This window comes from Falco biarmicus, chromosome 9, assembly GCF_023638135.1.
Source record: "Falco biarmicus isolate bFalBia1 chromosome 9, bFalBia1.pri, whole genome shotgun sequence".
Lineage (NCBI taxonomy): Eukaryota > Metazoa > Chordata > Aves > Falconiformes > Falconidae > Falco > Falco biarmicus.
Window position 1 is genome coordinate 14062496 of NC_079296.1, and position 113216 is coordinate 14175711.

Consider the following 113216-nt stretch of genomic DNA (forward strand, 5'->3'; position numbering starts at 1 on the left):
GACCACACGCATGGATTACTCTGTGCAGATTCGAAGCCGCTACTCTGCCTGTTGCAGCAGCAGGGGAGTATGCGCAGGTTCAAGCTAGAAGACACTGTCTGCAGTGATGTTGCTTTGTGCTCTTGTAGCTCGCTGAAGTAGATCAACAAACTCTTAAGGTTCTCAGGCTTCATGTGTGATGGAGACAAGAAAAGGTCAGTGATGATTGCTTAAAATAAAGCCTGAAATCTAGACGGACTTTTCTAAGGTAAGAAATCAAATTTCAATGTAGCTGTGAGCTAGTAAGGTACCAGTTCTCTCCTAAAGAGACACCTGATTGCTTTACCAGTCAGAACCTTTTTAATCTCAATGGTTTTAAGAGACTGGAGTGAGAAAATTAGATTATCTTGCTTTGAGGGCTTTTGTTTTTTTCCTTGTAAGCTTAAGTGATAGTAATATTCTAACATACTTGTTTGATCTATTTTTACTTGCCCTGGAGGCTTTGGTTTGAACTAGCTGGCTGGAGCAAAGTGGTCTTAAAGTAGAAGGGAGAAGGGCTTTATTACCTTCTGAAAGCTGAGGTGAGCTGCTCTGACTGGGAGGGAGGTGGTGTGACAGCCCTGAAGCCCCACTTTACCTGTAACCATTAACGCTTTTCTGCCACAGGGGAACTGTGAGTGTGAGCATGGAGATCTGAGGGTGAAGAGCTGCGGAGGAGATGGCACCTTGGCGCCAGGTGGCTGTGGGGAGTGAAAGTAAAGCCAGAGCCCATCTAAGGGAGTTCAGTACTGCTTAGGGCTGTTACTTGATAGCTCTGGTAGGTACCTTCCCTTTTGTTAACGCTTTTCAAGGTACACACAGTGTGCTAATCGCTTCATTAGTGTTCAACAAGATAGAACGAGGATTTAAAGAGAAGTAATGCATTCTTTTAGATACTTACTCAAGCACTGGAGTGAGAGTTCATGGTGTTAGGCTGGAGTCCTCGGTGCCAGAGAGCAAAGGGCAGGGGATGCTGTTGGTCACTTCAGTGTTGCAGAGCTGTAGTGTCACTTCAGCCAGCAGCATTTCAGCCCTGAACTGCACCTTTACCTGCCCCGAGCCACAAAGGGGCACGGAACAGCCTTCAGCCAAGGCCGGCTCACGCCAGCAGCTACAAAGCAGCAGCGTGAGAGTGTCATCTTTCTGCAGAGAGCAAGATAGAACCAGCAACAGATCTTGCATGCGCTCTTTTCTAATGCAGAGGGGAGTGCTGGTGCCAAGAACAGACTTCTTTCTGGTTGTTAAGAGAGACCATTTTTAGCATCATTAAGCTGCTGCTGTTCTTGCTAAAACTGTTCTTCCTCTTTCTTTAATCCACCAGGGAGAGGAATAACAGGTAAACAAGGATGGTGCTGGCCCCTGGGAAAGGTATACGTACTGGAAGGGAAATGGACAGGGGTAGATCTGTAAGAGGGTAGAATTGTGGTAGGGGTAACCATGGCACTTGTTACTGCTTTAATTAGTTTTACAATTTGATTTCCCCACTCCCTTTCATTTGAGTTTAACTAGAAACACTGACAGCTATTGTTACACGACAGAGCATTTCAGCAGCTGCTTTTCCCGGTTCTTTCCAAGCTGGGTGCTAAGGACAAGGCTTTAAGATCTTAGATTAGCAGTAGATCTAGTTTCCGTAACAACAAAAAAAGTCTGTTAGATCTGGAGTAGCACTTCCAGTCTCTCAACAGCTGAAGTCATACTGCTGCTCTGTTTTTGCTTCAGGTTAAGGAGAAGTTGCTGTTTCTTAGAATTTCTGAATCTGTGGCACAACTGGAGGTGTCATCTGGGAAAGGAACTGCAACGTATGAACAACCTTGAGGCTGCTGAGAGTATCAGCTGGGACAGGGAGGATTAGCAGCTTTGTTTTGCTTCTACCCCCAGCTTCAAGGACTGGGACAGCAGAAGGGCACAGCTCCTGCCTGAGCTGCCTCCCCTTGCCCTGCTGCCAGCACTGCTTGTCCCTGCAGCCTGCGGTCACGTGGCTGGAGAGCGAGGGCAGCCCCAAAGCCAAACAAGACACTGAGGCAAGAAGTCAGGCAGTTTGTTTATTGGCAAATAAGTGCTGAAAACCGAGCCCTACATACACAGGTGCTCAGTGCCCTGTTACATTAGAGTGGTCACGATACCGTTGGGGAAAGTGCAAAAGATCAATAAACAAGCAAAGTTAGTTCTGACATACCAAGGGGAAGGGCGCGAACAGAGAGTTTGGTGCAGGCAAGTTTCTTTTCCATCCAGCGAGTTACACAGCAGCATAAGTCCTTCAGGTGAGCTCTAGCTAAAAAGCTCATTATAGGATTAAAAGGCAGACACACCCGAGCACCCCCTTCGAGCTAAACCACTACACACATCATGGGCTGCCTGGACTGTTTAGCATGTGCGCGGCCAATAGCAGCTCGTTACTGGAGCTACAGCACGTGGGGCTTCTGTACTAGGATGCACCGAGTCTGTTCACTGCAGAGATGGGAGGGAAAGCGTTAGTTAAATTTGTGATCTAGGGTGAAAACTGAGTCAGGCTAAAACATGCCTGGAACAGACGCACTGAAAGAAAAGCCTGAGCAATTAATACAGGGAGCAAAGCTTTAAAAAGGCTTGTAAACTCTTTGCAGTCCAAGAGCCGTTTCTCAGAGGAAATGCAAGCAAGATGCATGGTCCCTTGCACTGAGGTTTGATTTTCAACATACAGGCCCTATATTATTAGGTTGGTCCTCCCAAAGAACTTTTTCTTCCAGCTTCAGAGGACAGTCCTAGATTGAAGCCATCCGGCACCACAATAGTAAGCACAGCTCTTGGAGAGCCTTGCGTTACTGTTCTCCCACAGGTAAGCAAGGTGGATGGGTTTAACAGGCTCTAAATTCTTAAATTCACCTTCCTTTCCGTAGAGCTAGGACATGTCGGAGGGTTTGTGTGGGACACTTCCCCACTGGAATGCTTGATGGTTTGACTTAGGCAATTCTGCTGCTGAAGAAGAGAGAGTACAGGAGGGGCAGACAGGCACTAACCCACACCAGACACAAGGGAAATTTAACTTAAACTCCGTGAGCAGCTGCTGAGGGATACAGCTTGCTCACCCTGGGAAAGCCACTGTGATAAACGAGACTAGGGTCGGGTAGGAAAAAAGTAACTGGGGAATCTTGTGCCATCATCAAGACTAACCTCAAAGCAGGCTGCACTGGAGTTAATGAATTCAGTCTTGGGTGCCCTCAGCCCTTTCCCAAAACCTTACTGTAACAGCTTTACCACTTCTTTCCCACAATTCCCATATTAGCAATGGAGTGTCAACCCTGAAGAGAGCAATGGTCTCAGATGAAGAAATCCGCATTAGAAGTGCCAGGAGATGAGGGGTGCATTCTGCGTGTACATTCTTCTTCCAGGAAACATTTAACTTAACAGTTCCAAGTAAGTGACAGGAACTTTCCCTTTCTGGTTCCCTCTTTCCCCTATGAGCCAGTCTGGATCCATGCCTGGCAGGCTGTACACAGTGATCATCTGGGGAGAGAAGACAGCATTAGACAGGACCTTACTCTGCAGACAGAGCCAGGAAGTTCAGTCAGATGGGTATTGAAAGAACAGTAATTTCTGAAGTTCATCTGCACCCTTTCCCAAGAGCTTTCTGCAGCTTTAATAGAAGATCTACAGAAATCTGCCCAGTGATGTCCCTGTTGCCTTTTCATTCTCCAAATTGACCTAAGGTATTTTTGCATACAGGGTGGCACGATACTGCTATATCATCTCTTCTGAATACAATATTTCAGTCTAGTGAACGAGAGAGTTTGCAGCTTGCTGACTCTCCTTTTTTTTCCTCAGCAGGGGTAGACCAAGCCTTCAGCCAGCAGCTTATCCTGTTGCTCTCAGATAAGTAGCCATATCTGGAGGGTCACAGTGAAGATATTAAATACTGGGGTATTTTGTTGGCTGGGTAGAGCTACACTCTATTATTAGGAAAAGAAGAGTTACTGGGGTGACGTTCTTAAATAGCAAAAGGCCCTGAGCACGAGCTTACTGCAGCTCGGTGGATACTAATGTCAAAAAAAAGATCCTATTAGCAGTTCCGTAAAACAAGTTTTTTAGGAGTAGGAAAAGTAACCAAGACCTTGCTAAGCACACAAGAGGCTGCTTGGCAGTTACAGTGAGATTCAGAGCGAAGGCAGGCTACCAACCTCATCTGCAAGAAGTGCCAGCTCAGTGCTGTCAGCTGCCTCGTAGTCATAGAGGACTCTGGCCTTCCGCGTCCCACTGGCAGGAGGCTTGACTTCATTTGGGTTCAGTACGCTCTCTGCCACGGTACTGGGCACCCCAACAATCGTGGGCACAACTGGAATAGTAGGCACAGCAGGGAGTGTGGCAGCAGCAACAGCTGGAGGAGAGGTAGCAGCTGGGGGAGGAGATGTGGATTCTGCATTGCCTATGAATGTGCCTGAAAATCTTAAACAGGAGAAAAAAAAGCAGAGGTCAGTAAGGATCTAGTATGAGGACCCACGAGCGAGCTCTTCCTTTCAGTAGTTACACTGCAGAGATGATGCTCAAGAGTTCTGGCTAATAGCTGTAATATACCTATGCTGCCCTTCGAGTGGGGAAGTGTTCTCAGTTCTCCAGTGCCGAGACTACGCAACAGGTAATACTCATCTGTTACGGTTCCAGTGTCCTGTCACAGGACTGGCACCTAACTGGCAGAGATTGCAGCGTGCCACTGGAGAGGGGTCTGGGCGGGTGCTGCTGTTGGCTCCACAGCTGTTTTACTGGGTCTGTTGTGCTGCGTCCTTGCCCTGCTCATGTATTACCTCTTTAGTCTGCTAGTTCTTCAGGAAATGGACAGTCATGGCTGTTAAACTGGATGCCACAACAGGAGCCTCCCAGGCTTCTGGGCTCTCCAGACAGATGGTAACGGAGCTCAGTCCCATTTGTCTGTAGACACCCGCCGCAGCACTAAGGGAGCGCAGCTCTGGCCCTTGCAAAAAGTGTGCAGAGACTCTAGAGCCTGGCTGAGGCAGAGAGCTCTTAGAGCCAGTTGTGTGCCACATCTTACTTACATTTCTCCTTTGGAGCTGCAAGCATGGAAGAGAACAGAACAGGAGTAGTCAGTCATCACGCAGAAGCAACAGCCCCTCTTGGGTCAGGCCACCACGCTGATGTGGTAGGTAACAGACAAAACAGTCCTGCCCATGCGGGGCATGCAGTCAGCAGCACAGGGTGAGTTACTGCTGCAGCCCAGCACACCCAGGCTGCTGCTTGGCAACAGGAATTTGTCTCCCATGTGATTTAACTCATTTAGAAGAGGAACATTCAAGCTCTCATGGCCATCAAGCTTTGAGATGAAGGTATCAAACCCAGATGAATCCAATGGCAAAGCCCACTCTAAATGCACTGCCATCAGGGCGGATCGCCACTCTGCAAGCTCAGAAGCTCTGCCAGAACTTGGAGGGGACCTTAACACTTCTACCCAGCATTATGATGTGGGATGGGGAAGGAGGCCTGGACTGGGGGTAATGAGATCAGTAACCCTCAGAGAATTAAAAGCAGTCTCTTGTCTCACCTGCCCAGTTGCTTTTGCAGGTCCAGCATGTACTGGTAACACTGAGCGTAGTAGTTGGTCTGAGACTCCACAAACTCATGGAGACAGCGAAGGTGATTCACCTGGAGGGAGAAGGCCCATAAGCTGGTCTGCGAGCTTGGTGGCCAGGCACAGGAACTCTTCCTGCAGCTACTACCTACCCCAAGGGAAGCAGACTTGTGCAGGCCAGTATTTAAAAGAGTTACCTGGTTTGCGTGGAAACACTAGTTTGTTAAGTTTGGGAATGTTGCATAGACCCAAGGGTTATTTCTTGACGCTCTAGCCAAGCCCATGTGGCCAGTCTGCAGCTCTAGTGAGAGAACAGTAATTTTTTGCTGGCTCGGAAGCATTTTAAGGACTGCAGAACTGCAGATGCCACAGTAGCACTGCCTGTACATGCTTCATTAGGTTTTTAGCTTGAGCATTCCAGGTCTTGGGAGGAGGCTGCTGTAGCATCCAAATTTATGACCTTTTCCACCTCTACTCCCAATGTGAGGCTCCCTCATCCTCTCGGCATCCTTCTTGAAAGGAGCCAGGAGTCTCTGTAGCCCCTGCCCACCCAGTTACCAAGGAAGACTCACATGTGTGCTGCTGATCCCCTCCAGCAGCAGACGTGTCACCTCTGCCTGTCGATCAAACTCGGTCTGTGTGAGCCTCAGCTCGTGTTCTGCCTGCGAAACAGGACAGGGTGTTCAAGACAGCACCAGGCAAGGACCCCTGTTCTGCTTCCTCTAGGGACAGGCAACACCCACCTCCTCCACCTTCCCCCCCTTGGGCACAGAGACAAGTGTGCTCCTGGCTCAGTGGGACCATGTGCACCTGTGACACAGCATCAGGTACAGGACACACTGGGCTGGGATCCCAGAGGCCTCTGGCTGTATTTCAACTTGATTCCTGTCTGATCCTCCACGGGATCATTGCAGGTCATGGAATGGCAGCTCAAGACTGATGCACCAAGCTAGGAAGCTCCCATTCGCACAAGACCAGAACGTGAAGATGGAGAGGCTTTTTTAATCTTGAGCTGTGTGGAAAGCCAGTCCCATGCCAGCACCTGTCCTTTTAACCCCCTCTTTCTAAGCCTATAGGCACAGCAATGTTGTTGACAACCTCCCTAAATTTCTCTCCAGAAGTGCAACTCTTCTGGTATCCTTTTTACCACCACAGAGCAAGGGCTGAGGCCAGGGAGCATTTACTAAATTGCTGTTGCTAACTAAATCTCTCTGCAATAGAGACGAGCATTCCAATCCAGCTCCTACCCAAGGCTCTCCTTTGAAGCTAGTTGCTCATTTTGAGCCAAGAGAAATTAAACAACAGTTAATAGAAGGCAGCTGTGCAGCACACGTTGGGAATTCAAAGACAGACCAATACTGGAGACTCTTTACCAAACAGACAGAGCATCTCTCCCCCACCACCAAACGGTGTATTTACACCAGGGCAGTTTTGCAGTACTGGAATGCCCCGGCGGATCCTTGCAAAGGGAAGAGCTCCAGAAGCGTTGGAGCAGTCAGGTGCCCTGGCACCTGCTCTACCTTCCTGCTGCCAGAGGGAAAGGGGCAGTAAAACAGGCACGGTTGTTCTCTCCAGCGCGCACTATTCCTTAACGTCAAGTGGAATGTGTCAGTTCCCTCTTAGGATGTCCTGTGACCGAGAAGTCAGACAGAAAAGCAATGTCCACTCAGCTACAGCTTACTGGGCATACAGGTTCTGTGTCCTTGTCCCTTCCCCAGAAGGGTGCAGCAACCAGAGTGCTGCCTGCCCAGGTGCAGCAGTGCTGCATGGCACCCGTCCCAGGGAGCGTTCCTTTTGCTGCTTTGGGAATGCCCTTATCATTCTGGCACAGAACCGAGCCCAGAGGGCCAATCCAGGCAGTCTGGGCGCAGGGGCTGTGCGGTGGGTGTTCCTGAGCAGGGTCACCCACAGGGGACGCAGCCTTGGCAGGGCGAGCTGGAGGAGCTGCTGCGGCCCTTACACCTTCCACCAGCTAACAGCGCTACCAGTAGTGTGTACAGCTACGCTGCAACAAAGAAACCCTCTGTCTTTAATCAGATTCGTCTGTTTTAAGCTACAACTGATCTGTTTTCTTGCATCCTCTGTATGAAAGGGATTATTTAAAGGAGAAGGGGGAACGTGACAGGCAACACCAGGGCGATGCCTGACTAGGCATTCAGAGATTCCTGCCCCGGTGAGCTGAGCGGAGACACCAGTTGTAGCAGAGCTACTTGTGACAGACAGACGGGCTCCGTTTGGCACTGCTGGGGATGCCACCCACCGGCCCCTCTGCCAGCTCTGAGCAGCTGCACGATGCAGCTTCCTATAGCGCCAGCACCAGGCTGTGACCTGGGAGGTCCCTTCCAGTCCTGTGCTTCTCCAAGACACACAGAACTTCGAAGTCTACCGACACACTTTGGTCTCCCAACCAGGACAGACCAAAGGTAGAGGAACAGAGCCTTGCATGCTTACAGCTGAGAGGGACTGAAGGATTTAAAGTACAGGATGAGCGGGTTCTAAAACAGCCAGTCTGCTCTGATGGTGCATTTAGAGTAAGGCAGTAATAGGTTACTATCATGCAGGAACATGCCATTCCACCACCTTGCAGCGCAGGCTTCAAGCTAACGCCTGCTGGGGGTGTTTGAGGTATGAAAGGCAACGGGATCCCAGGTGGTGTCTCTGGAAGCTCCATACCATGCTGGAGCTCCACACAGAGCTCACCCTGGTCTCTAGTCCGCTAGCAGCCCTTCATCCACCTTTATGGACAAGTCATACTCCCCTTGCGGAGCCCAGAAAATAAAAAAGATCTGGGGCTTTACCTCCATGGATCTACTGAGAAGGGGAAGTGCAGGTCACCCAGACAGCATCAGTTCCAAACCTCCCACCCTGCCCCTCCTGACAGAGCCGTTCCCTCCAGCAGCTGGGGCTGCTCACAGGGGAACCCTCTGTCCTTGCTCCTGCTCTGCTCAGAGCTCCTGCTCGGGCACGAGCAGGCGAGGGGCTACTAGAGGCTAATGCATGGCACGTGCAGAATCGGAGCAGGCAGGGCCTTTGCCACAGGAGCAGAGCTGAATCACACCACGGCGTGTCACCTCTGCTCCCGTGACACCCATGCAGGGTTCTCAGAGTTGCCTTTTATCACATACAAATGCACACCTGGTTTGCCTGGGAAGCCTCTCACACCAGGTCCAGCATGGGGCCAGCTCTTCCCATGCCACTGTCGGAGTCGCGCTGAAGCACCGAGCTGCATGACGTGGGCTGGGGCTGACTGCAGCAACATCGCACTGACCCACCCCTGCACGCGCACAGGCAGGGTCCACAGCACCCCAGGCCCCAACCACCACCTGCACGCCAAGAGGGTTTGAGCACGGTTTCAGCTGAGTACTTACTTTTTCCACCTCGTCGCTCCAAAGCTGTAGGGGCCACAGAGCAACAGGAAAGGAGATCAGTGTTGGAGACGTCAAGAAGCACTCGGCATTAACCCCAATTGGCAAGGATGCTCCATGGACACAGCAGGCCAACTCCGGGGACAGGCTAGCCCTTCACCCAGCAGCAGCTGCCAGACCGATGCCCTCTCCCTTCATTCCTGCTCCTGAGCTCAGTTTCACAATGGCAGTGTCAGTCCGTGGCACCAGTGCCAGCAGCGTGCCGGCTCTGCTCCCTGCCGGGGCTGTTACAGCGACTGCTTCAGTAGGCTCCAGGAAGAAAAGAATGAAGCAGCAGAGTCCTCTGAACAGCAAGAGTTACTTTGCCGAGCCCTGTGGGGGCTGGTGTTGAAGAACAGCCCTTCTTTTCAGGTTGCAGAGAGGCAAGTGAGCTGCTTGGGCCCACAACGCATGGGGCCTGGGAGCTGCCATGAGCTCAAGCCATATGCCAGTGTTCCTCACCCGGTGGTCCAGGGAGCTCGGGTTAAAGGCTCCATCATCCAGCCGGTCTGTGCTACTACTAGGCATGTTTAGCTATGGCAAGGAGGAAGCAATGGCTGGATGCTGCCTTTGAGCCAGGCAAAACATCACGCTACTCCTTCCTACTCTCCTCAGCTATGGGGCACATTCAGGGCAGCATGACACTGCCAGCTGCTCGCTGGGATCTGGCTCCAGGACATGAAACAATTGACAACAATGTCACACACAGCAACAGGAAAGGGAGAGAAGAGGTAGAAAAACACATTGATCCTTCCCAGAGGTCCTTGGCTTGGCCTTTCCTCAGCAAACAACTGCTCCCTCAGCCCTGACATGAAATCACCCTGGGTGAACAGGGAGCTCAGCAGCCTGCCAGCAACACCGCACACCAGTGGGACCAGAGGAGATGCCTCCAAGGGCCTCAGCTTCCCCCTTGGATGGCACCTCTGCAGATCAGGGGAGTTCACCATAGCACTGCTGAATTTGCACTGCAGGCGCCAGGAGCCCGGCGCTGGAGGCCCTGGTGTCAGAGGGAGAACATGCTGTGCCGAGACCCCGGCGCTGCCAGCTGAACCTTGTTGAGGTTTGCTCACCGGCACCTGCCCTCGCGTGGGCGGCGGTACCCCAGGTGCAGAGACAGCTTCACCAGCCAATACAGGGAGCACCTGCAGGAGCTGCTGCACTGGTGGGGGGCTGGGGCAGGGGTGGACACGCCAGGCTCCTTGGCTCCCTGCCTGCTCCAGCTCCCGTAGCTCAGCTCCTGCTCACCGTTCGTAGCCTGGCCGGCATCTCTTCCTACTCGGGTGGCGTTGGTGTAGCTGGCTCCCTGCTGCTCACAGGCCACCCCTATGTGGCGTGCCAAGGCCCGCTGCTTTCTGACCTTTAGGCGGGTGTTTTGTTACCACACACGGGGAACTGGTTCAAACGAGGCCGGGCAGCTTCGGCCATGCATGGGAATGCCAGCGCCGGCCTGGCCCGGGAGCTCCCGCTCGGGAAGGCAGGTGGCTCCTTGCGGGCTCCAGCCTGAGCTGCTGCCCCACGAGGCCCCACGCCCCAGGGGTTGGAGCAGGGCTCCGGGGGCAAGGGGAGCTTCAGGCCCGTGTAATCACCGCGGTACCCATGAACTTGTAGCCAGGTTCGCTCCTCTCCTGCTGGCATTGCTGTGCGGTCCCCAGCTCCGACCGCACAGTGCTCAGGCGCTGTCAGCTTTGCCCACACCTGCTGCTCCAGCCAGAAGCATTTTGGGTGCCTCAGGGGGCAGAAAAGGCCCAGATCTGCCCCGTTGTCTTTGACCCCGGCTCAAGCCAGAGGAACCCTCTTTAAGGCACTCAGTGTGTTTTTCTTAGAATCATTCCCAGGAGTACAGTGCGTGGCAGGGGCAGGGTCTGCGAGAAAGGGATATTTAGGCTTAGGCGGCCCATGTACACATTCTTACACAAAAACAAAAGGTCAGTGTGGGAGAGAGGAGAAGTGGCTCCTCGGCCTCCAGGTCATACAAAATGAGGGAAGTGCTTGTCCCCAGGTAGATCTAATTCTATCCAAGCCCTCCTGTTATGGAAGGGGAAAAAATAAAAGCACCACATTATCCACCTCTCAAGAAACCAACGTGAATTTAGAATCCAGATCAGAGCCCTGCTGAGGACATATGGTCCAGGAGAGAGCTGACCTGTTTGCTCACCTATAAGATGAAGTTGTTACCTGGGCATAAGCAATCCCTCCCTCCAGAAAGGAGCGGAGCTTGACAGCAAAGCAAGCAGCAACCACTGCTCTGTCCTGCCAGGACGCGCTAAGACTAAAGTAGCACAAGGACTCTGGCCTGGAAGAAAAGCAGAGCAAGAGTATGAAGAGCTCCTACCTGCTGCAGCGCCTGACCCCTTGGGATGAGTGCTGGGATTAGAGAGCTTGTTGCAAAGTGGTCCTGCCTGTGCAGAGCTGGGGAGCAGCCTGGGCACAGCCCCTGCTTTGCTAATTGGAGATGAGAACTGCTGTCCAAGTCACCCCTGCTAGTGCAGCTGGACTTCAGGTGGCACATCAGGTGCTGATTGCAACCTCTGAAATAGTTTCAGAAGCCACAAGGGCCACTGCTTGTGCTAGGCCAGCGGGCTTCCTACAGGCACTTCTGCTAGGAGGCCCTGCTGCGCAACCATCAAACAGGATTTAAGTGATCGAGGTCACTGCTGGCTGCATCCCTGGAGCAAGTCTGTCTCCTAGAGCCCTGTGCCAACTGTCTGATATCATCACCACTGCTTGCAGAGCTCTGAAGAGGGACCACTGAAGTAGGCAAAGATGTGCCAGGGTAGACACCTGTGGGCTAACCGCCCCCCCCCCCCCCAAATCTGTTTCTCCTGTCACGTTACTTGGCATCTGCTCCCCAGGAACAGCTTTGCAATACAGCAAAAGCAGATCAGCTTGTAGTTTGGTGATGACTAGACATACTCAACTGAGCATCTGAACGCTCTGCAAGATGCTGATGCATATTATGCATATGCTTACCTTCTGGTCTGCTTTAGAAAGCCTTGGGGAATCATCAGGATACGCTGGTCTAATCAGAGCTATTCAGAGGCAGGGAAAGCCCAGTTTTTCTCCTCTGATTCTTCCAGAGCTCAGTTTTAGTCCATTATTGCGCTGTCCTTGGAAAAGACTTTTCCAAGGGAGAGGACAGAGCCTCAGACTTGCTGCTAGATGCTGCAGTAGGAGAGCTGGAAATTGAGCAATTGCTGCAGCATCACCAGTATCAGCTTCTTCCCAAGCAGTCTCATGGCCAGGCCTGTTACCTATGGAAATAGTTTTCTAGCTACTGTGCAAAGCCATTTCTGATCCCAGCATCACTCTCCAAGAAGGTCAGGACAGATCCCCCTGGGAACTAACACTGATGCTCCCAGCTCAGACATACCTCTTTCTCCAAATGGGATGGGTTTCCCATTAACCAAATCCACCTTGTTTCCATGATGTTTTGTTTGCTAGAAGGCTGGGCTGTCCTTTTTCATGTCTACAGATCCCACTCTCCAGCCCTTCCACTCTCAGATATTTCTATTAACAGGCATCAGTGTTGTTCTGAACGCTACTCAGGAAGCAAGATGATCAGTTTTCAACATTTTAACAAGAAATGTGACATTGCACAATGGGGAGCCATGAACACAGCATGAAAGCCAATTGCTTGACCACGGCCACTCAGTGCAACACAGTGGAGATGCATTGGGCAATTCATCCAGTCCCAGTGCATCTGACTGCATAACAGCCACCAACAGACAGGCCCCAAGATGAAAGGAAAAAAAAAAGTTCTCTATGTGCAGAATAGGCAAGCCTGCACTGTCAGCATGGGTGGCAGAGAGATTCCTCCACCTTTGCTTCTCTTGTCCAGCTACAAAGCCTCTGAGCTCTGACACCACAGTACTGATCAGGCAGTCATGTGTGTGACATTGCCAGTGTACAGCTGGAAGCACCCAGAAAGGCTAACCTTTGACGGTTTTTCCTTTCAATTGCTCCGCTGGCAACAAAAAACCCAGTCAGAAGATTCCCACTAGAAATGTGGAAAAGGATTGGCAGGGAAACTGGAAGGCAAACCAAGCAGCCAAAGAGCCAGACTCTGACCATGCACCCCTGCAGGGGGTGATTTGTATCCTTAAGGTTGAGTCAGAGGAACCCTGGGCAGCCCATGTCACATTAAAATGTTGAAAACAGCAGAGCACTAGGTCTGAGTTTAAGTCAGGTGGAGAGAGGGGCAGAAAGAGATTGGAGAGGCAACATCTAGGAGGAGGCAATCTTACCGCTGATGCGCTGGCGGAGAGAACGTAATTACGAGGTCTAGTCTCCTGAAAGTCAGGCACAGCCTAGTGGGGGGAATAGAGTTTCATGTACAAGTCATGCAGAAGAGTCGATAGGAGTCAGTTGGGCAAAGGATGGAAGAAGGGACTAGTGTTTTTTTCCCCCATCTGTGCTGGAAGCAAATTCTTCTGGGATGGCAGGAGGGAGGTCTCCCAGCAGTCTGGGCAGTGGTGCGTGGAAGCTGAAGCTGTCTCCAGGTAGAAGCTAGGCTTGTGCAAGAGGAGGTGGACTGGCTCAGGCAGTCACACCCGATACTCCAACAGCATTACTGTTAGAAACTCTGCCTGTACTTACAGCTATCTGCTCATACAGTGGCCAGCTGGAGCGAAGATGAGACAGCACAATCTCAAAGGGATTTCCCGTTCCCTTGTAGCCAGCAGGTTGCTCGTGTCATGTTGGCTCAGTCCAGTGGGCAGGACCTTCTTTCCCCTTGCTTCCTGCCTATAGTCCTAGAAATGTCCCTGTACAGGGTCTTGTCCTTAAAGTGGCATGTTTACTGGCATCAGAGCATCCTTTCCACAGTGCCTTTTAAAAAAACCAAATCTGCTTGTTCTTACTCTCACCAAGCATCTGGGCACATTTCCTCCTAACAGACTCAGATCTGCTCTTTTCGGCAAGGGGCACAGCTTAGCTCTAGCCCAAAGCCTTGCTGTTGCCAAAGACAGCGTATGAGTTTTCATCCCAGAGGTCAGAAAAGCCACCTTCTCTATAGCTAAACCTCTGCCCTGCGGCAGGAAGACTTAAGCACTCCAGAGGTCTTTCATCATTGGGAGTGCAAGGGATCCAGTCCCCGCCACCCCCAGGTGTGGGCTCACTAACCATCATGTAACAAGGTGTCTCTATTCAGCTAAGCTAAGGCTGGGCCTCCTCCCAGGCCAGCCTTTGGCTGTAGCATCACCCAAAATAAGCCAGTGAGCTAGCTGACATCAGGACCGGCACACTGGTGCGATGGTTCAGGGTATCTTCCTGGCCAGCCTTTATGGCGCAGTGGGTTGGTGTGCAAGGCTGGCACACAATCCCGCTGTAACCCAGCCTTGTTGCTAATCCTCTCAGGGCCCGCGTTTTCTCTCCCAGGTTAATCTCTTTGCAGTTCACCCAGATCTACTTACATGTGCTGACCCGATTTGCTGGGCCCCAAGCAGCCTGCCGGAATAAGTGACCAGTGTGTGGAAGAAGCAGTCCCAACAAGAAGATATTTTTTTTAAACTATCTAGGAGTGTTGGGGATGGCTGGAGGAAGGAATAAGGAGGAGCAATTCCTATTACAAGTCAAACCTGAATATAGGGACAAAAATGTACCAGTGAGATGAGGCCAGCACAGCAGCTAGGCTTGACCCCTCCCTCTGGGGAGAAAAGATATGGTATTTGACAGAAATAGCTTCTTATGCCTTTTTTTTTTTTAAAAGATCAAGAGCAACCAGAGAAACATCTCCTCCCATTCCCTGATCTCCAGGGAGTCCCCAGACTGGTCATAGCACATGGGATGAAGTAGGCAAGCTGCTCTTGCACTCCTGTGCGTGGAGAAGTTGTATTTGCAAGCAGTGGTCAAAAGGGACCCACCTCCCTCCCCCTTCCACTCTTGTGATGGGGGAAAACCAGCAGAGCCCTGGAGCCTGGAGGACAGAACAGCACCACAACCATATCAGCCTGCCTGTCATTGTCTCTGGGCTGCCTCCCTTCCAGGAGAGGGGCTTGCCACCCAGCCTGACCTCCTGCCTGCAGCCAGAGGAGCCTGGGTGGGTCTTTACAGGAGCCCCTGCCTCTCTTGAGCACTGCTTGCAAGCAGCATTGATGGAACAGAATGCATGCTCCAGAGGGGCTGCAGGCAGCCAACAGATGCTCCCATCCTTGTGGGGCACTTTCCCCAGGCAGCCACGGCCCTGACCATGCTCAGTACATGCTCCAGGACCAGTCCCAATGGGACACGGGAGAGATGAATTTTCATTTAAAATGGGAAAGAGACAATGAGAGGTGTTGAAGAAAAAAATCACAGCACTGTTAGCACAGTCAATACTCACATCTCCCTCACACTGAGCAAATTACAAAGAAACAAAACAAAAAAGGTTAGTAAACAAAACAGCATCAACAGGAAGGACAAAGCACGGAGTCTGAGGGAAACGCACAAGCCCAGACACATGAACAGCAGCTCACAGGTCTGGGCAGCAGCACACTTGGAGGGTCACTCACGAGACAGAAGCTGTGGGAACACAAATTCGCACTACAGAGGGGGAGAGCAGCAAGAGAGTGGTGAGCTGGGAGAGGTGTGATACTTCAGGCCAGCTTGGATGGAGAGGTGTGACACAGGACTCCAGGCATGTTAAGGGGAACACTGTGGTCTCATGACAAGCTAACAAGCCTCGAGCAGAGGCAGCAGTTCTCCCCCTGCTGTGCTGGGAGCTTCCACCTGTGCCTTATCCTCTAGAAGTCTGTGAGGCGGCCAGGGTCCCACCTTTAAACTAAACTGGGTAAGAGGTGGATGTCTTCAACAACAGCTGAGATTGCTCTTCTGTTGTGTGATCTCTGTTTCAAAGAAACAGAGTGGCCGAAACATGGCTTGGGGTGAACACTTTGGAAAGCCTGGACTGGCTCCGCATCCTGCCTGGGGCACCCCAGCCCTGCAGTTCCAGTAGGAAACCAGCTTGTTGTCTTCCAGCTACAGGAAAGTCCCTCACCCAAGGGTCCGTGTCCAGGTGAGAGGCCTTGGGATCACTTTGTGTAGGAAGCAAGGTAAAGAAGGTGGAGGAAAGGGAGGAAGCACAGGAGGTATCTGAATTCCTGATTTGATTTCAGCTTAAGATGGGCACCCCTTCCCACTGAGACAGGGCGCACTGTCCCCTTCAGGAGGGGAATCGGGGATCCCTGAAGTTACCTTCAGTGGGTCTGGGTGACCTGACTGAGAAGGCTTTTTTTAAAAGGGCAGCTATTGCTTTTGTTCAGGGCTTTCCCACACAGGCCTGAACACTCTTGTTAGACCTGCTGGTGAGGGCTGCTGAACTTAGCGCAGCTGCTCCACACGGCACGTATGCAGTTAAAGCTGGAGGAGAGGGAAGCCACCTGGGAACTGGCTGCCCATGGAGCTGCAAGGCCAGGTGCCCAGCCGAGCAGATGGCTAGAAAACAGGCTCATGGCAGGGCTTCCAGGCTGGTATCCCAGTGCATCCCAGAGACCGGCTGACAAGGATTCCTGGCTATCCTGATTGCACACGTTTGCTAGTTAAACTCCAGGCCCCAGGCTGGAAGCAGAACTCGGCAAGTTCTTGTGCCAACAGCCAGAGTGCCACAGGATAGCAGTGTGCTTCAGCAAGGCCCTCCAGGGAACCCATCAGTGCCTGGCTGCAGCCTCTCTGCCTCCTGCTACACCACCTCTGCCCAGGGAGAGCCAAGCTCCAGGAGACGACTCAGGCCCAGGGAGCACCACGAGCTGACGGGCCTTGTCAGACTCAGACAAGCACTTGGAAGTGCTTGTCCCCATTGCTTGGGCCTGCGGACAGTGACGCTGGCTGGCTTACCAGTCCCTTCTGCACTGCTCTGACCTGGGACCCTTGCTAGATGACTTGCTGCAATTTCCCCAAAGCCAGAGGGCAAGACTAGCCTGTAACTAGACGGCACCACAAACTAAACAACTAGAGAGGCTGAAGGAAGGACCTCTTGGTAGCCGGTCTGACCCTGGCCACCCCTTACAGGCTCCTGTGGCACTCCTGCCTGGGGAAGACCGAGCTGACCGAGTCCTAACTGGTTGAAAAGCCCAGGACTGCTGCAGAGCCCCAGCATGCTTCTCCCTTGTGCACCTCCCAGCTCAGCTCTCTCTTGGCTTGCTTTTAGATCCTCAGGGAAAACTTAAGTCCTCAGAAGATGCAGCCTTCCAGTTACGAGCACAAATCATCCAGTGACCACTATCAGTCAGGAGGCAGAAGCCTAGGTCATGCAGAATTTTCCAGACTCTGGAAGCTCAGAGCTATTTGTTTCAGCAACTCCCCAAAGGGAGGACATCTCAGGAACAGGCGCATGGCTCTTGCTCCCAGTTCCCTTGCATACCAGACAAGGAATTCCCCCACCCATGCCTGCCAGAGCCAGGACATAATGGGGCAGCCTAATTTTTGCTCATGTGAGCCAAGCCCTGGGGCCAGAAGGACAGAGAAGAGAGTGAGGGAGAGAGTTACCGCTGCTTTTGCCTCGGCAGCTTTGGCTTTCTTCAACCTGGCTTTGCAGGCGTCCAGATCCAGGCGGCGGTTCTGCAGGATCCTCCGCTCTTTCTGGAAGGGACAGAAAAGTGGGTAAAAGCAGACTGCTTAGGAGCTGTTGGGGAGGGAAGGGGACAAAATATCATCTAGGAACCAATTCTATCTCCTTAGCAAAAAATGCTAGGGAGACAGAGGCAGCTGTAATGTTCATCTCATTTGCAAGAGTTTTTGGCCTGGCTTGCAGAGATACAGGCTAAACCTGCTGGGAACAGGGCAGTCTACGAGTGGGTGGTGCCCACTATGCTGCAGGAGTTAGGAAAGGAGTCACCTTCCTCATGCACATCAATTAGCAATCCTTTCCTGCCAGAGGGAACCCTGAGCAGACTGACCACTGGTATTCCTCTATCCTTGCATTCTTTAAGGGGAGAGGTATGGAGTCCTTTCTCATAGGGAGGGAGAGTCAGTTCTTCCAGCACTGTTTCCCTCTCCCATAACCCCCCTCATCTCTGGTGGTGTAACAAGCTTCCCCTCCCTGTGACCATACTTACAGATATGGTTCGCCAGTCCCCTTCCAGAAAGTTGCGCAGTGGCGTCAGGAAGTTGATGGAAGCAGAGTGGATGAAGTCCCGTTCTGCTGCACCTAAGCGCCTTTGAGTCTCTCCAACTTTTATCAAGGTCTTCCCTGCAATAACAGGAGCCTTCAACTCCAGGAGAAACCAACTGACATTGTGTTGGCTTCAGCCAACTCAACCAGAGCTGCCAGGCTCCAGTGGGGGGCGGGGGGGGGGACAACACACACGACAAAGGCACAGTGTACCCTGCCTGGGCAAGGTGCCCATGCCCACACCACACCAGTTTCAGTCTGAACTACAGCCTGCTTTTAGCTCGAGGCCTCTTCTCAGCTGCTCCCAGTGCAGCTTTGATCTTATCTGCTCACGCACTTATTTCACTGATGTCCTTTTAGTGCTATACCTGCCTGCGCAGAACAATCTTTGTCTCTTAAAACAGAGGCACTGCAACAGAACAGCAAATTACAAAGCATCAGAGCAGAAAAAATAAGTTGATGAGGCTGTGCTGGCTATAGATGCAGTTACAGCTGTTCTGCCTGTAACAGGGCTTGCTATTGAACAGCTATTGATTTGGAGAGCAGCCACAAAGCTCATGGCAGAGGCAAGGACAGCTGGAAGTTAAGGCTGTGCTTCTGTGCAGGTCTTCTTCTTAAAGAAGCCCCAAATTACCCCAGGAAGGGGCAACTGTTAGGATTTAAGAGCAGAAAGATGCCCTGTGTGGTCAGGAAAGGGCCTGTTGAGGCTTGTAGCCAAGCAGCAACCTTCCTAAATCTGTTCTGTTCTTTCTGGTGGAAAGATTTCCACCCTCCACTTATAGGGGATAGTTAAAGGATGGTTCTCATGTTTAGGGTCTAGAGAAACTCTATGCAACTAGACAGCACACTAGACTAAAAATACGCTCAAACTGGAAAAAACTAAAGCCATTGACTGCAACTCCCTGTTCGGGCTACTTTAGAAAGCCACAGAAATAGCACAGAATCATTTCTGTGTCCTGTAACCAGTCCCACTAGTTACCCTGCATCTGCACATCTCTCTTCTCTAGCTCTGCCAGACTTGAGGACTGTATCAGGAACAGGGACCACCCCTGCCCCTTTTTTCCCCACAGCATGGGGCATGCTTTGCTGCGGAGTAAGACCTGACTTCCTACTCCAGATGAGCTTTTGCTTCTGTGCTAGAGAAGACCCTTCTCTGGCATCAGCTTTGACACACTAACAGGCAGGTTGCCACAGTGGGGGCTGGCCACCCTGCCCCATTCCAGAGGCATGCTGCAGGAGTCTTAACACAAAACAGTAGTGGGGATACTCTCTTAGGAAGGGATAGATTCCCAGGGCTTCTTAATTAGCCAGGCTGACTTACCATAAGGTGTCCCTGGCCCAAAGTCATTAGCTGCTTCTGTCATGTACTGCGCCAGCAGCTCCCCGTTGGTGACGCGGGAAGGCACCTTCCGGTCAAGCTTCTCATACAGAAATTCTTCTACTCTGGCACCTGGAATGGGGATACCACTGGTGGTTACAGGATGGAGGCACCCCTAGAACTGGCATTCGGGGTAGCCCATGCCATGCAGTCCTGAGTAACGCACTGGATAGGAAGCACGGGCACCAGGAGAAGGTGTCCCTTCCCCAGTCCTCAGGAGCACAGCCAGGCTCTGCAGGGCAGCAGCCACTCACCTCTCAGCTACTTAGGGAAGGAAGGACAGGCCCTGCAGACACATTTCTTCCAACCCTCGCAAACTCAATGCGACAGGGCTGTCTGCCAGAGGGCATGTCTTTTAACACTGAGCTGCAAAGTGGTATTTGTCCTCAAAGCATTAGAAGCTGGACTTACTAGGGTTTGGCTGTAGCAGAACTTCAGTCTGGCGCAAGATCTTCTCTGTCCAGTTCTTCGTGCAGTCTGCCCTGGCCAGAAGGTTTTCAAAGTGGGCATCTAATTCAGTCTTCTCAGCCTGGCCCAACTTTTCTTCAGTAAACTGCAGGAAGGAGGTAGTCATTAGAAGGTCTGTTCTACTAAAGCAAAGTTACAGTGTGCTACAGAGCTATTAAGAGGCACTGAGGCTTCTTCAGTCTCATGTATTTATCTTAGAGCAGAGCTAAAAAGCCTTCAAGGTGGTGTTCTTTGTTCCCAGGCATCCTTGAATGGAAAAGGGCAAACTTTTGCCCAAGAGTGGAACTAGCACTGAGCTAAAAATAGAGTCCAGGTTTGAAAGGTGTTCCAGAGTAACTTTTAATAAGGTCTGGTACAAAAATACTCTAATTGTGAGGAATATTTAAATGTTCACATGGCTTTCAGTACTTCATGCAGAAGAGCAACAGACATCCTCCACATGAGGGAAAGGTGCCACCCTCCTTTCACCCCTTTCTAACCAACTCTGTCCTGCAAACCCAACAGGATCAGGAAGACCACTACCACTGCACAAGCCAGGCTTTCCTCTCATCTTATTAGACGAGGATGTACACATTGTTTTCCTAAGGGCTGTGAGTGCCCTCTGACAGCCATCAGACTGACAGCATCTGAGCACTGCCTCCCAGCTCACCTCCTGTGTGGCTGGCAGTGAGCTGTGGAACCGAACATCTGAGATTTAAGGAGGCTCAAACTCACGATTTAGATAAAAATGCTTCCAGCAAGTGACTATTCCTCTAGGACACACTCTGAAGCAGGGTACGGAGAGAAATACAATGGTGTCTGACTTCTCTCAGCACTCAGATTCATACTGGCAGACTCTTCCTCCCTCCATTTTTCCTTTTAAATTTAAAATTAGCAGCAAGGAAAAGCAGGCTATGCAAGTCTTCAGTGTTTTCATACTAGGCAGTGACATCTGACAAGCAAGGTTTGTCAGTCAGTAAGTGCAGTGTCAGATGGCCTGGAGATCCCCCATTGCTTCCTAGGGGTATTTCTGAGAGAAGAGCCCATTCCCTCTCATCCCATCCCCATTTTCCACTTGTTCCTCTCAGTGAAGTTGACCAAGCATTATTTTTAAGCACAATTTCATGCTCTTGACAGAACAAGCATCTTGTTGGATCACGCCAAGAGACCCCTTTAGACAGCTATGCAGTCCTACAAAGGTTGCAGTTGTCCTCTTAGCCCTTGTTGCTGGCCCCTGGTACCACTGTTGGGTTATCAGGATGAGGTACTGCACGATACCTGGTACAGTCAGATACCAAGAGATTAAAGCCTGGCTAAAACTCTTGGATGAAATACAACCCCTGCATGATCTGCTGCTTGTACCTTCTCTTCTCCCTTCCCCTCTGCCACAGCTCAGCTCTAGATGGGCCAAGATGCTGTCTTCATGGGGTCTCAGTCTGGTGCCTGCTGCCCGTCCTGAAAGGCATTCCGGCATCTCTGTTCACGTGGCTGCCCAGCAGCCCCAGCTACATTCTCATCCAGTACAATGCTGGGAACAGAGGGAGATAAGGAGCAAGCCCATAACCAGCCTGCAAGGCAGGCAAACAGCCGTTAGGAGTCCAGTTACCACCCTGCACCAACAGTTACTAGATGTCAGAGATATACAGACCCTGCAGGTATGTTTACACAGCAACTGGTTTGGGCAACTTGCAAGCTAGAGCCGGTGAACTGCTTTGTCAGATGTGTCCGTGGTGACAGATACTCAGCTTCAAGGACAGTCACACTCCCTCCTGCAGCCTGGTGGGATCAGAGGAGTCTCAGCCATGTGTGCCCAGGGATCGCTTCACTAGTCTCTTCCCCAGCACCAGTAGCCCCTGGTTACTGGCACTTAGTTTCGGCTCAGTCTTGCCATGGCCCCTGGCTATTGCTGGACATAGCTAACAGTGGATTCAAGGTGAGAGGGTGTCGGTACTGCTTTGTACCTACGGCCTATGATTGTCTGTGGGGGACACACACAGCCATCAGACATGCATGAGCAGCTGAGCCTCTCTTCCTCTGTCACTGTTGGAAGCCCAGGGCTGTTTTCAGACACTGCCAGGCTGGGCTGAGTCACTGCCATGCAGCAAACTGGGGCTTCCCAGGTATTTGGCACCAATTCTCAGTCATCTGTTTAAGAGCTTTCTTAAACAAGCCAAGACTCTTTGATGCAAGCATAACAGTCTCTCGCCCCCCTTTCCCAGACAGCTTTTTTGAGATATCATCTCACTTTCAGGTCCAGCTCCTCTTCCTGCAGTTTAGACTCATCCTGCACCAGCATCTGCCCTGGAGCTGTCAAGCCTAAACCCAGTTTCTTGTAGCATTGCTGCACATTCAGATCACTGCTGAAGCCCTCCAGCATCTCCACCGTGCTGCTGCCAGCCTCTTGAACCACCCCAGCTCTGGGGTCCTTTGCTATATTCACAAGCAGCACCTCCAAGCATCACTGTCCTTTGCAGCCGTTTTCTGTAACCCCTCCTTCACCCACTGCAGTGTAACAACATGGGTCATTTGCACAGCGCTTGGCCAGGGAGCAGCCAGGACTCAGAAACTCAGTTTTTATCTCAAGTCAAGCACTAAAGCTATTTGTCTTGCAAGAGGACTGAGCCCGTGCACCACAATCACTGCAAGCCTGGGGGCTATGCCAGAAGGGGAGGATGGGCAGGAATCTCAGTCACAGCCTGTGGCTCTGAAGGGTCAGGCCAGAAAATAATCTCTCATTCAGGTTTTCTTTCAGTGTTGGAAAGCAGGGCACAAGCGTCATGAAGTGGGTGTAAGGGCACGGGAGGCTCATATGCTGGGAGCTACATTTACAGTTAATTCCCCTGCCCAGAAGTTACTGCACTGCAGAACCCAGACCAAGGCACAGCCTCAGGGCAGCTTGTACCACCTCGTTGCAGGTTTCACTTCTGCAGCACACTTCTACCTCCTTGTCTGTGCACGGGGAGTCGCTGATCCAGCTGAACTTGACCTCTAACATGACTTTTTAGATGGATCAGAGAACTCGCCCAACTTCACAGCGCTACTGAGAATGTGCCACCAGCTGCAGCGGAGATCAGGACCACCTCTTGCAGGAACAGCTTGCTGTGAGATCATATGAAGTTTCTCATGAAAGCACAGCCAGTGAAGGAGATTACAGGTAAGTTACATAGCCTTATCCTATGAGCTGGTTCTTTTTCTTGTCTGGTGCACATGGAGATCCGAGCTTTCAGGTGGCAACAGGTCTCAGCTGCTGATCCCCTCTTAACTGGCTGCCCAAGTCAGTGTCTTCAGTGAAAAGCAGGGTAGAAGAACAGCAGTTTGTGAAGTCTGGCTACTCAGCCACTTCAGGCAGAACTCCCCTCTAAAGGATTTTCCTAGGAATTTGTTTTCATAGTGCTTACAGAAATTTCATTATTTTTCCTTCCCATTGAACAGACATAAGATTTCACTGTGAGGCCATGAGATGCAGGAGAACAGACAAGCTGATCATACACTTATGCCTCCTGACTGTAAAAAGACAGATTAAAAATATTTTCTGTTTTGCTGTTCCTGGACTAGAGGTATTGCAGTCTTCTGCAGCACCAAATACCCTAGACTGCCGCAAATGGGAGCGTTACTTGGTTTTATCAAGTGGGCCTGCAGGCTTAGTACATATCCACCTGGGAGAGAGTCAGGGCAGGCAGAGCACACACAATTGCAATGCCTGGGGGCATGGTGGGGAGAACCTTAAAGCTCCTCCATCCCACTGTGGCAGAACTACTCCTATTTGTTTTCTAGAACATGATGGTTGGGTCAACAGTCCAGCCCCAAACCAATTCCAGGATTTGCATCCTGGGACCAACATGCCAGGTCACAGTGCTGAGAGGCTCCACGGGGATCCTGCCCTGCAGGAAGCATCCCTGCAGCTGACCCAGCTGAGCACCAGTCCAGTCTTTGTGCAGGGAAGCGGACGAGGTGATTAATAATGCAGGCAGCCTTTTGTCAAGTGCCACTCTCGCTCTCCAGGAAGAGAGTCATGCTGCATTCCAAGGCATCAATAATTCAGCCAAAGATTGGGTTTCCTTTGGGAGGCTTGGCTGGCCAGCAGGAATGCTAGCTGCATTATCAGGGCCCATGTGGGCAAGCAGGCTGACAGACCAGGACAGCAGCACTTGGGCAACAGGCCCAAAAGACCGTGCCTGACTGCAGTTAGGGCAGCTGCCTGTATTCACAGCTTGTGGGAAGAACTCCCCTTTCCTCAAGACAGTTGGTAGAGACACTACTGGCATGTCAGGAGGGTCAGCAAGTAGTGCTGAGCTGGAAGGGTCCCTCTGCACTGCAGCTAGAATATCGAAGAGGCTCTGCCTATAGTCCTAGTGACTTAGGGCCATCAAGTTTAGGCTTTAAAATAGCACATGTTGTTTTCTTTGCTGAAAGCATTAGCACCTTTCTTCCCTTAAAAGCGAGGGGAATAAACCCCAGTGCTCCCCCTGAGTTATGCCAACACCACAGCTGTTTTGCATAAAGCAGCACGAGTTGACTTACATCTCTTCCAGGCTTGTATGGTTTTCCCCATCTCTCTCCCCTCCAGCTGTCCCAGGCCTGTATGTGGTGAGCCCTGACAGGGCAGCTGCAGCCCCCTGGCAGAGGATCTAGTGGCAGAGTTCAGGCCCTTGCAAGGTCCCCAGCTTTTTCAGCTGGACATTACTTATGACTTTCCACCTTAAATCACAAAGATCAAACCAGGGCCAGGAGCCTTAAACCAGGAATAACCTCCTGCACCTGCCAGCAGATTTGGGCTGTTGAGTTTTCTGAAGCCTCCAAACAGCCCAGAATGACTATGGTAATATTTGCTCTTTTGGTGACCAGAGGCACAACAGAATCAGTTAAGGCAAATCTACCTCCCACCTCACACAGGGTTGCCAGGGTTTCTTAGGAAAGAAGCCATAGCCACTCAGCCAGCATCTGAAAACTACCTGAATTTCACCAGCTCTGGACCGGACACAGAGTATGCTTGAAGTACTTGGTCACCAGGAGCCAGGAGAGCTAGGCTGTGAGCCAGGTGAAACTGTGCTAGAGGACAGAAGGAAACCAAGCTGTCCTGTTAATGGCTACCTCATGAGCAAGGCATTTAGGAGGAAAAAAAACAACAAAACATTTCTGCTGTGGTGGGTTGACCTTGGCTGGATGCCAGATGCCCACCAAGCTGCTCCATCACTCTGCACCTCAGCAGGACATAGGAGGAGAAAATAAGATGAAGAAAAACCTCAACATGTGGGTCAAGGTAAAGGCAGTTTAATAAAGCAAAACACACTTCCCGGGAAGCAGGCCTCAGTATACATAGGGGTTGCTCCAGAAGACAAACATAGTAAGTAATGAATGTTCCCCCTTTCTCATCCTTTCCCTTAGCTTTTCCTGCCAAGCACGCCATGATATGGTGTGAAATATCCCTTTGATCAGTTTGGGTCAGCTGTCCTGGCTATGTCCCTTCTCAAGATCTTGCTCACCCCCAGCCCACTGGTGAGGGGGGAACACTGGGGAGACAGCCCTGATGTTGTGTGAGCACTGTTCAGCAGCAGCCCTTACACTGGTGGGTGTCATCAACACCATTCTAGCTACCAGTGCAAAGCACAGCACCCTGAGGGCTGCTGTGGGAAAAAGTAACTCCATCTCAGCCGGACCCAGCACAACTGCCTTCATGGACTCACAGGCATGTTTCAAGTGGAAAAATGCCCTGTCCTGGACCACTTGCCTTCAGAATCCTTTTAAATTGCCTTGTGTTCTCTTGACTTTTAAGTTATCCAGCAACCAAGGTATCAATCCCAGTAAGGTCAGCACGCAGAGAGTCTATCTATTAAAGATGTTAAAGATAAAAGTCTATTTTATCACCAGAGTTCAGGGAGATGGGGGAGTCTGTCTTCAGGAGCTTCAAGATAGGGGAAGTCAACCTCCAGCTGCTAGTAGTAATGAGATTATCGATGGAATAAGCACCCAAAAGCTGTACTTATGCTTGGGCAATTTCACCCAGAGCCAGTTCATATAAAGACTGACAAAAGACAGACACCTACAATTATTTCCAGACATCTCTGAGAGCCTAGCTTGCAGCTTGTCTAGAACAGAGACATCCAGTGTGTTGCCTTTGGAAGGAGAGATGCCAGTTCTGTAGGCAAGCCGGAGCTGTTAGCGTAACTTCCCCTGCAGAGGTTTGGGATCAAACCCACTTACTGATAACTGGAAGGTACAGCTGATCAAAAAGAAAAGCCTTCTTCAGTGAAGATGAAGGGAATGACCTGTCTGAAGTCTGTCTGCAGGTGCCATAGCTGTAAAGGGCTATGTGCTGCATCCCCTCCGAGGATACTAACCCGATGGCTGCAGGTGGTAGTTCAAGTGTCAATACAGGGCATCTGCAAGAGAGACGCTGAATCCTACAAAAGCTCTATATCCTTGTATCTGCCCAAGCCTGGAAGCTTGTTCCCCACTTCCAGGGTAGCAGAGCTGACCACCACCTTCCTACTCCAGCTTCTACCACCTGCTTTGCTGTTCTGAAGGAGATCATAAGAGATGCCATGAAGTCCACAGGACACTGCCTGGTCAGGGAGCTGCATGCACAAGCCTGGTAAGATAGTTGCTGCTTATACAGCTTTGGGGAGATACGTCAAAGCTTTTGTCACAGCCCCTCTGTCCTGCTCCTGCTGGAGATAGGTACAGGATTGCCCACCCAGGAGCAAATAAGCGCTTCAAGCTGTCTAGCTTCTCCTCAGGTAGGCACCCGGCTAACTGGTGGCCGAGCTAGGAAGAGCCATGTAAAGGCAGCAGTGGGTTATTGAGTGTTATTTTGTTGTTGTTATGAGAGAGGTCAAGCCTAGTCCGAAAGCCTTCATTCACCACTGACATGAGGTTGTATTTGACAGGTTTCAAACCAGGACTGCTCCTGCCCTAAGCCTCAGGGAAGCCACCCCAGAGGTGGCATGCTGACTGTGCTCAGTGTCCTTTCCCCCTCACTGAGCAATGCTACAGCCCTTCTTCCAGTCCGAGTCAAGCTCTTGTGTGTTGGTCAGACATCTCAGCCAGACAGCAATAGCTAACGCTGTCTGAGCGCCACAGCACATAATGGTCAGTCCATTTATCTCCCAGCGCTGCAGTTCCAGTAAAACATCGCTTTGCTAAATGCCTGGAGCCGAAGAAAGCATCTCCAATGCTACAGAAAGCAGAGTTTATTCTAGGCAGGTCTCATTCCCCTCCTAGAAGATCTGCTGTGCCAAAGAGCACTACAAGCCCAATCCTTAGTGCCAACAGCAGACCTCAACAGTCATTTGTGGCTTCTCATGGAGATGGGGCAGTGCTCACCCACACTAGCGGCAGGACTCTACTGGAACAGCCCAAATAGGCCAAGCTCCCCCAGCAATTAGACTTTGGAAAGTGGTTTTCAGCCTCAGTGATCCATTTCCTTCCAGTCTCCCTTCCTTACACAAACACCTGCATGCTGTCCACAAGTAGCAGTGCCCACTTGGTTTCAAAAAATTACTACTGTAATTAGGCATATGAATGTTCATATACGAGATTATGTGAAGTAGGTGTAGCAGGCAGAAGACACTATTTATAAATGCCTCCTTGCTCTAAAATCACTACGTGCAGACACTGTTCCCATGCCTGTCTCCTTCCTACGCCTTGAAGCTAAAAACTACTTATCAGATTCTTACAATAAGGCTTCTAAACTTAAGATTTCTTTACAGCATTTCTTCCTTTCCTCTGCTACCAAGGTCATTTGCATGAGAACAGCATCTTTAAGCTTTCCATCTGCTCCTTATTTTGCACCTGTAGTTAATATCTCTTTTTCATAACATATGACTCATGGGCATGGTTACAGGAGGTGATAACTGTTTACGGCAGACCAGTTCCTAAAAGAGCCAGAATTACTCCACTGCACAGAAGGCGTGGAACAAGACAGCGCTGCTCCCAGCCCCCGGGTGACGGGTACAACCAGCAGCCCAGCCCCAGAGCCGGACTCCACTCTTCAGGCAGGACCCCAGCCGGCTCTGCCTTGCCCCTCTCCCGGCCCGGCCGCCACACGCCTCGCCCCGCACGGGCAGCCGGTCTGCTGCGCGCCCATGCCCCGGCCTCCAGCTGGGGGGTAACCCCGGGACCGGCGTGCTGAGCCTGGGCAGCGCCTGCCCAGTGCCTCGGCAGGGCCGCGGGCCGCCCTCCCGGTGTCCGGCCCGCCGCAGGGCCACCTCTGCCCCTGCCCCCGGCTGGCGGGAGCAGCTCCGCGATGGCGCTGGACACAGGCTGCTGCACCCGCCTGCGCCAGCGGCTCTTCTTTAGGGAAAACGGCTGTTGGGCGAGCAACGTCCTCCCCCCGCCGTCCCGCGGGCTGGGAGCCTCTCTGGGGCCCTGCCCCAGCACCCCTCCCAGGGCCGCCCCTCCGTAGCGCCGCCGCCGCGACCGCGGCTCGGGCCGGCGGGCCCGGCTGGCTCCAGCCCCCTCGGGCTGGCATGAAGCGCCCGGCTCCGCTCCGGCCTCGGCCCCGGGCTGCGGCCCAGGGCGCTCCGTGCCCGCCCGTCGGGGAAGGCAGCGGGAAGGGGGGGCCCGGCCGGGGGGGCGGCAGCCGCAGGGGCGACCCCGGGCAGCGGGGGTGCCCGGCCGGGGGAGGGGGGAGGGCGAGCCCTTCTTCACAGGCGGGCGCCGTTGCCATGAGCGACGCTCTGCAGCCCAACCCGCCTCACCTGCATGGCACGGGAGAAGAAGACCCCCGCGTCCGACGCCAGTTTCTTCACGTTGAAGTCCATGGCTGCACCGGAACCTCCGCCGCGCCCCCGCTGTCACCGCGCCCGCCCTTTATAGCGCCGAGCGAGGCCCTCCTCGGGCCGCGCCGCGGCCTCTTAAAAAGGCCGTGCAGCACCGGCGGGGCCTCTCCGCGCCGAGCCGGCGGGGCGGGCAGCACGACCGCCTGGAGGGCACTGCCGACGGCGGCCCGCCCTGCCGGTCTAGCGTCCCCCGGGAGCCGCTCAGGGGGGGCGGGGGAGGGCCGGGCGGCGGCGTGGCCCCTTTAAGGGGCGGGGGCCAGGGGGAGCTGTCAGCCGCCGCCGAATGGGCGCTCGCGTCGCCTGCCCGCCCCTGCCCCGCGCGGCTCAGCCGCACTTGCCGCCGCAGCCTCGACCCAGGCCCGGGGGTGCGCTCTGATTGGTGCGCCGGCAGGCAGCTCGCCGTTCTTATTGGCTAGAGGGGGGCCGAGGGGGCGGTAATCGGCGGCGGGCTCCGCCCCCGCGCAGGGTAGGCTGCGGCGCGAGGGAAGGAGACGCTGCCCTTCCGCGGCCATGGCGCGACGCGCGGGGAGAGGGCGCCGCGCGGGGCCGCGCGCTCCCCCGCCACGGTAAGTGGTGCCGACCGCGCTCCTGGCGGGGGCCGGGCCCGGCAGGCCGCACCATCGCCGGTGGGGGGAGGGAACGGGGACCCCCGGGTGGAACCGGGCCTGCCGGGGGGGGGGGCGCTCGCTGGGGCGCAGAGGGTCTGGGACCCGCCCCGGGATACAGGGCTGCGGGAGGCCTGCGGGCGCCTGGGATGCGGGTGGTGCCCCAGGATGCGCGGGCGCAGCGGGCCCGGGGGATGCGAGGGGCCTGGAGGAGCGCGGGGGGCCCGGCGAGCCTCGTTCGCGGGGCCGCAGCTCGCCGCAGTGCCGGTGCGGGGCGCCCCCTGCGCGGGGCCTGCCTGGGTGGGAGCCTGGCCCCCGCGGCCTGGGCTGCCGGCCCGCTCCCGGTGACCCCCGACGGGGCCCGTGCCCGCGGTGTCTCGCCCTTTGCTCTCCGCGTCTCAGCTCTGGCCCGGACGCCGCGTTTCCCCCTGCGGGGAGCGCCCGGCCCCGGCCCCGCAGCGCTCGGGCCCTGTCGGGAGGCGGCTGCGGGGGACGCCGGGGTCCGGAGCCGGATCAGTGCGGGGCCGAAGGCTCCGCAACTTCATGGTGTTGAAAAAGCGACCCCCCGCCCTGGTTCCGATCCGTTCTGGTGTAGCTCTGCCCCACCGCAGAGCCGTGCCCCCTCCCCAGCTCCAGCGCGGCCAGCAAAGCCCTGCCGCGTCCTGGGCAAACACCCTTTTGAGTTTTGAGCTCTTGAGCCGGCCTGCAATGCACAGAACACTGTGTGAAAGCCGAGTTTTGACAATGAAAGCATACACGTGGTTATTTGCAATAATTTTTTTTTTATATGGGGACTGCAAACAAAATCCCTCTGACCATGTGCAGCCAGTTCTGGTGCATGTAGAAATCTCTGGCAGCTGTCGAGTCCAAGGATGTGGCCACTGTAGAGCAGGCTGGGGATCTGCCCCTGTGGTTGGTCGGGCAAGCAAAAAAATTGCTGCTTGGTGAGAAGATGCTTTAGATCCGCTTGGCTCTAGCAACATTGCTGCTCCGAGTGACCTGGTGTGTGGTTTGTGAAGTACACTACAAGGAGGTGCAGGCTGTGTGTTCCCTTCCCTTGCCTGATTTTTCTCCTTTCCCTGCAGGAGGAAGGTTGCTGGATGAAAGCTGACCCCAGGACTCCGAGCCAGATATCAGAGAAAAGCTGGATTTCTTTGTGAGCAGCTCACACAGCATCTGCAAGTGCCCTTCCCCATCGTGGCTTCCAGAGGTGCCGAGATCCTTGTGCAGATATGGCATTTAGAAGGACAGAGGGAATGTCCATCATCCAGGCCTTGGCAATGACTGTGGCAGAGATCCCTGTGTTTGTTTACACAACTTTCGGGCAGGTACAAGAAACAGGAAGGGCTTTTCTTCATGTTCTTTGGGTTTTCTCTTCAGAGGTTGCCTGTGTTAGTTGTGAGGGACAGAGGTGTAATGGGGTGATGCTGGGGGACCTGGGCAGTTTACGGGTTTGTGAGAAGTGCGTGGAGAGTTTGGGGTGGTGGAAGAGAACTGCTCAGGGTGGGCTTGGAGAGGGGAGCGAAGGGCTTCCCCCATCCCTCCCTGGGAGAACACCCAGGTTCAACCTTGTTCTTCATCAAAGGCACTAAAATAATACTTTTATTTTAAAGAAGAGTAATTTATTTCCCACTTGTAGTAATATAGCACCTGGGGTGACAAAGCTTAGATACATACCAGGGTTTTAGAGGTGAGCTTGGGTAGCCTGGGCTGCATTTGGTACAGGCTGTGTGCAAATTTTGCAGTGTGTTTTGGTAATGAGGATTGAGACCAAGTTCTCCAGGTTCTGTCAAAATGATGCTCCCCAGTTTCTCGACTGGTAAGTCCTAGTTGTGTAGCAGGAGCTGAAGGAGCTGAGCTTTGTGGGTGGGAGGGGAAATGCCAAGGTGTCTTCTGTTTGAGGCTGCTTTTTTTTAAAAAAAAAGGGTGGTGGAGTTGTTTTTTCATTGTTGCTCTTCCGTATCTTTTGTGTTTAAAGTCTGTCTTCTCTCAGCTGCGGCTCTCTCCAGGCCTGCGTAAGGTGCTGTTTGCTACAGCTCTTGGGACAGTTGCATTGGCTCTTGCAGCTCATCAGTTGAAGCGTCGTCGTCGTCGAAAGAAGCAGATCGCTCCAGAGAAGTGTGGCTTTAAGCCTGGAGGGATCACAGTGCCCATCTTGCCAACCAGAAGGGTCTCTTCTGTGAAGAAAGGTTGGCCTTGCAAAAAAGGAAAGTCCCAAAAGCCTTTTGTGAGGGAGCAAAGAGGGTGTACAGGGAACGAGGGGAAGTTCCTGACAGCCGAGGGGAGAGGAAAGCAATGCCATTTGTGTGGTGCGTTGATGCAGAATGAAATTAGAAGCCTGAAGCACACTGCCATGAACACAGGGTTAGCGGAGGAAAGGGAGAGACCCTGAGCTCAAAGCCCTTGTGAGAAAAAACTGACACTGAGGTTTTCACATAAGGTTTGCAGTTCCCTTTCCCCTTCCTACAGAAGGACTGTGGACCCGTTATGCCATGCTTCCTCTGACGATAATGACCCGGGGCACACAGTGACCTGATTGCGTATTGATCTTGGCAATGCCGATATGGTGCCTGACCCAGGGGTCCCATGTACAGCCACGTCGGTGAGCTTGGGCTGTCAGGAGAGGGTGGCCTGGGCCAGGCTGGGGACTTGGGAGTGTCCATCCAGCTCTGCGGTGGCTCTTGCACCTTGGCCAGCTTCTTCATCTGGTTGTATTGCTTTTTGGGGTAAGACTGACCCAGGTCCTCAGCAAAGCATTCTAGGGATTAAGCATTTGTTTTGTGAAACGTATGAAAATCTTTTAAGTGTTTTTAATAATAACCAGGGGAGTGATGTCAGTGCTCTGCCTGGCCTGAGGGAAGCTGGAGGAGTTTCTTCTTGATGCTTTTCACTTGCCTCCTGCCATCCATGAGTGGTGGATAAATATTCATTCCTCAGTCTCAGGTCCCCACTGATACCAGCTTTCTTAGTGTCTCGGAGCAAAAGAGAGCATACAGCAGATCTGTGACTTATGTCTCAGTATTGGATGCTGCTTTGCCCGTTTGCCATCACACTTGACAGGGTGACCTTCTCCTCCCTATTCACAGCTACAATGAACTGGGCCTAAAATCCTGTTTTTGTATGACCTTCCCAACTGCAGGATACTCCAGCAAGAGAGTCCAGAGTCCTGGCAGCAAAAGCAATGACACGCTCAGTGGGATTTCCTCCATCGAGCCCAGCAAACATTCCAGTTCCTCCCACAGCCTCGGCTCGGTAAGGACCTTCTCAGCTGGGCTGGGAGAAGCAGGGCTGGGGTATGTGAGTGCACTTACCTGTAACAAGATCACCAAGTCCTTGGGCTTATGCTGCCCAATGGATAATGCCAGAGCTTTTGGAGCAGAACAGGTTACAGCATAATTGTAGGGTGTGTTCTGTTATTAACCTTACCATGACTGGAGTTGCCTGTGTGAAATCAGAGCGGCATTTTCCAGTGGCCATGAGCCCCAGGGTACATCCCACTTTGGCCAGCAAGGGGCTGCAGGAGGCACTTGTGTGTGGGACATGGCTGTGATTCCTCAGGGCTCTCTGTGACCCCCCTCAAGGAGCGAGGCTGGCTGTTGCTGGGTCTCACAGTAGTGGGGAGCTTGTTTGCTTCCCTCCGTGGTAGGGGTTTGGGTGGCCCAGCAGCCCCTGTGCCAGTACAACCATCTTGTGCTGGGGCTGCTCCTAGGTTGTTAAAAGCGCATTAACTACCAAAACCTGGTAGCTCTGCTCAGGAAACAGTGCAGTTTGAGAACATGGCCTAGCCATTCTACTTCCTCCAAAGCCAAAAGCAGCCTGTAAATACAGGTAATTCAGGCTTAACCAGCAGCAGAAGTCATCACTGCTTTTATCCGCCTCTTGTGAGACCAAATGCAGAAGCACTGGGCTGCTTTTGTGGCTTCAAGACATCTTTTACATCCCTGTTGCTCAAAGCCTCACGTGCTGCTGTTGGAGCAGTAGGTGGCACAAGCAAACCTCTGGAGCTTGGTGAACAGCACCTTGCTGCAAAACACCCTCTTGGCATCACCCACCTGGGCTCGGTGGCTGCTCAGCCATGCTGGGGCAAGAAGAGGGGAAAATCACCCCTCCGAAGGGAGCTGTCGGCCACCAGCACCTTACAGTACGCACAGGCATTGCTGTATTTTGGCTTGTCCTGTACAGCTAAACCACCAGAAAGTTGCCAAAAATCTGTGCCGGATAAAGTGTGTCTCCAGCAGGCGGCAGTGCCGGCACGGCGCTGGGCGTGCAGCCTGCACCAGTATCACTCCCCTGGGGTAACTGGGATGTGAGGGCATGGGTCACTGAGAGGACTGAGCTGTGCCCAGCTCTGGCCTCCCTCCCCCTGCAGCCACTCTCGCGTCCGTTTAACTCCTGTGTGCCTTCTCCCTTCCCACAGATGCTGTCTGGGTTTTGTGTTGCTAAAGTCTGTTTCTCTTTAGACAAACTAAATTCTTTTTTCCACTGCTGGTGCATGGGTGGGGTCTGTTCCTGTACCCCCTTCATTGTGTGGGAGCTGATCATCTGTGATGCTGTACTCATTGCTTTCACGTTACTCGATGGAAAAACAGCTCATCCTTTGCACAGCTGCAGCTTCTGCCGGCATGCTCTGCTGCTTTCTGGGGCTCTTCTTTGCCATCCAGTAAATAAGTCAGCAGCAGTGCACTGATTTGCAGTTCTGGATCTCAAGGTGATTTATTAACACTCCACAGACATTAATCAATGGAGGCAGGGCAAGAATTCATCTGTCAGATGATTACTGTAGCTTTTTTCTGCTATCATGCTCACATTTGGTCATCTTTCTCTAAGCCGTGTGGAAACACTGGTCATTGATAGTGTTTGAGCCCAGTGCTTTACTGGGTCAGACTTTAGAAAACATTTATGCACTAGTGTGAAATTGCAGAAAGCTGAGTTTGCTGTGCGGATCACAGTGCTCAGCCCTCCCAGGAGAAGGTTTGGTTACAAAGAGAAGAGCAAGGATCCCCCTGGCCAAAGCCCTCAGCTGTATTTTTGCTGGTAATCTGTTCGTTTGTTTGGACTGTGGTCGCTCCCCTCTGACTTAGTGGTTTTGTATGGACAGCTGGGGCTGACGTGAACTTTCTATCAAAATCCTTGTGCTTTTGTAGAGGTTACTTTGGAGTTTTCTTGGGCTGTCGCCTCCATCCGTGCTCACCATTGTACAGCTTGCCGTTTCCTAACAAAGCTTCGGTGTAAATTGGTTGGGAAGATATTTCCCACACAACTTTCTGTGCTCTCAAAGGTGACGCTGCGGTGTGGGGTGGAGGAGGGGAGGACTTGTCACCTTGCCTTCCCTCTCAGCACTGTGGCTCTTGGCAGTTAACAGTGTAGTGTGAACCCAAGCGGGAGGGAGCCGGTAACCCTGGAGACCTTCCCCTTCCCAGGTGCGGGAGTACCGGTACCGGGAAGTGGCTTATTGTTGAAATGTAACTGGTGATGGTGTTTGTGTGGTCTTAGCATTGCTACCCTTGGAGAGAATTCAAAAGGCATTTGCTGCTTTGCTCCCTTCCTGCAGATGGTAGCAGTCAACTCCTCAAGTCCTACACCAGCATCGGCAGGGGTGTGGGAGGCCCAGGCAATGGGAGATGCTGGAGCCATTGCTGATTCCAGTGCAGAAAGCCTTTATGTTCAAGGTAAACAAGCACGGGAGGAACATTGCCCAGGGGAGGGGGGCACAGTTTATCATTGAGAGAGCAAAAAGAGGGTGTAAATTGAGATAGAGCATCAGTAGTCAGTGTAGAGCTCTAACAGGAAGCTCTCTCCCGTGCTCAACTTAAAACTCAGTCACTTGTTAGTTATAAAAATCCCATCTTCTCCTGAAGAAACATTTCTCTGTTTTCTCAGTGAATGATTTACTTCCAAAATACTGTTCTTTGACCAGCAGGCTCACCTTGTGCAGAGAATAGTATTTTGGAAGTAACACGGCTGATGTTTTAACCAGCTTGGGGAGGTTCTCAGTAACTTCTAATCCAAATTAAACCATATTTAAAAGGGAAAGAAATATTACATTACCTATTAGTCTATATATTAATGTTTTTATGTATATTACATATTCATTCATATAAGAAAGTATTATTTCTTAGCAGTTGGAGAGAGGCTTCCTTCTTTGGTGGATTATCTGAGTGAGGAAGGACTCGTGCTGTGTCGCTTTGCTTCTAAGTGGCCTGGGACTCTCACAGCTTGTATTTGTTTGCATTGCCAGGCATGGAGCTGTTTGAGGAGGCCCTGCAGAAGTGGGAGCAGGCACTGACCATCAGGCAGAGGGACAGTACTAGTACCAGCACCCCCATGCCCTGGGACAGCAAGAAACAGCAAGAGAGCATGTCTGAGAGCATCCCAGAGGTGAGTGCCCACTTTTTCCTTGCATTTGCCAGCTGGGGAACATGCTGGAAGGCCAGCCCTGGTGCTGGGAGCAGTAATAAGTAAAAGGTTAAAAGAAGAGCAAATTAAGGGCAGAGTTGGGCCAGACTCTGTTTAAGAGCTGTCTGTATCTGCCGCTTCCTTATGCAACGTGAGTGGGTGTTTTTAATTTCTTTTTCTTGTTAATAAGTCTCACCCCCTCATTCCCCAGCTTTTCTATTCACCTTCCAGCATCATGTCAGTCACTGTCATGCAAGTCCTCCAGTAGCAGAGACTGCGGTAGGAAAAGGCTGTAACGAATGCAGCACCAGAGAGGAGGAAATAGCTTTTTGCCTGGCAGTGTTGTCTGTAACTCTTAACACGTTCAAAAGTGGAGATCTTCATGGCTGCTATCACTTCCTAGGAAGCTGGGTGGAGAAACAGAGGCCAGCTGCCTGTGTATATTAGTGAGTAAAGCAAAGCAGTAACTCAGTAGGAGTGAAGCATGCCTCTGCTCACTGAGCTCACTTGCACTCACCCTGGAAGGGCAGGGACTTGTGTCACTCGTTCAGCATATACAGCTACAGAAACCACTATTTTGGGACAATGCCTGCTGTCTTGGACTTGAGGACTATGCAGGGAAGACTTCTGATAAGAGGAGATCTGAACTAGAGTGGCTCAGTGACAGCCACAAAGCTTAAAAGAGCAGTTGTAGCTCAGGGCTGTGAAAGGCGCTAAACTCCCAGCTCTCCAGGAGTTCTCACTGGCAGAAAGGGCTCCCAGCTGTTCATAAACAGGGCCTGCTGTAGTAAGTATGTGGGATATCTGTCTTTTGTGCTGGGCAATATTTAAACAAATCTGGATTTGCATGTTGTTGTCTCTCCTTGGAAAGTCCCACAGTATTTCTAAAACTGACTTAAAACCAGTTGATTCTTTATCAAAATAGATTTCATGCTTCTTATTAATGCTTTTGTCTTTTGGGTGAGATACGCAGACACAGGGGTGTGAAGGCAAGATTTTGTATAAGTCTAATTTTTCTCCCTGACTCTTTTCTTCCTATCCTCCTGTGCTGCTTATAGAAAACTTTGCTTGTGCCCAGCATCTTAATCCAAGGACTCTTACTCTGTTGTCCAGCTCTGGACACTCTGTTGTATTCAACACAGGTTTTCTGATGTGATTCTCTCCTGAAATTAGGCACAAGTCAGGAGAATTAAGTGATCTGTAACTCATTAAAATACCATTTTTTCTGGATGGCAGGCTAAAGTTCTTAAGTTCGTTCTTCCCTTTTTTAACAGGGGGAAAAAAAATTGTTAAGCTAAAGAGCCAGAGGGTTTGAACTGGCTATGTAGAAGCTTCCCTACCCGTGTATTATTAGCTGCATTGTAGGATTAATGAGTCCTCTCTTTTTTTTTTTCTTAATCATTTAATCTGCAAACTGTAAATCCCATTTTACTGAAAATTTCCTTCCATATTTGTGCTGTCGATCTGTCTCTGCCCAGCTGGCTAACTAAGAGTGGCATTTCTGTATGTTCAAGGAGGAGTCCCAGAAAAGGGAGTTTGCAGAGAAGCTGGAGTCCCTCTTGCACCGAGCCTACCACCTCCAGGAAGAGTTCGGGTCTTCGCTTCCATCAGACAGCATGCTGCTGGATCTGGGTATGGGAGCTGGGTTAGAGATGCATTAAAATACCAGTTTCCTGTCTAGTTTTTTTGTCTTTTCTGTAAGCTGGAGTGACAAAGTGGTGTTTGTGGGGGTGGGGGAGAGAGAGTGAGCACAGGAGCTAAGAGGAATGGTAGTCCATAAACTCCCAACACATGGAGCTTCTTCCTCTCCTCCAGAGAAGACTTTAATGCTTCCACTGACGGATGGGTCATTGCGGCTTCGGACAGATGATGAAGACAGCTCAATTTCCGAAGAGTCTTTCTTCTCTGCAGCAGAGGTGACTTAAATTTCAGCTGTGTGTCACAGTCCAGCTGCTTGCAGGGGAGCCACAAAGGCGGTGGAGCCAAACACGTCTTGGTAGAGGAAGATGATAAAACATGGGGCAACAACCCCAACCTAGGAGGTTCATGATGGATATTAAGAAAAGCTTTTTAATTAAGGGCATGGTGCAGCCCTTTCCAACCAGCATTTCCACCTCATCTTCCTACCTACTGTAGAAAACGTGCCGTAACAGCTAGGAAAGTACTGTAAATCTGATGTGGTGTGGCTTTGTTGTATAAATTTTAGGGGATATTGAGTTGTCTCAGAGCTGAGACAGCTTTGAAACTGTGGGAAAAGTAATGTCTTTGCATGAAATAATGGGCACTGACAAAAGGGTGCTAGCTGAAGAAGGCATATCTTGCTTGTGTGCAGTCTCTGAGTATTTGCAAACATTTAACAAGATCATTTTGTTCTTCCCATGTCTCTTGCCACCTCTACAGCTCTTTGACTCTCTCCACTTTGAGGACATACCATTCCACCTCTCTAAGCCCGTAGCAGCATATGAAGAAGCTCTGCAGTTAGTGAAAGAAGGGAAGGTTGCATGCCGGACACTGAGGTGAAGTGCCAGCTGGAGTTGTGGGTCCTTGTGTCGCGGCTCTTTTGAGCAGCCCTATAACCAGAATAACCCTTTGGGGCTGGAAGCTCTTAGCATCCTTCCTGCTGGTTTGGACTTCCCAGGGAACTAGCCCCATATTTTAGACGCAGATGTTAAGAAAGGGCAATGGTCCGGGGAAATTAATAATGGGAAATGTGACTGTCCTGAGGCTGGCTGGTGTAGTCCTGTGCTGTAACAGCCTTTGCAGAGATGCTCTGGTGCCCCAGGGAGCTGTACAAAGGGAACGCAGTTGTTACTTTCTCCTAGGCACAGACAGGGATTTTTTTTTTCTCTTTTTTTAGGTGACCATAGTTGGTAGAAACACAGACATGAGGAGAGCTGAAATTTATTCAGTTCTTCCCCTTTCCCTCTAGGACAGAGCTTCTTGGCTGCTACAGCGACCAGGATTTCCTTGCGAAGCTGCATTGCATCAGGCAGGCCTTCCAGGTGAGAGCAGCTCGAGGCTCTTGGGCTCCTGCGGTACGTTGCTGCCAGCAGCACATTCTCCTCCACCAGCACAGAGAAGTCTCAGCCTCTCTAGAGCAAGTAAAAGCAGCAGCAGCCCAAGCTCCCCTTGCTTAACTCTGTAATCCCATCCTGATCAATTTGATTAGGAGAGTAAGTAGATCCCCTGGTCCCTGTGCCCAGCTTGGGTGGTGGTTCCATGGCTGCTGATGCTGATTTAGTTCAGGGAAGTTAAAGTTTAGAAATTTCAGAGCTGCCCAGAAGCTGGTACTCCCACTTAAGGCTGGAGTCAAACCTCTGAGATACGGGAGCAAGTTTTCCTTCTCCTTAACCACAGTCCTTTTCCTGGCAATGTGAGTCTAGAGCCTGAACAGCAGCTTTTGTGCCCTGGCCCCACTCCCAGCCTGTGGCTCCATTCTTGTCACTTCCAGTCTTTCAGCCTAATTTTGAACTTGCTTCCTGGAGACATAAGTTTTGTTTCTAGACTCCAGCTTATTGAAGGTTAATGATACTGGTGTATGCAGCATTGCAGTGCTTTGTGTCTTGTCCTTTTTTTCTCCCAAGTCAGAATTTGTGTGGGCGTAGGCACTCACAGGAGACTTCTTGTGTTCCCTTTGCAGGAGCTGCTGGAGGATGAAAGCAATCAACTGTTTTTTGGGGAGGTTGGGAAGCAAATGGTGATAGGACTGATGACAAAGGCTGAAAAGGTAGGAAGTTTATATAACAACTAAGCTGTGTCTTGAGTACAGGGACACTTGTTCCTCCATCCTGACCCAGAGTTTGTCCAGTGTGTTGGAAGAAGAAAACTGCATCTGTGTGCTGGTGACTATTGTGAGAAATAAACCACTTGTGTTTTTAATCTTGCTTAACCAAATTCTCTTGAAAGCCTCTCTGTGCATCTCCTGTCCACAGTTTTGATGCTGTGCTTCATGGGAGCAAACAGAGGGTACAGGCTGTGCATCAGTGACAGCATCATCTCAAGGAATGTAGGAAAGGGAAAGGATAATTAAACCTTTGCATCAGTTCTCAGATCACTGACTTAATCAGGGGATGACCAATGACTAGATGGAGATTGTTGCTTGCACAGCGTTAGACCCTCAGTGGCTTACTGTGTGTACGGGTGTCTCTGCTCCACTTTCTTCAAGGAAGTGGCTGATGTAGGTGCTTTGAGTCACAGCTGAGCCTAGGGTGATCCATGTCTCCCAGAAATAAATTGTCTCTGCACAAAGAGTGTTTTAGCTAAAAACTTCACCCAGTCACATGCATTGATGTTGATGTTAGCTCAAAATAGAGCAGTCAAACTTTAGTGAAATATGCCCACAGCTGTTGTACCTCCTGAAGTGTTTTGTTTCTCTGCCCTCCCAGAATCCCAAAGCTTTTCTGGAAAGCTACGAGGAGATGCTGCATTATGCACTGAAGCAGGAGACCTGGCCGACCACTCAGCAGGAGCTGGAGGGAAGAGGGGTTGGTAAAGACATTATCTCCACAAAGTTGCAGAGGAGTTGGAGGATAATGGATATGTAGGAATGGCCCAGGAGTGAAAGAACTGCCACTGATATACTATTACATTGCGTACTTCAGCTTGTTACATTTTGTTGCTTCAAACCAAAAGAGTAAAGTCCATGGCTTTTTTTTTTTGTTGTTTTTTTTTTTAAAAAAACTTGTTCCCTTTACAGACTGGTCTGCTTTCTGACAGGTGGTGTGCATGAGTTTCTTTGATATTGTGCTGGACTTCATCCTCATGGATGCTTTTGAGGATCTGGAGAACCCACCCTCCTCCGTGCTAGCTGTGCTACGCAACCGCTGGCTCTCCGACAGCTTCAAGGAGACGGTGCGTTAAATGAGGAGTCCTTGTGCAGAGCGCGAGATCACAGTGCCGAGGCTAGGAAAGAGAATAACCTCTGGTGTCTGGGCTGAGCTGAATTTTCTCTTTAGAAATACCACACTTTCTGAAGCTCTAAACAGCAATCTTCTGGTTACATGTAAATTGTTTACAGAAAAGCTTTGCTTATTTTGGAGGCGTCTGGCTGGCTTCAGTAGAATTATTTCCCTAGCAACCTTTATCAGTGATGCCATGCAAATGTTAAAAGATGACATTCATTTAGTGAATGATAGTAAGAGGATCAAAATGTAGGGAAAAACATGTGTGTGTTTCTGCACCTAGCCATTCATTCTGGTGGTACCTCAGCAGACACCGAGGCTAAAGTAGCAGTGCTTTCCTCTAGTCCTGGTCCCCACCTGCGTATTTAAGACTGTTAAGTTTCATAGACTGAGAAGAAGATGGTTGGGAGGCACCTTCTAACAGTGGTCTGCTTAGAGTCTGCATTCTGGGGTGTTTGGCAACTGTGCCAGATCATACTAGCAATCTTCAAAAACACCAGCTTTTCTGGAATGGATCTGGAATGGCTAAGCTGCTTCCAGTTTGCTTTGATTTTGTCACTAATTTTAGAGTTGCTGGCACAAAAGGCCCACTGCTTTGATATTTTGGTGGCAATGTCTTGGTAAACTGGGTTTGGGTATTTTTTGGTTGGTTTGTGAGGTTTTTTTACTGATGTTACTGTGCAGTAACTGATGGTCTCTCTCTGTTAATTGTAGGCTCTAGCAACTGCTTGCTGGTCAGTTCTGAAAGCAAAAAGGAGGCTTCTGATGGTAAGCAAAATTAATTAAAAGGGAGAGAATCTGATGTATTTGAAGCTGAAAAGCTGATGCCTAGATCTTGACAAAATACAAAACCTAGGTGGTGTAAGACTGAAATGAATCACGTTCTTCGTGATGCCTTAGAGCACTGGGGTCCTGCTGTCATTGCTCCAGTGCCATGCCAGTATTTTACTGAACCGGTCTGAGTCTGTTCTCCTTTTTTCTTGATGTGAGGATTCAAACGACAACGTTACCTGTCTGGTATTCCCTCTCTGCTTGCAGTACTGTAGGAACGCTCACAGACAGCGAGCAACAAGGGGCTGCTCCTGAACTGTAGTTTCCCTGCTGGCAGTGCAATGAATGGCTCACACGTTTCTCTGCTTCCCAGCGCCGATTGCTGACTCACTATTACAGGGGTCCTCAAACTACGGCCCATGGGCAGGATACGGCCCCCCAGGGTCCTCAATCCAGCCCCCCGTATTTACAGACCCCCCTGCCCCTCCCCCGCTGGGGGTTGGGGGGGGAACCAAGCAGCCGCCGATGACTGCCTGCCACTTCATCCGTGCCGGCCCCCTGGTTAAAAAGTTTGAGGACCCCTGCTATTACTTGGTCCATTTCCCTTAAATCTGTAGCTAGTATTTCTAAAGTATCACAGCAGATGAGTTCATGGACCTGGGGAACAGGAAGCTGCAACTTTACCAGCCCTGTTCTGCCACAGGGTCTGTGGCCTCTGGCGAGTTTTCTGCTCCTGTCCCACAGCCAGCTGGTATGACAGGGTTTGCCTCTTGAGGTGGTACAAAGAGAAATGAGAGTGGTGGAAGCTGTATTGGTGCTGTCATGCAGTAGCTCTGTCTTGGATATTTGCATGCCCTTTCCTGGCTCAGTCTGGAGATTATAAGTAGAGCCTATAAAGATGCTCGATGGCTGCCTTTCATGTTTTTTTATTTATTTTCTTCCTGAAATAGCAGTTTAGAAACATGAGGATAGAAAGCTCTAGTCATCCTTCAGGGGCTCTGAACGATAAATGCAATTCTGCAGGAAGAGGTGTTCTTAAAGTAGCTCTAAACTTCAGTTACTGAAGCACGGTGCTTTCTGGCAGGGAATTTGGTAGCTGATACGGAATAAGCTGCTAATTCTGTCTGAAAGTAAAGACCAACCAATTCTTCCCTTCCCTGTGGCAGGTACCAGATGGCTTTATCTCTCATTTCTACTCCGTATCGGAGCATGTCAGTCCTGTTCTAGCCTTTGGTTTTCTGGGGCCCAAGCAGCAATTATCTGAAGTCTGCAGTTTCTTCAAGGTAAGATGGCTTTTCTGTACCTAATCTGTGTGGACCTCCTGTCTTCTGGCTTAAAACTGCAGATGTGTGCTTCTGATGACTGATGTGGCACTAAGAAACTCAGCTCTGTACAAAATCTTTCTAAAAATCACAGGGGTTTGAGATGCAGATTGCTGAATTGTGATTGATAAGAATTCCCAACACAGTTTACCATAGCTGGTAGCAAAAATTTGTGATGAGATCAATTTATACCATCAGTCCTGGAAAAGATTACAGGTGCATATGCTGAAAGAATATCTTGTCTGAGAGTACGTGGGGTCTGACAAGTTACATATTTGATTTTAAAGCCTAAATCCTCTTGTTCTTGTAGATAATATCACGAGAAGCTGTGATGGCATTCATTGATGTTTTCATGGATATTGCCATGGCCATCAGCATTGCTTTCCTGACTTCAGGAGCTCTGCTGTCCTGTTACAGAGGCATGAGGGCATCTAGCCACAAAAGTAATACCCAGCCTGAAGCAGATCTTTTCTTGGATGGCAGACATGCAGATTTCTTTGTGGGGTTCTCTCCTTGCTGCATCCAGGTAGCTGGTATTGGTGGGTGGGAGGAGGTCTTCTTACTGTAAACTTTCCTTTTGCCTTTGCAGCACCAGATAGTACAATACCTGAAGGACATGTTTGATTTGGACAACGTGAGATACACAACAGTGCAGTCACTGGCAGAAGACATTTTGCAGCTGTCACGGCGGCGCAGCGAGATCCTCTTGGGATACCTGGGCACCGAGACCTCCCCTGAGATGAATGGCATGCTTCCTGGTGAAAATGAGCCACTGAAGGAACTCATCTGATGTCAGTCAGGGGAGGAAAACAGTTTTGTACAAGGACCTTTTTCCTCCCAAAGATGGATAAAACTACCTGCAATGTGCGGTGGCGGCAGCAAGACTATCGCAACACACAGCAGCCTGGTGGGACCTTCTGCTTTTTGTAGCCAGTAGTGTTTGCTGGGATGGATCCAGGACCACTTGCCAGATTATGGTTTGAATTTCTTCTTTGTTCCACCTTCCTGTTCTACTGTTATTATTATTATTATTGTTATTATTTTTAATGTGTCATATAAACCACAAACTGCCTGGGCCCAGACTTCTACCCAATTCTCTTGAATAGGGCAATATATATACCTGTTTTGCCTGTGTGTTTTCTGGGAAATAACCCCTGATGTTTACGATTGTGTGTGGGAGCAGGAACATCATTGGTAAATTCTCCACTTGACCCCTAGCTTCTCAAGGAGGCTTTGTTTGCTTTGGGATTTTTATCATTGTTCTTCTCTGCTGTGTTTCTGCAGACAATTACTGCTGATTTTTACCTTATGTGCTTTAACGCATGCAATGTGACTGGCAAAGATTTCTTTCCCAGGGAGGAAGATATACTTGTGTAAAGCACTGAAGTAAAATTCAGACTTTTGTAACCAGTCTGAAGCTCTAAGGAAGCTGGTCTGTTCCCACTGTGGTGCTGCTCTTTGCAGGCCAGATGACAGGCTCCCTGCTTAGGAGGTTGCTGAGGTCTATGTCTGCCCCTAAGGCAAGCCAGTGTGAGGAAGAGGTGGATTTGCAACCTGCCTGTGCATGCACAAAGTCTCTTTAACGTCCATCAAAGTGCCTTGCTGTATTTCAGAATGAGCCAGCATCAGTTTTCCCTGGGGAGGAGGTGTGGGGTGTACACAAGCAGAGGGAACCGATACAGGATGGTGCCTTTTCCTATAATGCACAAGTTAGTAAGAGGTGTAGATGCTGGATGTGGTGTACGAAAGGGGTTATGTGTACAGATAGCTGGAGGCCTGGGATCAAGCTGCTAGAGAGGAAACAACTCTTCATAGTCTGTCAGTCCTAAGAAACATAGCATAATTTTGGGTATAGATCAGACTTATGTATACATACAACCTTGTAGCACTGGGACGGGCTCTTCTCAGATGATGCGATCCTGACTGCACAGCCAGCACCTGAGATCTGGCTGCTCTGGGACACGTGCAGAGCCGGATACTAGTGCAGGGATAGCAGCAGGGGAGTGCACTGGACTTGAGGCAGTCCTGGCTTTTGTGTGAGGTTTGTGGTGATTTGCCAAGTCCTCTGTGAGTGCAGCGCCACAGGTGAAGGCTGAGGGTCCAGCCTGTGCTTTCTCCTGTCTCAGTCCCAGCCTCAGAATGAGGAGGTCTTCAGGGAGAAGAAAATGAGGACTTTCACAAAAACATGGGCTTTGCTGATTTTCTCCCGACTGATTAGTTATTCCTTGTGTCTGTTCCAGGTAAAAGGCACAAGTCTTACGTAGCCATAGTTTTGCAAGGGGGGAAAAAAAAAGAAAGAATCTGGGAGTTTCCGTATGAGTGGAAAGTCAGTGCATGGGCTTAGAGAATACAAATGTCATCTTTCTTCCTCTTCAGATACCTAATGTGGATTCTGCTGACAGAGGCGGGAAGGAAGTAAGCAGGGAAAAAGTAAACAGGAGGATGTAGAAGTAGATAAATGCTCCTGAGATGCTTGCTAGAGGCTAAGTGCAGAGCATGTAACATCTGTTGCTCGAAGCACATCAGACTGACGTGACTTAGCCTGAAGACCAGCTTAGTGCAATAACCAAGACAGGGCTCAGGCAGAAGTGAGGAGCAGCTGGCCCAAGTGAGGCTGCAGGAGATAAACTGTTGTGGGAAGGATTTAAGAGGCAGCAACTGAAACTAAGAAAAGTCTCTGAGGTGTCCTAGCAGCATGCAGTGAGAGAAGAAACAGAGGATGTTGTTATTAGCCCGACACACCTGCTATAAGTAAACTGTGATTCAAAAGTATGTTAGATTCTGAAAGCAAGTTACTTTGCCAAAACAAATGTTTATAGTGCTTTGTGCTCTTGTATGGCTGGTTTAGAAGAAAGAGTAATTTCAGCAGCTTTGTACAGTGGTTAAAAAGATGCTAAAATGTGAAGATTAATGTAATAATACGGATTGTAATTCTAAACAATCGATGCTGTTAATTTCTCATTTTTAGCGTTGTTTTATTTGTATTTATTTACTACTTTGAGTGTCTTTTGGCCTCAGTGTTTGGGGCAGCCTGCCTGCTTCGTGTACAAGACAGAACCCTGGCTGCTGACTTAGGCCTTTTTGCATGCTTGTGGGAGAGGATACTGAAACGGGGTCCCCATGAAGCGAACACGAACTTGCACTGTAGCTTCTTAAGCTAAGAAATTGTAAATTCCTAATCAATCAAATGGAAGAAAGACAGTCTTATTACAGCTTTACGCTTTTCCTTAGCCCTTATTGCAAATAGGGCATGCTGCCCTCCCAGTGAAGGTAAAGAGGAATCTTCCTTGAGAACATCCTCACCTTATTGAATGTCGAGTTCTTCCCCTCCGTCCACCAACACTAACTTGCTCCTGCACAAGCTGAGGATGTCTGCTGAGACAAACTGACTTTCTCTTTACTGGGGAGGATGTTAAACTTCTCTACGTGCCCCCCGGCTATTTCCTGGCTGCTCTTTCTCCCTCACCAACCCCAGTGTAGCTTGAGAGGAAAGGCAGTAGTGTTTGCGGCCTCTGACACTTCAGACCAGTGGGTCTGGAGGAGCTGGTCTTGCAGAAGCAGCTCTCCCTGACCAGAGGGGTGCTAGTCAGTGACACGCCGCATTCAGCTCCTTTGGGTGCAAACCTGGGCAGGGGCGCGGGCTGCTCCCACCGATCTCATCCGGAGCAGGGCTTGGCCCAAAAGGCAGCCCCCTCATACTCATCTGTTTTGCCAGGTAGAGTAAAAGGTTTTGAGGGAACAACCGCCTGCCCTCTGGCTTCGTAAGAGATGGTTAGCAAATCCTTCTTTCCCCAGCATACCGTGTTTAGCAAAGGAAATTCATCAGTATTAGTAGCAGATGAGATAGGTATTTGGGTAGAACCTCTAGAGACAAGATTATTTGCCTTTTTTATAATGAACCCTTATTCTCAAGAGGTTAAATCATTCTGGGCTGACACTTGCAAGATTTTTTTAACACTGATGGGGATTTAAAGTAGCTTAGCAGCTACGAAATAAAATCCTTCAATAGTTTCTGATGCTTAAACAGAATTTCCAATATGCATGACTTTCAGTTTTCATGTGGAGGTTGTTAACAGGCTTCACCAGTGGTTACAGTACATACTCAGCACTTTAGTATGTATGCAGAGACTACACCAAATGGCTCTAGGAGAGTCTTTATGATCTTTAAAGCACAAATACCTTAATAATAATAAAAAAAAGCCCAAGGAAAAATCTGCCTTGTGTCTATGAGATCAGTGTGGCTTTGAAGAGCATGACTTGCGCTGTCTCATACAAGGAGGTGGGAAAGCAGGATTTTATTTACCCCTCTTCAGTACAACATTCCTCTGCCATATCTGGAACTAATGAATGTAAACCTGTGCCTGTTCTTCCTTCGTTTCCTAAAGGTGTAAAAATCTGTTCTTGTTTTGCTTCTTTCTTTTTCTTTTCAGCTTTTTTTTTTTTTTAATCTTTAATCTTAGGATGTGGGCATTACAAGTCAAATAAAACTTCCCTTCATGATTGTGGGTTTTGTTTCTAAATTTCCTGGTGAAACTTGCTAGAATCTCAGTCTTTGGTTTCTGATTTAGGTGACAGTTGTGGTGACACCTCTGGTGCTAGAGTGATGGTATAAAACAAGGTTCACTCTCCCTAGAGTCACAATGCTCAACTTGCAGCAAGTAAACTTAAGGGTTTGGTTTGCATGGGGAGTCTTCCTGATTCCACTGAAAACATGTCTGTAGATTAAGCGGGCTATAAAATAAACAAGACAACTCATTGCACTTTGAGTGTGGTTGAAAACTGTGGGGTTTCATTTTTCAGGTTTTTCTTTTTCTGTGGTGGTGTGATTGTCTTTGGGTGTGGTGTGGGTAGGCTAGCAGGCCGCGATAAACTGATAACAGCAGTCCCAGTGAGGAGCAGAATCTCTTAAACATTGTCCAAGTTCTTATAGCAGATTTACCAGCCTCCCCAAACCATGTGAAAGAAACCCAGGGTACAGACTGTGGGTTGCTATCAGAGATGCCCATCTGCTGAGCAATGCAGGAAACTCATCTTCTCATTCTTCTGAAGCAATTACATTGTGCTTAAATACTTTCATTTTTCAAATGATACAGAAACCAGACTGAATCAGATAGGCTGTTTGTTTCCACAGTGATTAAGATTTCATCCATACGCTTAAAAAATAAACCTCAATTAGCATTAATGCAAACCTGTCATGAACTATGATATATGCAAAAAAGTGTTCAGGAATAGGAAAATTTTTGTCTCGTGCCACACCCTGAACGCTGGTTGAAGGAGTTAAAAGGAATTTATCTTAGTTTCCATGGTGTCAGACTGTATACTCCTTACATCTCCAGAGCTGCTTTGTGCTTTCTTACGCTGAAGGAGCAGAGCAAAGGCTGCTCCGTGTATTGACACTTTTTTCTTATGTGCAGGAAGGAGTGGGTGAATATAGCAATGAAGCCCACAATTTTCAGTACTTGTCATGGTACATAGATCAATTGTAACCCAGTCTGCCAGCATAACTCTACATTCAATAGCTTGGAAAGGAGGAGATTTATTTAACTTGAATAATGAAAGCAGTAAATCACTCAAGCTACCTTATAGCAGTCTTCTGCAGCGAATTGAACTTCTGCAATAAATATTTGCTCTTTCTTTCCAAATAATGAGACTTTAATGGTATTTTTCTTCTTGCAACGCCAGGAAGAGTGTCAGTTTTGAAGAGCCGCTTGAAATTAATGGGACATAATCATAACTGCTATCTGAAAACAGGTGTATTACAACTGCAGGGAAAGGAGCTTTTTCCCTGTTCCGCAATCTTACCTTAACATTTTAAGGGATAGAAATCCTAGTCCCTGTGCTTTTCTGGCATATAAAGATTAAAGGCAACCCCCTGTTTATGTTTATTGCTTCTTGCGCTGCTCTTGTGTATTTATTTTTCTGTGCGTTTTATTTTTTAAAAGAGTTAACTGTAGTGGTTTGGCCTGAAGGTGTATTTGCATTCTACAAGGTTTTCTTGGGTCACGCCGCTCATGTATCTCCCTTTCGAGGTGCTGTGCTGCTTGTGCTGAGCTCTCTCCTCTGGCTCCCCCGGTGCACGGGGCTCGCTGGGGTCACGCCTGGGGTCACACCCGGGGTCACACCCGGGGTCACGAGGGCCGGTGCGGTGCCCGGAGGTGCCCGGGAGCGCGGCCTGGGCCAGGCACCGCGGGGCCCTCACAGCACCTTTACAGATGCCCCCCATTTTCTGCAGGGGCTTCGTGCCACGCTTTGTTTTCACATGTGCGCGTTCACACAGCAGCTGCCGGTCCTTTACAGAGCCATAAAGGAGACACGGTATAAAAATCTCTCTCCTTCCTGGTATTATTTAAATAATTTAAAAAAGCAGCATTTTCCGGTTCTGAGAGCTCAGACCCCGCCAGTGAATCGCTCCCGCGGGGAGCGGGCCAGGGCAATGCCCCGACCGGGCCGCGGCTGCGGTATCGTCGCCTCTGGGCTGGCGGGTCCCCGTCCGAAGGCACGTCCTTCCCCGGCCAAGGGCTAGCGGCGGCAGGGCGGCCTGGGCTGGCTTTACTCGCGGGGGGCCCGCCCCGCGGCGGCAGGAGGCCGCGGGGCGGCTGCAAGCGGGGCACCGGCACGGAGCGGGGCTGGCAGGGCTGTGCCAGCCGGGCGCGGCGGCCATCTTGCCCGGCGGCCCGCAGCGGCCACCGCTTCAGCCCCCCACGCCAGCCGCCCCGCGGCGCGGATGATTGGCCGAGAGCGGGCGGCAACGGAAGCTGGCGATTGGTTAATCTGCATCGCTTCTCTCGCCAATGACGACGGGCAATGACGCCCGCCTTTCTTCCGATTGGCTTTCAAGCTACCTGCGTCCTACTACCATTGGGCACTGGTGCTGGTAGCCTATTGGCTTCGCCGCTCCCCGGGTTGGATTTTTAATTGGGTAGCTGTGGGTTGGCCGGCGCCTCACCTGCCGCACGGCGTCATTGGGCCGCCGCTCGCCGCGCCCCGCCCATTTGTCGCCCCGCCCCTTAAGTGCGCTCCCATTGGCCGTGGTGGCCCGGCCCGGTATCCGGGTAAGATGGCCGCAGTCGGAGAGTGCTCGCTCCCCGCGCCGTGGCGGCCGGTCTCTCTCACTCACGTCGAGTATCCCGCAGGTAAAGCTCCGCTTCGCCCCCGCCCGGCCTCCCGCCGGCCGCCGCGCCCCGCGGAGGGCTCCTCCCGCCGCCCCGCGGCGCCCCTGCGGGCCGGGTGGCAGCTGCGAGATAGTGAGCCATTGAGCGGCCGCCCTGAGGCGGGGAGCGCGCCTGCGCGCTGGGGGCGGTGGGACCCGCTGCCGGATTGTGAGCCGCGGGGGGATCGGCGCTGCGCATGCGCCCTGGCCGGGCGCCGTGCTCCGGGCGGCGGCGGGGCCGGGGTCCGCCCGCACAGCGGGGTGCGGGCCTGTCCCGCCGCGGCGCCCCCCTCCCCGCCCGGCCACGTGCGGCTGCCCCGGGCCTCGAGGCGCCGGCGCCGCCTGGCCGCTCCCCGCTCCGCTGCGGCTCCCCGGGGCTGCCCTGGCCCGGGCTGTCCGGCGGCTGCTGCGGCCGCGCCGGGAGCGCGGGCACGGGCCGACCTGTCAGCCGGCTCCCGGCAGGGCGGCGGCTGCGGGCCGGGGCAGCGCTGTGAGCCGGGACGTGCCGTGGCCTGGTGGCTTGGTGGCCGCGCCGCTGCAGGCTGTGTCCCCGGTCTGCTGGTGGGCGAGAGCAGCGGGTGTGTGCGGGCAGCGGCTGCCCCGGTAGCTGCGGTGGGAGCCCCCCGGGGGCCGTGCTCGGCTGCCGTGGCTTGGGTCAGGTACAGACGCTGGTGGGTTTTCTGGCTGCTGCTGCCATGGGAGGTAACGGGCAGCAAGGCGAGAGGTGCCGCAGCGCTATGACTGGCCGTCTGGTCAGGATCCCAGTGCGGTGTTAAAGCGGCTCTTGGGGTGGCTGGTTCTCCTGGCCAGCCCCTGCCTGGCCGTGGAGCGCTGCCGTGTGTCCTGCCCAGCAGCTGGCCCGCAGCTCCTGCTGAGCACTCCGCTCAGTCGTGTGATACCTGGAGCTTCTGAGGTGCTTTAGGGGTTTTCTGTGCTGGCTGTACCCATCTGCCTGGGAGACTGCAAATGTGGCAGCACTGGAAAGATCTGGCACTGGAGGTACATCGCGTCTTGCCCCTGCCCACAGCGCTGTTTTGTGGCTTTCTGTGGTCCTCCGTGTGAAAGGTGGGCGCTTCCTTTTTTGTCTTGCACTTTCCCTCGCCCTGCGCATTCTTCTGCTGTCCCGCTTCTCAAATACGCTAATGTGAGAGCTTGGGGGAGACAGGAGAATAATCTTCCCAGTAGTACTGATAAATTCACCCTTGTGTCTTATCTTCTTGTCTGAACCTGGCAGAATACACAGAGCATCCTGTGTGCTGTTGGTGCGTTGATTTGGGAAACGAAGGTGGTTGCACAAGGGCTGTCTGTCAGCCCTTAAAGAATGTGACCTAACGTGATCATTCTCTCGATGTTGAGTGTTTTATAGAGGCAAATGGCAAAGATGATTATGTGGATGGGGTAAATCACCACCAAGATTAGCGTTATGTATTGAGGGCATGAATACTGCATTTCTCTTCAATAGAGAGTGTCATTATGGAAGCCTATACAGTGGAGACAAGAGACTAAAATGTTGAAACAGCTGGAGGTGCAGAAGTTTCTTAATTTGTTTTCATAGAATTGTTTAGGTTGGAAAAGACTTTTAGGGTCATTGAGCCCAACCATTAACCCAGCACTGCCAAGCCCACCACTAAACCGTGTCCCCACGTGCCACATCTACATGTCTTTTAAACACTTCCAGGGATGGCAACACTGTCACCTCCCAGGGCAGCCTGTTCCAGTGCGTGACAACCCTTTCGGTGAAGAAATTTTTCCCAATATCAGATCTAAACCTCTCCTGGCACAACTTGAGGCTGTTTCCCCTTGTCCTATCACTTCTTACTTGGGAGAAGAGATGGATCCCCACCTGGCTACAGCCTCCTGTTGGGCAGTTGCAGAGAGTGATCAGGTTCCCCATGAGCCTCCTTTTGTCCTGGCTGAACGCCCCCAGCCACTCCCCATCAGGCTGGTGCTCCAGACCCTTGCCCAGCTCTGTTGCCCGTCTTTGGACATGCTCCAGCACTTCCGTGTCTCTGTGTCCCTTTTGGAGTGAGGGGCCCAAAACTGGACATGGGATTCGAGGTGCAGCCTCACCAGCGCTGAGCACAGGGGGATGATCTCTGCCCTGGTCCTGCCGGCCGCACTGTTTCTGGTACAAGCCAGGATACTGTTGGCTGCCTTGGCCACCTGGGCACACTGCTGGCCTGCCTTTAGGCTGCTGACCAGCCCCCCCCAGGCCCTTTCCTGCCAGGCACCTTGCCAGGCACCCTTCCCCAAGCCCGCAGCGCTGCCTGGGGCTGGTGTGACCCGCGGGCAGGACCAGCACTGCCCGCACGGAGCCTTGTCGAGCCTCACGCAACTGGCCTCAGCCCAGCCTGCCCGGACCCCCCTGCCCTCCAGCAGATCAACACTCCCCCCCAGTTTGGTGTCAGCTGCGGAACTGCCTGAGGGTGTGCTCAACCCCCTCTGCTGGGTCACTGATAAAGGTGCTAAACGGGGCTGCCCCCAGTGCTGGGGACACCACGTGTGACCGGCCACTGGTGGGATGTGACTCCATTCCCTGCAGCTCGTTGGGCTCAGCCTTCCAGCCAGGGTTTTACCCAGCGAACAGCACACCCATCTCAGCCATGAGCAGCAGGTTTTCCCAGGAGAATGCTGCCATAAATGGTGTCAAAGGCTTTACTAAAGTCTAGGTAGGCAGTGTTTTGGTGTAGAAAAATGAATTGCAGTAAGATGGTAGGCCTGATACTTTTACCTGTGTTTGGGGAAAGTGCTCTAACTTTATTTGGAAAGCTGTTGGTGTTCTGTCTGTGTATAGCTTAAGTCCAGGACCATAAAGCTGCTAGATAATGTGTATTTATAAAGCAGTGGTGTTGGCTGTATACTGAGCACAATGGAGTTAATGTATCCTTGTGCTGATAGGGAGGGATCGGAATGAGGAACAGATCCTGCTTTTACCAACATAAATTATTAAGCTGTCTTGGCATGTCATATACTGTTGTGTGGCAAACATCTTTTGCTCTTTGCTGATCCCAGAGGCTGTTGGCCTGGAAAGCAATGTGCTGAGCCTCTGTGGCAACCAGCTTTTAAAATCTTATGTCTTTAAATACTTCCAGTGCAGAGCTGCTGTCATCCCAGCTTTCATCTGCTGGGAGTGATGGTCCCTTTCACTGTGCCCAGGTGAAAAGCAGTCACTGCTGACTTCTGTCTGGCAGATGAAGCCCTTTATTTGGCTTCTGCTTGTAACTGTGAAGGGGAGGGAGGTGTCACCAGAAGTGTGCTCAACCTCCCTGTCTTTATCTAATGTTTCCTTATGGATAGCAATATAGTGCAAAATGCCAAACACCCATCCGTACGGCTTGTGTAGCTGCTCAGTTCTCCAGGGCTTTCTGCGAAGTCAGCTTTGAGGAAGATCAAATGAGAAGCAGCGGATGAACACAGTGGTAGTCAACTGCAAACTGGTCTGAGTAATGGCAGCCTGACTGAAATACTACCCACAGTGAACATCAAGATCAAACATAGAGAGGAGAAACCAACAGTGGCAGAGTCACTTGACAGTGTCTTAAAGTATGCTGCTGAAGAGGACAATCTTTAAAAGTAACATCCTGATACCACTTCCAGAAATGTGTGGTCCTTGAGCTTTTCACATCAGCAGCCGTACTTTGGTGAGACCAAGGAGTGATCTGGCATAGTGTCAGGTTGCCTGCAGGTAAGCAGGAATAATCCTCCTTCTGTATGTCTTTCCTCTTCTGTGTGTCACCAGTTAGCAGCTGCTGATTGCATTGGGATTGTTAAGTCCTTTGGTGGATATACAAAAGCAAAGCTCTGAATATGTCTAATTGCTCTTTGAACCCATTTTGGCTTTGGATCTTACAGTATCTTTGGTGCTCAGCTTTGTAACTGAATGTGGTAGCTGTTTTTTTTCTGCTTTTAAGTCCTGCTCAGTAACTTCACCAAACATGCTCTTTCTCACGTGCAGCAAGAGGTAACCAATGTTTGCTGTCCATTTCTCCATATTGTTCATGACTTTATAGAACTGTTGTATCCTCTGTTTTCCTTTTTCAGCTGAAGATCTGAGCTACTCAGTATTTTCTGAATGGCTGCTGTTGCATACTTGTTACTTTTGTCCCCTTTCTATTTGCCTTTTATGTGCTTACTATCCCTTTTTTAGATGGTGACACTGGAATCGTGTAATAAATTTTTGTGGTGCTGTAACAGTAGCTTCTGGTTTGCTCTTAAAAATGTTTTTGCCTTTTTGACTGCTGCAGAGTATTGGATACTACTCTGAAGGTATTGGCTCACAGTAAGCCTGAGGGCTCTGTTTGATAACAGCTAAACTAAATCCTGTCATGTTGTGTGTATAATTAGGGTTGTTTTTTCCCCGTATGCATTGCTTTGCATGGGATGACTTTGTGTTACAGACTTAAAACTCATCTTCAGGGACTTCCTGTCTGTAGGGCGAGTTTCACTGGAGAAACATTGAGTTCCTGGCTTGTTTGGTTCTTTTATTATTTGGAGAAAAGGAAAAAAACTTTCTTCTGCGCAGCTGGGATTCTTAAAGCTCTGGGACTTTCTGCGCCTCCTCTTCCCACATTAGATAAATTCTTTAAAGAGAGAAACCTGGCGCGACAAACCCTTGCCCTGCGGAATGGCGGAGAATCTTCCCATTTTCTGGGTTGCAAAGGATGTTTGCTGCAGCCGGGTGGAGTTGGATGGGCAAGTGTGCAGAGCCAGCCCACCAGCTGAAAAGAAAAGGTGCATCATCAAGCAAAGGTGGTCGTGCCATGTGTACTCTGGCTCGGCAGCTCCTGTTGCTGTTCGGTACCACCACGTGCTGCTCCTATGGGAGTGTTTGTTCTGATAAACCTGACAGTGACTTCTGTGTGGGGCGGTAGCTTGCCAGTCAGGGCTCGTTCTGTAGCTAAGTAGTGTCTGTTGAAAGAAGCAGATACCACTCAGTTGTCTGGCTTTTTTTAATGTGGGGTTTTATGTTTAATCTTCCTGCAGAAGTTTCATGTCTGATGCATGCCTTCTATGCCGTAATTTAAAGCCTCCTGAAGATACTGTTACTGCCCTACAGCTTGTGGTACAGAGATATGTGCAAGTAGAGGAGATGATGATCCATCATGCATATTTGCTGGTGTAAATACACATGACACACATACACTGCGTGTTGTCTGTGCAACTTGCACACAGACATTTAGTCAAGAACATATGACTGGCAGCAGTGCTACAAATAGATGCTTCAATAGGAAGTGGTGGTGAAGCTAGATCTTGCGGTAGGATGTGGTTACAGTGCTGTTGATTCACATTTTTACGTTATATACAGGTTAAGCTGATGTGGTAAAGCTTGGATATTTCCACTGAAAGAATGCTGGGTAAAATGCTGAACTGGAGCAGAAGTAGTTGCTGAATAAAGGCTGAAAAAAAAAATAGCATGCTTCTGAGATATGTATTGCATTTCACCTATTTACCTCTGGGGTGCCTAAAAATGAGGTGGTTGGGTTTTTTATTTTTGCCTCTTGAGCCCCAAATGGTGTCAAGGGAAGCTGGTGTTTACAAAAAAAACCAGTAGAATTTAGATCAATATTAAATAGATTTTCCTTTTGTGTGTTTTTTTTTTTTTTCCAGAGGTTTTGCCTCTGTTCTTACTGGTTGGAGGAATTGCTTCAAAATTACCAAGTTTAGTAAAATGAGGGAAAATTAATTTTTATGAAAAGAGAGTGGTGGACACCTACTTGCTAGATCTGAGTGGCCTTCGAGCCTTTGGCTTTTCTGCAAGTCCCCTTTCCCTGGGAATACATCTCTGAGCACGCTGGAGTGGGCAGGAGCAACACGAGTAGCTGCGCTCGGAGGCCCCAGCAGCGCTCCGCGGCGATCGGTGCTGGCCTTCCCCTGGGAGCTGCTTTGCTGCCTTGGCTGGGGGTTTCCAGCCGCCGGGAGCTGGCGCAGGGCGCAGCCGGGCCTCAGCCGGGCACACTGGCCGCAGCGTTGGCGTTGGGTCGCTGGTGCATCTCCCGGCGCTGCCGTCCCTGGTGCACAGCTGTGTGCTCACCTCCTCCCTTGGAAAAAGCAGCTGCAGAACGTGATTCTGTCTGGCCGCTGTTAGCCACAGCGGTGGGAAGGGGTACTAGTGCTGCCTCTGCGCTGTCCTGGATGGGCAGCTGACCTGCCTGCAGAGCTGTCATTAGGGTTGTCTGCGTGAAGGACTTGGTGCTCAGCCTGCAGGCAGCATTGGGAGCGATGGTTTCCGATTCCCCACCTCAGGGTGCGCTGTGTGCCCGTGAAGTCTGGGTGCCGTGATTTGCTGTGTATGTTGTCACATATCATAATGGAGGACCTTGAGTCTGGTACTGCTGATGCTATTTAAATTAAGACTACTTCCTTAAGTATTCTTCCACCATTTGCACAAGAAATAGAACCCCCCTCAGAAGATAAATAATCTGCTTTGGTTTCTACTTGACAAAATTATGGCTTTTAGTCTGGAAGCGCTAAGCCTTTACATACCGTGGATCAACAGAGTGAATGATCTGAAACATGGCACCTCGCTCAGGATGAGCTATCTTCAGTCGGTAACACTGGAATTGAGACTACTGAAAAACACTCCTCAGTCTTTCGGGGTGGTTTTGCTTGTCTGGTGGCTTGTCTCATGAATTCCCTCATCACTTCAGACAGGATTCATTTTGTTGAGAGCTTGTGATTTAGGTGAAACTATAAGGGGCTTGATTCTCTGTTGCCAGGTACTGACATTTACATCAACTTTGCATTGCCGTAATACATCGCTGTTCCGCTCTGGGAGCGCTTTGAACTACCTGATGCAACACAAACCTGCCATGTGGTGCAAGAAAAGTTTCCAATTCAGTGTCTTCTAACGCTTTTCGTCTTAAAACCAAAACAGAACCTCACTTCAGTGAAAACCCTGTATTCTGCGGGATCTTGTCCTACCGCTCTTTCTGATGTTGCTGGTGTTGCAAACTAAAATTCCTGCAAATAATTCTTGCTGATGACGTTGCTGGTTCCCAAATCTAACCCAGAGCCTGGAATTCCAGAGGGATCTGTGCACTGTACCTGATGTGACAGCAGCTACCTAGCAATAACATCAGCAGCATGAACTTTGTAGCAGTGTGGTAACTTTTTTTGTTTAATTGGCTCCAGTGTTGGGAGGCTGTTGAAGTCCAGTTTTCCAAGTGCTGTTTGGAAATGTGGGTGCGTGGGCTGGGGAGACTCTGTGTCTTGCAGTGGAATTGATCTGGGAGGGAGTCCAATGCTCAGCCTTGCAGAGGCATCCCATCTCCTTTTGAGGGGAGGGAGGAAGGATAAATCCATGTGGGGGCTGATCCTTTTGTGCTCAGTGGTGGGATGGAGAGGGCCTAATCTCTGAGAACCAGTATAGGAAGAACCCCTTAACCTGCTCGCTGCCTTTGTGCTGCGCTGCTGTGGTGTCTGCTGCTTTTAGAGGTTCTCTGGTAGGTAGTTCTTGCTCTTCTGGTGTGAGTTGCTGATCTTGGAGCAATGTTACTCTGATATTTTTTTGTTTCCTTGGGATTTGTGCCAACATCTTTTCTCCCAATACTGCTGTATGTGTCCTTTTTCAGGGAACAGAGGCGAGAGAAACGCAGATCAAAGTGCATAGCTGCTCTCTGCTGTTGTTAGCCGGCTTCTGTGTCAGGGATAGCTCAGGACGAAGGTTTTGAGGTACTTTAGGACATCTTGTGAGGTCCCACGGCTGCTCCCGGACTCTCCCTGAGGGATGAGACTGTTAGCTATTTGGGGTGGGGGGCCAAAGTCACTTCTGCGTGATACAAGTGGGCTACTGGTTAAAAAGCAGAGTCTCCCCCACCCCACCCCTTATCTCCCGCTATGTTTAGGTAATTATTTCCTCCCCATTTTGCTAATGCTAGTGTTCGTAGTGACAGATTAGGGAGCTGATCCAGCTGAAAATTAACCCGTTTTAGTAAGGGAGCGGGAAGGGATCTGTGGGCAGAGCTGGCTGGTGCAGGGTGGCGATAGGGGGAGGGAGAGGGAAAGGTGCTGGCTCTCCTGTCACAGCCTGTGCTTGTGTTGGATTAAAGTGACTCTGGACTCACATGCATGGTCATTGTTGTAAATTGGCTGGCAGTAGTCTCTGCTGAGTGATGCCAAGCTCCTCTCATCCCTGATTTTGAACCTACATGCCAGCACTGCTGTCCTCCTTGCCTCGGCCCTAGGGCTGGAGCAGCCGCGGCCGGTCTGTGGAAATGGGGACTTGCTGCAGTGCCCAGCTTGCCCCTGCTCTCAGGGAGGCAGGGTACCAGCTGACCCGCGCTCTGGTGGCAGGCAAGTACTTGTGAAGTTCAAACTGATTTGTTTCTCTTGTTTGTTTCCCTAGGTGATTTCTCTGGTCAGCTTTTAGCTTATTTGAGTCTTGGTCCAATATTCATTATTGTTGGCTTTGTAACACTCATCATATTCAAGAGAGAGCTTCACACGGTGAGTCTTCCTCTTCCTTCCCAGCTTCTCCTTACAACAACAGTCTTTTCCTTTGTCACCTGGTGCTCCTGTATTCACACTTCTTTTTCTCTCCTTAAGGAGCAAGCTTAGGTAAGGTGATCTTCCTGTCAAAGAACAGCAGGAGACACTTATCACCTGTTTCAGGTTAAAAGATTGCTTAGCCTTTGACTTTTCTGTTACTCTGTGGCATGTTTTGGGCATTAGGTGTCCAAAAACATCGAGAGATGTCTGAGGAACTAAAGAATGGTGTCACAGAATGGGGATGCTCCCAAGATCATCCAGTAGGATCACAGCACTAGTAGTTTCCTGCAAGATGGGCAGTGTATGCAGGAGGTGGTGTCTGTAGCTCAGGGGGATGTGCTTTCTCTGAACTACTGAGGCAGAAAAGGGGATTCAGAATAAAACCTTCAGATTCCCAAGGGACTGGATCGGTCTCTAAGGGCTGCTTCCCAACTCTGAATCTGATACCAGTGACTGGCAAGGGACTTCTTTGTAATACGTAATGCTTCCTGTCTGCTCTGACAGGTAGCTAGGAGTCGGTGTCATGGATAAATTCCCTTTAGGAGCTGTAAACCTCCTGTAGCATTCGCCCTCAGTAAATAAAGCAGCGGCCAGTGAAGGATTTTGGCAGCAGATTCCTAATATAAGGCTGTGGTGTCATGGTAACCAGTGGCGCAGGGGACCCGGGAATGGGACTTGTAGGTTCAGCTGATGCTAGCTAGGAGAGGCAGCTGTTAAGTTTTGGCAACTGAAAGGTTTCTTGTTGGCCCAAAAGGGAGAATAAGCTAGAGCAACTATTGCACACATGCATAGGTTTGGGATGCAGGAGCTTGTAAGGCATTGGTAATGAGACCAGTGTTGAGGCTGATTCCCAGTTCTTTGTGTGGGAAGTCCCTGTTGAGCTGGAGAGAGATGCTAGCTGACTTGCAGCAGCCTGACCCGTAGCTTGGGACATAGAATGAAACATTGCTTTATCATCTGGAATGGGCGGAGTATCATCATCAGCTGGGAACTTGATCACAGCAACAGGACTAATTTAGGGGAGGTGTACGGACTATGGAATTAAAGAATATATGCTACCAGTCTGGCTCAGTTCAGAGTGTGACTTCATTTTAGACTGAAGACAGCAACTACAAGATGAAAATATTCATAGAGGGAAAAGCCAGAAAGCCTAAAAAAGTCACCTTTTTTTAAGCTATTTACCCAGGTAACAGTGTGTGCCCTCGCCCTGTTGGTCGTCGGGGAAAGACGATGCCTTAAAAGCCGCCCGATGAAAAACAAATCTATCACTTTCTGCACTTACTGGTGGAAGTATACTAACAGTTGCTGTGCAGTGTCACTTTTGTCTCTTCAGTGTATCATCTGCTGAAAAGCTGCACATACACAGTATGTTGTCAAATATGCAAAGCAGGCTGAAAAAGAAATGTTTTTCTTCCTCAGGCAGGGAATTTTAAAGCCATTGGTTTTAACTCTAGTAGTCAAAAAAGAAAATTTGAAACATGGTTTTGGGGGTTTGTCAACAGAGAGCCTGGTAAGTAGATGGATCTTTTAGATAGGATGACATGGTTGTCTTGCCTTCACAGATCTCTTTCTTGGGAGGGCTGGCATTCAACGAGGGAGTGAACTGGTTAATAAAAAATGTAATCCGGGAGCCTCGGCCCTGTGAAGGTATGGTATGGCCTATTGGTGTCATGGTGTCACTTGAGTTTTGAGTGGAATGCTAACTGTGGGGGGTTAGAGGGCGTTTTCCCCTTTGCCTCGTGTTGGCTTTGGATGTCTGGGTGTGAGAAGGCTGGCAGAGCCATCTGAGCCGAGACGTGTGCTGTGAACTCATGTGCACATACTCCAGCAGAGTGGTCTGGCTTCACATCTGGAGTGTTCCAGCTGCTGTGTACAGAGTAGACCTTGACCATACTCTTTCTTCTTCTCTTCCCAGAAGCCCATTCAACAGTGACCACAAAATATGGGATGCCGTCCAGCCACTCCCAATTCATGTGGTTTTTCTCTGTCTATTCCTTTCTGTTCCTTTATTTAAGGTAAAAATTCAATGTCAGGTTTTGGCTGTTACTATGTTGAAACACCTGAAATAGATGGCTCCCTTGCTGTGTGCCACTTCAGTGGCATAATGGCACTAGATCTGAGGAACTGCACAATTTACTGTGGCCAGGGTGGATGAAGCATGTCTGTCCCAACCTGAATGTAGGGCGGTAGTTACCATTGCTGAAAACCAGCGGGTATGGGTGGGCCTCCTGTGCCTGTCTGGGTACAGGTCTCCTGGTTCGCATTTTCTAAGCTGTGATGATCCACAAGTGTGAGGGGAGAGGGGGGGAATAGGGAGGAGGAAAAAGAGCTGCTTTCTCATGTGTCTACTCGGTTTTGCCAGTGGGGTTGTCTGCCATCTTTTAGGTAATACCTGTTGCCCACTTGCATGACCTTTTAGTTCATCTCCCTTACAGAGTACTGGTTTTACATGCTGTGCTGTGCTTTTCTGAAATTCTTGCTGGGGCATGGCTGTGTCTTGTGGCTCCACTTATGGAGGAGGACAAAACTCTCAGTTCCTTCTAGCTCTGTGGATGATGGAGGGACTCTGATGTCTTGGCTCCCTACTGCATATGCTCAGCATGTCCTTTTCACATCAGTCGCAGTAATTGCGAGCATTCTGCCTTCCATCACAGCAATTTCTGTTAACAGTTGGAGAGAGAGAGAGAGAGAGAAGTGTGGCTTTCTGGCTTCTCTTTAACTGCTGCCAGTGGGACAGATTGCTGCTGGGATGGTATCATGCTGCCCATGACCCCACTGGAGTAGAGCTTTCCTAGGGTTTCAGAGGTAGTGAGGACAGAGATAAGGACTGCTCGGCTCCCTGCCACTGTGCTAATGGCTCTCCATCTCTTTCAGAATGCACCAAACAAACAATGCGAGGTTTCTGGATTTACTATGGCGACATGTGCTGTCCATCTGCCTCGTCACAGTGGCTTTGCTAGTCTCATATAGTAGGTATGGAGCAATTGTTTGTCTTATGCTCTCATACAGTCCCGTGGCCTTTATCAGCCAGCAGACCTGTCGTTCCTTATCCTGCATATCTGGTCTAATTCTCCACGACTGCACTGTACAAGTCAGAGCTTTGCAGAAGTTGCTGTGTTGCCATGAGATCCTTCAAATAAGCTACAGGTGCTACACGTGTGGTGCTTCACAGAAGCATTTGTAAAAGCCAGGATCAGCTGAGCCTTGTACCAGGTCCCCATCGGCTCCATTGCCATGCTCCAGCCTCACTGCCTTGCCCTCTTGCCAGCACTAATCCTGAAAGCATTGCGCCATGCCTTGGCACACCAGCGTCTGCAGCATGTGGATTGCTACAGTTGATCAGTCCAATTGTTTTGCTTGAGCATTAGTTATAAAAACATTTATAGCTGTTTGACTTGCAAGATTTAGTTGTACTAAGATGAATAAAAATAATAAAACTTTAATAATTTTCCCCTTTAGTAGATTCTAAAATGTATATATACACGTAGATAAAATGAGCTCTGGTGATTGATAATCAGACAAATTCAGGCTAGAAATAAGGCCATGTTTTCAACAGGAAAGTAATTACCTGTTGGCACAGTTGACTGTACACTAGAGTTGATTCCTTATTACTGGTTATTTTTAAAATTCAGACGGGACAATTTCATGAGAGATGTATGGTCTAATTCAAATAAAAAGTAACTTGAGGAAATGCAGTGGTCTGTGCTAGGCGGAGGGTCAGATAAGATTATCTTAATGGCTTTATGATATATGCATGAGAAGAATTTTGGATGTGACTCGTGTCACTAGTGTAGCTCGTGTGCATGGATAACTTCACCGGCCGTTTATACAGATTTCTGAATGGCTGCAGGAACAGTCAGTACGCTGTGGTAGTGCAGCCCTTGTGCTGTCACATTTGAGAGCAGCAAAATGGTAACAAAAATGCTGTCTGTGTTCTTAAAAGCCTTTAAGACCTGGCTTTGGTGTTTTGGAGAGGACTTGTCCTGTCACTGGCTTTAGAAAAGTCTCTTGTGGGAACCAACAGTAGTTCCTCAGCTAATCCAGAGCTATATGAAGAAGAATGTGGTGGGGCATCGAGTTAACCTCAAACTAGAAGCACTCTAAGCTGAAACTGCTGTAGCAGGAAAGACAGTTTTTCCCATTCCCACCACCACTTTTTTGCCAGCTGTTTAATGAAAGAAGTAAGACACCCACTTCTAGCATCGGGAGGATAACCTGCTCGGAGTGTCTGAGGGTCTAGTGAACAGCAGCCGTCGAGTCATGCCTCCTCTTGTTTGGAAGCCTGTCTGGTGACTGTTCTCTTCCACTACAGGGTTTATTTGCTTTACCACACTTGGAGTCAAGTCTTATATGGAGGTGTGGCAGGAAGCATTATGGCCATAGCCTGGTTTGCCTTCACACAAGAGATATTAACTCCTCTCTTCCCAAGGATAGCTGCATGGTAAGTCTGCTTGGAGGTTTTATTCCTTGCAAGTCTGCATTCTGTGCGTTGCTGTTCTGCTCATTTAGTGAGTCCCTTGCAATGAGCTGCTAACACAGGTGTAGTAGAATTACCGGGCAACAGAAAATTTTCCTAATCAGTTGGTGTAAAAACTGTACCTGCATCTGAAGCAAAACAAACGTAGATGCTTCGGTCTCTATAATGTTAGTTGTAGCTGTACAAGCCCTGACTGTAAATGAGCTGCTCAAACTTTTAGGAACCGCCCAAGTTACAGATGTTACAACTGAAAATTCCTCGGTTCTGCTCCCGTCTTGCATACCGACTGTTGTGTAACCTACTTGTTCCTCCGTGTTTTCTTGTGCATGAATGCACAAAGGATCATATATACTTGCCTGATACTGGTGGGGGAGAGAGGAAGGTTAAGCAATTGTTAAGGTCTGTAAAGCCCCGCCAAAGGTGTGGCAGGGTGCTGGAGAAGCTTTTCCAGCAAAACAGACCTTTCTTAATGAATGTCTAATGACCTTGTGAAATTGCAGAGCCATTTAAATGTAATATAGTCTGGAAACACTGTATAAGGAAAGAAAAAAAAAAAAAAAAGGATTTTCTTGATTAAATCTAACAAGGAGCCCATTTCCCAGCCTGAAGAGTAATAGGATGGTATTACTAAGTCTGGAGCAGGTTTTGTGCCTTTTTTTTTTTTAAATCAAAATTGTGGTGAAGGAAAAAAATCTAATTATTTCTCCCTTTCCACCACCTTGTCCTTTTTCAGGCCAATTTCAGAGTTCTTTTTAATCCGAGATACCAGCCTCATTCCTAACATCCTGTGGTTTGAATACACAGTCACGAGAGCAGAGGCAAGGTAAGTTTTATTGGGGGGTGGAGGAGCTGTAGCTGCTTTGACTCGTCAGGTGCAGTTATTAATTAATTTTCTAATATGTAGATAGCTGCTGTGGGTAGAATAGAGCAGAGTAAAGAAATACCAAGTTGTGGGTTAACTACTGCATCTGGAAGGTGAATCTGTTGGGGAGTGAGAGATTAAAATTTAGTGTTTCGTTTAAACAGTGTTTCAGCTCCCTAGCCCAGGTCTGTTGCAAGCAGTTGTTTATACTGGCATCCGCACCTGAGCTTGTGCACACTTGGGACAGGGTGGGTGTTCCAGGGCTGTAACGAGATGGGAGGGCTGTGGTGGGGGCAGCTGTGGTGGTGTGCGGAGCTGAGCAGAGCCTTGCTTCAGACCTGCCTTCTGCCCGCTGGGCCGCCCCTCTCACTGTGCCTTCCGTTGCAGAAACAGACAGCGCAAGCTGGGTACGAAGCTCCAGTGATTTGAGAAGCGTGGGGACCAGAGTGCACGCTTTAACGGAGACAGACAAGAGCAGACCTGGGAGCAGCAAGGAGCCTTTTAACAGACGGACCAAAGGAACAGGCAGGGACCATACCCAAAACCTGAAAGCCTTTGCTCTGCTTTAGCAGCTAGCTGGATGCTCCCTGATGCATGTGGGACCGTGCAGGAGTAGAAACTCATTTTCAACACCGATGCACATTGCCAGTTGGAATGTACCATCGTGTCTACGTCAGGGGAGGGGGGAGGAAATGCCTGGTGTCATGTTCAGGGGAGGGAAAACCAAAAATTAATACTTTCTGTGACTTTTTTTTTCAGCATGAAATATACACACTATTTATTTATTTTTTTAAATGGAACTATTGTTTTTGGGGTGGGTGTGGCATTGATTGTATGTTTTGTTTTTGCTTTTTTGTTTGGGTTTTTCTTTTTGGAAGAAGATGACAAAACTAATCTCAAAAGTCAATCATGCTTAATTAGGGCTTTTAATTTTTAAAAACCTTTTAGGAGGGAGGGGAACTAGGATGGGGGTGACCTAGGCAGAAAGGAGAGGAAGACTTTGTCCTTTCTGCAACCAGGTTGGGAGATCAAGATCCATTCCAACTGCACTTTGTACGGATAGAGAGACAGACTAAGGATCTGATTTTTAACACTAGAGACAGTTCTGCAGGGAAGCCTGCACGGGTACCATTAAAGGGGAGTGTGTGTGTGTAAAACAAAGGAAAAACTGAAATACACGATTACTATTTTTTTTTCCACTGCTGCTCCTGTTGTGTAATTAGCAAGAGTGTCTTTCTCAGAATCTCTTCTAGGTGGCAAGGTGGTCATACATATCTCACGTTTATTCCATCTCTTCCTTTGTACTTTATTACCTCAGGGTCGCTGTGATCCGTACAGCTTCTGTTGTTGTACTGAGCGTGCTGCCGATGGCACTAGAAAGCCCATTGGTTATAAGCAGTGCTGCGCTCCAGGGAGAGGCAGCCCGAAGCCTTACAAAATTCAGTTGCTAGTCTCTGTCTTAAGCACTGGATTTTTAATTTTTTTCCTGTTAAAGCTTAAGGGAGGGATTTTAAAGAATGAACAAAGTGACAACCATTGATGAATAACAAGGCAAACGACTAATAACTAGCTTAGCTGCTGTCTGAATTATTTCTTGAAGAGTCCTGTTGGCATCCAGCTGTGAGCTCAGGTAGTGAGCTTGTCCTAGCAGAGATTCCTACCAGTTATTGCAGAGGCTTGGTTGGGGTTCTGCAGCAGTAACCTTGAGTGCTGAACTCCCGCAAGCAAGGTTTGCTTTCCTTCCTTCTTCCATTGCGATTCCTTGTTTGGCCAGTCAGCTCTCTGGGTGCTGTGTCTCTGTGGGAGTGTGCCTGCCATCTGTGTGTGCTGGTGATGCCTACGACTTCTGTGATCCATGAGTTAACCTGGCAAGGGCTATACTCAAAGTGCTTCAGGGCTGTGCATGGACACTTTCTGTATTTCTAGTATATAATGCAGCAGTTCAAGTGTAACTACAGAGAAGTATTTATTCAAAGCACAATTGACTTGAACTTTCACAGATAAAGGACAGCTTCTGAACTGGCTCAAAGGTCATCGGTGTGCCTTCGATGCAGTCATGTGAGCAGAGGTAAAATGACTGTCACATCTCAGTCTTGCTGCCTGTTTTACTATCTCCACTTTAATCAGACTCCTGCATTATAAAGCTGCTTGAAGTGAGATGTGTTTCTGTTCATCTTGATTATTTTTATTTTTTTTAATTTTTCATCTGTGCCTGTTGCCATAGGAGTTTGTGTGTCCGTATGAAGTGGGAGCTGCTGTAGAAACTGTTGGATAACCAGCATGTTAACTGTAGAAAGCAGTGATCCTGATCTAGATCAGGAACGAAAGCTGTTTGAATTTCTGTGTTTAAGTAGCTATGGGTAGTAAACTAATTGTTTTCAATTGTTACAGCAAGTATGTATTTTTTTTAAGAACTGTTTAGTATTTGCATAACATGAGCAATCCTGTTAACATCTGAAGGACTCGAGCACTGGATCTGCTATGAAGGTGCATCAGTATAAAGAGGCACCTTGCAACTTTCACAAGGACACTTGATCTGACTTAGGACAAACAGCTCTACTAAAATGAGGCAGGACATCAGATAGGGCACGTGACATGGTGGTTACCGTATGTTTCAGTTTGAAAGCTGGCACTAATCACTTACGTCTTGCAAATCCATTTATTTTCTCTCTGTATCTCTCGTAAGTTAACTTGCAAAGCCAGAAGCGAGATCACAAATCTCTTCCCCAAGGACAAGGCTGAAAGAGTGGATTGTTTGAGGAGTGGCTAGCGGTTCCCTGGCCTCTCGGGCTGTACGACAGACTGCTGGAAAAACTGTATGTGGAAGCACCTATTGAGAACTAGAGCATGGGGAAGAGGTTTCACCTCCTCGTGGAGAGCAGTGTAGGGCAGAATGCTGTTCCACTTCATGTTGCCTTCAAACCCAAGGTACCTACAGTAATTCTTAGGAGTAAGGGAGAGGAAGAAGAGCTCTTGTAAGACACTGTAATAAACTCTCCTCTGTCCTCTGTGAGTTGTTTGTAATCTGCATCTTCTGCCTACTTTTGCTGTACCTTTCCAGAAATCTTTGCAATACTCGATACGGTAGAAATTCCTTAGTGATCCCATGGATTTTCTTAATTAAATGGTGCTGTGCAGGAAAAAAATTTGAGCTCTGCCTTATTATCCTACACTTGTATAAAGTCTCTTGCCACTAGTTTTCTGAAATGGAGTATTTTCTTTGGAATATGTGGCTTTGCAAGCAGATGCTTTCTATTCCTCCCCTGTACTTGAAGGGGCTGGATAGAGATACTAAGACAATAAAAGGAAGGTGACAGAATGCTGTGATCCACTGTTCTTGCTGTCCCCACGCAAACATCTTCCCATAAGGGTAGTTATTTAACTTCTGCAGTGTCTAAGGACATTTAAGCCTTTTGTAGCACTTATCTGTTTATTGTCTTTCAGATTATTCAAAGAACGTTTCAAAACTTTGCATGACGTGGATTATACTACCAAAACAGTATTTAACACAGCTAACCAGCAAAGCATGCAACACTACCAAGCTGTGTCATAAATTGCACTCATACCCCAAGAGTTATCTGAATATTTTCAGTCTATGCATTTCTTAAATTATTTGTTCCAAATCAGTAGTTTTTCCAGAGCTTGAGTTTCTTGTACTTAATGTGCATTTTAAGACAATGGACATCTCTTCATAAAACAATCAGAAACAGCGAGAACAATATTCAGTAAGTTGACACCAAAAAAATGAATCAGAAGGACATCACGTTTTAGAACGCGTACAATAAGATCAGACTTTTTAAAGGAAAAACCTCGTAATGACTTTTAGTGTCCTTTTAAGCACTTTAAAAATTGGCTTAATTAATCTGAATTCTAGCTCTGTATATCATTAAGGATGCATTAAGTGGTTTATGAATCTTGTATCTCTTTCAGCATGATAGCCTGCTTCTTGCAGCTGTACTCTGCTGAAGCTGGTGGGATATCCAGATTTAGATCCAGCATAGATCAATCCCATCTTCTGAGATACAGTCACAGCAGCACATATGTCTGCCTAATCATTAATAGGCACTTTCCTTTGAGAGCCTTCCCCTTTGAGGCAGAAGTAGAAAAGGGCCAATCTTGGATACTTAAGTGGCAATACCATAGCATCAGTGGTTGAAGGCATTGCAGATGGGGGGGAAAAATAACTCATCCCCATCATAGCAACAGAGGTTTATTCAGTACTGGGGGGAGGCTTACTTTGGCAAAAGGAGTATTTTTTCAATGTAAAAGGCCCCATAAACCCAGATGTTATTCCAGTGAGGCTTGGTCTTTTATGTAGTATTCACACAATCACTTACACTTTGATAATACTGAGTATCCTTGCGTGGTTTTCAGTCTAATTCATACAGAAGAGTCAACAGCAGGGACGCGTGCTTGCAGGTTTGTAGTGTTCCTGTTGGGTTTTTCTGAGGCTATCTCAATCCATTCAGGATTCTTCTAAAAGATCAACTAAATCCATGTAGATGATGTGAAAGTGGTGGTTCATACAATCACTGGCTGTGCAGGTGAGTTTCAGTTAAATTTTCCTTTTTAAGGTTTATTTAGGTATAAGATAGAAGTTCTGAAATAATATCTTTTTAGGAAAAATGCAGTGGTGTTGGCTTCTTTCAAGAAGCAAATTAGAATGATTTTTTTTTTTCTTTAAACAGGTTTAGTGCAAATTTCTTCCTATATGTTCACCAAGGCACTTTGATCAATGTCCCTTGCTGTTCTGTGATCACAGAAGTAGTGATTATGTTCAAATACTTTCCAGTTAACAAAACAGGCCATCAGATTCCTCATGCTTCTTGTTCATGGTGATGTCCCAGCAGCCATGTCTTGAAGGGTGTGCAATTTAAATATTACATTCCTGTTGCAGAAATAGCACTAGAATTCTTCATTACCATATGGTTTTACTAAACAAGAAGTATAGTCAGGAGTTTGGATTCTGGCATATTCATTGGAAGTGGCGCTTACAAAAATTCCTAGGCTGCAACTGTATGTTAATGTTTATATATAAATTTTTTACTGTCTCCAGTTTGTCAACTGAGCATGAAAACACTATAATGAGATTATTATCTCACAGAATAGAGCTGGCACAAATCTGAGTAACACTGCAGTAAGAAAAAGCTCTCAAGAGTGGCAGAAAAGGTGCTGCACTGTTGCTGTGGGAACAATGGCTGCCACAATGCACAAACATCTACAGTGCCCATGTGTTCTCAGCTTTCTTCCTGCTTTCCATGATTTTCTACCTTGTTGGAGCAGGGTGATGTGAAAAAGGGTGGTTCTACAGCTGCTTCTCCTTTGGCTCTTAACAGATTTGAACTGTGGACCAGAAATGGAAGTATGTTCTGGAGTTCCTGATAGAAAACATTCTCATTTGTCCATGACTTAGGCATAACACATCATGCACAAATAAGTTGTTTCTAAAAGCAAGGTATAAAACCACACTGGGTTAACATGTGTGTCCAGAAGGAGATTAGGTGTGTGGCCTTCTGGCTAGGGAACAGAAGGCCACAATCTCTTTCTTTTCCTCAGTTCCAAAGAAAGGTACAACGAAGCAAGTGTCCTGCTAAATGCATAGGCAATCCCTTCTCATGTCTGCAAATGGTAAGGTACAGAACTCCAAAGCTAGTAAAACCTGTGCGAGAGTTTTGTAGAAGCTTTGTAGGTAAAAAAGCTTTACGCTGAGCCTGAAGATCAAGGGCTAGGACCACAACAGCAAGCTTAACAAGAAGGCCAGAACAACAAAAGAAAAACCACCCTAGCTTGTAGTGAATTACATTCTGTTGTTAATAGGGTCAGTGCAACAGAAAGGAGATCCCAGCATCCTAAAACAAGGGGAAGGGAACATTCCTAGGCCTGTGAAGCATGTAACGGTCACAGTGCCTGGGAGAAATAGCGCAGTGCACTCTTGATGAGACTGGATCTGCTCTCGCTGAAGAACTCCCCTTGCCAAAGTTCAATGGCAAAGTTTTGCTGGAGCAGCCCAAAAATGATATTTTTTTTCTTTTTTTTTTTTTTTTTTCATCCCCCTAAGTCAAGTTTGAAAGATGCTGTGCTTTCTGGAAGACTAAATCAGTAAAAAGACTTGGTCTTACAGTAGTTCCATCATATAATATACATTCCCTGCTTTTCCTGGAGAACTACCTTCTTCACCAAATGGATTTATATACTAGTAAGGACTGTGCTTTCTGTATTCCTTTACAGTAAGTTCCATAAAAGTTGTATTTCGGTCCTCTTTGAGGACAGGAAGGTGCGCTTTGCTGGGAGAGGACCAGTCAGTTCTACTTTGGCTTAAGACAGTGTTTCTTCTCGCCACAGAGTCTTAGTATCTGTGGATGACTATCCTGTAACCTCTTGCTGAAAACAAATGGTAGATGCCTTCCTAGGTTCCAGGGCAAGCTGTCCCCTCAGTCGTTTTCTGAGGAACTGGGAATTTCAGTGCATGAGGGATAACCCCTTTACTTGAGGGTTTTGCATCATGTTTGCCTCTTAAAGTTTGGATTTGGGAGTGGACTGGAGCAAGATTCTCATGTCTAGCAGTGCTTTCTCAAGGTAATGTGCCATTTGGGCTGCATTTGTGTCAGCACAGCTGTTGAATGCTGAAATTGCAAAGTTGATATGTTCATCCATAGGGTTGTAACAGATTCCATAGCCATCTGGAACCACGGGACCAAAACACATCACACAGTCTGTCTTTGCTGGGACCTGTGGAGACAATGTGATTAAAAACTTCTTAACCAGTCAGAGAGAAACGTAGCCATCAAATGCTAACAGCTCTGTCAACAGTAGAAGAAACTGCCATCTCGTTAAATGCTCTAGAAGAGGGCCTTTTTGGTCAGACCCACCTACCACCACAGGCATGCTGGATTCTACCATTGAGGAGCAACGTGTTTTCCTATGCACTTGCAAAGGAGCGCCTCCTCCCAAGGTAAGCTCGTAGTAAGTCACAAGCAGCACTGTATCAGTAAGGATGGGAGCATGGCAGATGAGCATCAAGCTGTTCTGGCAGCTAACTTCAATTGATCTCACTTGCGTTTAGGTACCAAACACTTTTGGTGACCTTGGCTTTGGTTATGCTAGTTTCTTCACAGGATTGAGTGGGACTGTGGCAGCTGTAAGATCAGATCTGCAGCTTTATGGGATTGGTAGCAGGCTTAAAAATTTCTGGCCCCAAATGAAGATTAGTTTCTAACAGAAAGGAATGAAGGAGACATGTGGAGAAAAAAGGCAATGAAAAGAAACAGAGAAGGCTTCTGTCTTTGCTCAGACAAGTCCTACCTGGCTGGTTGAGAGATTGAAGTGCATTGCGACAGCATACGCTGTGTCCATGAACAGTTCAGGCATGCTCACTAGGTCCTCAATAGCTTGAAGCTTCAAGCCTAAGAGGTGGCGGTCTATTGCATTGCCCCTTATTGCCTGGAAGGAAGGAAGACTAGGTGAAAGCCTGTCTAGTAGACAGGTGAGCAAAACTGTCCACTTCTTTGGGTTAAGGAAAAGAACACTTCTAAAAATCTCTAAACATTTAAAGTTAGGAGGAACCCAGATCTTTGGCTTTAGGACCAACAGTCTTGTTTGTAAGGACTGTGAAATTAAACACACCAGTGGAACCAACCTTCTGGTTCCTGCCTGTGGGCTCCCTCTGGTTTAAGGGGTCCTCATGCAACTTTGGCATTTATCAGCAACAATGACAGCAGGAACTGAATCTACTCTCATGTTTGATTCCCTCCTTGACGTCAGCCACAAGGGACACTTAAACTGCTAAGCAGAGAGAAAGGATTCAGTCCGTGGCCTTGGGCACCGTCAGTTAGACCTACGCAGTGGCACAAACAGCCACATCACTGTGTCAGCAGAGAAGGCTCTTAAGGTCTCGTCTTTCATCAAAACCCTCATTTGCTAGGTAAAACCCCAAGTCTGGCTACAGAGAGAACACTCACCATATCAGTGTATTCCCTATGGGCCTGGGCAGCTCTCCTCAGCAAGTCTGCTTTCTCCTGGTCCTGAGAACACACAGATCTCTCTGTAAGTTTTTCTGCAGAATGGAAAACCTCATTTTGGCTGTTCCTCTAGGATGAAAGGCATTTCTGCCTTGTGTGTCCATGCTAGACTAATTTTTAGACATATTGGATTGAATTTTTAAATCATGTTTGGCTGCATTACTTCATTCAGAATGGAGTTCTCCACCCATCAGTAGCAGAACTTATAGTAGCTAGACAGACTTTTAGAAGGGACATACTTGGTTTTGGTGGGATTAGAAATGTCCACGTTGTTTCTCAGGCCAACACATGTGAAAGGAAAGCCAAATGAAACCCAAGCTGTGTAAGTATAGACTCCAAGCTACGATTTAGCCCAACTTCACATCGGGTGCAGTTCTACTCAGCTGAAACCAGCTGACACAGCATTAGCCAAACAAGCAGCTTTTCCTCCTCTCTCTCCCTCTCTCTCTCTCTCTCTCTCTGTTTTTTTTGTTTGGTTGGTTGGTTTTTTGAGTGGAGTCCTCTTACTCTACTTCTTCAAGGTCCTCACCGATTTGTCAGGGCTGTCCATTGACTGCACAAACTTAAGAGATTGTACAGAAGTGGAGCGGATGGTGTCTGTGCGGCCCAGGCGGAACATCCTTAGCGATGCACTCTCGTATGTGGCACAGGCATGGCCGTACATCCTGGAAGAGGGAGAAGAAAGTCACAGAAGTGAGTTTGCCTGGGGAGAAGCAGCCCCTTGTGAAGTGGAACATTTGGGGAAGGAGGAGACTTTATGTGAGTGGGTCCAATTGACAGCTGACCTCTGATACCTCCTTACTAGGACTGTACACACACAGAGGGGTAAATCTCACCTGCTGCTTGGCAGTTGCCACAAGTGAGATCTGCTGTTTGGGCCCAGCGCATGGGGGAAATGTGTGATCGGAAAGCAGGCTGCAGCAGCCTGTGAGGCACTTGTCTGTGCCACCTTTCTCAAGCTTACGTATCTCAGCCTGACAGTGAAGAGGCTGAGGAGCTACCTGTTGGTCTTACCTGTAATATGCTAGCTGCAAGGCCAGCTGGATAAAAGCATCAGGACTTATATTCTCTGACTTGGGGAAGGCTTTCCCAAATTGATGAAAGACCATGACTTTGACATCCAGGTCTTCGACCATTCTGCAAGGAAAAAAAGAGGTAAGTGTTCCTTTGCCTGTTCTTGCAACAAAGGTATAGATTTGCTTTCACAAGGCTCTGCGGGAACAGGCTATCTGGATCTGACCTACGTAGGACAGAATGCTCCATCGACATGCATCTGTCTGGGCAGCACCACACAGATGAGCTTTTTTTGGCCACTGCTGAAAATCTTCACCAGGTGAGATGGGCGGGCGTGTGTGTGTTTCTGCTCCAGTATCCCAAGTTAGATCCAGTCAAGCCTTGCTCTTTCTCAGTAAATGGGATGGATCGGTAACTACCCCTTCCTAGCACCTCTAACTTTGCCCCTGGCAGGTGGCTTTAGTGTGCTTTTCAGCTAGGTTCAGTGCTGTTGACCCAAGAAGTCACTGGGAAAATTCCCTGGCTGCCGTGGGGGAAGCCTCATTTAAACCACTGACACGTTCCAGAGGGGGATGTTAATTACTCCCTCAGCCACGAACCAGACCTCTCCACTGCTTCACACTTACATGTTGAGGTTCTGCTTTGCCTTCTCTATGTCATTCTTGATTTCTGGAGTGATGTTAAACCGCAGCTTTTTAGGCATTGGCAAAGGACTCATGGGCGATCGTACCAGCTCAGGTTTCTTCCTGCACAGAGAAACTGTTATGTTTAACCAGACCTTTAACTTGAGGCTCAGTTAAGCACACCAGAACCCAGGTAGACATGCACAGGAGATCTTCCCCAGCACCTTGTGACACTAGTCACAGGCTGAAAAATTCTTCGCAATACTATTACAGTATTTTTTTGAAGGATATGAATGAAATTACATCTGTGCCTTCCGCCCAGAAGAAACACCTCTCCCCAGGGGAAGACCTGTTAGTTCTGAACAGTGCAATTCCCTGAGAATGGAAGCAGCAGCAAAACTTGTTCAGAGTAGCTTGGCCACTTGATTCTTATCACAAATACAAGAACTGCAATACCTAATTAACACCCCGCTACCATTCCTCCAGAACAGATTCCTAGCGGGTGAACTGTGAAGTGGCATGATCTTGGGGAGCAGGTGGTTTAAAACCCACCTTCCAATGCTGAGGAAAAGTAGAGGAGGCAGGACTCACGTGTACTCCACGATGTGATCCAGAAGAGCAACAATGGGTGGACCTTCGGAGGGAGCGTGCTCATACACAAGACCACAGGAGCCATCTTCAGCAATGATGAACTATGAGGGAAGCACAAGAGGACAGCATTGAAGACAGACATGCAGTGTGTGAAGCAGGAGCTATCCAGAGAGATCTTAGTACCTCACTGCTCTGTTTCAGAATGGACAGCAATCCTATCCTTGCACACTAGAAAGGTAACCCAAAGGTCTTGTTTAGCAGAACAGTAAGAGAAGCCTTTCAGCAGGCCTAGAAGATCTGATGGCATCGTTACAGTTCTGCAAAACTAGCTGGGTGAGAGTGTGCCTGATGGATATATCTGTGTGCTCAGTGTCCTGGCAATACAGAATGGTTCAGTGGTTTCGATTTACTTAGATGCACACATAATACAGGAATAATATCGCCATGTGCTGGCTTACCATTACTTTTCAGTTAGCTGGAGCATCTAAGCTTTATCCCATCGATGAAGTGTTCCAAATAGGAACAAAATAGCTGAAAACATTATGAAGAGCTCAGCAGATGTGAGAATAATCTTTTAAAGCATGACTGCTACTATCCACAAGCCATATACCAACTAATGAAGGAGAAGCTTGAATAGCAGCTGCTGTTGAAGGCTCTTGACAAGATCGGAGGAGAGATCTGAGGGATGCCATGGGATGGCAGCTTTTGTTTCAAAAAAACAAAACTAAAAGCCATTGGGCAGCTTCTGGCAGAAAGGGAAAAGTGACAAGCCTAGAGGAGAGATACAAGGAACAGACCTCCCTGCATCTGGGCTGCCTCCAAGCAGATGAGACATTGTTCACCGCAGGCAGAAAATTGATTTACAAGAAACACAAAGAACTGCTACACTGAGTAAGTATGGGCAGAGACAGTAAAACAAAAGTCCTTGAGGCAGGAATGAGCGCTTGTGGTGACTGCAAGGGAAACCATAGGGTGTCATACTGCCAGCCACCACACCTCGTCTCCCCTACTTCTCCACCCTCTTGATACAAGGAAAACATTCCTGCAAAAGGTTTTTGGGATTACTTGGACCTTTGCAGCGTCAGGAAAAAGCACCTCCTCCAGACCCATGTCTTCAGCATCTGTAAAGCATCAGCACTTACTTGAAGGGTTTTGTCGAACCATCGGTTCCCACTGTTCCAGCGACTGCCCCCGCCATGCAGCATCTGAGCAGCCACACGGCTCTTGTAGATGTCATCAGACACCCGTGGCATAGGTGCATCAAGGCAGACAGTGCAAATGCTCTTCTCAATCGCACGCACAGATTCCTTGTTGGTCTTATCTGGGAGAGAAATGAACAACAAATAAGGAAGGGGAGTTGGAAAACTTCCATTTAAATTGGAGGGAGACCAAAATTTGAAAAAGCAGGTTTGAAGGACCCAGTGTTGGATTCCCATTGTACCTCAATGCAATAGTAGTCATTTAGGGGTATATAGTTAGCTACAGTTTTGTTAACTGGGTTGCTACAGATGTGAGCATGCTGCATTCACCCTCCTTTTTTTCATGTTTCCTACATCCCACCCATCTGTAAAGCAACAAACAAACTCTAAGATTTCAAAATCTAACAAAAGTTTCAGACTTGACCTGTGTACCTTCCAAAACAAAAATGACTATGCTATGCAATGAAGTCAAGTTGATTCTTGGAGGTATCTGTCCAGAACGAGCTTCCAAAGCACTGAGCAGAGCACAGCAGTGATGGTGGTGGTCATGTCTGTTAGGACTTGCATGTTAGGGGCTCTACAGACCTTTCAGAAGGTTGTTGTAGGCTTTTGCCCAGCTGTTTCGGTGGTTGGTAGTGAGGATCCCAATAGGTTCTTTGTTTGTTTGGAGGGAGGTGTTCCATATCTTCTCCAGCTGAATGAAGAGCTGGTCAGTGGTAAGGGGACTTCCGTCACTGTTGTAAACATCCAGCTCGAAGAACTGAAGGTGAGAAGAATGGGCAAGGACAGAGGCAACATGAGAGGAGATCTTTCTTGTCCAGTCCCAGAAACAGGGAACAGCCACTTTGAGAAGGTACGACCTGACCTGAGAGCTTGGCTTGTAAGCAGAGCTTTGAAGGACACTCAGAACTGAAACACCAAAGCCCAGCTTCCCTTGCAGACCATAAATACAGTCTAGGTTTGAAGCTCAGAAGCCACGGTAGCACAGGCCAAACACACGAGGAATTCCTGTTTCTGAGGCTCAGCTATGGTGGTAGGGCTTTGAGAGACAGGAATTGTGGGGACAAGAAACAGAGGAAGAGAGCATTTTTCTGCCTCGTGGTCTGTTGCTCACACAGTCCCAGCTGTTGGCCAGCTAAAGCCAAAGTGGGTAAAAGGAGTAGGAACAAATCGCTGGTAAGGCAAGCCTTGTGGGCAGAGCTTTGTTGTTCCCTTTCCTCTGGACCGCAGCTAGCTGAAAGGGACTCCTACATCTAAACAAACCTCGAAAGCTCAGCAGCTGCCATACCTGGAAGTTGTGAACCACTGTGATGTGTCTGGATTGCTTTTTGCCTTTGGCATAGTTGACAATGGAGTCCCGCTTGGGCCCAGGAATGCGGCAGGATGAGAGGATCTGGTAGTACTGGTTCATGCAGAGGGGCTTCCCACCCAGGTACTCCACTGGAAGGGTCTCACTGAAGACACAGCAAGGTAAAGGAGGAAGGGGGAGAGAAAACAGATGAGTGGGAAGGCCTGCACTCCCCACACAATGGGCACAGGCTCAGCCATGCAGCTGCTGTCACTCACTGCAGCAAGATCTAAATGCTTTGGTGCTGGCAGTATAAAAAAGGGGCTGTCCTTCCCCATTCCTGCCAGCTTTCATAGTTGGGGCTACAAAAAGTCTGTTTGCTGGCCTTTCGTTTGGGAAGGGGGAAGAACACTATTCCCTTTGTAACACCAGAGAGCCAGATCTCTGGAACTACACTGCACAGCCGCAGAGAAGACTCCAGGGCACAACATACTGGGAGATGTATTTCCTGTGAAATGGCAGAAAGAGGCTTTGGCTATAATTTTTGAGAGGTGAGTGATGTGTTAATGACTCATGAACTAGACCGGGACATGATCAATCATTTGAGCAGTCATATTCCAACCATCCTTCTCGGGGCTGGCTCTGAGCCTTGTCTGAATTTGGGTGTAAAGGTGTGATGTTGGTAAACATATTTTTGGAACATAAATAAGGCATGTTCAGCTGAGGTTTGCTGGTGATCACAAGAAAAAAAGAGTAGGGAGGAACAAGTTTCTCTAGAGCTCATCCCATCCAGCTGGGAGATGAAAAATACCAGAAACCCAAAATGAAAAGAGAGAAATTCCTGCTGCCTGAACTGTAACTGTTCTGTGGGCAAACAAAAGTACGTAGGACTGTCAGTCAGGCTCACTCCCTCTAAGCATGTACACATGTCAAATGAAAGTATTAAGGTAAACAAAGAACATGAAGAAAGACAAGTAAGCAGTGGTGGTAATTTTGGCAGTGAGCAGTGATGTTGATTACAATATCTCTTTTCAAATACGTGCTGTCTTTTCTTGCCTTTCTATTTGGAAGGGAGATTTATTGACTAGGCTCAGCCTTTCTATGACAGTGAGGAACACATGAGCAGTCAGGAGGGTCACTAACTCACTTGTCAATCATGGTCTTGAAATCCAGGATGCCCTCAATCAGCTTGGCAGCAAACCTGGAAGAGTATCAAATGGAACAAGTTGAGAGTCAAACACAGAACATCTGGAATTGAGAAACTAGCTGAGGGCTAGCCGAGCTTCCCTCTGCTCCTTAGAAAGTTCAGTCTTTCTGCCAAGCCCCTACTGTGCCCATCTCTGGTTAGCTGATACAGCCACTCTGGGGTTGTCACTTAAGATTGCTGGACAGTACTACCACGTAGCACTTTCCTTTTTAAAAAATGTATCTTACTATATAACCAAGGAACTCTAGACAACTTTCAAGAAAGCAGGGTTCAGTCCAGATGCATAAATGACCTAACAGCAGCATTTTTTACTGACGGGTTTGGTTTTACCACATCCTAGCTCTGAGTCTCAGCACTAAAACAGCACCAAGAACAGGGGATTTCTGCCCTTCTGTGGCCAGAGGCCACCTCTGAGTTTCAAGCCAAGGCACAGCTGTATCTCCCTGCATCCAAGACTCACCACTGCTTAGTTCCTACCTGGTAAATGTTCTGCTGCTAATGCAACTCTTGGGAACATTCCTCTAGCATCGAGGGATCTGAGGCAAATGCAGACACGCTAAGTGCTGATGCCAAGGTGTTGTGTTCACAGGGATCAACGTAAACACAGCCAATGCCAAATCCCAGCAGCGAGGGAGGCTGTGACAAGCCACATCAAACTGCTTAGCTGGGAGTGACAGGCTGGCCTACTCTGACCTGGGAGCTCCCACCCATGCGTGGGAGGAAGGAGGCAGGAGGTCACTGTGACAAGAGTTGCAGTCAGCTGAGCTTCAAAGGCTTTATAGTGCTGTGAGCATTTGGCATTTGCAGGCAGTGTCATCTGGATTTGCTCAGCCTACCCATCCCTAGTAAAGATCAAAGGACATAACTCCAAGAACCTACGGGCTGTTAAACAAATGAGACATCCTGCAAAGTAGGTTTCAATGAAAATTTCCCAGCCATATTGCAAAACCTGAGAAAGTAAAACAGCTAGGGAACAACAGTGAGAGAGCCTATGTTCCCTTCCAGAGAGCAAACAGCCTGGGAGTGGAGTTAGGGCTTCAGGGGGAAGACGGTGGAGAGGTTAGTTGACTTGTTTTCAGCCAGCAGCATTGGCCAGATTAAGGAATGGAGAACCCTACTTTTAAACCCTGCCTTCTGGTTTCTGAAGCTTTAGTCTCAAGCCATGCTGCCAGACTTCTTTCTGCAGCCACAAACTATGCAAACACACATTTAGATTGTATTTAACATGGAAGCCCAGATTCTTACGCAGCTGCTCAGTTCCACTGCTCAGGGCACCGGTAGTGCTCCAGATCCCATCTTCTATTTGGGTAACTTGAGAGTGAATGATATGAGCGACTGCTTTCAAAGATGTTCATCTAGTCTTGCACTGTCCCTGTAAAGCTCTGCTCAGGTGTATCCGAGGGACTGGAAGGGAGGATTTGTCCTCAGCCTTACTGCTCCCCTGGCTGGTACTTCTGAACTACCAGAGCAGCAATGACTGGTAACTGTGGCAAAGGTAACTGTATAAAGGTCAATGCTAAAGTTCTGCAGGTGGGTTTAACACACTCTTATTGGTGGTTAAAAATTAAAGGGAGACCACAAGGAAGAGAGGATGTAGCAGGGTTTGATTGCAAGGAAAAGCTCAGAGTGGTGAGGCTGGTCACTGTTAAGTTTCCCAAACGATAAATCACAAGTGAAATGACACAACAGGGGACAGTCCCCTGCGGGAACAGACCAAATGAGAGTCCTGCAGCAGGTTCCCCCATCCCTACAAACCAGCAGACTCCAGAGGCCAATTCCTGGTTAGTCTCCCTGACGTGCCTGGGCTACTTTTTACGCCTCCTTTAACTGCACACACAATCTTAGCACCTCTTAGTCTTCAGTGTGTCAGATATATTCTCATAATGCCTCCAGCCAGTGATCTGGCCATCTTGCAATGAAGATCTGTGCTACAGTAAAGACAGAAACATAGGGTTTTAGTCCCTGTTTAGTACTTGAACCACTGGACGCTTCAGTTTTCACCCCTGATGACATATTTAGTCTGGTGTAACCAGAGTTTCCTTAAAGCCTGGCAGCCTTTCCTTATCTGTACAGCCCTCTTGCACAGCACAGGCAGTTATCAGACTTGGGGACCACATGATAATTACTCTCTTTCTCAATCAGCCTAAACACCCTCTTCCCTGTACCAGCAGAGATAGTGCGTCCCATCTGAAACCTAGGGGAATGTAGGAAAAGGACTTTACCTGAGCTGACCTTGTCGATCCAGAAAATCCTGCTTAGGTAAGACCACACCGGGGCTGGAGTGGACCACAACTGGCAGGCGATACTCCAGGTAGGCTGTCTTCAGCCACCAGTCTGAGAGCTGGGATGGAGAAAGGCAACATGCAGGCATGGCATCTGCTGCTGTTTGACCCATGCCTGGCTGAACAGTCTCGGCATCCTGTCCCCAGTTCTGCCCCACACTTTGCAAACAAACTGTTTGGGTCATATGCTTTGCATGTGGAAGGGTAGAGGGGGATTTGAGCAAGGTAGAGGGGGATTTGAGCAAGGTAGAGGGGGCTCTTGGTGCAGGGCTCGAGCAGAGTGTTTCCTTCAAGTTCTTGGGCCAGCTGTGTGATGCCAACAGGTTAGAGGCTTCAGCAGCCACATACAGGGTTAGTGACTCCCTATTCTGCCATAAATCTCTCTGCTCACCCAAGTCCTGGTGAGGAGCTTGCACAGCTTGGGGAGGTCAGCAGCAGACTGGTTGCGAAGGTGATGCTATGAAAACACAGGTGCCAGTGGATGCAGCCAGGACACCAGCAAGGTGTGCATCAGACCACCCTCCCTAACCAGAGCCTGCGGCCAGAGTCCCAACCTACCCAGTTCTCTGTTTTCTTGGCTCTTCTCTCCAGGCCTTTCTGTAGCCTCTCCCCAACGCCTCCTGGCTTGCAGAATTCAGCCACCAGCTCCTGTGTGTGGTTCAGCTCCTCCTCGCTGATGATGGGCTGCAGAGCCAGCAGGTAGCGGTCCAGCGTTTGCTGGAGTGGTGGCACGGGGAGATGGGGCAACGCTTCCTGATGAAGTTGGAATCTGCCTGGGATCTTGCCTAAAGCTGTCGGCTTCAGCAGGCCGTAGGGCCTGGCCTGCAAGGCACAGAGCAAAGGTCGAGACAAGGCTTTCCCCCGATATGCACAAGGCAGCAAACAACCTGGATCTGGGAGTCCCTACCCCAGCCTCTCTGAGGACACGCAGAGGTCTCAGCATGGGAGCAGAGCACACAAAGCACAAACCAAGGGGCAGTCTACTAACTGCATGCTAGAGATGGTTGTAGGACATCCAGAAAAGTTGAAAAAGAGAAACTTGATCTCCCAAGATACTGATTTTCAGGTCACCAGAGGAAATGCTGCCAGGATAATGACACATCTCCCACTCTCTGGGCACCTTCCAGCTGAGAGTCTCCACACACGTAGCAAAGTCAGACCCTTCCATCCCATGGTAAGTGGGAAGAAAGAGTATTTCTTTCATGACTTACATCTTACGTACTGTCAGAAACTGTTTCATTACTTCTTACAACAGCATAAGGCTAGAATGTTAAGCAGAGCCCTTGTGCCATCTGGGCTTTGAGGAGGCAGAATTTAGTTAAGTTTGGGGCAGGGTTAAAGTGCCTCTTCTCTGACTGACTGGCCAGGGATCGTACATCACCAGTGATGGTCACGGAAGGACCGGCTGTGATATGAGGCCTTGGGGCAACTCTCCTTTGTGCTGATGAACTTTCCAGTTACTGGAGGATCCAGCTATTATTAAGAGAACCTCTACCCAGTAGTACCAGTATGGGACTGGCCAAACTACAGGAGCCTTTGGAAACAGGGAAAGCTGTTCAGGAAATTGTGGGTGATGCCAACAGGCTCCTGGGATCCCATGGTGTCACGTGAGAGTGAAAGCCTTAGAAACGAAATGGATCAAACCCAGAAGATAACCAGGGAAAGAACTTTGCAGTTTCCCCCCAAACGAATAACAACATCCTCTTGGGTGAACAGGGTTGGACATCCTCCAGCTTGAAAACGTTTAAATTGTACTCTACAGGTTTTTAGTTCCCTCTGCTCCTCCCCCTCTATTGGAGCTGCTGAATCAGACACTTCCCTGCAGGACTCTGGACTTCGCATCAACCGAGTACTGAGGATACAAAGCCAGTGAGAACATTCCCTTTGATTTCCAAGGCAGTGAGAAAATATCTGTCGCCCCCACCTCCTCCCAGCAGTTAAGCACAGAGAAGAAGAAAAGCGTGAGCTAAATCTGCAAGGTGACAAAGCCTCTGTGTGGTACTGAGCCCCCAGACAAAACGCCCTATGCTCTTTGTAGGACACAGCAAGAACTATGAGATCGAGGTTTGGAGAAGGAATGTTAAAAACAAGAGAAGGGGGAATTACTGAAGCATGAAAGAAGAGTGGATCTGGGAAGAAGTGAAGGGTGTTAATCATGGCCATGTGGGCGTACCGTACCTTCTCTCCTTGCTTCTGCTTCCTATCCATGGCTGGTAGGACAGAAAAGATCGTAAACCTCTCCCCTGGCCTGTCTCGGTTTCCTCTTCCACCTGACAATGTGCTGCCCATGCAGGGCGTCACCTCGTTAGCAAACTGTCCTCTGATCGGAGGGCTCAGGGCCAGACACAGTTCCGGGAGAGGATGGGGGTAATCAGCCCATCAGGTCGCCTCAGCTGCCACCATGGCACCTCTCTGGGAAGCCCTCCCACAGCCACTGACCATCAGCCCTGCATTGCCCAGTCGCTGCTTGCTGATCAATACTGGGCGGGCAGAGTCCTTCTCTGATCAATAGCTCTGGGCCTCTAACCACGGCAGAAGTGAAAGTGCTGGGGACAGCATTCCCTCAGCCCTCACCTGGCCTATGAAACTATGGCGGCCATTGTGACAGGAGCCTGAACATCAGGCAGGAGAGATGCCAGTTTATGTCCTCGAAGCAGGTGGCAGCAGGGGCTGTCACTGGATGGGACAAGCTGCAGGGAGCATTTGTGTGGGGTGATGGACAATTTAGTTCCTTTGCTCAGGCAAAGGTGGTCAGAGTGTTGGAGGAGGACAGCTCTCCAGCAGGAACTGGGCAGTGACCCAGCATCACTGTAGGTGACGTAGGATTAGTTGGAGATGGGAGCAAATTCAGTTCGGCGCTACAGGCCCTCATGCCCCACACACATGTGGTCGTTATTGGGGAGCTTTGGGTTGTCAACCCTCAAAAAAAAATCAACCGGTATCTCCAAAGCAAAGCAACAACAGAAGTGCGCAGTCACAAGGAGTATCGCCGCCTCCTTCGCGTCTGTCTATTGCCTGAGGGGCAGACAGGCGCAGCCTTCTGCGTAGCTGAGATCAAGAATGATGACTCCCAAAAGCGGTTTCAGATTTTCCCTGAGGTAACGGTGCAAATCCCAAACCCAATTAACTGAAAACAGCGCACGCTAAAACGTGGAGCACGTTTGTGTCTTTGCTCTGGTGCCCTCTGCTCGTCTGGTCTGAGGCCAAAGGCGCGGCGGCGGCGCTGCCAGCGCGGACACAGCCCGCTGGCCCCGCGGGACACGGCCGCCCTCCAGCGCCGCCGACCTTCCCCGGGGCCGGCCAAGCGCGTGGGAAGCCCGGCGGGCCCGGGGCTGGGCCAGGCGCCTCAGAGCGGCGTCTGCCTCCCAGCCGGCCGCGGCCGTGTGCAGGCGGCGGCGGTTTGTCTTTCCCTCGTCCTTTTGTTTTTAAAGGGGACGCTGGAGACCCTCGGCGCGGGGACAGCCCGCCCCGGCCGCCCCTCGGAGCGGACCCCCCCCCCCCGCTCGGCCCCCGGGCCCCTGCGATGGACGCGGGGCGGGCCGCGGCCCCCCTCAGCCCGGCACGGCGGCTGCCGAGGCCGCCCCCCGCCGCTCTGCGCCCGCCTCCTCGCCGGGGCCCAGCCCTGGGCTCCCGCGGAGGCGCCCGGCGGGAGGCCTAGGCAGCGTCCCCCGGCCCCGCCGCCCCTCGAGGCTCCCTGCCGGTGGCCGGGCCCCTCGCCCCCCTCGCAGCGAGACCCTGGGCCGCCGGCCCGCGCCACCTCCCCTGCCCTTGCCCAACGCCCCCAGGCGGGCCCGGGCGGCCGGCGGAGCCCGCGCCAGGACCGGCGGGACCGTGGCCCAGCTCCGGGCCCAGGCCGCTGCCACCCGCCGGCGGCTCCTGCCCGTTATCGCGGCTCGGGGCAGGCCCGGCGCTGTGTGCCGCCTGCTCGGCACCGGGACGCCCCCGGCCGCCGCAGCCCCTTCCCTCCCCGGCCACCATGGCCCCTCCCGCGGGCGGCGCGGCCCGGCCGCCATCTCACGGCCCCCCCCGCGCCCCGTCCCGGGCCGGCTGGAGCCCCCCACCCCCGCTCGATATCCTCGGGCGGAGCGCGGCTGGCACTTACCACAGCCCTCGCCACGAAGGCTAGCATGGCTCCGCACCTGCCCGCGGCCCCGGCCGCCGCCCGCCGCAAGGACACCGGCGACACCGGCCACACCGGCCGCCGCCCCGCTCGGCCGCCAGGGGGCGGAGCCCCCACGCCACCGCCTTGAAGCGGGGCGAAGCCCGCGCCGCCATCTTGGGGAAGGGCAGGGAGGGAGTGCTGCGGCCGCTGTCGGAGTGGGGATGCAGCTCCTCTCTCAGCTGCCTTCTCTAAGGGGCGGTGAGAGCAGTCCTGATCGCCGAGGCGCGCCTCCTCTCCCCTCCACGCACACCCGCTCCTCGCGGCGCCCCGTGGTGCTCTGTGGGCAGAGGGAGGCTGTGCCCCGCACAAACATGGCGGCGTGGGCCACGACGGTGGCTGGGAGAGGACACGCCGGCCGCTTGGCGGCCCCGGGAGCGACTGGGCTGGGCGGCGCGCCCTGCTCAAAGATGGCCGGCGGCGGCTTCGGCGTGTCCGGAGGTGAGGGGTGAGGGGTGGCAACGGCGGCGGCCGGGCTCGGGGAAGATGGCAGAGAGCGAGCGGCGAGCAGGTGAGGGGCGGCCGGGGTGGCTTCGAGGCCCTCTGGGCTGGGGGGCCGCGCTCGGGGCCTTTGAGGGGTGTCTTCGGGGCCAGGGCACCGGTCCGGGGGGTGGGCCGCTGGGCCACATGCTACATAGGGGTCCTTGGGCTGGGGGCGCAGGGCCCCGTGCCGTGAGGGTCTGGCGGCAGCGAGCGACCGGGCGCACGGTGGGGGGAGGCTTTGCTGAGGTTACGATGGGGCCCTGGGGCCCTTGGACTCTCGGCCGGGTGGAGCGGGCGGCCCCTCGGCCCCGCTGCGGCCTGCCGGGCCCCGGGCTGCGGTGTGGCCAGGCCGGATTCCTCCAGACGGACCGGGCTGGGCTGCCGCCCCCCGAGGGGTCTGTACCTCCTGGGGCAGTGGCACCTCTGTGCTGGGGGGCTGGCGGGGGTCAGGTCCGCCCCCCGCTGTGCTGTGGGACCCCCTTTCCCGAGCCGGCATGGGCGGTGGTGGCCGGTGGAGAGGCTCTGTCTTGCAGCTGAGTTTGGTTCCCCCTCCCCACGCCCCGGGCGTAAGACCGAACGCGCCTCGTTTGTCCAATTTCTTTTAATCATAAAACCAACCCGTTCTGCTTCTGCCTCCATCCCATCACTGATTTTGGACTTTTGCTTATGTTGTACAACACTGTAACCCCTGTGGCGCTGGCAGTGTTTCCTGCCTTGCCTGTCTGTGGTCTCCCCAAGAGGAAATGCACAAAGCGTGTGTCAGAAGAAGCGATGCTTGAGAAATAAACTCAAAGAGATGAAACAAGTTCTGTCATGAGACAAAGGCTGGGCCAACACCTGGATCCCCCTGGCCCAGGACACTGCCCTGGCCACACCACTGCTCTTTGTGTATCATCCAAATTAACGGACAAGTCAGTGTTTGCCTTTTTACACCACTGTTCTGGAGTTTTTTATTGTTTTCATGTTACAAGCTCTTTTAAAATAAGAGCTCCATCATTACAATGCTAGTCATTGTGAGTTGCCCGCTGTGTTTTCAGGAGGCGTGCGTGTCTTTCATGTAAATTCCTTGCATGTTGTTCCTCTCAGCCCTGTGCCTGGAAGTTTTACTGTGGCTTACGTGCAGGAATGAACCAAACACTGTAACACTCTCGGCAGGTGGTACAACTGCATTTGTTCTGTACATGGGGAACCTGAAAGGCAGAGAAGTTAAATGATTTTCTAAGGCTGTGGGACAAGTCTATAGCAGACCCTGTGTGATTCCTGGGACTTTGGATTCCTTTTCCCCTGATCTGCCTGCTAGACAGTATTGTTCTGCTGCAGAAAAGGCTGCTGATGCTTTGGGTAATATTTTCTATGTAAATGCAGCTCATAATATTTTTAAGGAGTTGGAGTTTGGTGGTGCATGTTAGGGAGCCAGTGCCTGAACTTGCTGTAGTGTGGAGAGCAGTCGCTGAAATGTTGCCAGGGTGGCTAGTGCTGAACAAACACCTTCAGATTTTCTAGGATTAAAAAGATTAACTGGGTGACTCTTACAGAATTCATAAATTCGCATTAGCACCCAGTTTCCTTAACGGTGGTCTGCTGCACTGCCTCTTGCTATTAAAAGTTGCACCTACAGGAGCATAATGCAAATCACCTCTAACCTCCTGGAGCGTTTCTGGCTCTGCAGTGTCCCATTGCGGGGCTGCTGGTGGAGAGCAGAGCCCTGGAGAGCATGGGGTAAGGGTCACCCTGGCATCAGGGTTGGGGCCTTGGTTCAGATGCTGGGGAGAAGAGCGCCTCTAGTGCCTCAATAACTTGCATTTGCATTAAACATTACTGCCAGGGCTCTGAGAGGGCTTTAAAACAAAATTATCTTCATAGCTCCCATCTGGAAGAGGCTGTGTCCCGGCATCCTCCAAGCCCCTGCGCTGCCTGGACCAGAGGCTGTGGCTCTGGACTGCCATCTATTGAATTGCTCCAGCTTTGTCTTCTCAGGAGTTCTGTCTTTTAGAGGAATGCAGGCTCAGGCTTAACACTGTACAAACGAGGCACAGTTAGTCAGGAGAGCTCAGTGCTTCAGCATGACAGAAATAATTAAACTAGCTGGATGTTGTCTTTGTCATGTCCTGTACCAGCCTCTCTGGGCGGATGGGAAATGCATCTTCAGTGATGAAAACAAGCATAATGCTACTTTCCGAAGCTTTACAGTGTCCTTAGGAGATATTATCTGGGGATTGGGAGGATATTGTTTGGTGAGGAGGACTTGGTGAGATAATGGCACAAGCTAGGATGGATTTATTTACTTTCTATCTCCTGAGAAATGAACATTGATTTTTAAGAAAGGAAGATAGAGGATTTCTTCTCCGCTCTCTCTATTTTACCTCTTTTTTGCATCTCCCAGGCACCTCTGAGGAGGTGGCTCCTCCCCTCCAGCAGAGCTTCATGATCCCCAAAAAGGAGATAAACATGGTTTCCGACATGGCCAAGTGGAAGCGCTCTCAGGTATGGCTCCGGGGGCAGGGAAGACCGGTAAAGGCTTATTCTGTTTCAGTGGCAGCCAGGTTTGGTCTGGGAACCGCCATGAGGTAAAGCAGGTTTGGGCAAGTAATGGGAAATTAATCGATTTGTGTTTTAAAGCAGAAGAGTCACTGCCTGTTTGTAGGAAAATTACTTGGCAGTGAGATGTGGAGTCTGACAGCCAAATGCTCTGACAAAGGAGTGACCCAGGAGAGAGATTGAAGGAGATGAGAGATGCTTAAAAATTACTGGTGCTCCCTTCCTAGTTACTATTTCATGCTACCTAGCCTGGACATTGTATCAAAACTGAATTTACCCAGCACTGTTTGAACTCAGCTTGAACTCATGCTGCTGGGCCTTCTAATAGCACCAGGTTGGGCTGGTTCCTGGGACCTTCCCAGCTTGCTATACTGGAAAAAGACTCTGGAGCTGAGGCCTTCAATTTCCTGGATAATTTTTGTTTACAGTATATATGGAGGTGGTGGAACAGGCAGGTTCTCCCCTCTCTGCCTTTGAGGGATTGGTGTGTTAGCCCAGACTTGTCCCACCTCCTGGGAGCAAGTTCTTGCTTGATGACTGGTATGTGGTGTCTTATGAGAAGCTTAAGTTACAGCCAAGTCTCAAGCAAACCTTTGAGTGCAGCTTCCTTTGTTAAGTCTCCTGGGTTTACGGACTTGCTCTTGGTCAGGACTTCTGTGCAAGAGGGGCTCAAGAAGATAGAGGTAGCAGTGTGTTGGTCCAGTGTTTTCAAAAACTCAGAGCTGTGGAGCTGCATTGGATATGATGCTTCAAAAGCAGCAAATCTAAAGAGAAAAGTGGTGGAGAGCCTGGGCTGTCTCCCACTTCTCTATCATGCCTGAGCATGGGAGAAGAGTAGAAGGAGAAAAGGGCACATAACAGCACAGGTCTAGGAGAAGCAGTGCAGAGCAGGATGTCTGGGCACAACTGAGACTGTGCAGAGCTGAGGAGTTTGAATTTGACTTGATAGGAGGTAGGGAGCTGAGGGAATGATTTTGGGGGTAGAGCAAGCATTTTTAGGACTCTCCTCTCTGTAATTTTTACAGCAATGCAGAGTTCTTAGTGCAATTGCCATCTGCCTTCTGCCACTGGGTCTGCCAAAAATAGCAGTAACCTCGCAGCAAGCCCTGCAACCTGAGTGTCTCCAAGAAAGCAGCGCTGTGTGTTGGGAAAGGTCCCCTTAGTGTGCAGGAGTGCTCCCATGCCACAATGTTTGTTCAAACAGACCGTGGGTATTCACTAACGCCCTGCTCTCTTGGGTGTGTTTGCAGGCATATGCAGATTATATGGGCTTCATCCTCACTCTGAATGAAGGTGTCAGGGGAAAGAAGCTGACCTGCGAATACAAAGTTTCAGAGGTAGGAGAAGAGTTTGGATCCCTTTATTTCTCCTTTTCTGCCCATTTTTTCTTTCTTTTCTTTCTTTTCTTCTTTTTTTTTTCTTTTTTTTTTTTTTTTTTTTGGCTCTACAGTGAATATTTCCGAGGCAAGGAATGAGTTGGCAGCATATCTGGGAACTAGGGAGAATAAGTGCCATTGGGTTATGCTTGGGGATGCAAGTGTCATCCTGCAATCCTCCCCCAAGGGTGCCGAGGCTCTGTGTGTGCTTGCTGGATGGGAAATCAAGCAAGTTACCAGTGGACAGAAGCTGGTGGTGAAAAGGAGAAGGCAGAAAGGACATTTTTTGACCCTGTTTTCACAGTCTGGCTTCAACCAGTGATGTTTTGAAGATGCGGTGTTCCCTCCTGATTGCAGGCAAAAGGCTGAGATGTCTGCACTGTGCCTGTTCTCCCACTGGCCTCTCTGTGGGACCTTGGGCAAGTCGCTTATCTCCCTGTCCCTGGGCTTCCTTGTTGCTCGGAGTGTGTTAACAGTACCTGTCTCCTTGGCCCACGCTGTAGCTGAGCTGTGCAAGGTCTGGTTTGACAGTGTGTAAACCCAAGGGATGTCGTTGACCTGCCTTGCGAAGGGTTGTGCTAAGGGCTATGGGGGGGCTGCGGAGCATGCAGGAGGGCTGGACAGGGGTGGTAGGTTCAGCCTGTGGGGCAGGATCACCCCTTCCGAGGTATTAAGCAGAAAGGATCTATTTTTCCTTTCGTATTAATGTGACTGTTACCTGGCTCTGTCTGCTGCTGGCTTTAGTGCCTGCTCACCATGTCAGGGCATGACGGGGTCACTTGAAGCCAGAGGGAAAGGGCAGGCATCCTCACTGGTGTTACTGCCTGGCCTCAGCCATGCTCACGGCTGGCCTGAGGTCTCTCTGTGTTACTGTGATCTGCAGAGCCTATGTTGGTCACCAGCTTGACTTCCATGTTGCATGCTGGATCCCCTGCCCTTGTTCTGCATTGCACTGAGGAGATTCTTGGGTACATTTTTACTGTTCAAACTTACAGCTATGCAAGAATGCTGGGAATGGTCAAAAAAGATCTAGGCAGAATGGGAAGCAAACTGGACCCTGTGTGTTTATAGCTTCATTCTGATGTGGGAAGGCAGCATATGATGATTTTTAACTTAGACATTTGTTTGAAGCAGGCATCTTAAGTCCAGCCTTCCCTTCTTGGAGCCAGTGTGTGAATGAGAAACTTGCTTGTAGTTCATGGAAGCGGGGGGATCAGGAGTAATGAGTCTCTCCTAACAGGCTTTGTGTACACCTTTTGTTCCTTCAATTCAGTAGAAACTGCTGTCAAACGTTGCTCTTGCTTTCTGCTGTTTGCATTTCACCTTTGAGTTTTGTTTTTGTCCTGATCTAGCTCATTCCCAACCATTCACAGAGCAGTTCTAGGGAAACAAAGCATTGAAAATGAGCAAAACAAAGAGGAGGATGCGAGGGGGAACCCTCTTCTGCCAACCTCTTTGAGCTGTCATCTGTCTAGGAAAAGCTGTATCAGGGCTGCATCGGTGTGGCAGATCCCTCTTGGAGTAAATGTTTTCCATCCACAGTCCCAATCCAGGTGACAAACAAGAGACATGATCCCAACTGCTTGGGAGGTGGCAGGGAACATGCCTCATTCCCCTTGTGCTAAGAAGCCTGTGACTTGAGGCGCAGGTGAAGCATCCCCAGGGTTTCCTTGTTGATGAGGTTGCCTGTTCACGCAGTTTTGTTTGTAGATCAAACTGCTTATCTGTGCTTTTAAAGGCTCAGCCCCTTGTGGCCTCTGCTTGCATCTCTGCTCTGCTTTCTTCTCTTTTGCTGTACTTGCTGCTGATGTGCTTTTGTGCAGTCCCATCTTCCTCCCTGATCAAATGCTCCAGACGCCTTCCTTTGGCAAATGACCTCCTGGAATCCTTTCTGCTGAATGCATATCCTCTCTGTGACTTACTGGTATTGCCTTGCCATGGCTGGGGGGGGGGGCGGGAAGAGAAAAAATAAGTATGGTCTGCTGTGCTTTGGAAGAGACAGCTTAATGGTTTCCAGAGTAGCGTGTGTCAATACCAAACTGTCTGCTGGAGTGAGAGCTGGATCCTTTGGGGGCTGAGCCCCTTCTGAGACTTGCTGAGCTTGCTCTGTGCTTACTGAAAAATTGCATGGAGCTGTCTGGGGTTTTACTGGTGGCATCTGACAAGCAGTGATAGCTGAGCTGTTGCTTAGGTCTCTGGCGTAGACGCTGTGTCTGGCACAAGGTTGTATGAGTGATAGGCGGTGACCTGCCTTTCCCTCCTGGAGGGAGTGCTCCGTGCAGCAACTGCTGGGACTGCAGCCTGGAGCAGTTTTTCAAAGCTGTGACTTTGATCAGAGGAGCAGTGCAGCAAGGAGGAGGTTAATTTTGGCCATTCGAGGAGCAGACCTTCCCTTCAAACAGCCAGCTTCGATGGGGGAAACTGGCTGGCCTTGTGGCTTGCTCTGGCTCCAGAAGGAAAGTGGGGGAAGCAGCAAATGCCCCAATTTTAGCAGCTCCCCACTCCAACAGAGCCTGAGGAGCCCACGGGAGCAGGCTCAGTCCTTGTGGGCAGCTTTGGCTGCCGTGATGCCTTCTCAGCATTTCCGTCTGCCTGGCCCCTGCTCTTGAGAGATGCTGACAGGTCTCTGCTCTGTGGTTTGCTTTTGGGACCAGTGGCAGACTCAGGGTCAAGGGGATGCAAAATCAGCACAATGAGAAGAGCAAGGAGAGCAGGGGGGAGGCTGCCCTTGCTTTGATCACTGGAAAGGTAAAGCAAAAATAGAGCTTAAAAACCCAGCCAGGCAAAACAAGGCTGCAGCGGTGCTAGTGGTTGTGTTCCTGTAAGCTCTGCTTTTCCCCTCCTCCTCCCCCGCTGGGGTCAGCCCTGGATGTACGGGTTTCCTCTGCTGGACAATGGGAAGCTGCTTCTTTCAGTAACCCCCTCTTCAAAGGGCCTTGGGCCCAAAATGAGCTGCATCTCTTTAATTATTTATTGGCATGGCTGAGCTGGCAGCTGGGTCCTGCTCTCCCGTGTTTGGTGGGGCTGGGCTTTTAAATCCCTTTAAAGCAAGCAAGTGGGGAAGGGGAGGTTCGACTCTGGTGCTCCCCAGGGGAAGAAGCCGATCCTTGCCAGCCATTTATCCAGGCAGCACTGAGTGCTTGCTGAGAGGAGTTTGAAATACGGTGGCTGCTCGTAATGAGCTGGTGGTGCTGGCAGATAAATCACCAGCACAATTTAATTATTCACTGCAACCCAGTGCTGGGGATGCTGTTGCTTAATTGGAGGGGAATGCAGTAGCCAGGAAGGAGTAGAGCCGAGTCCAAACCTGGCCCGGTGCAGTGGGGAGATGCCAGGGTTCTGCAGCGTTTCGGGCAGCAGGGAGCTGAAGCGGAGGGGGCTGCACTGCACTGTCTCAGTCTGCGTGTATCTGGGGCGCTGGCCTGCTAGTGGCTCCAGCTTGCAGCCTCGCCAGGGCATCCAGAGCTTCTGGCCCCGTGTCCCTTGGCACGTGGGTCTTTTGTGTTCCTGGTGTGCTCAGGTCTTGTCCTCTATCCCAGCCTCTACCCTGGCTCAGTGGCCAAGTGTTGAGGTCCTGTGGGGTGGGTGGATCCCTCTCTTCCCTGATCCCCCTTCCCACTGGCTGATCCCACCGTGTCCTCGGGATGGCACCTCAGGAGCTGCTGTCTATGGGAGGCTGTGTCTGCCGTGAGACCCTCCTGAGAACTGAGGGCAGGGGGAGTGATCTGCAGCCGGTTCAGTGGCCACACAGCTCTACTATGCTTATCTCTCCACTCGCCCCCTTCAAGCGGCACTTCAAGGGCTAGAAACTTGCTGGGCTTGGCTGTTTCCTTGTCCTCCCGACAGGCAGCGTGAAGAATTGAACCACAGCCCAGGAGACCCGTCGGCTTCACATGGTCGATGCCTCCAGCAAAGTCAAACCAGCTGCTGCTTCTACTGTCCTCTTTGTCCCCTTGAAGGAGGAATCCCCTCTCGAGACAGAGGAGCCTACATTGCCCGGGGCCTGGCCAGCTGCTGTGGCAGCTGACGGCTCTCTGGCTGCTTGGAGTCAGGCAAGGAGAATACTAGAGCCTCTGGCAGGCTTGACCAGTTGTCGGCAGAGCCTCCTAAAACTGTTTGGAGCTGCTTAAATTGCTGCCTGTAGTGTTCCTTCTTGGTGTGTGGGGTGTAGCCGTTGCCTAGCTGTTAGGGCAAGGCAGGGAGGAGGCTGCGTGCGTTGGCCAGCCCTGACAGCTCGAGACATCATGCTGTATCGCCCTTGCTGCTTTTCCCTTGTGGCCCCAGCAGTGCTGCTCCAGTCAGTCATACATCCTGCACAGGTTCTTCACTTTCTCCTTCCAGCACTGGGTGTAAGAAAGAGGGCTCTGTTGTCTTGCTGTTGTCTTCCCATCAGCTTTGTGTTTGTATTGAGACATTTGTCTGAGAGCCAAGTGCTTCTCATGCTTGCTTTGGTGAGACCACTGGTGGGCAAACCAGGCTGCCTCTTCCCATAGGTAGGCAGTATTTTGCCACATGCACCGGGTATCCCTGGGTTGGAGCTGCCAAGACAGTCTGACTGGCATGAGTTTGAAGCAACAGGAATCATGCTGAGAAGGTTGGCTTACAATTAGGCCCTGCTGTGCTGGGTGCTGTACAAACGCTAACACCATTGCTGCTAATCCTGGCTCTTAAGAGACACTTCAGGACAAAGATTAGAGGCCTTGAGAAGGGCTTCTAAATCACATCATCAGCCACTGGTGAGGTTATGTGGTAAGTGCTGTCCTGTATCCAGTCGGGGATGCAGGACCCTCGAGGTGCAGAGCCGGAGTTCTCTGTTGGAGATCACTGAATTGTGTAGCACTTGCCTGCTTCTCAGTCCTGTATGGCCTACAGCTAGGAGCTTGCTGTAGCTCTTCTCCCAGTGGTTTTAGAGCATAGTGCTGGTACAGCTCATGAAAGACTGTGTGGGTGACTGCAGAGCCTGCCTCAGGCTGGGCTTTGTACTGCACTGATCTTCTGAGGGGAAGGATGGTTTTCCCAGTCCCTCTGCATTTCAGGGAGGGTTGGCACATGCCGTTTTTGCTTGCTGCCCTTGGGAAGGAGAGTGTGGTCTTCAACGACTCCAGTCTAGGGCAGAGATGTTGGAGTTTGAGGGACTGCTTTGTTTTATGTCACTGTGATCCCTCATCTTCTTTGTCTCTGTAGCCCATTGAGAAGTTGGTGGCTCTTCTGAACACCCTTGACAGATGGATTGATGAAACCCCACCAGTGGATCAGCCTTCTCGCTTTGGGAACAAGGCCTTCAGGACCTGGTACGCCAAACTAGACCAGGTGAGCGTGTCTTTCATGTGTAGTGTTACATGCAGCTCCTACAGAAGGGCAGTATGCCCAGCAAGGATAGCAGAATGGTCCCATCATTGTGTGGCAGCCAAGCAGCCTACAGAGGAACTGCTGAGATAAGCTGTGCAGGATCCACTTCTTGATATGCATCACCCCAATCTGGTGCTGTCTTCTCCTCTTGTGAGACCATATGGTCCGTGTAAATGCTCTTGGCTGGCTCTCCAAGTCCTGGATGAGCCGTGAGGGTCTTCCAAGCCCAAGGAGCTCCTTTGCTTTGTGACTGCTAGCTGATGGGTGACATAAAAAATCAGAGGGTTTTGAAACTGCTCGACTTCCTTCAGCTCAGAGCAGCCCTGCATTTGCCCTGCACTAAGCTCTGGAAGTGGCACAGGCACAGTCTCAGCAGCAAAGAACTTACAGGTGGTCTGCTGCTCTGTTAATGCTTTTCTCTTGGAGATGACTCGGTGGGTAACTGGGTTGATGTATTTGGATGGTGAAGCTTTTTTTTCATGTAGTTGTGTGTGGCCTGGATAAGTGTCAGGACAAGCTCTCCCTGAATTGTTCCATCTCTGGAGATGATTTCTTTAACAGGAGAATTTGCTCCTCTGTTATGCTGGCTCTGGCTGTTGTAGCAGTGCACCATTGCAGCTCCTGCTCTGCCACAGTGTTTGAGCAGAGGATGACTGGTTTCTGGGGACTGTCTAGATCTGGACTCACTCGAGGGAATCTTTTGTGTCTTTAAGGAAGCAGAAAAGTTAGTGACAACAGTGATTCCCAAGCATTTGGCTGATGCTGCACCAGAAGTGGCAGTCTACCTGAAGGAATCCGTGGGGAACTCCACTCGCATTGACTATGGCACAGGTACCCTGGGCGTGCATGCTGGCAGAGGGTGGACTCCCTGGGGTAGTGACCCTTCAGAGCCTGGTGCTGCCTTTATTTAAATACGTTATTACCACTATTTTTAGTGCCAGCTTGAAACAAGCACCTTCCTTCTAGGGCCTCCTCACCCCTATGGCCGGTGTGAGCTATGACAGAGAGCTGGGACTGGAGCAGGGCTGTGCTAGAGCCATGACACCCTTTTCATGTCTCATCCAAGGAAATGTGGACCAAGCTGTGCGAGGTGTCCTGGGATAAGCTGTAGGAGCTGCTTTACCACATGCAGCAGTCTTGCACCTGCTGATCTGCAACGGGCAGTTTAGAGGGATAAGATATAATTGCTTGAACTGAAACTAGGGTGGGGAAAAAAGTTTGTGTTCAGTGGGAGGTGTCTTGAGGTCTGGTGCTCCCTAGAAGTGACATCCCTGCTTACAGAGACTGAAATCCGAAGGTAGAAGCATTTTCCACCTAAGGAGAGACTGAATTGCAGGTTGAAGTAACTGTGCTGGCTTCAGTTAAACCTGATGCCGGAACTGCCTACGTGCTCTGCTGTTCTGTGTGGAGGACAGGTGTGTCCTTGCCAAAAGGCAGGAGAGCGGGACGCTGGGGGTGCGAGGAAGCACAGCTCTGACCTGGGCAGGGGGAGGAAGAGGAGGACGTGGGTGAAAGGAGCGCAGTGCTTGTCCGGTTTGCTGCGGCTCACCGGCACCAGGGGGAGGTGTTGTCTTTGCAAAGGGACCTGCCGGCTGGGGGTGGTCAGCTCAGGGAAGGAAATTCACCCTTCCTGCCCCGCTGTGTGTCCCAAGCCCGAGAGAGGCCCATGTCCTAGCTCACAGTGGCTAGACTAGAGATGCATTTTGTTCCCACACTCCCACAGTGGGAGCTGCACCTCAGAGTGGAGCTGCTGATCTTGTACTCTCCCTTGTTCTGTGGTCCTTTCCGCTAAAAGACATTTCTGGGTTTGCTGATTGTTTCTGTTCCTTGCGGTTAGCTGGAGGACCAAGGTGCAGAGGCTCAACCTGAGATCCCAATACCTTCTAGGATGGACTGTTCCCAGCAGCAGCACGGGATCTACATCCTTCCAACATGGAGATATTTGTGAGGCGGGAGGAAATCTGTTCAGTTTTAGATGTGAGGTTCTCTCGCTTCCCCTGAGCAGATGACCCTGCAATGCTCCACTTCCCCTTCTGTGCCAAGCTCTGGGGAAAGGCCCTGCCTTGCTCCCAGCATGCCCAATGTTGGGACTGTTTTTCCTCAAGAACCTTCTTACTTTCTCAAAGCTAATAATCACCTTATGAATGTCTAGAAGGTATGCTTTGGGTAGGTGCTGCATGGGGATAAAATACTGCCAGCTCATGGTATTAATAGGGACAATATGGTTGGGTCTCTTGAGACGGGTGTGTGACTGCTGTGATTTCTTAAGAGCCATTGTGGTGCCCACGGAAGGGTTGTCCTGGGGACCAGAGACACCAGTGTCGTGACTGTTTATGTCTTTTAACTTTAGGGCATGAAGCTGCGTTTGCAGCCTTTCTCTGCTGCCTCTGCAAAATTGGTGTGCTCAGAGTGGATGACCAGATGGCCATCGTCTTTAAAGTATTTAACAGGTGAGGTAACGGAAAGAGAAGGGCTGGAAGCACTGGGCAGTTTGGGGGCAGGTCCCTGACAGCATCCCCTTCCAGCCATTTGAGAGGTTACTGCCTGTTCTCTACACCAGAATCCTGTAATCTGGACTGATTGTGTCCCCTTTCTTCTACTCATCTGCACCCATTTGGGAGAAAGAAATTGTACGAAAAGCCTCCTCCTGGGGTGTGAGCTGGGCAAATCAAGGGCCTTCTACAAAGACCTGTACATAATTAGAGAACATGAGTGCTGAAGGGATTGCTGGCCTAGGGAAAAAGGGCAGAATGGGAAAACTGAAGACAAACCTAGACAAAATTAGGAGGCAGATGTACTTTTTAATGGACCATGCAGTGACCCGTTATAACTGTCTCCAGAAGAGGTGATAGCACCTTGTCTGTTAGAGGCTGAGTGTCTTTCTGGGAAGTTACTTCAGCTGAGCACAAGTTGTCGAGCTCTGCAGAGGTATGTGGGTGAAGCTCTGTGTTTTGTGATAGACAGGAATATCTGATCAGAGGATCTAACATCTCTTCAGGCATTTAAAAAAAAAATAAATATGAAACTGGCACTCCTCCGCTGCTCCTCTAGATGTGTTTCCAGCGCAGAAGGTGGAGTTGGTAGCAACGAAACTGGTGGAATGGGTATTGGAGTCCAGAGATCTAATCCCAGCTGTATCACTGTTTGGTGGCATGGAAACAATTTCCTTCAATAGCACTTCCAGCTTTAATTTTCCACCTGAAAAGTGAAAGTGGCAGTTACCATAAGGTGGAAAGCTTTCTGAGCTCTTTTGGAAATGGTTGAAGGAGAGTGAAGTGTCAATGTTCTCAAATAGCAGTGGGAGCGAGGAAAGATCTGCACCAACACAAGACACTGCAGATAAAATAAATCCCTGCCGCTTGATTTCCTCGTGAATTTCTTGGTGTAAAAAAGCCCCCCAAAACAACAAACAAACAGAAACAAACCAACCAATTTTAAAAGGTGCTGGTGTTTGCTGTTGTATGTACCAATCGGGCTGCTTCTGTGGCAAAGGAGCTGAATACGTATTCATGTACTGTGCTATATGTAGTGGTCCTGCTCACAAGTGATAAAGTTGTGTCATCCAGACTGATTGTTCTTGTCCTCATGTGAGTCAACAAAGACAGAAGAAGGCTTTGTCTTAACCCTTCCTTCCCTCTTTGGTCTCAGGTACCTAGAAGTGATGCGAAAACTTCAGAAGACCTACAGGATGGAACCTGCTGGCAGCCAGGGCGTGTGGGGCTTGGATGACTTCCAATTTCTACCTTTCATATGGGGCAGTTCCCAGCTGATAGGTACTAATAAAAACCTTCTCCTGTCCCAGCCTGCCCCCTGTCCCGTCTTTCATGGTTGCAAAGATGATGGGGCTTGGGATTGACTTTCAAATTCAAATATGTCAAATTTATGTATAATACAGCAGAAGAGTTTGCTTGGGGCTTTTCAAATAAAGCTAGTTGCTTAGATTGGGAGATGGAAGGCTGCCTTGTACAGTACATCTGTCTTTATTGCAAAGACTACAAGCTTTTTAAAAGGAGAGTCTTGGTTTTGGTGCTAAAAAACACATTTTCTGCCCTGGGGAGTTTACCAGTTGCTCTCACTGCTGAGGCACTGGAGTGGGAGATGTGATGGAAGGGGAGCAGCTCTATGATTCTAAAGAACTCTGGGAGAATTATGTTTCTTCTGGAAGAGGGACAGGACAAAACCTGATTGAACTTGGTCTCAGAAAGGGGGTGCCATACAGGTTACTTCCTATTGTCTCTTACTCTTCTTAGACCATCCACATCTGGAGCCTCGACACTTTGTTGATGAGAAGGTGGTAAACGAAAACCATAAGGACTTCATGTTTCTGGAGTGCATCCTCTTCATTACAGAGGTGAGGACTGGAAGGTTTGTTCCACAGGGAAGTTCTCTTGACGTTAGACACTTTGCTCTGGCTGTGGTTTTCTCTTCCTCCTTTGCTTGCTTGTTTGCTCTCAAGCAACTGTGCAGCTGAACTATTGTTGCGTGTCTGAGGTGCTCTCCTTGAATGAGTTGAGAGGGATGTTGAGAGGAAAGTGTAATTAAGTTAGATGGGCTCTGGATTGTAGTTGAAGGAAGCTGTAACAAGAACAAACAAATAACCTTGGATCAGTCAGTGGGAACCTGCATGGAGAAAACTGGTGCCTGCAAGTATGCTAGGAAGATGAAGTAGAAGCTACAAAATGACTGGGCTTGCCAAGATAACCTCCCTTCCCTCCAGCCGTCAAGTGCTGCCTGGCAGGCCCTGGGCCTCCCCTTGCATAGGAGAGGCTCCCAAACCTCCGTGAGGCTTGGTCTTCTCCAGATTCTACCGAAAGAGTTGCCCATTAAATGCACGTTATTTGCAAACAATCTGGAGCAGAGATGGTGCCGAGATTCACCTGGCTGGCAATGCCTTCAGGACCATGTTTCTGCTCAAGCACTGTAGGACCCCGGGGTCAGGGGCTTGGCTTGTTGCTGACCATGGGCAGCGTTTCTCAGTGAGGGAGCTCACAGCTTTCTGCCCGCAGCTGCAGTGGATGGTCTAGCCATGTTTCTACTGTCCTCCTTGCTGCATGGTCTGAGCAGGGAGAGCAAGAAGTACACGCTCTGCTGTGGTGAGGGATTTCTTGTGTCTGACAAGAGTTGATGGGATTAATTTTGAAGGACAGAGTGCAGTTCTTCCCCTTTGTTCTGTTCGCTCTCCCCCCGCCCCGCCTCTCTAATTTAGTGATTAGATGAGGAGAGAGGTTACAGAGTATGAACTTAGCCTTTCATTTAGGAAATTTTCTTAGAAGCCTTTGGCCCAAACCCCAGGAGGTGCTGTGTCAAGTCCTGCTGAATCTCGTATAGTTTGTTGGTAGTTAGCACCTCACAGAGTTTAACCCATAGTGCGGAGATGAATCATGCCACGGGTAGTTAAGAGGTGCTGGTAGGAAAGATCAAGGTGAGGACAGGGAAGCAGGAGCCAAGATGCTCTAAGATTTATTTTAATTTGGGCCTCTGTAATATCCAGACAGTGCGCTAACCTGTTAAAAACATAAAAATATACATCTCTTGGCATGCATGTAGAAAATTCTGCAGAGCACAAATGATGTGTAAGGTTTAAAATACACAGCGCCATACTGCTTCTTCAGGTCACTCTGCTTTTGCCTGCAGAAAGTTAGTTTTTTAGTAGGCTTTTAAAATAAATGAGTTCGCTTCTTTTTGTGCACATTTTTTGAGAATTATGGAATTCCCTGTTTCTGCTGAGTTCCTCAGTGCCACCTGCTGGCAAGGAGTCCTTTTGTGAGCCGCTAAGGGGGGATGGCAACAACCTGGATTATCAACTGCATGGTATTTTCAATTCATCTTCGTGCAAGCACTGTTTTCTTTTTGTAAAGATTTTGCTTTTAAAATTTGTTTTTTCTCTCCCAAATGCCTGGGAAGGCAGTAACTGCCACTAGGGGGGGCTGGGACAGCCTCCAGTGCCTTCCAAATGCTTTCTCTCCAAAATCAACAAGAAAACAAAATAGCAGGGGAAGATAGAAGGGATTAAAGACTTTAGTAAATGAACGATGTTGTTTTTTTCTGAGCTTTTCAGCTGGAAACAGCTCTCCTTTCAAGGTGTTAAACACATAGCAAATACCACAACAGTTCCCATAGTGGGTCTGGTACGTCTTACTGACATGAGAGCAGGTTTTGTTTCAGCAAGCTACAACCAAGGGAGGTTGGTCTCTTTCAACTGAGAGAATATTCTCTTGAGCAGACATTTTTCTTAGCCCCTGGGTGACGTTTCAGGGATATGAACGTACACTGTTGTAGTGTTTGCCACGAGTATATTTAAAGCTCAGTCTCAAAGTAGCAGCGAGATGATGTCCAGGCTGAGCCCACCGAGGCATCCTCTGTACGGCAGCACCACCCTGTGCGGTGCACAGGCGCGGCAGCCAGCCTCGCGTGAGCTGGCCTGCTGTTGGGAACTCTGCGGGGTGGTTTTGGACCCCAGCGCATGGTTCTTGAATAGGGTGAGGTTTACAGAGCCAGCTGGGGCTCGGGCCACCCTCCCTGCTCTCACCGCGCCCACTGGAGTGTGCTGTGGGGTGCGTGTGGTGCCTGTAGGTGTGAGGATAGGGGGCTCTGGGGGCATCTTTGATGCCTGCCACGTTGGGGGCTGCAGATGGCAGCAATGGCTGCCTGTGTTTGTGCAGAAGAGGGGTGCCAGATACGCCCCAGCTGTTGCAGTGCATCAGTGCAATCACCCAGATGCTTGTCCAAGGGCCCAGGGCAGGCAGCAGGAATTTCAGCTTCAATCTGCCTTCTAAATTTGGATGTTGGGGAAGGGAGGGCTCCGGTTTCTGCTGGAAGGGAAGGAGCTGACAGGAAAGCACGGCCTCAGCCGTCCCCCTCCCCCCCGGCACTGACAGAGGAACCATTTACAAAAGGCCGATTCTCTTGGGAACAGAGAGGCAGGAACGCCGGGTCTGTGAGTAATTTCCTGCTCAATATGGCTGCTCTGACTCACTCCATTCCCCTGGGGTCACTGCGGGACTGCAGCACGCTCACCGCCTCTTGCTTTCCCCCCCAGCTCTCCTTCTTTGCCGTTTGTGGCTGGAAGGAGGTGGGTTTTTTTTGTTGTTCCCCCTTCATCCCCCTTGTTTTTCCCTCCCCAGTTTGAAACTGTGGCCAAGCTGTCCCTTGCCGGGCGCTGTGGGTGAGGAGGGCCGCGGTGGCGGCCGCGCAGGGTGCTCGCACAGCCCCAGGCACGAGTGTGGGGACAGCCAGCCATGCTCGCCTCCCCGCGCTCGCTGGCGCGCTCGCCTCAGCTTGGGCAGTGGGCGATGCACAGTGCGGTGCTGGCAGCTGGTGCAAGCTGTGCCCCTGCAAAGGGTGGTGATGCTGGAGGAAGGTTTGGTGTCAAAACGCACACAGCCAAACCTCCCGTATGGGGAGGGGCGGTGCGTTGGGCAAACCACCTGGTGCTGAGCACCCTGGGAGCCTTTAACTTGGGTGCTCGTTGGTGCCAAATCCTTGCGCTTAATAACGCACCGACTCTGTTGAGTAGCGTTGTGCTTTGTGTATCTGTGCGTTTCATCTTGTATCCACAAGGAAAGCGTGCATGGTGGAGGGGAGCGGGAACGGCAGAGCAGCTCATCCGTCATCCCCCAGCTTGTGAGATGCGCCGAGGGGAAGTGGGGATGTGCGTGTGCTCTCCCGGCAGCGGGCAGAGCTACAGACCTACTTCCCCCGGTGCTCCAGCCCTGAGGTTGGCAGGCTTGAAACAACGGTGTCCTCCAAGCAGTGGGGTTTTTCAGGTTCCCCAGCACCCCCCCTTCCCTTCTCTTTCTTTCTCTGCTGCAGGCTGGTGCCACGCAGGCCTTGCAGAAGGGCAGCATCGATTTCCCAAAGCAGATTTATCAGCCTTGCTTGCTTTTACAATGAGCAGAGAGGTGGTTTTGGAGGTTCTTTTCCCACCCTCGCTCCAGGCCTGTGCGTGCATGGAGGGAAGGGGTTAGTTGTTTGAGCCCTGAGTCAAGAATGAGAGTCCAAGAGATTCCTCTCTCCCCACGCTCCTTTTTAGTGTGAGCTTCGGCCTTGTGGTTTCTGATGTCATGGGAACTTCGCTCAGTCAGAGTGGCTGCATTGTATTTCTTTTTCTCCCTGAGGGTCTGGTTTTATTCATGGAGGAGAAGGAGAGGCAACTACCCAGGGAATCTACATGCAACTGTCCCTGACTGCAGCTTCCCCCCCGCCCCGGTCTCCCTCCTCCAAACCCCCTCATCCTGGGAGGAGAAACACTGGAGTATTAAAAAAAAAAATTTAAAACCTCAACCAAACAAACAAAAAAACCCCAACAAATTTAAAGCATCTGCTGCAAGCTAGTGACTTGCAGCTCTGGAGCCAGTTTGGAGAGTGGGACTGGCCTGTGCCCCCTCTGCTCCTGCCTTCCCCCAGAGCCCTCCTCTGCTGGAGGCAGGTGTCCAGCGGGCTGCAGACACCCGAGCTGCTGCCAGCCTGCACTGCCCTCTGTATTCAGGGAAGGCAGTGGCGGTTGTTGCTGCTGCTTGTTGTTGATCTGAATGGGGAATGAGTCATTTTCTTGGAAAGCCCGGCAGTGCTGCACTGGGAGGTTTCTGGGTAGAATAGGAACAGTGTTGAGCCAAGCTCTACTGGGGGGGAGAACAGGACTTACGTGGGGCCTTTTTAATGCAGTCATTAAAAGGGCGGTGTGCAGAGGGAGGTCTGATTAGGAAAGTGTGGCAGGAAAAGGCTTCATTTTATCGGGGAAGGGGGTGAACTGGATTGCCACGGCTTCATGTGATGTGGCCGCAGCAGGAGGGAGCGTGGAGGGAGGGAGGGAAGGCGCAGTGAAGTGGCTGGTGCGTGGGTCACAGGGCTTGGTGGGAATGTTTGCTTGGGGAGAGCGTGAGTGTGAGTCACTGCTGGTGCATGAGCTTCCTGGCTGGCCCAGCTCCCTCAGCCCTGCTCTTGGGTCTCTTACAGATGAAGACAGGCCCCTTTGCTGAGCACTCCAACCAGCTCTGGAACATCAGCGCCGTGCCCTCCTGGTCCAAGGTCAACCAGGGCCTCATCCGCATGTACAAGGCAGAGGTGAGTGTTGTGGGCAGGGGGAGGCTGCTGGCCGCACGCCTCCTCCCTTCCACTTCACTGTGGGTCAGCTCTTCTGCCGCCCCTTGGCGCAGGGGCCCTGCCGCAGCCGGTTGCTACCCTGGGCTGAATGTGGCTTGGGAGCCCCCGGCAGTTCAGGTGCTGCTGGCTGGGAGGAGGCTCCTGCCTGCCCAGTGTTTGCCCCAAAACCAATCCTGAAATGGCCATTCCTTGCAGACGTGACTTTTGCCGTTTCTTGTCTTCCCATAGTGCAAGTTTCAGGTCCCCAAATTAGGACTGATGTCTTGACCCGCTTATCCTTCTGCTCCCTGCACTGCTATTTTGCCAGCTGGAGGAGACTTAATTTAAATTATCATCCCCGGTTTCAGGAGCCCCAGAGCAGCTGAACGCTTCCTACCAACCTCCCCGCACTACAAGTCCCATCTGTGCGGTGTGCCGGACCGGTGAGGCCACAGCTACCTCCCCAGCCTGGCAGCCCTGCGCCTGCCGGGGCTCTGCTGGCACAGCCCCAGTGGGCTTTCCTGGCCAGCCCTGACCTGGAGAACCGGGCAGTTTTGGCTCTCCCTTATCTCGCCTTCCTGCTCAAGCTAAGCCTGAGCTTGAGGAAGCACGACAGGAACTGCCGCATCTGGGCCTCTGGAGGGAACAGCCAACAGGCAGCATCTCTTGCTGGGACGGATGGGACCGTGCTGGCTCTGCAGGGAGGCACTGGCTGTGCTGAAGACACTGGAGGAGCAGGGGTGGCACAACCCCCTGCTGCACCCGAGGAGACTGGTGGTGCTTGAAGGAGTTAATCCAGTACCCTGTGGTCTCTGCTGAAGTCAGCCTGCTCCCGTGGCTGGGCTGTGGGGCAGAGGCTGTGTGGGCAGCTCTGCTTGGGCCCAGCGCACAAAGGGGTTAACTGTGCCGAGCTTGGCGCTCCCTCCCCCAGCCCTTCCTCTGCGCTGCACATCCTGTGTTTAGGTTCCAAGCCACATACCTCTCTAATCTGCGAGGTGTCACTCCCAGGCCTGCTGGCTCCTTCCGCCCCAGCTCAGCTTTCCTCCCAGCCTCCAAAGAGGAGAAGCGGGGCTGGGGGTCGACCCCCTCCGCTGGCTGCTCCTCAGAGGGATGCCCTGGGCTGCCCCTCCGGGACTGCCCCTGCTCACAGCTCCATCGCAGGGGCTGGAGATGCTGCCGGCTGGGAAGCCCTGAGCTAGAGACTCTGGTGGAGAGCTGGGGAATCTGAAGGAGAAGACCCCAACCTTGGGAGTGCTGCTAAAGTGAAACATGGGTCCCTGAAAACCTAGAGCCTGAGCATGGTCTGCTGCTGCCTCAACAGCCCTGCCTCGGGCCTTCCTTTCCTCTGGACCCATTTCTTCACATGCTGTCTGGATACTTCCCTGGCATCCCATGTGTCTCATGCTGTTTGGATGCTCCTGCTTGCTGCCCCATGTGCCCAGTGCCATGTGGTTGCTCCCACCTCATGCACCACATACATGGCTGGAGTATCTTGATGGTTGGACCTGATGATCTTAAAGGTCTTTTCTAACCCAAACGATTCTATGATGGATTCTGTGACATGCCCACAGTGCAATGTGCATGTCCCCTGATGTCTTGGGGCTACCATGTGCTGGCAGATCTACCTGGCCTGCTGGGACAGCACAGCTCAGGGGTCCTCTAGCGACAGGGAGATTCTTTGGCTCTTCCAGGTGCACCCACAAGACAGTCTTTTCTGGAGGCCTTGGCTCTGTTTTGAATAGCAGATGACATTTTGTATGGAAATGCTGGATCTAGTGCTGGTGGATTTCTAGAAGGATCTAGAGATGTAGCTGTGTCAAGGGGAGTATGCAAAAACTGCCAGGAGAGGTGATGACGCAAATTTAGACTAAGGTGTAGAAAACAATGAACCAACCAAAGCGCTTTAAATTTAGGATTTTTTTTCCTCTGAGAACATTTGTAGATCTTAAAGGACTGTTTCTAAGCACATGATCCTCGTGCAACACTGTCCTGATACTCATGGTACCTATGTTCACCTGGGTGGGCAGAGGAGAGGGAGAACTGCCGAGACGTCCTTACAAATTCTTTTTATCTGCTCTGGGGGGTCTCCCACCCCACTGCTGGCTCTGCTGGTTCCTGCCTGGCTTGGGAGATGAGAGGAGCATGGACATGGCACTGTAGCTGGGCTTAGCTTTCAGTTACGGTGTAGCTATGCAGCTTTACCAACATTTGCAACTAGACAATCTCTTTGACTAATTTTCAGGGAATTATACAATGTTGAGGATCGCTGAGGCTTCACCCTTTGAAGACTGAATCCTTCTGGGTCTTTCAGGCTAGGCACCCACAAGTCACTGCTGAAGATCTTGTCTGTTTGCTGCTGGCTCCTGGAGCAAGTTTCTGCTTGATGTACCCAGCTGTGTAGCCTTCACCATTGCAGTCTTTCTCCAATTAGCCACTGCCAACGTTAGCAAAAGATAAGTGAGCCAACAGTCCTGACATGGGTCTTTGTCCAGCTGAAGGCAGGCAGCTTCAGTAGCAGAGCTCAGAGACTGGGAGGAGGTTTAGGATTGTGGTGTTGCTTTTAGTCTGACTGGCTAAGGTGAGAGCAAGGTATCCTTTTATCTTTTTTTTTTTTTTTTTTTTTCCCCCCTCCCTTCTCCCTGCCCCTTGGATCACCCGTTGCAATTAGATCAGGTGAAATCAGACACTCAGATGGAGGCTCCAGCTCTTAACATGTCTGGGGTGGCTGAGAAGTGCTTGGTGACGGGTGGCACTGACTGTGACGGGGGTTTGAGTGGGAGTGGAGGTAGCAGCAGGGCAAAAGGGTCACTTGTTAGAGGCAGACCAGGAAAAAGCAGATGCTCACTCACAACCTGCTCTCACTTGGTAGGAGCGGTGTAGTCCTCAGACCTGGTTAATTTAAAAAGCACTCTGGGTGCTTTATTTCTACTCTGCCCCCTCTATGAGATGACTTTAAACAGCTGACAGAAGACTCAGGTGCATCCACGTGGCTGGGAGCTCTAGCTGATCGCGGCACGCCAGGGTGCTTGCTGCAGGGTCTGTGGATGGGGCAGTAGACTGAAGACAAGGTGTCTTCAGCTCTGTGTGTTTATGAAATCTCAAATGTATCTATAATATGAATATAATGAGTGAATATGTGTTTGCTTGGAAATGCAGGGGCTTTTCTTATTCTCTCCATCAAAGGCGAGTGAAGAAGTTGACAGAATAGAGTGTGGTTAAAGCAGCAGCCTTGATGTTTTTCCCCGAGCCTGCTTTTGAGTCTCCTGACCTTTCCTACTCTGCAGTCCATTGGGAAATACTTTGCATTGTAACTAATCTAGTCCCAGTTCCATCTTTAAAGGTTGGACTTGATGCATGAATCTACTTCCCAGCTGAGTCCCAAGCAGACCTTCAGCATGACCAAAATGGTGACAAGAAGAAAATAAGCCTGTCCTCTCTATTGAGCTAGTGTTGGCTACATCAGTTACACCTGCAAGTGATGCAAGGAGGGTCCTATCTCTTGGCACCTCTAATAATCGGGTACATTTGTGCTAGTCCTGCTGGATAGAGGAGGAAAAGTTTCTTGGCTTGTCTCTTCTTGGGCTGGTGGTGTGTGAAGTGGAATAGTTATCCATTCTTCCTGCTGGTGGTAAAGTCTCTTCATCTGGAGCCCAAACCAATCTGGTCTTCCATGGGACTCCTTGGAGCTAGCTGGGCTGACATTTCTAGCTGTCAACATCTCTGGTATTCATTTCTCTCTGTTCTTCCCTCATGTCACTGTTATCCAGCGCTGCTTCCTCTGAGGGTTTGTCTAAGTGGTTGTGCGAGGAGATGGCAGCAGCTCTGAGCATTAGGAAGCTTTGAAGGTGATGTGCCCTTATTTCTCCTTGGTGCCTTGCCATGGTGGCTTACGGTTTTCTGCATGGCTGTACTTTCACCACCTCCAAACTTGTTTTGGCTCCACTGTGCTTGCAAGCAGTTCAGTTCTGCTGGAACCAGTTGTCTGGCCTCTGGCTCTGAAGGGATTACCATAGGCCTGGGCTTCTGAGCACAAATGCTCCCACTTGCCCATGACGACAGCACGAGGGCAGGCTGCCTGCCTCTGCCCACGCGGCGAAGAGCTGCCTGCAGCGCAGCGCCTCCTCCCCATCCCAGAGCTGGGGTCTCCCCGGCTACAGCGGGTTCGGCTCGGCCCCGCGGCGGGCACGTACTCCTTCCTATGGGAAGGAGAGCTGTAACTACGACATGGCTCTTGCCTCCCCTTTAGTAGGAGTGAACTGTACTTGGAAGAAGTGCCTGGAGGAATGTGTCACGCCTCTTGTCCTGGGAGGCTGCGGGCTGCAGGAACTGGTGTGGCCTTGACACCCTCTTTCCTGCTGAGGGGTCTGCAGCATATGGGGAGCTGGGCCCCTGCCTAGTGCAGCATCCCATCCACCCTGGCCTGGAGCAGGTGCTGGCTGTGCCAAGGAGCTGGTGGGACAAGATGGAGTCCTGTTAGTTGGTAACTGCTGTACTTGGGTTGTATGTGCTTCATATCTCCTCTAGAATAAGATTCCCATCAGCAGATGCATGCCTTATCGGGGTACAGTAGACTCTCCTTCCAAGGCACAGGCCTGGGTTTCTTTTCTCTTCATGTCATGCTGTCTAGGGAGGGAAGAGCTTGCCCCTCTGCCTGCAGCAAGGTGGTGGCCACCATCTCGCCAGCTGTGCCCTCGAGCACGCTGGCAGGTGAGTCCCCATGGCAGCGCACAGGGTGGCCTGTGGCCCCTGTTTAGCACAGCTAACACGGTGGCGTCCGTGCCGGTGTCCGTGTACTTCTGAGGTTTGTGTGTCTGGAGGCGAGTCTGCTCTGTGCCCTCTGTGAGTTTAGGGCGGTATGAATCTGCAGTGACTCAAAAAAACAGAGCTCTGAGTGGCTCTGCCGGGCGAGCGCTGGCAAACTTTGGCGTGGTTATTGGCCACAGTCACTGACCTTGCTGCCCTGGCCGGGCGGTGAGCTCACAGCCCTGAGCTAAACTGCCTTGCAGTGGGTGTATATGACTGATCTGTGATCCACACTCCCTCTGTCATTACTCTGCAAGGGGGGGCGCGGATTTCAGGGGTGAGGGACTGTCGGGGAATAGAACCACGTCTTAAACTATGGCGGCAAAATGAGTGACACTTGTCTATTGAAGACCTGAGAATCTGGAATGCAGTCTGGGCAGCGCCCTGTGGGTGCAGGGTGATGCCTCAAACCCGGAGTGTGGGCACTGTCCTGGGGCGGGAGAGTCTCTTCCCGACGGGTGTCTGCAGTTCTCAAAGTGTTTGTAGGGTGAAGCTCTTCAAAGAGGTCAGCTTGAGCAAGGAGAGGTGGTGAGAGAAAGATGCTGGCATAACCATGCCTCGTCTGCTTGTGCTCCAGGCCTGAATTTCAGTAAGCAAAAGGCTCTGGCTGAAGGGGAGGGTGTGGGGTTAGGAAGTGTCACTGGCCCAAGGAGCCTGACAGGAATGTGGGGGGGACATGGGACTGATCCCTCTGTCTGCCGCTGAGCAGAGTGGCCCCAGGCTCACTGCCTCCTGACCCCAGAGGCAGGACATAGCTCTGCATGCGTAAGGTGGAAATGTCTCCTGAACTCACCCTTCTTTGTCTCTCCTCCTGCAGTGCCTGGAGAAGTTTCCTGTGATCCAGCACTTTAAATTCGGCAGCCTGCTCCCCATCCAGCCTGTGACGTCCTAAGGAGGCTGCGGGAGGAGTCGAGGCAGCAGAGGCATAGTGCGGCACTCTTCCTCCTCCCCTCACCCCCTCCTCGTCACCTTGCCCATTACACACAGCCCATTCATTCCTGCCTATCCTCATCGGCAACCACAGATCCAAAGCACTCGCTGGCCTTGCACGGGAGACAGGACCTGGAGCAGCTCCTCCTGCACGTCCTCAGCATGGGGATGTCTCGCCAGCAACCAAGCAGGGGCTGCGCTTCTCCGCTGTGCTGCATCCACGGGCAGCGTGACTGCTGTGTACGGCTCTGGGCATGGGAATGGGGTTTGAGTAGGGGCTGCCCTGCAGCAGAGGCCCTCTGCTTCCCTCCCAGGGAGGAAGGGGGTGTGGAGGGGAGGAAGGCATGTGTGTATGTGTTGGGCAGTGGTAACTGCAATTTCCCTTTTGAATTTCATTGAAGTTTCCTGTTGCTGTTTGGTTGGGAAACCACTGCGAGGGGTGAGGTGTGAGTCTGCACATGTCTGTAGGCAGCCACCTCTGCTTGCATGGGATGTCTGAAATGGGTAAAGGAAATTGCAGGGAACGTCTGTGGGTCGCTGGAAGCCCAGGGTGCCATCTCCCCCTTTTTCTGGGTAAGAAAAGCCCCCTTCCTCCATCTCTTCTCCAAGGTTCCCTGGGCCTTCCTTTCCCACCACCACCTCTTCTCTTGGGTGAAGCTGGGAACCCCCACGGCTGCAAGGGTCTGAGCTGGCTCTAGAGCTGGAGACAAGGTCCCTGGAGGGACCTGGCTCTGTGGGAACAGCTATACAAAGACACTGCTCAAGCAGCGCCTGTTCAGGCTCCCTCTTAACGGGCACAAAACCTCACATGTTGACACACATTCATCTCTGGGTCCAACCTGCCCACTGCACTCCCCATTTCCTTCCCTGTGCTTTGCTGCCCTGGGGCTGGGCTGGCCTCAGTGGCACAAGGTGACCGTGGTTGCTACTGCTTGGTCATAAGTTGTAGTGAAGCCCCATAGCAGAGGGATTTCTCCATGAAGCAGCATGTTCCCCAGCTCTTTCAGGGAGGCACCCCTAGAGCAAAGGCAGCATGAGAGGGCAAGCATGCGGCTTTACATGCTTTTATATACTTGTACTGGAAACAAAAATCATAAATACCCGGGACAGCAGGTTATGCCTGGAGAAAGTTCTTTCCCTTTCCCGTTCCCTGCTGGTGTTGCTGTGCTGGGTGTGGGTAAGAGGGACCATACTTGCAGCACCACCAGCAGCAGCATCTTGAAGGCAGGTGAATGAGTGGGGATGTCGTCGGGATCATACCAGCAGCATCACTAGCAGGGCAGAAGCAGCTGGTGCTGGGCTTGGGATGAGCTGACGCATCCACAGGTCTTGACCAAGGTGGTCTACAACTTTGCAGCTGAAGAGGGAAAGTTTCTTCTTGAGGTTCCCAGGCCAGATGTGGGGGGGACAGGGCTCTGGTCTTGTGTTTGCTGGGGGTTGGGGGCAGCAGGGGTCCTTTCTCTAGCACCCCCACAGGCCACGGAGGGGGTGGTGGGACTGCCCCAGCCAAGCTGCTCGGCTTCTGCTGCTGCACTGCTTTACAGTTGAGGAGGGGGAAAAAAAGACCGCTTGTGAATTTGTGGGGGGTTTCCCCACAGTTTTCTTTTTGCCAGACTTACGTGCTCCCTCTTGTAAAGGTTCTCACAGGTGCTCATGGGAGGGAGAGCGAAAAAAGAGTCTAAATTAAGAGGCAGTGAAACATAGGTGTCCATGGAGCTAAAGCAGAACTTTTTAGCACTGCTACTGTCCTGCCTGCTCCTGGCTCACCCCTGGGCAGGAGGTGGGGGGCAAGGGTTTTCTGACCTATCTGAAACAACTCTATAAACTTGCATTTTAAATGAAAATGGAAGACTGAGGTTAAGTCTTGTTTTACTTCTAAATGGGGCTTGTGTTTTGTCTTGGCTTTCCAAACGGATCCACTGGTGGAGCAGTGCTGGAGATGTGCGTGCTTGCTGGGACTTGATGAATCCATCTCCAGTGGAGCAGTTTAGCAGCCAGTGCCTGGAGCGGAGACCCCAGGCGTTTCTACCCGTGTTGCTCCATGGTTTTTGGCGAGTGTCACCATGCTTTCAGTGGCTGTGCAGCATCTGTGCATCATTAGCTGGCAATGGCTAAGGTTTCCCGAAGCTGCCCAAGGGTTGGGAACGCATCTCTCTTGGTCATCTTATGGAAATGGGGCTTCAATGCAGAAGGATGGGTGGAAATGCTGAAATCCATGCATGGGATGGACACGAAGAATGTGAAATACAGCACCAAAACAGGGTGGGGAGGTGCTTCCTTCCCCTGCAGCTGCTGCTGCCTGCCAAGCAGGGCTTGGACCTGCTGAGAAGGTGGGAGGAGGCTCGCTCACGTAGAGCTCTGTGTTTCTTGCTTGCCTGAGTCTACACATCCGGCCTGCTAGGGATCTCTGGACTTCAAGCAGCTAATTTTTGTTTGAGTCTTACCAGCCCACTTGGGTCGTGCCCCATCACGTGGCAGTCGTCTCCTTGCCTCCCTCTGACTCCCGCCGATGCCTGTCACTGGTTCTGGGGGCTCTGCCCCTCTCCTGGTGGGCCCGCACACGCAGCAGCACCCAGGGCTGCTCCATGTCCGAAGCAGCACTCCCCCGTCTGCTCCCGCATTGGTGGTTTTAATTAAAGTCTCCGTGTTTTGCACTGGTGACTCTGTTGGTCTCTCCCGGACTGGGGTTTGCTCCCGCTGTGGGAGCAGAGCCAGCGAAGCTGATGGCTGGAGCCTTTGGCACAGGGAAGAGGCTTTGTGGAGGCACTTGCTGTTGTCGGTGGTTGATCTCTTGCTTGTACCAAAACTGACTGGTTATTTAACTGCATGAAGCAAGTATATCCTGTCTTGTCTTTGTATCCCTCCTAGGCGTCTTTCTGTTATATAGTATGGGGGTTTTATTTATTTATTTGTTTATCTTTCCTGCTATGTCCACCCCTCTCTCTCCCAGCTTGGATTTGGCAGGTAGGTGATGTGTGAAGCCTGTTCCCAGGCCAGCAGATACCTCCTGAAGATCACAGACTCTCATAACCAAAGGACATTTGAGCCTTGTTTCTGAGGCGGGGTGAGAACTGCAACCTTTTTCTTCAGGTGTTTTTTCTGTCCTGCTGTAGGGTCTGACTCAGGACTTCCAGCATCAGTTTAGCTCAGCAGCTTTGTTGGATTTATATAGAAAATTATACCTGGACCTTCTCATGAGTGGTTGGAGCTAACATAGATGTGCTTAGCAAACGCTAGTTTTCTTGTCACTGGGTTATATCTCCTCTGTCAATGCAGGCCAACTGTGTGAGTGCATGTTGCTAAAAGTGGCAGCGGCGTGGAGGGATGGATGGTGAGCAGAAATGTCATCTTGGATCACAGATGTTTTCTTTGAAGGCACTTGAATTCATCTTGAACATGTCCCTTGGTGAACATGACGCACGGTAAAGGGGAAGCAGACGTACTGTGGGTTTCTCACCATCTTCCCGCCCAGCCCACTGACCAAGCCAGTTTTTTAAAATTCCCTTTTTGGTACTGGATCCTTCAGGGTTGCAATATGTAGACTGGTTCGTGTTGGTGTTACCTTTACACAGGGCACATTCTGAAAATTGCCATCAACTTTCCCTGATCTCTTTCTTTGCTGCCCTCCTTTATAAATGATTGTTCGTGGCAGCAGTAATAAATGAAGTAAGAGTTAAGAGAAGCAGCCTTGTGTGGTGAGAGTAGCAGAGGAATAAAAAATAGAAGTGTTTAATGCCATTGTTGCTGTATTAACTTGTCCCTGGTGTGCAGCTCAGTTCCATTACATAGTGCTGGTTGCTGCTATTAAATAAACAAAGAAGTCACCGCGGCAGGACCAGCATTTGTTGAGCAGCAAAATCCAAGCTGGCGGTTTCCAGGATGAAGACGTACTTCGTAGCCCAAGGAACAGGTGTTGAGCCGCACAAGGGCCCTGGACACCGCACTGTGTCCCTGCAGCTGCATCGGCTCCCTTCCCGAGAGGGGGAAGGAGGCAGAAATGGGTGGCAGAAGGTGGATGTTGTGGTTAATGATAAATGCTAATGGAACCTGAACTCTCCCACTGCCAACATGACAGTGGGAACTCTCTATGGTTGAGAAGCTCACAGGGATCTCGTTACTGCTTCAACAAGGACTCTCCTGACTCAGATGTAGAATTTAACAGGGCTTTTGGAGGTTGTTTCATGCTCTAATAGCCAAGAGGAGAGATCTTCGTCCTTTAACATTGCTTCCCCTTCAGTGGATGAGCACTCTTCCCCTTGACATTGAAACAAACTCCTTGGGCATCATAGGGACAGATGTGTCTTTCCCTGGACTGATCTTGTTAAAGTCGCGCCAAGCTTCAAACTGGGATGAGCCAAATTGAGAAAGGGCTTGTCTCCACACCAGAATTAGCAAGGCCTAGAACCATGATGGGCATCTTCAGCTTGGAGATATGCTCCTTCTGAAGAGAAAAGGCTGTGAGCAGGCTTCGGCGTTAGAAAAGGCTTTTGAGGGGGTGGAGCGGGTGCTTCTGCTTGCTATAAAAAGCCTGGGCTTGGGAATGTCTACATCGGCCGGGTCTACGCAGGGCGTAAAGACAGTTGTCGCTAAAATTGGAACGAGTCACTCCCCATGTTCCCAGTTGCAACTGTAACACAG

The 113216-nt window shown here is 50.4% G+C and overlaps 5 protein-coding genes across 17 annotated transcripts; 3 read left to right on the plus strand and 2 right to left on the minus strand.

Annotated features, from left to right (window-relative positions):
• Positions 1 to 2046: 2046 nt before the first annotated feature.
• On the minus strand, positions 2047 to 28932 carry SH3GLB2 (SH3 domain containing GRB2 like, endophilin B2). Of its 7 annotated transcripts, XM_056351260.1 has the most exons (13): positions 28586 to 28932; positions 19851 to 19992; positions 19383 to 19511; positions 18006 to 18139; positions 17437 to 17529; positions 15296 to 15307; positions 13221 to 13283; positions 8941 to 8964; positions 6145 to 6234; positions 5546 to 5646; positions 5043 to 5057; positions 4173 to 4437; positions 2047 to 3501 (listed from the first exon to the last, which is right to left on the minus strand). In XM_056351260.1, exons 1-13 carry the CDS (start codon positions 28646 to 28648, stop codon positions 3394 to 3396), a joined length of 1239 nt encoding a protein of 412 aa, XP_056207235.1. In that variant the 5' UTR covers positions 28649 to 28932; the 3' UTR covers positions 2047 to 3393. The 7 variants fall into 7 exon arrangements, with proteins under 7 accessions (XP_056207235.1, XP_056207237.1, XP_056207238.1 ...); XM_056351262.1 differs by lacking the exon at positions 15296 to 15307 and having other exon boundaries at positions 28586 to 28928; XM_056351263.1 differs by lacking the exon at positions 5043 to 5057 and having other exon boundaries at positions 28586 to 28926.
• A 171-nt stretch (positions 28933 to 29103) lies between these two features.
• On the plus strand, positions 29104 to 47161 carry MIGA2 (mitoguardin 2). Of its 5 annotated transcripts, none has more exons than XM_056351258.1 (16): positions 29104 to 29232; positions 30357 to 30599; positions 31250 to 31460; positions 32411 to 32523; positions 34823 to 34940; positions 35510 to 35649; positions 37182 to 37299; positions 37483 to 37583; positions 38068 to 38183; positions 38597 to 38669; positions 39308 to 39394; positions 40053 to 40151; positions 40384 to 40518; positions 41283 to 41336; positions 42506 to 42622; positions 43251 to 47161. In XM_056351258.1, exons 2-16 carry the CDS (start codon positions 30504 to 30506, stop codon positions 43449 to 43451), a joined length of 1779 nt encoding a protein of 592 aa, XP_056207233.1. In that variant the 5' UTR covers positions 29104 to 29232; positions 30357 to 30503; the 3' UTR covers positions 43452 to 47161. The 5 variants fall into 5 exon arrangements, with proteins under 5 accessions (XP_056207233.1, XP_056207234.1, XP_056207230.1 ...); XM_056351259.1 differs by having other exon boundaries at positions 37185 to 37299; XM_056351255.1 differs by having other exon boundaries at positions 42972 to 43393.
• Positions 47162 to 49673: 2512 nt separating this feature from the next.
• DOLPP1 (dolichyldiphosphatase 1) lies at positions 49674 to 64832 on the plus strand. Its single transcript, XM_056351269.1, has 8 exons — positions 49674 to 49794; positions 58156 to 58256; positions 59861 to 59945; positions 60214 to 60313; positions 61173 to 61271; positions 62611 to 62739; positions 63509 to 63598; positions 64025 to 64832. Exons 1-8 carry the CDS (start codon positions 49719 to 49721, stop codon positions 64059 to 64061), a joined length of 717 nt encoding a protein of 238 aa, XP_056207244.1. The 5' UTR covers positions 49674 to 49718; the 3' UTR covers positions 64062 to 64832.
• A 2216-nt stretch (positions 64833 to 67048) lies between these two features.
• CRAT (carnitine O-acetyltransferase) lies at positions 67049 to 84103 on the minus strand. Of its 3 annotated transcripts, XM_056351253.1 has the most exons (15): positions 83962 to 84103; positions 82038 to 82140; positions 80418 to 80681; positions 79800 to 79918; positions 77518 to 77571; positions 76371 to 76536; positions 75668 to 75842; positions 75026 to 75204; positions 73884 to 73984; positions 73296 to 73415; positions 72670 to 72792; positions 72185 to 72320; positions 71596 to 71658; positions 70940 to 71077; positions 67049 to 70366 (listed from the first exon to the last, which is right to left on the minus strand). In XM_056351253.1, the coding sequence occupies exons 2-15, from the start codon at positions 82065 to 82067 to the stop codon at positions 70151 to 70153; spliced, it is 1884 nt and encodes a 627-aa protein (XP_056207228.1). In that variant the 5' UTR covers positions 82068 to 82140; positions 83962 to 84103; the 3' UTR covers positions 67049 to 70150. The 3 variants fall into 3 exon arrangements, with proteins under 3 accessions (XP_056207228.1, XP_056207229.1, XP_056207227.1); XM_056351254.1 differs by lacking the exon at positions 82038 to 82140 and having other exon boundaries at positions 83962 to 84080; XM_056351252.1 differs by lacking the exon at positions 83962 to 84103 and having other exon boundaries at positions 82038 to 82745.
• Positions 84104 to 84375: 272 nt separating this feature from the next.
• Positions 84376 to 109690, plus strand: PTPA (protein phosphatase 2 phosphatase activator). Its single transcript, XM_056351268.1, has 10 exons — positions 84376 to 84529; positions 86885 to 86985; positions 88290 to 88376; positions 93600 to 93725; positions 94478 to 94595; positions 96115 to 96214; positions 97413 to 97537; positions 98015 to 98115; positions 102720 to 102827; positions 108466 to 109690. Exons 1-10 carry the CDS (start codon positions 84505 to 84507, stop codon positions 108538 to 108540), a joined length of 966 nt encoding a protein of 321 aa, XP_056207243.1. The 5' UTR covers positions 84376 to 84504; the 3' UTR covers positions 108541 to 109690.
• The last annotated feature ends 3526 nt before the right edge of the window (positions 109691 to 113216 follow it).

Coding starts and splice junctions, on each gene's coding strand:
- CRAT (XM_056351252.1), bottom strand. CDS start 82,148: ATGGGCAGCACATTGTCAGGTGGAAGAGGAAACCGAGACAGGCCAGGG. Junction 77,572..79,799: donor GATCGACAAGGTCAGCTCAG/GTAAAGTCCTTT, acceptor ATACTCTTCCAG/GTTTGCTGCCAAGCTGATTG. Junction 73,985..75,025: donor GGTTCGACAAAACCCTTCAA/GTAAGTGCTGAT, acceptor CTTCCCTCATAG/TTCATCATTGCTGAAGATGG.
- MIGA2 (XM_056351255.1), top strand. CDS start 30,504: ATGGCATTTAGAAGGACAGAGGGAATGTCCATCATCCAGGCCTTGGCA. Junction 34,941..35,509: donor AGAAAGCCTTTATGTTCAAG/GTAAACAAGCAC, acceptor TTGCATTGCCAG/GCATGGAGCTGTTTGAGGAG. Junction 39,395..40,052: donor TGATGACAAAGGCTGAAAAG/GTAGGAAGTTTA, acceptor CTGCCCTCCCAG/AATCCCAAAGCTTTTCTGGA.
- PTPA (XM_056351268.1), top strand. CDS start 84,505: ATGGCAGAGAGCGAGCGGCGAGCAG. Junction 88,377..93,599: donor GCGAATACAAAGTTTCAGAG/GTAGGAGAAGAG, acceptor TTGTCTCTGTAG/CCCATTGAGAAGTTGGTGGC. Junction 102,828..108,465: donor TCCGCATGTACAAGGCAGAG/GTGAGTGTTGTG, acceptor CTCCTCCTGCAG/TGCCTGGAGAAGTTTCCTGT.
- SH3GLB2 (XM_056351260.1), bottom strand. CDS start 28,648: ATGGACTTCAACGTGAAGAAACTGGCGTCGGACGCGGGGGTCTTCTTC. Junction 19,512..19,850: donor TCTGCTACAGCCAAACCCTA/GTAAGTCCAGCT, acceptor TCCCCATTCCAG/GTGCCAGAGTAGAAGAATTT. Junction 6,235..8,940: donor GGAGCGACGAGGTGGAAAAA/GTAAGTACTCAG, acceptor CCTGTTTCGCAG/GCAGAACACGAGCTGAGGCT.
- DOLPP1 (XM_056351269.1), top strand. CDS start 49,719: ATGGCCGCAGTCGGAGAGTGCTCGCTCCCCGCGCCGTGGCGGCCGGTC. Junction 59,946..60,213: donor GGAGCCTCGGCCCTGTGAAG/GTATGGTATGGC, acceptor TTCTCTTCCCAG/AAGCCCATTCAACAGTGACC. Junction 62,740..63,508: donor TTCCCAAGGATAGCTGCATG/GTAAGTCTGCTT, acceptor GTCCTTTTTCAG/GCCAATTTCAGAGTTCTTTT.